The sequence below is a fragment of the Lampetra fluviatilis genome, chromosome 59 (genome assembly GCF_964198595.1).
Source record: "Lampetra fluviatilis chromosome 59, kcLamFluv1.1, whole genome shotgun sequence".
Taxonomy (NCBI): Eukaryota; Metazoa; Chordata; class Hyperoartia; order Petromyzontiformes; family Petromyzontidae; genus Lampetra; species Lampetra fluviatilis.
In genome coordinates, this window is record NC_136333.1 from 5,599,223 (window position 1) to 5,705,416 (window position 106,194).

The 106,194-nt window shown below is 51.8% G+C and overlaps 3 protein-coding genes across 3 annotated transcripts; 2 read left to right on the plus strand and 1 right to left on the minus strand.

Annotated features, from left to right (window-relative positions):
• The first annotated feature begins 21,000 nt into the window (after nucleotides 1–21,000).
• Nucleotides 21,001–23,146, plus strand: LOC144950703 (blood plasma apolipoprotein LAL2). Its single transcript, XM_078880779.1, has one exon. The coding sequence runs from the start codon at nucleotides 21,101–21,103 to the stop codon at nucleotides 21,674–21,676; it is 576 nt and encodes a 191-aa protein (XP_078736905.1). The 5' UTR covers nucleotides 21,001–21,100; the 3' UTR covers nucleotides 21,677–23,146.
• An 8,696-nt stretch (nucleotides 23,147–31,842) lies between these two features.
• On the minus strand, nucleotides 31,843–79,258 carry LOC144950840 (small conductance calcium-activated potassium channel protein 2-like). The gene is made up of 10 exons (XM_078880964.1): nucleotides 78,985–79,258; nucleotides 68,030–69,206; nucleotides 57,926–58,021; nucleotides 49,269–49,687; nucleotides 40,328–40,469; nucleotides 37,954–38,064; nucleotides 35,955–36,082; nucleotides 35,368–35,437; nucleotides 34,810–35,143; nucleotides 31,843–31,928 (listed from the first exon to the last, which is right to left on the minus strand). Exons 2-10 carry the CDS (start codon nucleotides 69,176–69,178, stop codon nucleotides 31,864–31,866), a joined length of 2,514 nt encoding a protein of 837 aa, XP_078737090.1. The 5' UTR covers nucleotides 69,179–69,206; nucleotides 78,985–79,258; the 3' UTR covers nucleotides 31,843–31,863.
• Nucleotides 79,259–90,645: 11,387 nt separating this feature from the next.
• MRPL9 (mitochondrial ribosomal protein L9) lies at nucleotides 90,646–101,073 on the plus strand. Its single transcript, XM_078880984.1, has 7 exons — nucleotides 90,646–90,768; nucleotides 94,439–94,595; nucleotides 96,028–96,149; nucleotides 96,721–96,774; nucleotides 97,463–97,564; nucleotides 98,835–98,918; nucleotides 99,849–101,073. Exons 1-7 carry the CDS (start codon nucleotides 90,682–90,684, stop codon nucleotides 99,927–99,929), a joined length of 687 nt encoding a protein of 228 aa, XP_078737110.1. The 5' UTR covers nucleotides 90,646–90,681; the 3' UTR covers nucleotides 99,930–101,073.
• Nucleotides 101,074–106,194: the final 5,121 nt, after the last annotated feature.

Sequence of the window (106,194 nt, forward strand, 5' to 3'; positions counted from 1 at the left end):
CCCAAAACACCTGGCTCTGTCTTGTAACCTGAGGGAAGGGTGGATGGACGGAGAGAGGTGACAATCTACGTCTGTATGTTGAACTTCAATCCATTGTACATAGCCAACTGTGGCAATCGGAGGAGGGGGTGAAGGACAACAAAATAAACACAAACAGAAATCGAAAGACATCTGAGGTGAAGAGTTGAGTGGAGAGGTGGATAGAGAAGCAGATGGTGAGGTCAATAATCAAGTGGTGAATGTGCCAGAGTTATTCTGTGCGAGTCTGGGGGATAGGGGCGATAATCCCTCAACCGATGAATGCCAATCGGACAATCGTTCTTTTTCAGATAGTGGCTTCTTTAATACCTTGTTACACCGTACGACCGTCTATACCCTCAAGTACAAGTTATACTGTTAAAGGTGTGAATAGATGACTGATACTCGTCGAGATGAGGAGCCAATTTTGGAGGCGATAGGGGTACCGAAGAACCAGGGATGATGAAGAGAAAATCGCACGCTTGATTATTAAATACAGAGACCAATTATGATTTAGTACATAAAATGAAAGTCTACGCTACTGACAGTGGATGAAGTTCATGGTCCGATAGATTCCCAGTCAACCCCACACCTGCGTCTACCCACTGCGGCCAAACTACACCCTACTTGTCCACTTTAATAGAGGGATTTTCAAAAATCACAAATGCAGAATGGAGCAGCACTGGAACACCAACAATATTCCAGATTTCCCTCCAGCCTCTTGGTGTGTGGGACATTGCAAGAACGTTCATTGAAGACCTGGCGGTGTTCAAGTGGAAATTCCACATTCCTATGGCAGGGGTCTGTCTTTCTACAGAAGAAACACTGTTGACTTCTCTCAAGGTGGCACAACCGTCAGGAGTGTTCTCTGACACGACCTTTGGCCGGAGGAATAATGCCGTAAGCATAAATGGAGAATAGAATGAACCAGCTTTGATTTGCTGACGATTTGTTAATTTATGCCTACCAATGAAAACTAACTTTGCGCAATGATTGAAGAACTTAACAAAGAGAGTTACCCAGTTGGCCTCCCCCCAACAACCACAGCGTGCGGCGGCCCCCAACAGACTGGTCAAGTAAATCCTTACGATCCACTCGCACAGTGTGCGGTGGGCCTTCATCCAGCAGTGGGTTTAAGAACCAAAAAAACGCGAGTACTAATGTACTGGACAGAGCACGGCTCTCCCTCAGGGCAGCAGTGGACAGAGCACGGCTCTACCTCAGGGCAGTAGCGGAGCGAGCACGGCTCTGCCTCAGGGCAGCAGTGGAGAGAGTCCCTCTGGATTTCTCACGGCAGCAGTGGAGACAGCGCGACTCTCCCTTGAGCCAGCAGTGGAGAGCACGGGGGTTCCTCAGGGCAGCAGTGGACGGAGCATGGCTCTGCCTCACTCTGACTCACCCGTCTCCTCTGAGCTGCATGCGATTGAGTGTGAGTGAGTGTGAGTGAGCTGTGTGTATGAGTGAGCCGTGTGTGAGTGGATCGAGCGTCAGCTTTCCGTGGCTGCGTCTCCGGCGCTTTGGCCATGATGTTGCCGCTTCTGGAAGTGGGCAGCTTGGGGTCACGTGATGCACTTCAACCAATCCGAGGGCGTACATGTTTGGGAGGGGCGCACCTCTGGTTGGCTGCTAGCTCGCGGTCACGTGACGCACTTCAACCAATCCGGGGGCGTTAATCACAGTCACAGAAGGACAGATCTGGGCTGTTATATATGTGTATATGTAGACCTATACCTATGTAGACCTATGGCTATGTAGAACTATACCTATGTAATAAATCACAGCGACGACGATCTCTGACTTGTGTCTTATTTATTTATTTCTTTAATGGCTGGATAGCTCCACGTTCCATTTCACAGTACGTTCTTCGTTGCGCAGCGTAAGTTGGTGTTGTCCGGTGCACGGCTCGCTCACGCTCCCCGCTCCTGCGCACTGCTGGCTGACGGCACGCAAGGAGACAACTACCGGACCGCCACGTGGCCGCTGGCGTTCCGGAGGCACGAGACGTGGTCCCGCTTCAAGACTTCCCAGACTGACATCAAGCCCCTTCCTGCTTCCCCTTGTAACCCCCTGACGCGGAGCCCAGCCCAGCCTCTAGCCAAGCCCCTTCTCGAACCTTCAAGATGGTTCCCCGCGAGCACCCCTCAGCTCCGCCCTTGAACTTTGGCCCAGATGATCCCACTCAATCCTGATTGGCTAATCACTGATGCGGCGGAGCCTATCCCGGGTACCTCACCAACCTAATTGCTGTACTGTCATCCTCTGGCTAAAAGAAAACTGTTTATGTTTGGGGTGATAAACTGGAAAACACAGCGGAATAGTTTACAGGGACATTCATAGCTGTGCACACTTAGTGGAATGATTGAAAATGGACCGGGACCAACATGATCAAACAAAGATTTGTATGACAGTAGGAAGAAGTGGTGTTTGGAAAACAGAATTTGATAAGAGCAACGTTTTGATGTGCTCCAAGAATAAATATTGAAATCGGTGCTCATTGCCCGCTCTGACATATGGATCGGAAAACATAGACACTAACAAACGAATTAGGATCTGAACTGGATAGTGTGTGAAGAAGCGTGGACAGGAGCGTATTTGAAACTAGACTGAACGACAAGAAGAGGAACACATGGCTGAGAGAATGTGGGCAAGTTAGAGACATCCTAATGTAAACTATTAATAAAAATAAGTATGGCTTAGGCAGCACACATCATGGCTAGATGGGATTATGGCCAATCGACGAGATGAACAGCCAAAGGAGATGGAGCGATGAAAATATGCTTGTGTGCAGTAGCCAGCTCATGTGTACCTTTGATCGGACTAATTACACTCCCTGCCGCGTGTGCAAGACTTGGGACTTCCACTCAGTGACACGACGCATCGGCGACCTTCGCTCCTCCACACACCACCTCTCACAATGGCGATAACGAAACTGCTAATTGCTCGAAACTGCCAAAGCGCGTATATAAACCACGGGAGCTCTGATAGACATCCAGCTACAGCGACCGGTCAAGCCTGCCAAGCGCTCCCAGCCTCACAGACGAAACGACGACAAGCGCGAAGAAAACCATGAAGTCCTCCGTCGCTCTGCTGCTGTGCAGCCTCGTGCTGGCCTCCACGGCCACCGCCAACATCCTCTTCAACGACCCACCGCCCAAGACCTACCTGGAGCAGATCCGCGAGCGATTTGTGGGCTCCGACGATGGCCTGGTGTCGCCGCTGGCTGAGGCCGCCCAAGAATACGCCCGCCTCTTCGTCGAAGAGTTCCAGACCAAGGCCGTGCCAGCCGGAGAGAGGGCCCGGGAGCTCGCCGCCCAGCTCAGCAAGGAGATGCAGGAGCAGGCGGTGCCGCTGCTCAAGAGCACGCAGGAGATCGTGGAGGAGTACGGCCGCTGGCTGACCAAGATGACGCACGAGCAGCTCGCCATCATCGCCCAGGAGGCCCGGCCGGCGCTCGAGCAGGCCCGGGACTTCGCCGACACCAAGGGCCAGGAGGCGGCGGCGTACGCGCAGTCCATCATGGAGAAGATGGCGCCCACGGTGGAGAAGGCCAAGGTGCTCGCCGAGGAGTACGCCCGCTCGCTGGCCCAGCACGCCCAGGAGCAGATCGCCGAGCTGATGGCCTTGGAGAATCCCGAGGAGGCGCTGCAGAGGGCTCGCGAGATGGCCGAGGCCAAGCTGAGCGAGGCGCGCGACTTCACGCAGCGTCTGGCCGAGAGGGCGGCACCCGAGATGGAGAGGGCTCGCGAGTTCGCCGTGGCCAAGGCCCAGGAGGCGAGGGCGTTCGCCAGCGAGCTCATGGAGCGCGCCATGGCGGCCGCGCAGGGGGAGGAGGCCAGCAGGGTGCGCGACGAGGTGATGAAGGTCGCGGCCGGGATCAGCCAGGAGACCTCGCGTCTGCTCAAGCAGCTGGGAGAGATGGAGCAGAGCCTGGTGGCATAAGTTCGACCCGGGATGAAGAAGGCAGTGGTGCTGCTGCTGGTTATTGACACTATGTAGCCTGCGTAAATTAAATTGTCTGTGCATAGATATAATGTATATTCGCCTGTAGCATCATTTGAACTCTCATTGGGGCTATTATTGCCCAATGACTAAGGTGCAGTTCCTCCGATCGATTTACTGTGTGGGAAGAACAAAACATATTAATAACATCGTCAACATCATCAACACCACTATCATTATCACCATTGTTTTCATTGCGATTGTGATCATTGCTGTCATCATCGTAATTGTTGAGAAAGGTTTTACATCATGAAAGTGTTAGCGATAATAATTAACTGTGATTATCAACGTGATATAACATCATCATCATAGCCATCGCCACAACTATCCATCACTCAGCGGACGCCAAGTTGACGTTAACTAGCATAATGTAACAAATCACCTATGTGGTCAGAGTACTGGTTGACGTTGTTGATGATATTTGCAATGTTCTTAATGTTGAAAGCCAATTAAAAGACCAACTGATGATATCAAAGAGTAACACTGTTTGATGTGAGTCAATGTGAAGTTAAGCGAACTTGACTCTGCATATATGCCCTTAATACACATGCATTTGACGATATCCCTCACCCTAAACTTTACACTTGAGGTTAGACTTAACCCTAGCCCGAACCCATACCTTATATTCAGCTTACCCTGACCTTAACGCACGAGACCTAATCCTGAATCTTACCCTGGTCCCAACCGTATCCCTAATCCTAGAGGTACAGCAATGGGTTTGCTTGTGCACCTCTCAGGTGTCAGTGCACCATCAATGCAACTCTCATCGCGAAATGTTATTTCTATTTTATTTTGTTGCAATGTCATTAAAAAAACAGAAATGAATATCTACCGTGTCTTCATTGTCATCACTGTCAACATTGTCGTTGATATTAATCCGGAATCGTTACCATCGTCATATCCCCATCTAGCACCCTGAGAACGATTGTTTAAGGGCGCTTTACAGATTTAAGTTATTGTTCTTATTATCGGCAAGCCGATTTTAGTTACAAGGATGGTTGAAAAGAAAATATCAATTTCATGAACCCCCCCTCCCCTTTTAAACTTTGATCTGTGATGAGCAAAGTTAATATCAGTCATGAAGATCAGAGATCAGAGTTTATTGACTACAGCAGGAAGCACCCAGTGCGCCGTTTGGCTCCATTTCTCATGGGCATCCTGCGACATTTCAGACGTCACAGATTTTAGTGACAATCGTGGTGTGTATATAGGTCACGAGAAGACCAGCGAGTGTCGGTATGTGCAAGCGGGAACATTGAAATCGGATTCCAGCAGACTCGGGCTCACGTTTCTCTTCCAATTATTTACTACAACTACGTCCAATAAGGGACTCGAGTTCCGGGATTAAACGGAGTTTCTCAAGGTGTGGTGATAATTGAATTCCCAAGTCCAACGCGAAAGCAATTCCCAAGTGAGGAAGCAGCTACATAAAGGCCTTGTTTTTCCTATAGAGCACCAGCTACACCACAAAACACGCAACTAATATATCCGTGAGTCTGCTGGCAATGTTACGAAGGGTGTCAATTCAGGGATGAAGCAGGAAGTGGAGGAAAAGGAATAACCAGGATAACCTGAAGTGCACGTAATGGCGACCAGGCGCCATTGCACAATGCTATCAGAGGTAAAAAATGTACATGTTAGCATTTATTGTTCTCTTATATATCTAATACCTATGCTGGGTATATCTATACTGTATATACATATTTAGTATACCCATGAAAAAAAAATGCCGAGCCACCGCATGCCCAAGCAGGTTACATTTGATAGATGGGGCAAAACGGGGCAGCATGAGCTGGAGAAGAGATGATGGACTGATGTGGTACAGGAGGATGTGGAGCTGAGTGGACTTGCCGATGAACGGTACCAGCGGTGTCAAGATCGGCCTCTGTGAAGGAGGAGTCTCGTGAAGGATGCTATTGGGCAATTGGAAGCAGTGACATTCCAACAACAGCTGAGGGTAGAGGAGCAACGTTCACAACGACTAGCAGAGCACTGGGTGGCTAAAACGCAGCAATTTTGCACAGCAAGGAGCACAGGTGGCGTATCTGCATGGTCATCTCGGTCAAATAACCCAAAACACCTGGCTCTGTCTTGTAACCTGAGGGAAGGGTGGATGGACGGAGAGAGGTGACAATCTACGTCTGTATGTTGAACTTCAATCCATTGTACATAGCCAACTGTGGCAATCGGAGGAGGGGGTGAAGGACAACAAAATAAACACAAACAGAAATCGAAAGACATCTGAGGTGAAGAGTTGAGTGGAGAGGTGGATAGAGAAGCAGATGGTGAGGTCAATAATCAAGTGGTGAATGTGCCAGAGTTATTCTGTGCGAGTCTGGGGGATAGGGGCGATAATCCCTCAACCGATGAATGCCAATCGGACAATCGTTCTTTTTCAGATAGTGGCTTCTTTAATACCTTGTTACACCGTACGACCGTCTATACCCTCAAGTACAAGTTATACTGTTAAAGGTGTGAATAGATGACTGATACTCGTCGAGATGAGGAGCCAATTTTGGAGGCGATAGGGGTACCGAAGAACCAGGGATGATGAAGAGAAAATCGCACGCTTGATTATTAAATACAGAGACCAATTATGATTTAGTACCTAAAATGGAAGTCTACGCTACTGACAGTGGATGAAGCTCATGGTCTGATAGATTCCCAGTCAACCCCACACTTGCGTCTACCCACTGCGGCCAAACTACACCCTACTTGTCCACCTTAATAGAGGGATTTGCAAAAATCACAAATGCAGAATGGAGCAGCACTGGAACACCAACAATATTCCAGATTTCCCTCCAGCCTCTTGGTGTGTGGGACATTGCAAGAACGTTTATTGAAGACCTGGGGGTGTTCAAGTGGAAATTCCACATTCCTATGGCAGGGGTCTGTCTTTCTACAGAAGAAACACTGTTGACTTCTCTCAGGGTGGCACAACCGTCAGGAGTGTTCTCTGACACGACCTTTGGCCGGAGGAATAATGCCGTAAGCATAAATGGAGAATAGAATGAACCAGCTCAGATTTGCTGACGATTTGTTAATTTATGCCTACCAATGAAAACTAACGTTGCGCAATGATTGAAGAACTTAACAAAGAGAGTTACCCAGTTGGCCTCGAGATACATTTCACTAAAAGACAAGTTACGTAAACAAGTTTGTTTAACATAATCATATGATTTGAGGGATGAAATGGGAAAACACAACAGAATATATATGACTATACTCACCAATGTACTCCGATCCTCTACCAATGTACACCTATCCCTATGTAGTCCTCTACCAGTTTCAGTTTCATTTATTTGGTATAGCCCTGTGAGCCATTCGGCTCTTGAATCGGGTGCAACCGCAACAAACAAAAAACATTAAAAAACAAAACATCTAAACCAAGCACAGAGCGGCAGCAGCCGGCACCTCGAGCCACCGCGCGTTCCTCGTGACTCCTGAGCAGAGAGCACGGCTGCGATTCCACGAGAAGAGCCCGGACCACGCTCACGAGGAATTGACGTGCAAAAACCCAGGACATGTGCTCCATTTAGAAAGTGTTTTTTCGTGAACGGTTTGGTAACACTGGCGCGCAAGCAGTTTAGAAGAGACCTAAACTAATGTACTCCTCTACCAATGTAGACCTATCCCTATGTATACCTATCCCTATGTAGACCTATATCTATGTGTAAAAGGGAAATTTGTGAATATGTGTGACTCTTCGAAATGTTTAGCATACTTCCCAACATGCAACAAAACTTGAAATTTGGCATGTGGGTAGCTTCCAGACTGTACACAATTTAAAAAAGTATAAAAAGAGACTTTTGTATTTTTGGGGGGGGGCGCACAGTAATGGATATATTTTTCACGGCAATTGAGCGATAACGTCACATCTCTGATGTCACCCGCATGCGGCAGCGTTACGCAGTGTACCTGCTGACGTCACGCATCCCCCCCCAACCCTCCGTGTTGCCCGTGTGTTAATCCAAGACAAGAATCCAAGTCCCGGGCGAAGCCGGGTAGTAAAGCGAGTATTACATACTAGGTTGTGTGCACAACCACAACCTGCAGCGCCCCCGAACAACCACAGCGTGCGGCGGCCAACAACAGACCGGTCAAGTAATTCCTAACGATCCACTCGCACAGCGTGCGGTGGGCCTTCATCCAGCAGTGGATTTGAGCACCAAACAAACTCGATTACTAATGTAAAGAACAGAGTACGGCTCTCCCTCAGGGCAGCATTGAACAGAGCACGGCTCTGCCTCTCTCTGACTCACCCGTCTCCTCTGAGCTGCATGCGATTGTGTGCGAGTGAATATGAGTGAGCTGTGTGTATGAGTGAGCCGTGTGTGAGTGGATCGACCGTCAGCTTTCCGTGGCTGCGTCTCCGGCGCTTTGGCCATGATGTTGCTGCTTCTGGAAGTGGGCAGCTTGCGGTCACGTGACGCACTTCAACCAATCCGAGGGCGTACATGTTTGGGAGGGGCGCACCTCTGGTTGGCTGCTAGCTCGCGGTCACGTGACGTACCTCAACCAATCCGGGGGCGTTAATCACAGTCACAGAAGGACAGATTTGGGCGGTTATATATGTGTATATGTAGACCTATACCTATGTAGACCTATGGCTATCTAGAACTATACCTATGTAATAAATCACAGCGACGACGATCTCTGACTTGTCTTCTTTATTTATTTGTTTAATGGCTGGATAGCTCCATGTTCCATTTCCCGAAATCACTGTACGTTCTTCGTTGCGCGGCGTAAGTTGGTGTTGTCCCGTGCACGGCTCGCCCACGCTCCCCGCTCCGGCGCACCACTGGCTGACGGCGCGCAAGGAGACAACTCCCGGACCGCCACGTGGCTGCTGGCATTCCGGAGGCGCGAGACGTGGTCCCGCTTCAAGACTTCCCAGACTGACCTCAAGCCCCTTCCTGCTTCCCCTTATAACCCCCTGACGCGGAGCCCAGTCCAGCCTCTAGCAACGCCCCTTCTCAAACCTTCCCGATGGTTCTCTGCGAGCACCCCTCAGCTCCGCCCTTGATCTTTGGCCCAGATGATCCCACTCAATCCTGATTGGCTAATGACTGATGCGGCGGAGCCTATTCCGGGTACCTCACCAACCTAATTGCTGTACTGTCATCCTCTGGCTAAAAGAAAACTGTTTATGTTTGGGGTGATAAACTGGAAAACACAGCGGAATAGTTTACAGGGACATTCATAGCTGTGCACACTTAGTGGAATGATTGAAAATGGACCGGGACCAACATGATCAAACAAAGATTTGTATGACAGTAGGAAGAAGTGGTGTTTGGAAAACAGAATTTGATAAGAGCAACGTATTGATATGCTCCAAGAATAAAGATTGAAATCGGTGCTCATTGCCCGCTCTGACATATGGATCGGAAAACATAGAGACTAACAAACTAATTAGGATCCGAACTGGATAGTGTGCGAAGAAGCATGGACAGGAGCGTATTTGGAACTAGACTGAGCGACAAGAAGAGGAATACATGGCGGAGAGAACGTGGGCAAGTTAGAGACATCCTAATGTAAACTATTAAGAAAAATAAGTATGGCCTGGGCAGTACAGATCATGGCTAGATGGGATTGTGTCCAATCGACGAGACTAACAGCTGAAGGAAGGAACTTGCGTAAAAGAACTGCAGAGATGGAGCGATGAAAATATGCTTGTGTGCAGTAGCCAGCTCACGTGTACCTTTGATCGGACTAATTACACTCCCTGCCGCGTGTGCAAGACTTGGGACTTCCACTCAGTGACACGACGCATCGGTGACCTTCGCTCCTGCACACACCACCTCTCACACCGGCGATAACGAATCTGCTAATTGCTCGAAACTGCCAAAGCGCGTATATAAACCACAGGAGCTCTGATAGACATCCAGCTACAGCGACCGGTCAAGCCTGCCAAGCGCTCCGAGCCTCACAGACAAAACGACGACAAGCGCGAAGAAAACCATGAAGTCCTCCGTCGCTCTGCTGCTGTGCGGCTTGGTGCTGGCCTCCACGGCCACCGCCAACATCCTCTTCAACGACCCACCGCCCAAGACCTACCTGGAGCAGATCCGCGAGCGATTTGTGGGCTCCGACGATGGCCTGGTGTCGCCGCTGGCTGAGGCCGCCCAAGAATACGCCCGCCTCTTCGTCGAAGAGTTCCAGACCAAGGCCGTGCCAGCCGGAGAGAGGGCCCGGGAGCTCGCCGCCCAGCTCAGCAAGGAGATGCAGGAGCAGGCGGTGCCGCTGCTCAAGAGCACGCAGGAGATCGTGGAGGAGTACGGCCGCTGGCTGACCAAGATGACGCACGAGCAGCTCGCCATCATCGCCCAGGAGGCCCAGCCGGCGCTCGAGCAGGCCCGGGACTTCGCCGACACCAAGGGCCAGGAGGCGGCGGCGTACGCGCAGTCCATCATGGAGAAGATGGCGCCCACGGTGGAGAAGGCCAAGGTGCTCGCCGAGGAGTACGCCCGCTCGCTGGCCCAGCGCGCCCAGGAGCAGATCGCCGAGCTGATGGCCTTGGAGAATCCCGAGGAGGCGCTGCAGAGGGCTCGCGAGATGGCCGAGGCCAAGCTGAGCGAGGCGCGCGACTTCACGCAGCGTCTGGCCGAGAAGGCGGCACCCGAGATGGAGAGGGCTCGCGAGTTCGCCGTGGCCAAGGCCCAGGAGGCGCGGGCGTTCGCCAGCGAGCTCATGGAGCGCGCCGTGGCGGCCGCGCAGGGGGAGGAGGCCAGCAGGGTGCGCGACGAGGTGATGAAGGTCGCGGCCGGGATCAGCCAGGAGACCTCGCGTCTGCTCAAGCAGCTGGGAGAGATGGAGCAGAGCCTGGTGGCATAAGTTCGACTCTGGCTGAAGAAGGCAACGGTGCTGCTGTTGCTTATGGTGGTGGTTGTTGACACTGTGTGAAACACATTTTCCATGCATTGAGAGAATTGTATTTACCTTGAAAATAACACCTCGTTTTAACACACACGTCGGATCTTTTACCACTCATTGGGGTCGGTGCCTCTCACGAAGTCGCGATAAATCGTGTGAGAAGAATAACAACAGTGTGTTTATAACATTGCTAACATCACCACCACCGCCATCATCCCCAGCATCGTCGTCGTTGTGACCATTGCTGTCGTCATCGCAATTGTTGATAATTATTTGAGAATCATGAAAACGGTGCAGATAAAAAATGAAACGCGTTGATCAACGTGATGTATCATCATAATCACCATTATCATCATCATCATCATCCATTACGAATAGAAAGGTGCTAAATTGAACAGAACTAGCATATTGTAGCACGTGCTCAAAGCATTTGTTGAGACTGTTAATGTTGATGTTTTTAATGATATTGTTGTTCATGATAAAAGCCAATTAAAAAACTTACTGATGAAATCAATGAGTGAACCTGCTTGATGTGTGAGTCACTGGGAAGTATAATTGATTCTGCATAGATGCCCTCAATACACTATTGATTTCGTTTTATTCCAGGCAATAATCCTAGCCATATCATTTAGACCAAACCCTGAGCTAACCCTATTACTAGCCCTGGTTCAAACCCATGAGATCTAATCCTGGCCCTTAATACAGAATACAATTCATTGTATCCCTAACCCTCAATTTGACACTTACGGTTAGACGTGATCATAGCCCGAACCCAGACCCTTACCCTATATTCAGCTTACCCTGACCTTCACGCATTATACCTAATCCTGACCCTTAACCTGGTCCCAAACGTAACCCTAATCCTAGGGGATAGAGCAACAGGTTTGCTTTTGAATCTCCAGAATGTTAGTTTACTGGCAATGCCAAGTCATCCGTTAAACTCAAGTCTCGTCGTGAAATGTTATTTCTATTTTATTTGGTTGAAATTTAATTTAAAGAAACGGCATGTTAAATGAAAAACTACCTCGCCTTCTTCTGAGTTTCATCGTCAGAGTGGTTGTTTGTGTTTGTGTCCGATCGTTACGATCGACCTCCCCGCGTCGTGAGATAGAAATTCATTACAGGAAAACATCAAACAAAATATCTATCCAAAGCTATGATCTCTGGAATAATTCTTCCACTGTAAATAAGCAAAGTTATATCAGCACTCGAAGTGAACCTTCTGCAATGCTCATGTCATCCTGATTTTACGTTTGTGTTACATTTTAGTTTTATGCACACGAAAGTATTTGGTAGGAAACAATCTTTGAAAACATAAAAAGGAACAATATAGAACAGACAGCGCATACAAAGGTTGAGACATCACTATGCACTAGTGTCCATATATGCATTCCTGTAAAATTATACTCATCCTGAGAAATTTCAACATTCGTGTTGATTATAATGAAATGCCTACTGCAGTCAACTTAACTTTGTTAAATGAGTCTGGGCTTTGCACAGATCGTCAACGTGCCCATTCAAAGCAGTCAGCACACCCGTGATCTTATTGCAACCCTTCGTCATCTACATAGAATGCATATCAAGTACAGAGTTCGCATTTTTAGACAAGTAAATAGTATCAGCCCAATTGACATTTCCTATAAGCACATCCCCAGTGAAGAGCAAAGTAATCTCATATCACTCTTTGGTTCTTTCGGTAAAGTCACGTAGAAAGAAAATAAATTACATAATAGAATACGACGTTTCGATTGCAGCACAAGCAACTGTCATCAGGTAGAACTAAATTTGAGACAGAGACAAAATACAGACACGGAGACACAGACAAACACACAAGCAGAGAGAGACAACACAGAGACACACAGAGAGACACACAACATAGACACACAGAGAGACAGAAGCAGAGAGAGACACAGAGACACACAGATAGAGACAACACAGAGACACAGAGAGAGACACACACATAGACACACAGACAGACACACAAGCAGAGAGAGACACACACAGAGACACAGAGAGAGACACACAGACACACAGAGAGAGACACACATAGACACACAGACAAACACACAAGCAGAGAGAGAGATACAACACAGAGACACACATAAACAGACACACAACATAGACACACATAGACCCAATGCCTCTGTGTGGAGGCCTTAAATAGAGAGAGAGGGGCAGAGAGAGAGAGGTGGGTCTGCTGGAGCAGCTGCTGGAGAAGAGAAATTAGCATGTCAATAAAAGACCCCACAAGACTGGTACATTTTAGACAGAGTTGTGTGGAAATCCGCCATTATTCAGCTGATCATTACTACACATCTCGCATCCACTATAGGAAAGGCATTATATCCACTATAGGAGGGGCAGTATATCCTGAGGATGTGGTTGGGGTGGTAGACCTCTAAAACTCCACTCTGGTTGGGATTTTGGATGAGGTTTCCCCCATCATCACACGCCCAGAACGCTAGCCTACGAAAATGCAGCTGGCACACTGCTGAAGTTAGTGTAATAAAGGTCGTGGAAGCGACTTCTGGAATCCGGTCTTTATTTGTCTTTCTTTTACAACCCTCCTTCATGCTGCTGACAGGCAGCGTGAGAGGGATAGAGAGAGAGAGAGACACGCGCAGCCACGTGGCAGCCTGGATCCTGCTCCCGCGTGGCCTCACCCTCCGTTCGTTCCAGATCTGACCACGTGTTGTTCGTCTCCACCCCTTTTAATACCCGGGTCACGTGGTACCTTTCCACCAATCCTGGTTAACCTCTATGGAATCTTCTAGACTCCTTCGTACACTCCCGGGACCACGCCCCTGACTCGTCCCCCCATTGGCTGTGGCTAAAGCCAGCAGAACCAATCCTCTACTTACAGATGTCACCTTCCCATTACGTCAGGGCCACGCCCCTAGACTTCCCCCATTGGCTATGGGCCAGGACCGGTAGAGCCAATCATCGTAACGAGTTGTGATCCGTCAGCGACCCGGATATATCCTCACATTACATTAGGATGGCCAAAACACATGGTGGTTAATTTGAAAGGGTGTGGAGACGCTCAGGAAGTGTTGGGGCTACATTAATTTGGCTGAAACATAAAAGGTGCCTTGGCTGTCAGATAACATTCTACAAGAATGGATCACTATTCTCACATGATCAATTCCCGTAGTAATAGGCTATAGTCCACAATGAAGATTTTTTTGGGGTTAGATCGCGTAAATATAAACGTGTCGATTAGTCATAAAGCCTACGTGATAACCCACGGATCGCAGCCTCACGAGAATCAGAATCAGAATGTTTATATATACTGGAGGAATCCGATGGGCTACAAATCTCTGTTTCACAGATGTCCAGTTGGGGCGGGTAAGAACGTTACAGAAATAAACAATACAAAAACACGATAGGAGTGCAAAGCACAAATAAGGTAAAGATATTACCCAAACCACATACAAATACAACTAAGCTATCCCCATCCTACCCGGCAAAGCCCACTGAGGCATTCACTTATTTTTCAGAAGCCAACAAAGTGGCTCATCATTTGGACATTTATAGCACCAAAATAAGCTAAATAGCCTTAATGCATGTGCGTAAATGTGAAGAGAAAAACCGGAGCACCCGGAAAAAAATGCCATGCAATCACGGGGAGAACGTGCAAACTCCAAATATACAGGCGTCAGGGTCGGGTTTGAATCCCCGACCTCCTGCATACCAGGCTGGGAAGATAACGTCTCACCATCGTGGTGCCCCTTTAATAATATTAGTTAAAATAGCATAATCAATTCCCAAGCTTCGGAAAGGCAATAAAACAACAGCAAAAACAGTCCCAATAAAAGTTGTACGTTAAAATTTCACTCTCTAAACATTGTTAAGGATTAAATGTCAGAGATGGTAACGGTGCGGTGAGACGTTTATACAGCAGTGGATTTTACAAAGAGCTGTACATTGTGCAGTCCCTCCAGTTTTTTGGTGATTGTTGCGGGCAAAAATCGTTGATTATGCGGCACGTTTTATTAAAAAATGCGATGGAATATGCGGGATATTTATGCAATTTTATGCGATTAAATTGCGGGAACTTGCAAAAATTGCGGGAACTTGCAAAAATTGCGGGAACTTGCAAAAACTGTGGTTTGATGAAAAAGAGAAAAAAAAGTGATTCCCCCAACACCCTATTCACTAGGCTACTACTTTAATGTAAAGAGTCATTTCTTATTACTTCCTATGATAAGCAAGCATACGACATCACAGAAAGTGCTGGGAATATTTAAGTTCTCATCTTGTTTTATTTCAGACCTTAACAAACAGATGTCTCAAACTTACAAAACATTGAGTCGAACAAGTTCTGTAGCTTTACAAAATGAATATGCTACAACTTCTGTAAAAATGAATAAATAAAATATTAAAAAATAAAATGTGTGCTTCCTGTTTTACAGAGGTAGCTATGCAAAATAATTTGCCCCCACTGTCATGTAACACACTGGGGAACTGCTTTGCGCGGTCTTTTGCGCTTATGTTTGTTGGCAAATGAGAAAGATTTGCGGGCTTCATCATGGTTTCATTGGCATCGCGGGGTTTGCAGCTTTTCAATGATGTCGTGTATTGAGTGACGTCACTTCATAACGTTCCCATGGCAACAGGGGAAATGGCTGCGCTTGTGTGAAGTAAACGCAACATTTTTCAACTTTCTGCTCAGATATATGTGACTTTTTGCAACGAAAATGCGGGTATTATGAAATCATGCAAGCCCGCATATTTTGCGCGCGGAAATCTGCAATTTATGCGGCGAAAGTGCGGCGTATTTGAAAAAACGCGCTCCCCGCATAAATATGCGGACTTTGGCTGATTTTGCGTGAAATCTTGCGATCGCATAATCGCGTTTTTCTGGAGGGACTGATTGTGACTAATTTAAGCTCACAACTTGACTATATTTTGTGCCAAATCTCTGCTTTCGAGCCCTTCCAAAAGATCATGCGAAATGACATCAGACACTCGGCGACGATAATGAATAACGTAGACGTATGTTGAAAACAGCCGGTGGCTCAGAGGGCAGGGCGCTGAGTTGACACGGCTGATGTCTGGGTTTGATTGCATGTCACAGCCACCTGTGCTTAAACTGGTTTCCAAGTTTAATGAGTTGATGGTCTCAGCCTAGCCACCAACGACTGCACGAAAGAAAAAAATCCATCATAAAAACATTTGGTTCCGCACTAAGTTTGCTGAAATTAAAGCTCTGAGAAAAAAAGTCTTCAGTTTGAATGTCACACAGCGAACATTACTCCCTGTGGCAGAGTGGGTGGGAAGATGCTGACCTCTAGTGTCGTAAAAAGGAGTTATTTCTCAGAAGCACTTCTGTTACATCTACTTCTGCGGATCGCTCTTTAATATGGAGTGATGCAATGTCCCACAATACTTCTACTTCGATTTTTCATCTCAGGACACGACGCCGATAGTACATTCAGATTAAAAGTGTGGAAAAAGACAAAAAATGAAATAAAGTAAAGAAAAAAAACCGATGTATGAACAGCGATGCGATTTTTTTTCTTGGCTAATCATTAAGTCACTTACATGTCAAAGTGTCTGTTTTATGAAGTGAAGAAAACGCTTTGCAAAGCTCATCTCTGTTGCCAACCCTGCGCTGGGTGGTGGAAATTCCCCATTCCTCTGGCAGGGTCTATTGTGGTATAGAACAAACACCATTGACTTCTCCCAAAGGTGGTATGATTCTCACTGAGTCTCAAGACTGTTGTTTCAGGCGGGTTTTTCAACATTGGGAAGTTGGGCCTTTGGCCACCGAAATTCTAGCATCTGCTGGGAGGGCTTCTCAGCGATTTACGCCTCGCCCGTCGCCCCCGCTGATGCCCTCTTCTTCCCCCCCCCACCCACCCCTATGTGTGCAGATACTGCTGACTCTACAGTAGATACTACTGACTCTATAGTAGATACTACTGACTCTACAGTAGATACTACCTCTACAGTAGATACTACTGACTATAGTAGATACTACTGACTCTATAGTAGATACTACTGTCTCTATAGTAGATACTGACTCTACAGTAGATACTACGGACTCAATAGCAGATACTACTGACACTATAGTAGATACTACGGACTCAATAGCAGATACTACTGACTCTACAGTAGATACTACGGACTCAATAGCAGATACTGACTATAGTCGATACTACTGACTCTACAGTAGATACTACAGACTCTATAGTAGATACTACTGACTCTATAGTAGATATTACTGACTCTATAGTAGATACTACTGACTCTATAGTAGATACTACTGACTCTATAGTAGATATTACTGACTCTATAGTAGATACTACAGACTCTATAGTAGATACTACTGACTCTATAGTAGATACTACTGACTCTATAGTAGATACCACTGACTCTATAGTAGGCACTGACTCTATAGTAGATACTACTGACTCTATAGTAGATACTACTGACTCTACAGTAGATACCACTGACTCTATAGTAGATACCACTGACTCTATAGTAGATACTACTGACTCTACAGTAGATACCACTGACTCTATAGTAGATACCACTGACTCTATAGTAGATACTACTGACTCTATAGTAGATACCACTGACTCTATAGTAGATACTACTGACTCTATAGTAGATACTACTGACTCTATAGTAGATACCACTGACTCTATAGTAGGCACTGACTCTATAGTAGATACTACTGACTCTATAGTAGATACCACTGACTCTATAGTAGATACTGACTCTATAGTAGATACTACCTCTACAGTAGATACTACTGACTCTATAGTAGATACCACTGACTCTATAGTAGATACTGACTCTATAGTAGATGCTACTGACTCTACAGTAGATACTACGGACTCAATAGCAGATACTACTGACTCTATTGTAGGTAGGTCGACAATTTTTGGAAATTTGTTGGATCAACTTTTTAACCCCGCATCTGTGGTGGGGAGGCTCCACTTTTTTAAATGTATAAATGTTTTATTCAGGCCTTCTGAAAGACTATCATCGTTTAGTTGACAGACAATCGGACAAACGGAACGTCGGGCTTTTATAATATCTATTAGAATCAGAATGTTCATTTAGACTGCAGCAGGAATCCGATGAGCTATGAAGCTGTTTTACACAGATGTCCTGTATGGGCAGGTCAGCAAGTTACAGCTGGGAGTTTGAAGGCTCCTGGAGAAAATCCAGTGAGCATACAAGGGGGGTGATGATGAAAAAGAAATTGTTACTGAGAGATGTCGACAACCTACTTGCTGTACTGTCTTCTTCTGGCCGTATAAGAAAATATTTTAAAATAATTGTTTGAGGCGTCACAACTGGAAAACACAGCAGAATAAGCATATTCATACTTATGCCCGTGTATATTTTTTGGGCTTGAAGTTTTCGTGACTGCAAGGATCCATACGCTTTGGTTCTTTCGGCAAAGTCACGTGGGTGAAAATAAAAATAATAAAAGAAAAGAAAAATGAAATTTAGTTGTTTTCATTTTTATTTTATTCTATTATATTATTATTTTCACCTACGTGACTTTGCCGAAAGAACCAAAGAGTATATGTTGGGCAATTATTGAAAAGAGCACGGGATCAAGATAGTTAAATTTACAAACGAAGGTAGGAGGGGAGGTCACAGCGCCGCTGTAAAAGTGCATTTCGTTATGAAAAACAACTTAGCAATGCGTGTGAATGTTTTCAATGAGTGGAAGAAAGTCTGGCAAGTGTGCAATGGCACATGGAGAGGTGCATGGCTTGGAAATTACATTGACAGAGAGAGAAAGTGGAACGCATGGATCAGAGAATCAATACAAATTAAAGGAAACATATTGACCATTGAGGAAATTAAGTGGGTTTGGGTAGGACATATAAAGGTAGGATTTATAAATAAAGTGCGCTTGGGTAGGACATATGAAGGCTAAAATGGATGATGGCCGATGGATGAGATTGGTGATAGAATGGCAGCCCAAAAATAAGAACGAGCCTTAGAGGATGTCCAGCATGATAATTGGTTTTTTACCCTTTTATCTGGCAACAAAACCGACACCTTTTTTTTACAAGGAGTCATGTTTGCATTAACCACAATACCTGCATTCGGAATGCAAACAAAAAACATAACTATGATAACGTATGCACTGTCCTTGAAATTGATTGGTCCACACCCGAGACAGCTTTCTTTAGAGCCTAGTCTCACATGGTGTTGAACCAGATGACGCCAAAAAGGCGCATTCCGACTGCAGGTATTGTGTTTAATTCTTACTGGCAAATGAGGTTCCAATGGTGATGTCCAGCATGTCTGCTGGAGTGAGATGGATTGTAGCATTGCAGCACGAGGACTGATTGCATGGCGATGGTGATGATGCGTGTATGTTGGTTTGACTGTGTTTGTGCATCTGTGTGTGTGTCCGCTCTATAGGTGCTCGCTAACATCACTTGCCCCAACAGTCTGTTAAGGCTATAGGGGGGATCTTTGTCTTTGTCCCTTACGTATTTACTTGGGGAGTGGTGGTAGTGGTTAGCGCGCTGCGTGTCGAATCCAACAACCTGAGAAAAATTCCCTCTCACGACCGATAACAGTGGCGAATTTTGAACCGATCTTGTGCCTCCCCTAGGTCAACTCAGCCTAAAAATATAGTACCTGGTGCAGTGTGTAAAGATCGGCAATGGGGAGTCAGTGCCTGTTAAAGGCTATACTTGCACACGCACAGACACACACACACGTGCGCGCATGCACGCGTGTGTGTCTGTGTTTGTCTATGTCAAAATGTTTGTCTGTTTGCTATTTTGTGTGTTTGTCTGGGACAAAATGAAAGGCAGCGAGATTATGCATCTGCCCGTGCCAAAGTCCTTTATTTAACCATGCTAGGGCCCAATGAGATTATCTCGTTTGCAATGGAGGGAACGGTGTGTCCTTGATTACATAAGAACTTGTCAACATTTTATCTCTAACGTTTTTTTACATGCCGTCTTTGGTCTATCCGCTTTTGGATGGAGGCCTCTCCCCCTTCACATGGCGCGTCAATCATCGTTGGGGAAGAGGGGGTTGTTTGATCAGACTTCACCACGCTGGTCGCTGCGGGTGAAGCTGCTGACAGATGAATGGTTCACCGTGGCCTGCAGTTCAGCATCGCCCATCGCACCGAATGTATGTGTTACCTATGAATCAATGAAACCTGCAGTGGCAGGAGTCGAACTGGTCGTTTCGTACACACCAGCCAGGTGGTGATTGCATGCACATACCTCCAGATACGCAAAATAAAATGCCTGCATCCCAAGTGTTTGTTCTGGTCCTTCCCTAGGTTGACTCAACCATAAATGAGAACCTGGGTGTGGTAATTTTAGATCACCTCTGGTGCTGGTCACCCGCCCGGCCCCTCGTGTGCTTTGCCCGGCTTTATCGGTGCTTGCTAACAGCACCTGCTCCAAAAGTCCATTAATGTTACACCGGGTTCTTTGTCTAACTCATTGGAGCTGTACGAACTCGGCGACCCGAGTTCGTTTCCCGCTTGCGGCCAACATCAGCGTGACGATTATCTGAACTGGTCCCGGGCATCACCTAGGTCGACTCAGCTTCAAATGAGTACCTGGTGCAGTGAGTAAACATCGCCACTCGGGAGACAAAGGCGGCCGGGCGTGGTGCTGGCCACCCACCCCCTCGTGCTCAGTGTAGGCCATCATAGGTGCTCACAAACAGCACTTTCCCCAAAAGGGCTGTCAAGGATATACGGGGGATCGATGTCTTGCGTGTGTGTATGCCTTTGTCTTTTGTTGCGCATGTATGCATGCATGTCTGATTATGTATGCACGAATGTCTGCACATGCATGTACGCATTCTGCACTCATCATCAAATGTACCTTGACCATGTCCTGTCAATGCAATCTCAGCTCCTCGTTTCTCCGTGTCCACAAATTTTCCTGGCTTGCTCCCGCTGGCCGGTATCCAAGCGGCAGGCAGCCAGACCTCCTCGTTCTTGTGGCGGGAGCCCTCTTGCTACCACCCCTTTGGCCCGGCCTTGTATGAGGACAAGGATGGGGGTGGGGGGGGGGATTGGTCAACACGTGGAGCTGGTGGACCAGCCGATCCCTATATAAGCACTCACCACCACCACCACTCTCCACTCTTGCTCTCCAGCAGCCAACGAGACCTCTCTCTGCACACGGACAGTTGCCACTGTCAAAGCAGAGACCGGACCACCACCAGCCCAAGAACTCCAAGCGCCACCATGCTGTCGATGAAGATGACCCACGCGGCAGGGCTCCTCCTGCTCGTCCTGGCGGCCTACGTCCAAGCCGACGAGACGCATCTGGTGCCGGCCACGGGCAAGACGTACCTGGAGACGGCGCTCGAGAGGCTGCACAGCTACGGCGAGGCGGTCAGTGGCGACAAGGCGGACGGCATCATGACCGAGGCCCGCGAGTTCGTGGAGCAATTCATGGAGGAGTTCCAGGCGAAGGCGCTCCCCGAGGGGGTCACGACGCACAAGCTCGCCGAGGAGATGGCCGAGGCGGCCAACGCCAAGCTGGTGCCCATCCTGCAGGCGGCCAAGGCCGGCATTGAGCGCGCCACGGCCCACCTGCACGAATCGGCGCCGCTCATCATCAAGGTGCGCGGCTTCATCGAGTCCAAGCGCGGCGTGATGTGGGCCTACCTGGCGGCGCTGGCTGAGCGGGCGAAGAAGGCCAAGCTGGACGACACCCTCAAGGGCGTACGAGACGGCATGACGGCCCTCACCATGTCCAGCCTTGGACTGATGAAGGAGGTGAAGGAGATCGCGAGCGCGCCGCCACCCGCTCAATAAGAAGTCCTGCCGAGGAGAGGGGGTCGTGGCAAAGCCGTGCGTTGCTGCCACCTCACAGGGTGGAGAAGGTTTAGTTGGTAGTGGAGCCCTTCCCCTCTTTCTGAAGTGCTGCTCTCTCTGAAAAAAAAAGATCATTTCCTGGGGGCATTTTTTGTTGTTGCCCTAAATGCTTCTTCGGGTTGTTTTGTGGGACAGCTTGAAGTGCAGGCGGGGATTGCCCTCCAGAGTTGTCATCGAGGTCACCTGAAAAAAAATGTTTGAGCGGACTGTCGGGAAAGTTTCGGGCGGAGGTCACTTTTTCGACTGCTTGAAATGTTCCTTAAAAGTCTGCATGAATCTTTTTTTTTATTGAGTTGTCCACAATTTTCACCTTCATCTGGTGTGTGGAGGGTTTTTTTTCTTTCGAGTTTGCATGTTCGATGATAAATTTAACAACAAAAAAACTTCATGATCCTTGTCATGAATTTCAGCTCGAGTTCATGCTTGGATTTTGAGATTTTTTTTCATCTTTTAAGTTTGCTTTGTTTTGGGTGTATCTGCGAATAAAATGTTTGTCACCCTTTGGTAGTAGTAACGAACGAATTGATAATATCTGGTCTGCGGCCTTTGGTGAATATTATGTCTGGCTCTTTTGAACCGGTGGAAAGAGATGTAACTCAAGTTAACGTTTCCAAAATTACACTCTCGTGTCTTTGAGACTTGCAAGAGGGTCGGCGTAGTTGACAAGCGCTTTGTGGGAAGTAGATTTTAGTTTGGTTTCACGAGAATGATTTATAAGAGATCCCTTGCGCTAAACCCGTATTTCTTCTTCCCTTAACGAACTTGTGAAACGTGCAACGGGACGCATTCGTGATCGGGTGGCGAGAAAGGGGACAGCTTTACGCCTTTTTTTTGGTGGCGAACGTAACACAAATCTACAATTAGATTTGTTTTTTTTTAAATATGACCGTTTCCCAGCAAAAAAAATATGCTGACCACCTTAACGCCACAAATAAGCATCTGTATGTAACATTGTCACCGCTGTATTTACATACAAGTTCGCGCGACTAATAACGAGTTAGTGGAAAATACAATGCATGTAAAAAAATAATACAACCAGATAATAATACGCGGACTTTGTTTTGACGGTATATGTATGAATGCCGTCATTCCAGCTCAAAATATCACCGTCGCGTTATTCCTGAAGTAACATCGAGTTTATTTTGTTTTACTTTCAAGACTTAACCCGTTATTAATCGTGCGAAATGACTTGACGGTGTTTGTTCCCCAAAATGAATTACGGTCTAAAAAGACATTGTTTAAAAAAAAGAAAAAGTTTTATTTACGCGAGCATGCATGCCGCCCATTTCCGTTGTTAGTCAACAAGTCCAATCTCGTGTTTTACTTTTGTCTTGCAGACACAAATAATTGTGGTGTTTAGAGCCATGACTTCGTGTTCAATCCAATAAAAATTGTGATCGGTGAACGTGTGAGATTTGTATCGATTTCATCATCGTGAGAAAAAAAAAACATTTTATACCCGCTTACATATTTGTTGTTTTATAAAAAAAAAACACAAACAACATACAAAGACAAAGTTCGACCCGTACAGCCTTAACAGATTGTTGTTGGCAAGTTGGTGTCAGCGGTCAAGCAACACGCCCGACCGCCTTTGTCTCCCCCACACGCTGTTGTTAATCTACGATCCAGAAACTAAACGTTTATATTTTAAGGCCGAGTCTACCTAGGAGAGACGCCGCCCTTAAGAATGCGATATCAATCGTCACTGATGTGTTTAGCCTTGGATTGTTAACGAAAGTGCCCTAAGCACTGCGCCACCGCTCACCACCATCCCATTCACACACAAAGGGAAATAATAAAATAATACAAAATTAAACATAATAAAATACAATTCTCACGACGTTTCGGCCACAACGCAAGCAGCCGTCCTCAGGTGAAGAACAGGGCTGTCGGAAAGACATTCAGACGCTGTCTTTCCGACAGACCTGTTCTTCACCTGAGGACGGCTGCTTGCGTTGTGGCCGAAACGTCGTGAGAATTGTATTTTATTATGTTTAATTCTTATTTTATTATTTTCTATCTACGTGACTTTACCGAAAGAACCAAAGAGTATGGATTGCTGCAGCTTCAAATCAAGATTTTCCCCTGTGCAGTCGCTCACAATAGTGCCGGATTAAGCTAGTGCGAGGCCTGTAGCATGATGCTATAAAGAAGCTCTAAATAAATAAATAAATACTCTAAAATATGAAAACACAATTTTTTTACTTGTACGGTCAAGTAATTGTATTTTTTCATTTGCTATACAGCCAGATAATACGACAAATCGCTCACCTTCAACACCCAGTCGTTCGTTAAAAGTTGAAGGCGGTATAGTACTATAGTAATAGAGCAAGTGCAGAATCCCTGAACCTGAATTGATAGTTTGAAAGCATTTAGCGCTGGAGGGCGACTGCCTCCAACTGCCCAGCAGCAGCAGCGTCCTTCACGATCCTCCTACGCAGAGGTCGATCTTGACACCGCTGCTACCGCTCATCGGCAAGTCCGCTCAGCTCCACGTCCTCCCGTAACCGCATCAGCTCCATCTCTTCTCTAGCCCGTGTCTTGCCAGTTTAGCCCCCCTCTATCCAACGAAAAAGAAGCGTTACACACACATTTTCCACACACACACTTTACACACACACACGTTACACACACACTTTACAAAAATACACACACGTTACAGACACACGTGGCACACACGTTACACACACACACACGTTACACACACTTTACACAGTACACACACACACATGTTACACAGATCCCCCTACAAACAAAGACAAAGATCCCCCGTGTAGCCTTAACAGACTGTAGGGGCAAGTGCTGCTAGCGAGCACCGATGAAGGCCGGCACGGCACACGAGGGGGTGGGTGGCCAGCACCACGCCCAGCCGCCTTTGTCTCCCCAGTGGCGATGTTTAAACATCGCACCAGGTACTCATTTGACGCTGAGTTGACCTAGGGGAGGCCCCAGGACCGGTTCAGATAATCGTCACTGGTGGTGGCCGTGAGCGGGAATCGAACTCGGGTCGCCGGGTGCGCAGCGCGTGTGGAGGGAAAATCACGGGGAGAGAGAGAGAGACACGCAAACTCCAAATACACAGCAGCAGGCGTCAGGGTCGGGATCGAACCCACAACCTCCTGCACACCAGGCGAGGTAGTTAACATCTCCTAGCCACCGTGATGATGATGAGAGAGACACGCAAACTCCAAATACACAGCAGCAGGCGTCAGGGTCGGGATCGAACCCACAACCTCCTGCACACCAGGCGAGGTAGTTAACATCTCATAGCCACCGTGATGATGATGAGAGAGAGAGACACGCAAACTCCAAATACACAGCAGCAGGCGTCAGGGTCGGGATCGAACCCACAACCTCCTGCACACCAGGCGAGGTAGTTAACATCTCCTAGCCACCGTGATGATGATGAGAGAGAGAGACACGCAAACTCCAAGTATACAGTAGCAGGCGTCAGGGTCGGGATCGAACCCACGACCTCCTGCACACCAGGCGAGGTAGTCAACATCTCACCACTCCCGGGAGGTCGACCACCGCGGAGATGGAGCGATGAGTTCAGCTCGTGCGCAGGCCGCCAGCTGGATCGTCGCTTCCCTACACGGGATCGTGAAGAGATGGCGACGGCCTGGAAGAGACTTTCATCCAGCAGTGGATGATGGATCCCTGATGAATTGAGGCAACGCACCGCGCTACACGCCCCGGCCACCTGAGTTCGATTGTGGCCTGCGGCATCCGAACGAGTCCGTTCACCAACCAACCCGTACTGACCGGCGTGGTGAAGTATGGTCAAACGCAAGCAAGCCCCATTCCCCCACACGCACGGTGTGGTATGCGGTGGGCGGGGGGGGCATTCACCCATCCAGCAGTGGAATGCCATCGATAGAAGCTGCGCAATGAATTGCAACGATCGATAAACCAGTAAATTATTGTAACGACTGGCTCGGTGCGCTATTGTCAATGCATTTAATTAGGGCGAGAGCGGTTTCAATTAAGCAACAGCTACATCAGAGCCCCCCCCCGCTAGCCCCCCCCACTCCCCCCCCGCTAGCCTTGCCCCCCCCCTCACTTACCCCGCCCCCTCCCCCCGATCAGGAACAAAATAAACTCACGAAGTCCACTGCCGGATAATAAGACGCACCCCAAACACTTGTGCCCTCTTGTCAATCGAGGTCTACGTAACCAAGACAAAGAAACTCCGTATAGCCTCTGAACAGACCGTTGGGGGCACGTGACCTATGAAAGCCGACAGGGCACACGATTGGGTTGTGTGGTCAACATCGCGCCGGGAGCTCATTGAGTCGACCTCGTGGCCATTCGGAACCTCTCTGAGAGAAGCACACACACTCACACACAAACCCTGGGTTTCAACTCAGAGCCTCAGTGGTCCAATGGCCCAGTGTCACTGGCAGGCCATTATGAACCTCTCAGAGTCCCAGGTCTCTAACCCATCACAGCCATGGCCACTGGTTAAGTGTCACCGACAAGGCCATTATGAACCTCTCTGAGTCCCAGGTCTCTAGCCCGTCACAGCAATGGCCACTGGTTCAGTGTCACCGACACGGCCATTATGAACTCCTCTGATCCCACTCGGTCACTTTCCTTGCCACGGCCAGACAATGGAGCCGCGGCCATTCAGTGATTAATGATGATTAAACGCCAATGAAATGAAAGGGACTGCGTTACTGCAACCCTGCCTGCTCACCCCATGCATCAATTGGAGCTCCAGTGGGCGGTGTGTGTCCCGAGTCGCGTGATGAATGCTGCGTCTAAAAAAAAGGTAAAAGCTGCCTCTTAAAATACACTCATCGATTAAAAACCACGTTTTGACGTGCGGGTGAGTGGATGGTCTCGGTCCGGTCGCCGGTGACTTTCATGGAGGCGCGTGTACGTTTACGTAGACCCGTAGACTCAGAGCAAAAATACAGCAGGGTATGTATGACTAATGCCTATGTACCCTCTACCAATGTAGACATGTGCCTATGTGTCCCTATATACAGTATATATGTAGACCTGTATCTATGTAGACCTATACTTAGCTAGGATTATGCATTCCCATAACTTTGCAGAGCTCTCCCCCTTTGTAGACCGATGCCTATTTATTTTACGTTAATGATTAAGTCACTTCAAGGGCATCAAAGTGGCTCTTGTTCAAACTAACGTCGGGGGCAGAGCCCATCTCCGTTGGCAACCCTGTGCGAGCGGTGGAAATCCCCGTTCCTATGACGGGGCCTTCATTGAATTTTCTACGAACGGTTTAACTCGTGTGCAGAAGCTGGATGGACTCATTGTGGAATCGCGAGACCTTTGAGAGACGGGCGAGGGCTTGGGAGAGGCCGTCATCCAGCGGCGCATCGATCACGGCCGATGACGAACGCCTCCATGCGATGGCGCCGTGGTTTACGCCTACTGCGCCATGAACCAGAGGTCGCAAACGGGTACCCGATACCCGTACCCTACCCGATACCCGGCTACCCGTACCCGGCTGGGTACGGATAGCCGTTTGCGACCCTGGTGCGGCCGGGCACGGGTAAGGAATCAAAACCCGTTTGCGACCTCTGCCATGAACCCGGCGAATTGAGGGGTTGACTTTCGGCCACGGCAGACATCATCAGTGGTAGGTGACATCTGAAGCGGTCCTCACGCCCACCATCACAGCCTCCCCCGCCCCCCGCCACCACCCACGCCTTCACCGCAATCGCACTCAAGTACGGTCGAACAACCACCCATGAACCGCAAGATGCGAGGAGGTTCTTCCTCCAGCAGTGGATTGATAAGGGGCAGTAGGTTATCACTTGTCAAAGACGGTCATAGCGTCGCGCGCTTTCAAACGGCCGTCTGGAACGCTCTTCATTCCAATAATTAGGAAGCCACAGAGCTATGCACTTTAAAATAATCTGATTTGAAAACTCATTTATTTTGTACTGCTTTTTGTGTTTAGTTTGTTATCCTTCCCCCGCACCTCCGATTTGCACGGTTGGCTACGTAGGGTGTGAAAGAAATGGCTCCCTGGGTAACTGAATGTTGTATGAGCACAGTATCGGGTTATTCGAAGGGTCAAAGTTTAAAGAATCTTTTACCGGCGAATTACTCAATTGGGGCACAACACGCAGGAACATCTGAAATTATTATTCAGGCTCAGCAAGGGTCTCCCTGGGTAACTAAATGGTTAAGGAACACAGAATCGGGTTATTCGAAGGGTCAAGGTTTAAATAATCTTACCGGCGAATTACTCAATTGGGGCACAACACGCAGGAACATCTGAAATGACTCTTCAGGCTCAGCGAGGGTTTCCCTGGGTAGCTGAATGGTGTAGGAGTACAGTACTGGCTTTGCGAATGGAATGACACAACGGACAAACACGAGTGGAATAACAATTTGAGCAGCAACCAAAAAAAAACAGCCGAGTGTTTTTTTTTTCTTCAGAAAAGTATTGATTTATTCATTATATAATTAATAACAATTGTAATAATTTATGACATTTCTTGTATGAAGTATCGTGGGTGTTTAGTGTACAATAAGGCTGCAGTATTTTTTTATTTATATATATATAAAACAACAGCTGCCACTCAAACCGGAGACGCCACGTCCCCGGACAAAAACAATCACCGCTGGGGTTGCAAGCCGCGCGCGCGTGCCAACCGCGTCGCGCGCGCACGTGACACCCACGGCGCTTGCGCGCGCATGCGCTGATGGGCGCCACGCGCGCTCGTGTTGTTCGGCGGATGTGCGTGGCGCCCCCCATTTGGGAGGTGCCGCTTGAGTGCTGCTTTTTTTGGGAAAAAAAAATAAAAAAATTATCGAACTTCGCACTTGGGAATGCACTCGGAACAAACGTCGGCTTGAGCGACGCGTGGCTCTGCGCCGAAGCTGGACGCGCCCGTTTGATACCGGGAGTCGAACTTTAACCCTGATCGCTTGCGGGACACACGAATACACGTTGATAAAGGCGTGACATCAGGAAAGAGGTTGATTTAATTTTGGCTCGGGCGAGTTCTGCACGATTCTTATTCTTTCAGTGCCGCTTTGCGGCAAGTCGGCAGCAGATAGGATTGGAGATGAACTGTCCCCCTGCCATGCGAATGTGGATCTTCCACCACTGGCTCTAGGGTCAGCATGGTATATTCGCACTGCACCCCCCCCCCTTGAGTTTTTGGCTTTTCTAATGAATCCTAAGTGTCTGTAAATCATCCAAGTTTGGCACTGCCCTGACCACCGACCTAGGCACCTGCTATAACCACCGATATGGCCAAGAATATCGCCATCAATAGGGCCACCGCCACCACCATGGCCACAAATACCGCCATTAACATGACCGCCACCAACTGGCACAACTATGGCCACCACCACCAAGATGACCACTAATATGGCCAACAACGTAGCAACAGGCACCAATATGGCCGCCGCCGCCACCACCGATGCGGCCACGAACACGGCTAGTATTGTGCTCAATACCACCAACATGGCCACCGACGCCAACATGGCTACCGCCACCAATATGGCCGCCGCCACCACCACCACGGGCAACGCTGCCATCGGTGCGGCTGTGAGACTGGACGGACATTTTGATTGCGCGCGCATAATTATATTTGGGTGCATTTTTTTTAGAAAAGTGATGGAATTGATTCAACGCGGCGTTACTTTCAATTCAAGTAACGAAAGGCCTTGGGTGTATCTCGTCATGGCCGTTACATTTACACTGGGATCACAAAACAGTACACTACTCAAAACGAAATCAATACAGCAAAGTACTGAACACGTGTTTCCTTGTGTGTCTATGTGTCGTGTTGTGTTTGTCTGTGTGTGCGTGCATGTGCATAAGCATATGAAGTCGTGCGTTTCCGTATTACGTAAGTGACATTAGTGTGTGTTGCTATATGTACGAGTTCACGTTAGGTAGGTGTACGTGTTCGTAGATATGTCTGTTGCCAGCACACAGTTGGCACAATCGGGGGCACTGGTGGTCTACCTGCCAATCATCTCAGTCAACCCGTAACACCTGGGTCTGTCTCATGTCCATCTGCTACAGGCAGATGTGTAGGGAAATTCAACAGGACCTACATCTCTGGTTTATTGACCTAGTCAAGGCCAATGATACCATCACGAGGCCAGGGCTCTGGATTATTTTTCGTACTTTCAGGCTCCATGACCCTCTGCTCACAATCATAAGTATCTTCATGTTGGTAAATCTGCTTGGCCAAGAATCAGGGCCATATCCTGTTCACCTTGGGGTACGACAGGGATGCCCTCTGTCCCCTACATTATTTAACGTATTTTTTACCACGTAGTTTTAGAACCATTCCATAGCTGTAACAGAGAAATTTCCATCTGGTACAAACACAATGGGAGACTGATCAATGCCCTGGAGCGGTCACGGGATGGCTCTCTAATGTTGATGATCTGGTAATTGAGAAGGCATTGGAGGCATTGGAGACTCTGCCGCTGAACCTGGAGCATGCTTTAAATGTGCCGACTGGCCTGCCTATGATCCATCCTGGGTTCAACCAGGCTGGATTGTGTGAGCTCACAGATCCTTGAAAGATCTGGGCATTCCATCAGTGAGCTCCTCTGGCAAGCAAGGCTGTCTTGGCTGGGTCATGCTGCCCACAGACAGCCAAAGCACCAAGCGCTGTGGCGACATCACCAACATTACGTGCCCATGCGTGCGTGTACCTATGTGTGTCTCCGTGTGTCTGTACTTGCACCGACAGCCTACACAGGCTGTATGTTCGTGTTTGTGCGTGTATCCGCTCGCGCGTGCGTCTGCGCACACGACAGATCATTTAAGGCTCTGCGAATGTTGCACAAATGGAGGAACTCAGCGGTGTGTTCTGGTCCACAAAAAACGAGACATTGTAGTCTTCATTTTGGCTCCATTACAGTCCTGCTCCTCTTTGCTGCTTGTTAACGACATTTAGTTTGACGCAATTTCCTCAACGTCTTTTCCATGTCGGGAAAAATATAGTTCTCAAATAACAATGATCAGAACAGTGGCAATAACAACGATGATGATGATGATGATGATACCGAGTTGAGCTTTAACGCCATTCCATCTCGTGCGATCCGTCAAGCCGACCACATAACGCAGTCGAACCCGTCGCCTCCTTGCTTGTGCGGTGGAGGGAGTCGCTCGCCTCTGCTCCACCTGGTCGCGCTGGGTCGTTGCGACTGTTGCCGGGAGATGATGATGATGATGCGGGAGACGATGCGGGAGACGATGCAGGAAATGTGGAGAGCGTCGCTGTTTCTCACGAGATGCCCTCGTACAGTGGGGGCAACATGGAGTGCGAGGGTGTCGCCAGGCCGCCGCCACCACCGCCAAGATGGCCGCCGCCACTGCCATCAAGATGGCCACCAGCGCCACCACTAAGATGGCCGCGGGTGCCAAGATGGCCACCGGGGCCACCACTGCCACCACTGCCACCAAGACGGCCGGCGGCGCCACCACTGCCACCAAGATGGCCACCGGCAACAAGATGGCCGCGGGCGCCGGCGCCTCCACCGACCTGGCCGCCGTCCCCCTGAGCGCCGCCAAAATGGCCGCCGGCACCAAGATGGCGGCCAGAGCTAAGATGGCCGCCAGCGCTGACATCAATGTGGCCGCCAGTGCTGACACCGCCAGCTCTGGTGACGCCACCGTGCGCGGAGTTGATTTCGTCACCTGCACACACGCAGGCCCACACAAGGGCTCCTCCGTCTGTCTGTCTGTCCATCTGTAAGTCCCTGTGCGTGTGTAAGTCAGTCCGTCTCTATATGGGTCTCTAAGTCCGTGTGTTTGTCTGTCTCCCTGTCCATCTGCAAGTTTGTGTGCGTGTGTCCAATTCAGTTCATCTGTGTGTCTGTCTGAGTTTCTGTACGTTCCTGTGCGTGTTTTATCGTCAACGCGTCAGTCTGGAAATCTGTCTTTAGGTCTGTGTATCTGTCTGTATGTCTGTCAGCACATCTGCCATCTGATTGTCTATATACAGTACATATTTTTCTCTGTCCGAAACTGTGTCTGTCTACCTATCTGTGTGCCTCTCCATAACTGTGCGTCTAAGTCTGCCAGTGTGTCAGTCAATTCAGTACGGCCGAGTGTTAATACGTCTCTCTGTTTCAGTAAGTCTGTGCGTGTCTGTCGACGTCTTGGTCAGTCAGTCACTCTGCCCGTCCGTTTGTAAGTCTGTCCCGGGGTATGTACGTCTGTACGTCTGTAAGTCTGTCTGGTCGTCAAAGCCGTGGGATCGTTAGAAATGAGGAACATCGTCAGCATCATCTTCACAACAATGAATGACAAATATGAATAAATCACTCAATTTGGATTACACAGAGGGCAGCAATCATCGCCCCCTGCTGGCAGACTAATACCCAGAATACAGGTTTTTTGGGTTAGATCGCGTAAATATATCAATGTGTCATTAAACCCGCCACCACCCGACACAGCCAACTAGTAAGGGTTGTCACGTAGACAGAACGTGCCAATTCGTCACTGGTACAGCACTAACAGGTGTGTTGGAGAGCCAAGCCACAACATTTACAATCTTGAGTGCGACATTTTGCCAGTCATTTTAAAATAATACAACCACGCTTATAACGTGACCATTTCTAATAGCCACTGTTTCCATAAAAATCCTGCAGTTATATCGTATTCATGAGAAGTTCCAGAAAGTAAGACGCATTCCAAAGCTGTGCTGGTGTGGCGGTAAAGCTACACCGCATATTCCTCAAAATGTGTCCCTTTACTCTCAAAAACTTTGCAGGATCCATCGTCGTCAAGCAAAGTCTCTTGAGACTCAGTGAGGCTTTTCTGGGTACATATGCGGAGCGTTAATTATGATAAACACGACGTTTCGTCAGTAATTACAACCAGCTTCATCAGGCGACAGCCAGATTTGTGGAGAAATCGTCCTGTTTCGTTCCTTAAATAGAGGGGTAGATACGATGACATCACTGGGGGGGGGGGGGGGGTGATTAATGAATGCCTATAAATGACTATGGGTATCCACTATGGGTATCCATTGCATAATCCACGTGCATTATGCAAGCCCATTGCTCTTGTACTTCTTGTCGATTGTGTGTACTAAAATAGCCGTACCAAGGGTAATCCTTATTGAAGTATTGCGACCTGTATAGGCATGCATCTAAACAAGGTATTATTTGATGATTCGCTTCCAAGCAGCACTAACTCTGTAGCTATCCGAACAGTTACAATTATTTTAATTTCTCTCAATTTCGATAGATTCTCTAATTAGTCTTGGCCAGTCGTAACTAGTTTTGCACAGAACTTTAACATTATCAATATTAATTGAGCGTCCTTGTGGGCAAGCGTGTTCTGCTACTGCTGACAGTTGTATTTGGGAGTATTTAATATTTATTTGGTGTTCTTTTAGTCTCTTGCTGATCATTCGTCCTGTTTGCCCAACATAGCATTTTCCACAAGTGCAATTAATCCTGTACACACCTTCTGTTGATAGCTTCGGTAATACATCTTTTGTACCAAATATTAATTTCTGTATTTTATGTACCGTGCCAAATCCAAACATCTGGCTAGTTTATCAGTTACTTCCGCAATGTACGGTGTTTCAATAGTTTAAATGACTTTTGTCAGTTTCAATGCTCGTGTTATTTGATTTGGTTTTGGCATTCAATGCCATGTTCATTTGTGCACCATTGTAACCGTTCAATTGCTGCGCTTCTTTAACATGTTTAATTTCACTTCTCAGACTATCACCATCTGATATTTTCTTAGCCCGATGTACGAGTGTCTTGATGAGAGCGGATTTCTGAGCGTGTTATTTTTCGATTTAAAGCTTTCGTGTCTGCAGGGATTCATCTTCTTGGTTCTTTCGGTAAAGTCACGTAGAAGGGAAATAATAAAATAATAAAAATAAAACACAATAAAATTAATTCTAGATTTGAAGCTTTCGTGACTGCAAGGAATCATCTTCTTAGGTTTTTTCGGTAAAGTCACGTAGAAAGTAAAATAAAATAAAAACAAAAATCACGACGTTTCGGAGGCAACACAAGTCTCCGTCATCAGGTGGGACCGTCACAGCCAGATTAGCTGTATCAAGTGAGGCAATGATTCAAGATGTAATCCCTTAAAAGCGAGTTGAGGGGGGAGGGAGAGGGAGGGGGGAGCTCATCAGACTATGGTAGCCAATGAAAGGAACGTATCGGGAGGGAGGGGGGCGATGCCAAAAGGGTGGGCGATGGACGTGGAAGCGCTTGTGCGGCCGCTTGCGGCACAAGCGCTTCCACGTCCATCGCCCACCCTTTTGGCATCGCCCCCCTCCCTCCCGATACGTTCCTTTCATTGGCTACCATAGTCTGATGAGCTCCCCCCTCCCTCTCCCTCCCCCCTCAACTCGCTTTTAAGGGATTACATCTTGAATCATTGCCTCACTTGATACAGCTAATCTGGCTGTGACGGTCCCACCTGATGACGGAGACTTGTGTTGCCTCCGAAACGTCGTGATTTTTGTTTTTATTTTATTTTACTTTCTACGTGACTTTACCGAAAAAACCTAAGAAGACAATAAAATTATTCTCACGACGTTTCGGCCACAACGCAAGCAGCCGTCCTCAGGTGAAGAACAGGTCTGTCGGGAAGACAGACGCTGTCTTCCCGACAGACCTGTTCTTCTCTGTCTTCCCGACAGACCTGTTCTTCACCTGAGGACGGCTGCTTGCGTTGTGGCCGAAACGTCGTGAGAATTATTTTATTATGTTTTATTTTTATTATTTTATTATGTCCCTTCTACGTGACTTTACCGAAAGAACCAAGAAGAAGAGCTTTGTGTTATTTTACCATTTCGACCGCGTCCGAGCAGAATATCCATTATTTTTTTGATGATTTACAAATTCGTTAAGTGTATCTTTGCCGTGTAGGCCCAAGCCACCAAGCGGAGGCTTTAAGTGTGCTCCCAGCTATTGCTTCTGTTTCAAAATCTTCCACGTACAAATTCTGCTGGCCCGCTACTTGCATGCTGACCAATACCAGCGTGCCGACCGCTACACGAGGAACTCTCTTGAACAGAGCGAAGTTTCGACAACCCCCATCGGGGCGTCTCCACTTCACGTTGCCCGGCGTCACTCACCGCTGCCGCTGCTGCTGCTGCTGCCGCTGCTGCCGCTCACGATCCGCGGCGGAGTCGGCTGCTGCTGCTGCTGCCGTTTGACGATCGGAGCGACGGGGGGCACGGCCGGGGAGGCCCCTCCGGCGGTGACCGCCGGGGCAGCGATGGGGGCGGTGGGGGCGGTGGGGACGTGGAGGGGGTATTGCGTGGCCAGGAGCCGGGCGAGCAGCGCGGGAAGCGCGTGGACGCTCTCGGCCAGCGCGTCCACCTTGCCCTCGAGAGCCGCCACGCGCTTCTCCGTGTCCTCGCTGCGTTCGTGCAGCTCCGACACCATGTCGTACATCACGTTCTGCGTCTACGCGGGGATAACGCGGAGACAGCGTGTCGTACATCACGTTGTGTGTCTACGCGGGGATAATGTGGAGACACCGTGACGTACATCACGTTGTGTGTCTACGCAGAGACAACACGTTGTGTGTCTACGCGGGGACAACGCTGGGTTCACGTGGAGACGGAGTTACAGAGACACACGGGGACACGGAGCCGCGGGAGAAGTGGCGCTGCAGTGTTCGGGCTCACCTTGGCCAGGTCGATGAGGGTATTGGCCTGGTCGTTCAGCTTCCTCTGCTCCATCTTGACACTGCGCAGCCTGAGACCCACACAGACACACACTCACCACTCACTCACACGCTCACCTCTCACTCACTCACTCACCACACACTCACCACTCACTCACCACTCACCAGACTACCCACTCACTCACTCACCACTCACTCACCAGACTCGCCAATCACTCACCACTCGCTCAATCACCACTCACACACTCACTGGCTCACCACTCACTCACTCACCACTCACTTATACACTCACTCACTCACCACTCACCAGACTCACCACTCACTCACCACTACCAGCAACACCCCACAGTGCCTCACACCGCCCTGGTGAGTTACTCAACACTGGGACTAGCCTAGCCCTAGCCTGAGCATTAGGCCTAGCCCCTAGCAGTAGCCCGAGCATTAGTCTTAGGATCAGTTCAAACCATAGCATCAGCCCGAGCACTCACAATCATCATCATCATCACTGCTGTCCTCACACCTACCCATGTACCTACCCCTCCACTCTCCCCCCGCCCCCCGCCCCCCGCCCCCCGCCCCCCCACGTACTGGTGGATCGCCTGCAGGAACTTGCGCTGGTGCTTGCGCACGCGCGAGTGGTCGATCTTCTTCGCGAGCTTCGTGTGCTTGTAGATGAGCCACGTCTCGCGCAGCACGTTCGCCGCCGCGTTCTTCACCTGCGTCACCGCGCGCACGGGGGTTCATCGGCACGGTGAGGCCGCGGTGCCGTGGTGAGGCCGCGGTGCCGTGGTGAGGCCGCGGTGCCGTGGTGAGGCCGCGGTGCCGTGGTGAGGCCGCGGTGCCGTGGTGAGGCCGCGGTGCCGTGGTGAGGCCGCGGTGCCGTGGTGAGGCCGCGGTGCTGTGGTGAGGCCGCGGTGCTGTGGTGAGGCCTCGGTGAGGCCGCGGTGAGGCCGCAGTGAGGCCGCCGTGAGATCGCGGCGAAACCCGCGATGCGCATGGCGAGGTTGTGGCAAGTGTCGTTGTGGTGGTCTCACCCGCCTGGTGAGTGCGGTGAGATTGTGGTGAGGCTGTGGTGATGAGTGAGGTGGTGGTGGTGCTGAGGTTGTGGTGAGTGTGGTGGTGAGCTCACCCGCTTGGTGAGCTGCGTGTCCTTCATGAAGTTGTGCACGTGCTTCTCCGCCTTGGCGAATGAGGTTGTGGTGAGCGTGGTGAGTGGTGGTGAGCGTGGTGAGTGGTGGTGAGCGTGGTGGTGGTGGTGAGCGTGGTGGTGGTGGTGGTGGTGAGCTCACCCGCTTGGTGAGCTGCGTGCCCATCATGAAGTTGTGCACGTGCTTCTCCGCCTTGGTGAATGAGGTTGTGGTGAGTGTGGCGGTGAGGTTGTGGTGAGCGTGTTGAGTGGTGGTGAGCATGGTGAGGTTGTGGTGAGCGTGTTGAGTGGTGGTGAGCATGGTGAGCGTGGTGGTGGTGAGCTCACCCGCTTGGTGAGCTGCGTATCCATCATGAAGTTGTGCACGTGCTTCTCCGCCTTGGCAAACGAGGTTGTGGTGAGCGTGGCGGTGAGGTTGTGGTGAGCGTGGTAAGTGGTGGTGAGCATGGTGAGTGGTGGTGAGCGTGGTAAGTGGTGGTGAGCATGGTGAGTGGTGGTGAGCGTGGTAAGTGGTGGTGAGCATGGTGAGTGGTGGTGAGCGTGGTGAGTGGTGGTGAGCATGGTGAGTGGTGGTGAGCGTGGGGAGTGGTGGTGGTGAGCGTGGTGAGTGGTGGTGGTGAGCATGGTGAGTGGTGGTGAGCGTGGTAAGTGGTGGTGAGCATGGTGAGTGGTGGTGAGCGTGGTGAGTGGTGGTGAGCATGGTGAGTGGTGGTGAGCGTGGTGAGTGGTGGTGGTGAGCGTGGTGAGTGGTGGTGGTGAGCATGGTGAGTGGTGGTGAGCGTGGTAAGTGGTAGTGAGCATGGTGAGTGGTGGTGAGCGTGGTGAGTGGTGGTGAGCGTGGTGAGTGGTGGTGAGCGTGGTGAGTGGTGGTGAGCATGGTGAGTGGTGGTGAGCGTGGTGAGTGGTGGTGAGCATGGTGAGTGGTGGTGAGCGTGGTGAGTGGTGGTGAGCATGGTGGTGGTGGTGGTGAGCTCACCCGCTTGGTGAGCTGCGTGTCCATCATGAAGTTGTGCACGTGCTTCTCCGCCTTGGCGAACGAGGTTGTGGTGAGCGTGGTGAGGTTGTGGTGAGCGTGGTAAGTGGTGGTGAGCATGGTGAGTGGTGGTGAGCATGGTAAGTGGTGGTGAGCATGGTGAGTGGTGGTGAGCGTGGTGAGTGGTGGTGAGCGTGGTGAGTGGTGGTGAGCATGGTGAGTGGTGGTGAGCGTGGTGAGTGGTGGTGAGCGTGGTGAGTGGTGGTGGTGAGCGTGGTGGTGGTGGTGGTGGTGAGCTCACCCGCTTGGTGAGCTGCGTGTCCATCATGAAGTTGTGCTCGTGCTTCTGCGCCTTGGCGAACGAGGTTTTGGTGAGCATGGCGGTGAGGTTGTGGTGAGCGTGGCGGTGAGGTTGTGGTGAGCGTGGTGAGTGGTGGTGAGCATGGTGGTGGTGGTGGTGAGCTCACCCGCTTGGTGAGCTGCGTGTCCATCATGAAGTTGTGCACGTGCTTCTCCGCCTTGGTGAGCTCCAGCTTGCGAGCGACTACGGCCACGACGAGCGCCGTGCAGCCAGCGCCCTGCTCCATCACCACCACCACCACGTCACCGTCATCACCGGCGTCGGCGTCATCACCGCCGTCATCATCATCGCCGCCGCCACCACCACCACCACCCACGTCACCGTCATAACCGCTGTCATCGTCATCGCCGCCACCACCACCACCATCCACGCCACCACCACCACCACCCACGTCACCGTCATCACCGCCGTCATCGTTATCGTCGCCACCGCCACGCATGTGACCATCATCACCGCCATCATCGTCATCGCCGCCACCACCACCCACGTCACCGTCATCACCGCCGTCATCGCCGCCACCACCACCACCACCCACGTCACCGCCATCATCGGCGTCGTCGGCACGACCATCATCACCACCACCACCACGTCACCGTCATCACCGCCGTCATCGTCATCGCCGCCACGACCATCACCACCGTCATCATCGGCGTCGTCGGCACCACCATCACCACCACCAACACCACCACGTGACCGTCATCACCGGCGTCATCGGCACCACCATCACCACCACCACCATGTCACCGTAATCACCACCGTCATCGTCATCACCATCGCCACCACCACCACCCACGTCACCGTCATCACCGCCGTTATCGTCATCGCCGCCACCACCACCACCCACGTCACCGTCATCACCGCCGTCATCGTCATCGCCGCCACGACCATCACCACCGTCATCATCGGCGTCGTCGGCACCACCATCACCACCACCAACACCACCACGTGACCGTCATCACCGGCGTCATCGGCACCACCATCACCACCACCACCATGTCACCGTCATCACCACCGTCATCGTCATCACCATCGCCACCACCACCACCATGTCACCGTCATCACCGCCGTTATCGTCATCGCCGCCACCACCACCACCCACGTCACCGTCATCATCGGCGTCATCGGCACCACCATCACCCAAGTCACCGTCATCACCGGCGTCATACCCATTGTCATTTGGATTGGTGAAATCATTATCATCATCATCAAAATCAACTTCATTATCAGCGTCATCATCATCACCCTCAGCCGGGCGGAAAAGGCCGCGCCCGTGGCTGCTGTAACCCAGCGCTGTGGAGGCAGCAAGCGAGGGTTGGTGGATCACCCCTGGATCGCCGGGATAAAGCAGTACAGCAACGTGCCGAGCAATAGCATCTGCCCATCGTGCAAGGGATCGAGCGTTGCCCCCTTGCACGCATAGGTGTTCTCCGGGTCTTCCCGTTTCCTCCGATGTGTATAAACGCTCATCAATCGACTGACAAAAATCGCAGTTCCCGTGTGTCGCGGATTGTGCAGCGGTGTGAGATGCAGTTTTATGACAGATGCTGCGATGCAAAAATATAACATCATCATCATCATCAACAGTTTCATATCAACAGTGGTCATCTCTGTCGTCGCCAATATCAGTTTCATCATCATTATCACCACCAACATCATCAGCATCATCATCTGCGTTATAATCAGTGTCATCATAACCATCATAACCACCATCATCATCACTACCAGCATCATCAACATCATCATCAGTGTCGAAATGGCGATTATCATGAGTTGAGTGTGTGGGTGGGTGAGTGAGGATAGTGAGTGAGTGAATAGGTGAGGTGAGGCGAGTGGGTGGGTGGGTGAGTGAGCAACTGAATACGCAAGTCAGTGAGTGAGTGAGCGAGCGAGCGAGGTAGTGGGAGGGTAAGTCGGTGAGTGAGCAAGTGTGGGGTGAGCGAGGGCGCAGGTGGGTGAGTGAGTGAGTTAGTGACTAGAAGAGCGAGTGGACGGGTGAATGGGCGGGTAAGCGGTTGAGTCGGTGAGTGTGCAAGTGATCATGCGAGTGAGCAAGTGGGTAGGCAAGTGAATGGTTGAGCGAGTGCATCGGTGGGTGGGTGAACGGATGGGCGGGCGGGTGGGTAGGTGGGTGAGCGGTTGGGCGGACGGGAGGGCGGGCAAGTGGGTGGGTGAGCGGTTGGGCGAATGGGAGGGCGGGCAGGTGGGTGAACGGGTGGGTGGGTGGCCGAGCGGGTGGGTGGGTGAGCGGGTGGGTAGGTGAACGAGTGGCTGGTTGAACGGGTGGGTGGGTGGCCAAGCGGGTGGGTGGGTGAGCGGGTGGGTGGGTGAGCGGGCGGGAGGGCGAGCAGGTGGGTGGGTGGGTAAGCGGGTGGGTGGGTGAGCGGGTGGGTGAGTGGATGGGTGGATGAACGGGCGGGTGGGTGGGTGAGCAGTTGGGCGGGCGGGCTTGTGGGTGAGCAAGCACGCGAGAGACTGCTCACCATGATGCCAGTAAGCAGACACACCCCGCGGCCACAGTAGGTGTGTGGCACCATGTCTCCGTAGCCGATGGAGAGGAAAGTGATGGAGATGAGCCACATGGCGCCCAGGAAGTTGCTCGTTACGTCCTGCGGGTCGTGGTACCTGGGGGCGACATCATCGACATCGTCATCGTCGTCATCACTAACATCGCCAGCATCAACATCAGCATCATTAATGTCATCGTCATCATCATCATCATCACTAACATCGCCAGCATCAACATCGGCATCATCAATGTCATCGTCGTCATCACTAACATCACCAGCATCAACATCAGCATCATCAATGGCATCGTCATCATCATCACTAACATCGCCAGCATCAACATCAGCATCATCAACGTTGTGGATTTTCTCTCCAGCACACCGGTTAGCAGAGGTGTGGACTCGAGTCATGTGACTTGGACTCGAGTCAGACTCGAGTCATGAATTTGATGACTTGCGACTCGACTTGGACTTGCATAACAATGACTTTGTCCCACCTATGAGATGTGGACTCGAGTCATGTGACTTGGACTCGAGTCAGACTCGAGTCATGAATTTGATGACTTGCGACTCGACTTGGACTTGCATAACAATGACTTTGTCCCACCTCTGCCGGTTAGTGCTGTACTCGTAACAAATTGGCACGTTTTGTTTACGTGAGTCTGTGGGTCTTTGTGCGAGTCTATGGGTCTCTGTGTGAGTCTATGGGTCTCTGTGCGAGTCTATGGGTCTCTGTGCGAGTCTATGAGTCTCTGTGTGAGTCTATGTGTCTCTGTGCGAGTCTATGTGTCTCTGTGCGAGTCTATGGGTCTCTGTGCGAGTCTATGGGTCTCTGTGCGAGTCTATGAGTCTCTGTGTGAGTCTATGTGTCTCTGTGCGAGTCTATGGGTCTCTGTGTGAGTCTATGGGTCTCTGTGCGAGTTTATGGGTCTCTGTGCGAGTCTATGGGTCTCTGTGCGAGTCTATGGGTCTCGGTGTGAGTCTATGGGTCTCTGTGTGAGTCTATGGGTCTCTGTGTGAGTCTATGGGTCTCTGTGCGAGTCTATGGGTCTCTGCGTGAGTCTATGGATATCTGTGTGAGTCTAAGGGTCTCTGTGTAAGTCTATGGGTCTCTGTGAGAGTCTATGGGTCTCTTTGTGAGTCTATGGGTCTCTCTGTGCGAGAGTCTACGGGTCTATCTGAGTCGATGTATGTTGAACTTCTTTCGCACCGTACACAGCGAACCGTGCCCATCGGAGGTGCGGGGGCACACAAAGAGTCACAGCTGATCTCGCGCTCCCCTCTACCCTTAAAGCAACCACAACGGCCAGCGTAGTGAAGTACGGTCACACGACCTCCCGTGATTGACACGGCGCTTCGAGGCCTTCATCCAGCAGTGGATAGAGAGAGTGCCTGGAATTAACGACATCTCCCTCTATTTTTAGGCGAACCCTGGCCACAGCCTCCACCGCGGTCAATTCCTTCGCGTGGCTCTCACTTAAATCCCCCCCCCCCCCGCCGCCTTCTCCTCCTCCAAACATCAAAGGTGATTTAATATCGGAATTTTGAGTGGGCTTCAAAATCAATTAAATCGTTAACCTGGCTCTCGCGCAGAGGGCTGCAAGCCATGTTCAAACATTGAGCGACGTCAGTGTGGTCTCGCCGGTACCATCATCATCAGCAGCCATCGTCACCATCATCAGCCGTCTTTACCGTAACCATCATTAGCCAAACTATACTCTTTGGGTCATTCGGTAAAGTCACGTAGTTAGAAAACAAATCATTAGCCATATTCACCATCAGCCATCATCACCATCATCAGCAATCTTCACCGTCACCATCATCAGCCATCTTCACCATCATCAGCCACCGTCACAATCAGCACCATTATAGCACGGTGCGAAAGAAATTCAACATCCATTCGTACAGCCGTACAATTCCCACCGCGGTATTAACCAGGGCGGCCGCCGGGCTCGAACCGCCACGCGCGTCACCGCTGGGCTGCGGTCAATCCACTGCTGGATGACGGGCCCCCCTTAAACGAGCTCGCGAGAGCCGATTCCATCGCCCAGTCTCCGGCAAAACGTCGCGGCGGGCGGACAGCCGGGCGGGACACCGATTCGGTTACAGGAAACAACGGGGAAGTGAAACTACGGGTTCAGTATAAGAATAGGTTTAACTCTTACTGGCCATAAGACGGTTGTGTGAAGTTCTAGATTTGAAGCTTTCGTGACTGCAAGGATTCATGCTCCTAGTTTTTTCGGTAAAGTCACGTAGGTAAAAAAATGAAATTTAAATTAATAAAAAATAAAATCACGACGTTTCGGAGGCAAGACAAGTCTCCGTCATCAGGTGGGACCGTCACAGCCAGATTTGCTACATCAAGTAAAGTCACGTAGGTAGATGCAGCAAATCTGGCTGTGACGGTCCCACCTGATGATGGAGACTTGTGTTGCCTCCTAAACGTCGTGATTTTATTTTTATAATTTTAATTTCAATTTTTTACCTACGTGACTTTACCGAAAGAACTAAGAGTAAGATGCAAGTTCTTAAATACAAGTTAAGGGGGAGGAGAATGTGGTAGCCAATGAATGGACCGTATTGGGAGGGGGGGGGGCTAAAAGAGAACACGAGGTGTACGTGGGCGTGTTTGTGCGCAAGCCCCTGTTGTGTGAAGGGGGCTGGGTGGGGAGGGGCTGGGTGGGGAGGGGCTGGTCACCCCGTGGTGCCCTTATAAAACTCAACGTTTAACCTACTCACGCCGGCTTGTGCCCGCCCTAACAGTCGGGCATATTTGCGGAATACACCACGCCGCCGTTGACCCTGGCCATTGACCGAGCAACCCAACGTTCCTACCAGCTCCCTCCGCAGAATGTGTTTTTCCCTTTGCTACTTCCAGATTCGTAACAACCGATACAAATGAAGCCCGCCGGACATTGTAGATTTTCGCGAACCAATATCATTTAGATCAACAAAAACCTCCACCCATCATCCATTTCCCTGCTGGGTGGCGTCGTCTTCGTCACGGGCGAGAAAGAGACGCGGGGATGACGTCCCCTATGAACAGCTGCAGGGATGAGGGGTTGTCCCAGGAACTCGAAGTTGGCATGACAGCTGCTTTGCGAGCGCCTATTAATAGCCGAGAGGAGCGCTTGGGGTCAGAGGTTTCCGCCCCCCCCCCCACCCCCCGTGACTTGTACACACACACACGCGTACACAACCAACACGTACACACACACGTACACAACCAACACGTACACACACACACGTACACAACCAACACACACACGCACACACACGCGTACACACACACGCGTACACACAAACACACACACGTACACACACAAACACGTACACACACGTACACACACAAACACGTACACACACGTACACACAAACACACACAGGTACACACACGTACACACAAACACGTACACACACAATCACACACGTACACACGTACACACAAACACGCACAGGTGCACACACGCAAACACGTACACACACGTACACACAAACACGTACACACACATACTCTTAGGTTTTTTCGGTAAAGTCACGTAGGTAAAAAATTAAAAATTACTAAAAGTAATAATAGAAATAAAATAAAAAATCACGACGTTTCGGAGGCAACACAAGTTCTCCGTCATCAGGTGGGACCGTCACAGCTAGATTTACTGTATCAAGTGTGGCGATGTGTTTATACACAGCGCACCATGTGCTCATTTAAGGCCGAGCCGACCTAGGGGAGGCCCAGGACCAGTGCTGATAATGGTTTGGAGCGTCGCGTGCTAACCGCTGCGCCACCGCTCCCCGCACGCGTACACAAAGACAAAGACCCCTCCCCCCCCGTGTCGCCTTACCAAACTGTTGGGGGCAAGTGATTGTTGGCGAGCACCTATGAAGGTTGGCACGGCACACGAGGGGGTGGGTGGCCAGCACCAAAGATAACGACAAAGACCCCCCGTGTAGCCTTAACAGAGTGGAGGGGCAAGTGCTGTTAGCGAGCACCTATGAAGGTCGGCACGGCACACGAGGGGGTGGGTGGCCAGCACCAAAGATCCCCCGTGTAGCCTTAACAGAATGTAGGGGCAAGTGCTGTTAGAAAGCACCTATGAAGGTTGACACAGGACACGAAGGGGATGGGTGACCAGCACCAAAGATAAAGATAAGGATCCCCCGTGTAGCCTTTACAGAGTGTAGGGGCAAGTGCAGTTAGCGAGCACCTATGAAGGTCGGCACGGTACACGAGAGGGTGGGTGGCCAGCACCAAAGATCCCCCGTGTAGCCTTAACAGAATGTAGGGGCAAGTGCTGTTAGCGAGCACTTATGAAGGTTGGCACAGGACACGAAGGGGTTGAGTGGCCAGCACCAAAGATAAAGACAAAGATCCCCCGTGTAGCCTTAACAGAATGTAGGGGCAAGTGCAGTTAGCGAGCACCTATGAAGGCCGGCACGGCGCACGAGGGGGTGGGTGGCCAGCCTACCACGCCCGACCGCCTTTGTCTCCCCAGTGGCCATGTTTACTACACACAGCGCCAGGTACTCATTTGAGTCCGAGTCGACCTAGGGGAGGCCCACGACCGGTGCAGATAATCGTCGCCGGTGTTGGCCGTGAGCGTGAATCGAACCCAGATCGCCGGGTTCGTAGCGCTAACCGCTGCACCACCGCTCCCCATGAGCACGCCCGTACACACACACACCCGACTTAGAACATATTGCGGGCAAACCCCAAATCACGCACAGGCAGAGAGAGAGAGAGGTGTGTGTTTGTTTGTGTTCACGCGCTTGAATCGTGCGCCAAATGCAGCTGTGTTTGTGTACACGAGTGGCAGGCAGAGCCGGGTTAAGCTACTGCGGGGTCCGTAGCATATGCTCGTTATAAAGGTGCCCTAAATATAAAAAACTAAACACGTGAAAACACACATTGTTTTAACTTGCACAGGAAAGTTAATGTGTTTTTTCATTTGCTATACGGCCAGATAATACGACGAATCGCTAACGTCGTACTCAGATTGTAAATGTTGCGGCTTGGCTCTCCAACACACACCGGTGTGCTGTACTAGTACACTACACTATACACCACTATACACTACACTATGCACTACACTATACACTACTATACACTACATTATACACTACTATACACTACTATACACTACACTATGCACTACACTATACACTACTATACACTACACTATACACTACTATGCACTACACTATACACCACTATACACTACTATACACTACACTGTACACTACTATACACTACACTATATATTACTATACACTACACTGTACACTACACTATACACTACACTATACACTACTATACACTACACTATACACTACACTATACACTACTATACACTACACTATACACTACTATACACTACACTATACACTACACTATACACTACTATACACTATACTATACACTACACTATACACTACACACTACTATACACTACACTATACACTACTATACACTACACTATATATTATACTATACACTATACACTATACTATACACTACACTATACACTACTATACACTACTATACACTACACTATACACTACTATACACTACACTATACACTACACTATACACTACACTATACACTACTATACACTACACTATACACTACACTATACACTACTATACGCTACACTATACACTACACTATACACTACTATTTACTACACTATACTATACACTATATATTACTATACACTACAATACACTGCACTATACACTGCACTATACACTGCACTATACACTACTATACACTACACTATACACTACTATACAATACACTATACACTACTATACACTGCACTATACACTACACTATAGACTACACTATACACCACTATACGCTACACTATACACTACTATACACTACACTATACACTACACTATACACCACTATACGCTACACTATACACTACTATACACTACTAAACACTACACTATACACTACACTACACACGAGTGCTGTACAAGCGACAAATTGGCCACGTTCTGTTTACGTGACAACCCTCACTAGTTGGCTGTGTCGGGTGGTGGGCGGGTTTAACGACGACACATTGATATCCTTACGCGGTCTGAACCCCCCAAAAAAGCCTGTATTATGGATAATATCCATCTGTTCCTTCTGTGTGGGTTAGAGTGTCTGTCCCTTGGCATGCGCGGGCTTAATCCGAGTGCTCCGTTTTTACCCCCCCCCCCCACGTCTGACCACTCATTAAGTAGCTGAAACATCTTCATATGTAGAGAACTTCGATTTAAAGCTTTCGTGACTGCAGGGATTCATCTTCTTGGTTCTTTCGGTAAAGTAACGTAGAAGGGAAGTAAGAAAATATTAAAAAATAAAACATAATAAAATAAAATAATTCTCACGACGTTTCCTGCGTAATGCATGGGCATAATATGACTTTGAAACCCCCCCGCCCACCTCCTACGCATTTCCCATGATTATGCTAAATTCCTCTTGATATGCACATTCTTTTTGTTAAGGCGCTCTTCTTCCACCTCCAACCCAGCTTATATATAAGCTCCTAGCTTGGCAGTGTCTCATTCTTCACCTGAAGACGGCTGCTTGCGTTGTAGCCGAAACGTCGTGAGAATTATTTTATTTTATTATGTTTTATTTTTATTATTTTATTACTTCCCTTCTACGTGACTTTACCGAAAGAACCAAGAAGATGTAGAGAACTGCAGAGCGATTGTCGGTAGCGCCGGTAGCCTTCCAGGCCTCGTGTCCGTGGCTCCTACTCAGCGGCTGCGAGACGCAATTTGCCCCGACGACGATCCCATTAATAAGGGGCCGTCCATAAATGACGTCACGCGATTTTGGACGATTTTTGACAACCCCCCCCCCCCCTCGTCACACGGCGTCACAAAAAGTCAGACCCCCCCCCTCCTCCTCCTCAAATATGACGTCACAAAGCTCTGTCCTCCCCCCCAAAAAATAAAAATGCTTCAAATCGCTTTAAACTCTTGTCATTGTGGTGCGTATTTAATGTGGCGCTGCACTCTGATGTTGTAGGAGACAACATTTATTACAAAGTCTATTTAATTAAGTAGAACGTGTTGTCTATATTTATTTAAAGTTGTGCATTTTTATGTGACATCACATTTCTCACCCCCCCCCCTCGTCACACATCGTCACAACTGTCTGACCCCCCCCCTCCCCCCAGGTGCGTGACGTCATTTATGGACGGCCCCTAAAACTAAACGTTAGAAATTGTTTCTATTACCGCATTGCCGCCATCACCATCATCACCACCACCACCACTAACCACCAACCACCACCACAATTATTATTTCTCATATCGTTACCACCATCATCACCATCACCGTTACCGCTGCCACCATCATCATCATCGCCGTCATCATTGTTGGAGGTCTGTAAATGAGCGCCCGCTATGAATAGCCCTGAACCTCACACGTCAGAGACCCCCCCCCTTCTCCTCCCCCCCACTTCTCCTCCCCCCCCTTCTCCCCCCCCCCCCCCCCTTATCCCCCCCCCCTTATCCCCCCTCTTCTCCCCCCTCTTCTCCCCCCCTTCTCCTCCCCCCCCCTTCTCCCCCCCCCCTTATCCCCCCCCCCTTCTCCCCCCTCTTCTCCCCCTTCTCCCCCCCTTCTCCCTCCCCCCTTCTCCCCCCTTCTCCTCCCCCCCTTCTCCCCCCCCCTTCGCCTCCCCCCTTCCCCCCCCCACTTCTCCTCCCCCCCTTCTCCCCCCCTTCTCCCCCTCTTCTCCCCCCCTTCTCCTCCCCCCTTCTCCCCCCCCTCCTTCTCCCCCCCTTCTCCTCCCCCCTCCTTCTCCCCCCCTTCTCCCCCCTTCTCCCCCCCCCCTTCTCCCCCCTTCTCCCTCCCCCCTTCTCCCCCCTTCTCCTCCCCCCCTTCTCCCCCCCCCCTTCGCCTCCCCCCTTCCCCCCCCACTTCTCCTCCCCCCCTTCTCCCCCCCCTTCTCCCCCCCTTCTCCTCCCCCCCTTCTCCCCCCCCCTTCGCCTCCCCCCTTCCCCCCCCCACTTCTCCTCCCCCCCTTCTCCCCCCCCTTCTCCCCCTCTTCTCCCCCCCTTCTCCTCCCCCCTTCTCCCCCCCCTCCTTCTCCCCCCCTTCTCCTCCCCCCTCCTTCTCCCCCCCTTCTCCCCCCTTCTCCCCCCCCCCCTTCTCCCCCCTTCTCCCTCCCCCCCTCTCCCCCCTTCTCCTCCCCCCCTTCTCCCCCCCCCCTTCGCCTCCCCCCTTCCCCCCCCACTTCTCCTCCCCCCCTTCTCCCCCCCCCTTCTCCCCCCCTTCTCCTCCCCGCAGACTCAGAATGAGAATGAGCGGCAGAGACGGTGAGATTGAGTTTCAGTGGAACGTGAACGGGACACGCGGACGCCCGATCGTTCTCAAAGTGTACCCCAACCCCCCCCCACCCATCGCTCAGGGAGACCCCCCCCCTCCTCCTGCTGCTGGCACGTTCGCAACGCGTACCCCCCCCCCCCTAAAAAAAAACAACACAACGCGATACGCAGGGGACGCCTCGTTGGAACATTTTCGAGAGTGAACTCCAAAGACAAATGCCTTCATTTGGGACAGGACGAGAACGAGTATTCACAACGCCCCCAAAAAACCAACCTCAATTATCTTCTTGGTTCTTTCGGTAAAGTCACGTAGAAGGGAAGTAATAAAATAGTAAAAATAAAACATACCTGAGGGCGGCTGCTTACGTTGTGGCCGAAACGTCGTGAGAATTATTTTATAATGTTTTATTTTTATTATTTTATTACTTCCCTTCTACGTGACTTTACCGAAAGAACCAAGAAGATGAATCCCTGCAGTCACGAAAGCTTTAAATCGAAATTTAAGTCTCACTCCTCACTCACCCTGGACTACGGCCTCACCCCTCACTCACCACCCCCCCCCCCGCCGGGACCACGGCCTCACCTCTCGCACGCGCGCACCGTCCACGCGGCGATGATCCACAGCGAGATGCTGAAGACGAGCAGCACGGTGCCGGGGCAGATGGTCATGAGCGTCTTCATGACGAAGCGCGTGTTGAAGTTGATCTTGTTGAGGGCGCCGATGCTTCGCGACGACGCGTCCGTGAACAGCTTGCTGTGCAGCAGCATGACGCGCGCGATCAGGTAGAGGCGCAGGAACATGGGGATGGAGAGGACGATGTCGACGTCAGCCGTGGTGACCGACTGCGCGTAGGAGAAGGCGAGTCGCGCCGTCCACACGAACGTGTAGCGCCCCGGCACCGGGTGGATGGCCGACACGCAGAGCTCGAGGGCGATGAAGAAGATGCGCTCGGAGCTCATAGCGATGCGCCAGTCGTCCGCACCGTTGTCCACCATGAACAGCTGAGCCGAGGGGGGGTGGGGTGGGGGGGTGGACGAGTTAGCGGGCGGTTGAGCAGAACGAAAACGAAATACAAATCCCCCCACCGCACTGTGTGGCCTGTGACAGACAGTTGGGGATGGCAAGAGCTAAAACTTTCGTTTTACGTCACAAGCCTTGCTAAGTGGCCGTGTCGGGTGGTGGCGGGTTTGACGACACATTTATATTTGCCCGCTCTAACCCAAAATAATGATTTTAAAAAACTTTATTAGGAACGCGCTACCGCTAGGCCGCATCATAGCCCCCGATGATGATTTTTTATTTTTTTTCCTGTTCCGAACCCAGGAAAGCCACACCGAGTCTGAGCACTCTCTTTCATGGGGGATCCTGCGACATTAAGATGTTTGGCCAACAGCAGTGAGTGTAGCGATTAGCGCTACGCTGCGCTACGAACCCGGCGACCCGAGTTCAATTTCCGCTCTTGGCCACCAGCGACGATTATCTGAACCGGTCCTGGGCTTCCCCTATGTCGACTCAGCCTCAAATGAGTACCCGGTGCGGTGTGAAAACATCGCCACTGGGGAGACAAAGGCAGTCGGGCGTGGTGCTAGCCACCCACCCCCTCGTGTGCTGTGCCCGCCTTCATAGGTGCCACTCGCTAACAGCACTTGCCCCTACAGTCTGTTAAGGCTACACGGGGGATCTTTGTCTTTGTTTTTTTAAACCTCTGGTTGGAAACGGGAGAACTCAGAGGGAACCCAGGGATGGAGAACGCACCAAACTCCACACAGGAAAAAAAAACTAAAACTAAACTATTTTAATTTTACCAGGTAAGGCCCACTGAGCTACGTAGATATTTCTTGGCTGTCACAAATGATAGCTCAATGAAGTGGCTCTTCACCATCGCGTGGAAATTTACGCCAACACTCTGAACGCGTGTTGCCGATTCTAAACGTGGAGGGCATATCCAGGAGCACCCGGAGAAAAATCCACGCGACCACGGGGAGAGAGAGAGACACTGCAAACTCCTGTTAGCGAGTAGCACCTACGAAGGCCGGCACGGCGCACGAGGGGGTGGGTGGCCAGCACCACGCCCGGCCGCCTTTGTCTCCCCAATGGCGATGTTCACACACCGCAGCAGGTACCCATTTGTGGCTGAGTCGACCTCGGGGAGGTCCCAGGGCCGGTTCAAATAATCGCCACCGGGCGCTTGTGGCCGTGAGCGGGAATCGAACTCGGGTCGGAAGCCACCGCAGTTCAGCAAGTTGGTGGACACGCACGCACACACGCGTCCACCCCACACCGGGTGAAGTCCACCAACTGCAAGAGTCGACCATGGGGAGGCTCCACCATAGGCAGTGTCCACCAGGGGCAGAGCGCTCGGTGTTTATACTCGGGAGGAATTTCCCGCTTTAAAAATATTTTTTTTCAAGACCGTCGGAAATTTCCCGCACGTACGGTGTCAACGAAGTTCAACATACATACTGCACATAAACTAACAGTAGCCATAGACTCAACACTACCCATATACTCAACACTACCCATAGACTCAACACTGCCCATAGACTCAACACTACCCATAGACTCAACACTGCCCATAGACTCAACACTGCCACATAGACTCAACACTGCCCATAGACTCAACACTGCCCATAGACTCAACACTGCCCATAGATCCAACACCGCCCATAGACTTAACACTGCCCATAGACTCAACACTGCCCATAGGACTTCAACACAGCCCATAGACTCAACTCTACCCATAGACTCAACACTGCCCATAGACTCAACACTACCCATAGACTCAACACTGCCCATAGACTCAACACTACCCATAGACTCAACACTGCCCATAGACTCAACACTACCCATAGACTCAACACTGCCCATAGACTCAACACTGCCCATAGACTCAACACCGCCCATAGACTCAACACCGCCCATAGACTCAACACTGCCCATAGACTCAACACAGCACATAGACTCAACACCGCCCATAGACTCAACACCGCCCATAGTCTCAACACCGCCCATAGACTCAACACCGCCCATAGACTCAACACTGCCCATAGACTCAACACTGCCCATAGACTCAACACCGCCCATAGACTCAACACTACCCACAGACTCAACACTGCCCACAGACTCAACACAGCACCTCCGATTAGCCTGGTTGGCTCCGGTCGGTGCGTACTTTGCGTACAGTGGTGGAGAGGGTGGGGGTAAAGGGGGTGAGATGTTGGGTAGATGGGTAGGTAGGTGGATGGGTAGGTGGGTGGATGGGTAGGTGGGTGGATGGGTAGGTGGGTGGATGGATGTGTGGGGGTGGGTGGGGGAGTGAGTTGGTGGATGGGTTGTGGATTTGGGTGGTAATTGTGTGAAAGAGTGCTCAGGTAGATGTGTGTGGATGAGTGAGTGGGTTGGAGAGCGAGTGTGTGGATGAGCGAGTGGGTGGGTTGTGAGAGCGAGTGTGTGGATGAGTGAGTGAGTGGGTTGGAGAGCGAGTGTGGGGATGAGTGAGTGGGTTGGAGAGCGAGTGTGTGGATGAGTGAGTGGGTTGGAGAGCGAGTGTGTGGATGAGCGAGTGGGTGGGTTGTGAGAGCGAGTGTGTGGATGAGTGAGTGAGTGGGTTGGAGAGCGAGTGTGGGGATGAGTGAGTGGGTTGGAGAGCGAGTGTGGGGATGAGTGAGTGGGTTGGAGAGCGAGTGTGTGGGTGAGTGAGTGGGTGGGTTGGAGAGTGAGTGTGTGGGTGAGTGAGTGGGTTGGAGAGCGAGTGTGTGGATGAGTGAGTGAGTGGGTTGGAGAGCGAGTGTGTGGATGAGTGAGTGGGTTGGAGAGTGAGTGTGTGGATGAGCGAGTGGGTTGGAGAGTGAGTGTGTGGATGAGTGAGTGAGTGGGTTGGAGAGCGAGTGTGTGGATGAGTGAGTGGGTTGGAGAGCGAGTGTGTGGATGAGCGAGTGGGTTGGAGAGTGAGTGTGTGGATGAGCGAGTGGGTGGGTTGGAGAGTGAGTGTGTGGATGAGTGAGTGGGTGGGTTGTGAGAGCGAGTGTGTGGATGAGCGAGTGGGTGGGTTGTGAGAGCGAGTGTGTGGATGAGTGAGTGAGTGGGTTGGAGAGCGAGTGTGTGGATGAGTGAGTGGGTTGGAGAGCGAGTGTGTGGATGAGCGAGTGGGTTGGAGAGAGAGTGTGTGGATGAGCGAGTGGGTGGGTTGGAGAGCGAGTGTGTGGATGAGTGAGTGTGTGGGTGAGCGAGTGGGTGGGTTGGAGAGCGAGTGTGTGGATGAGTGAGTGTGTGGGTTGGAGAGCGAGTGTGTGGATGAGTGAGTGTGTGGGTTGGAGAGCGAGTGTGTGGATGAGTGAGTGTGTGGGTGAGCGAGTGGGTGGGTTGGAGAGCGAGTGTGTGGATGAGTGAGTGGGTTGTGAGAGCGAGTGTGTGGATGAGTGAGTGTGTGGGTTGGAGAGTGAGTGTGTGGATGAGTGAGTGGGTTGGAGAGCGAGTGTGTGGATGAGTGAGTGGGTTGTGAGAGCGAGTGTGTGGATGAGTGAGTGGGTTGTGAGAGCGAGTGTGTGGATGAGTGAGTGTGTGGGTTGGAGAGCGAGTGTGTGGATGAGTGAGTGGGTTGTGAGAGCGAGTGTGTGGATGAGTGAGTGGGTTGGAGAGCGAGTGTGTGGATGAGTGAGTGTGTGGGTTGGAGAGTGAGTGTGTGGATGAGTGAGTGGGTTGGAGAGCGAGTGTGTGGATGAGCGAGTGGGTGGGTTGGAGAGCGAGTGTGTGGATGAGCGAGTGGGTGGGTTGGAGAGCGAGTGTGGGGATGAGTGTGTGGGTTGGAGAGCGAGTGTGTGGATGAGTGGGTGGGTTGGGAGAGCGAGTGTGTGGATGAGTGGGTGGGTTGGGAGAGCGAGTGTGGGGATGAGTGTGTGGGTTGGAGAGCGAGTGTGTGGATGAGTGAGTGGGTTGGAGAGCGAGTGTGTGGATAAGTGAGTGTGTGGGTTGGAGAGCGAGTGTGTGGATGAGTGAGTGGGTTGGAGAGCGAGTGTGTGGATGAGTGAGTGTGTGGGTTGGAGAGCGAGTGTGTGGATGAGTGAGTGGGTTGGAGAGCGAGTGTGTGGATGAGTGAGTGTGTGGGTTGGAGAGCGAGTGTGTGGATGAGTGAGTGGGTTGGAGAGCGAGTGTGTGGATAAGTGAGTGTGTGGGTTGGAGAGCGAGTGTGTGGATGAGTGAGTGTGTGGATGAGTGAGTGGGTGGGTTGGAGAGCGAGTGTGTGGATGAGTGTGTGGGTTGGAGAGCGAGTGTGTGGATGAGTGAGTGGGTTGGAGAGCGAGTGTGTGGATGAGTGAGTGGGTTGGAGAGCGAGTGTGTGGATGAGTGAGTGTGTGGGTTGGAGAGCGAGTGTGTGGATGAGTGAGTGGGTTGGAGAGCGAGTGTGTGGATGAGCGAGTGGGTGGGTTGGAGAGCGAGTGTGTGGATGAGCGAGTGGGTGGGTTGGAGAGCGAGTGTGGGGATGAGTGTGTGGGTTGGAGAGCGAGTGTGTGGATGAGTGGGTGGGTTGGGAGAGCGAGTGTGTGGATGAGTGGGTGGGTTGGGAGAGCGAGTGTGGGGATGAGTGTGTGGGTTGGAGAGCGAGTGTGGGGATGAGTGTGTGGGTTGGAGAGCGAGTGTGTGGATGAGCGAGCGAGCGAGCAAGTGCTCGGTTGAATTTAAGCGTAGGTGGATGGGCGGGTAGGCAAGCAAGCGGGTGGCAGGACGAGTGAACGAGCGAGTCGGCGGCCGAGCGGTTGTGCGGGTTTGAGTGGGCAGTTGAGCAAGTTGGTGGACGCGCGCGCGTCCACCCCGGACCTCATCAAAGGCCCCACGTGGCCGTTACGCCGGTGAAAAGGCACTCGCGGACAATAATGAGACGAAACGGCAACGCGCCGATTCATCACGGTAATGCGATCGGCCATCGAGAGGGAGCTTTTTCCGCACCCAGGGACGCGTAATTGCGCGCGCGTAGCCGTGGCGCAATTAATTTCCACCGCGAGCGGAGATTAATTGCGCCACGCGCAGGTTTCTGAGAAAATAACTCCGATTTGTTTAGCCTCCGTTTCGGAAATCCGAGGCATCGACGACGACGCGACACGAAGGGAGAGCGGCTCTCCTCCATCCACGTGACGCCACGCAGAAGGGCCCATTGACCGAAACGTCGCACCGGTTTCATGCAAAGGCCCATTGACTGAAACGTCGCACCGGTTACATGCAAAGGCCCATTGACCGAAACGTCGCCCCGGTTACATGCAAAGGTCCATTGCCTGAACACATCCCCCCCAATATTCAAATATGCTCAAAATGTCCCCCCAAATATATTGCTATAAAATAGATTTCTGTTTATATGATTGTGGTTATGGCTGTGACTTATTCATCCCTAATCTCTGCCATTACATACAATGAAACAAAAAAAGGTAAAAAATACAGAGCAATGTAATACAATACACTATTAGACATTATTGTAAAAAAAAAAAAAAAGTCCATCCCATGTGTTAGTGATTTTTTCTTTTATTTTAGGCAGGAAATGGCAGGAAAATCGTTTCAAATTTACATTTTTTTTCTGGGGGGGGGGGGTGGGGGGAGACCCCCAGACCCCCTGTAAGATTTGTTCCCCCCCAATGTTGACTCCATGGCTACGGCCTTAAATCGGATACTCGGTGGTGGTGACGACAATGATGATGATGATGATGATAACGATGCACACACACAATGGGTGACTCTGGTCACCACCCCAGAGCCGAACCACGGAGCCGAGTCACGTGGGCTCGGTTCCAAGACTCGCAACACACGGAGCAGGGCGAGGAGTTGGGGGGCGGGGTGCGGGGGGGGGCATCGTCACAGCAGCCGCGATTCACCACTCGGCTGCTCCTGGTGGCACAATCGCCTGGCTCATCATCTCGACGTGAGGTCGCAGCCGCTGCTCTACATCAGCATCAACACGAAGAGGAAGACAGATGCCTACAGACTCACACTGGGACCCATAGACTCACACAGAGACCCATAGAGTCACACATAGAACCATAGACTCACAGAGAGACCCAGAGACTCACACAGAGACCCATAGACTCACACAGAGACCCATAGACTCACACTGGGACCCATAGACTCACTCAGAGACCCATAGACTCACACAGAGACCCATAGACTCACACAGAGACCCATAGACTCACACAGAGACCCATAGACTCACACAGAGACCCATAGACTCACACAGAGACACATAGACTCACACAGAGACCCAGAGACTCACACAGAGACCCATAGTCTCACACAGAGACCCATAGACTCACACAGAGACCCATAGACTCACACAGAGACCCATAGACTCACACAGAGACCCATAGACTCACACTGGGACCCATAGACTCACACAGAGACCCATAGACTCACACAGAGACACATAGACTGACACAGAGACCCATAGACTCACCCAGAGACCCATAGACTCACACAGAGACCCATAGACTCACACAGAGACCCATATACTCACACAGAGACCATAGACTCACACAGAGACTCATAGACTCACCCAGACCCATAGACTCATACAGTGACCCATAGACTCACACAGAGACCCATAGACTCACCCAGACCCATAGACTCACACAGATACCTACAGACTCACACTGAGACCCAGAGACTCACACAGAGACCCAGAGACTCACACAGAGACCCATAGACTGGGGGTGATGGGTGGGAACCCTCGGAGGAGGAGGAGGACGGGGATTGGCTGCGGGGAAAAAAAACTGTGATGGAAGATTCGAGAAAGAGGGCTCAAGAAGGATACGAGGAGGGGAGTGGGTGAGTTGGTGGGGGGACGTTCAATGGAAGAGACGAGCTTCAGAACTGAGAGCGAAGCCCGGGGCTAGCATCGTCGCCGTGTCTGTGATAAAGAGGCTCCGAGTATACAGCCGTCGGAGTGACTTCACGTGCACGGGACCCTCCTTGACGGCCACCCGCGGGAAAGATTTTCGGGCGAGGTCTGCGAGCGATCCGCCAACCCTCGCTGCTGCTGCTGAGTTGCTGCTGCTGCTGAGTTGCTGCTGCTGCTGAGTTGCTGCTTCTGCTGAGTTGCTGCTGCTGCTGCGTTGCTGCTGCTGCTGAGTTGCTGCTGCTGCTGCTGGCGCTGCTGCTGCTACGTTGCTGCTGCTGCTGCTGCGTTGCTGCTGCTGCTGCTGCTGCGGCTGCTGCTGCGTTGCTGCTGCTGCTGCTGGCGCTGCTGCTGCTGCGTTGCTGCTGCTGCTGCGTTGCTGCTGCTGCTGCGGCTGCTGCTGCGTTGCTGCTGCTGCGTTGCTGCTGCTGCTGCTGGACTAGAGGCAGCAGCTTGCAGCAGCGTGAGCTTTCACCGTGAGCTTCCACCGTGAGCTTTCACCGTGAGCTTTCACCGTGAGCTTCCACCGTGAGCTTTCACCGTGAGCTTCCACCGTGAGCTTTCACCGTGAGCTTTCACCGTGAGCTTCCACCGTGAGCTTTCACCGTGAGCTTCCACCGTGAGCTTCCACTGTGAGCTTTCACCGTGAACTTTCACCGTGAGCTTTCACCGTGAGCTTTCACCGTGCGCCGTCACCGTGCCTGCGTGTGGCTCTACGCGTCCCGTGGGGAGGGGGGAAGAGTTGTCATCTGGGGGGGCGGGGGGTGGTGGTGGGGGGGTGTTGCGGGTGGGGTGGCGGGTCTCGGCTAGAGGGGGCAAGTGTCCTTGAAGGGAGAGCGACGCGGAGCGACGGGGTCTGGGGACCGGTGACAGATATAGCAAAGGCGGCGGTCACATGCACACATCACTCAAGGGCACAGCGCGCACACGCGTGAACACTCGCACACGTTGAACACACGTGTCGGCTTTCGCGACCGATATTATCCATAATGAAGGTTTTTGGGTTCGATCGCGTTGTTCATAAAGGTGTCGTGACCCTCCACCACCCGACACGGCCAATCAGCAATGAAAAAAAGTGTCACGTTGACAAAAGACAAATAGTTCACTGCTTTAGCCCACCGGCGTGTTGAAGAGTGAATCCACGACATTTACATGCCGGATGTAATTACCAGCGCAACGTCGTACTACTCAAACATCAAAACCCGTTTGCAGAGGTCGCAAACGGGTTTTGATTCCTTACCCGTACCCGTACCCGGCCGCACCAGAGTCGCAAACGGCTACCCGTACCCGGCCGGGTACGGGTAGCCGGGTATCGGGTAGGGTACGGGTTGCGACCTCTGCTGAGCGGTGGTCTTTCGCGAGGTACCTGGACTTCCCGCGCGTGGTACAGGATGATGAGGCCCAGCAGGATGATGGTGGAGAGGCTGATGAGGCACTTGAGAGCCAGCGAATACAGGGACGCCTGCAAAGCACGCAGAGAGCAGGAAAAACACCACACGCAATGATCTCCCCGCCCCCTGGATATCCCGGTCACAAACGACGGCACCGGTGCAAACAACCCCCATCGCGCGAGCGTCCGTTCTGCAGCAAACCCTGGCACACGGGGTAAGGGGCCGTCCATAAATGACGTCACGCGATTTTGGACGATTTTTTACCCCCCCCCCCTCGTCACACGGCGTCACAAAAAGTCAGACCCCCCCCTGAAATATGACGTCACAAAGCTCTCCTCCCCCCCCCCCCCCCAAAAAGTATAAAATATGCTTCAAATCGCTTTAAACTATTGTCATTGTAGTGCGTATTTAATGTGGCGCTGCACTCTGATGTTGTAGGAGAAAACATTAAAAAGTCTAATTTTAATTAAGTAGAACGTGTTGTCTACATTTATTTAAAGTTGCGCATTTTGATGCGACGTCACATTTCTAAACCCCCACCCCCCTCGTCACACATCGTCACCAATGTCTGACCCCCCCCCCTAGGTGCGTGACGTCATTTATGGACGGCCCCTAAGGGTGGACGGCACGACCACCCCGAACCGGGGGGGGGGGGGGGGGGGTCGAACTCGCAAACCCTTCCGAGCGTGAGCCACTCGCTCTCCCGCTCGCTCTCCCGTCGGCCCGGTCAGCGGAGATGCTCATTATGGGATCGTGGTCCGCCGTGACATCGCTGCTGCACATTTGCGAATGAAACGTGGCGTTTTAGAGCGTTTGGCTGCTACCAGTGTGCACACGATGACGATGATGGGCCCACTTCGCTGAGCCGTCGTTTGTGATGACCAGGTCGCTTCTGCAAAACAATGAGCTGTATAGCTCAGCCTTACCCGGTAAAATAAAAAAAAGTTTAGTTTTCATCTTCTTGGTTCTTTCGGTAAAGTCACGTAGAAGGGAAATAATAAAATAATAGAATAATAAAAATAAACCATAAAAATAAAATAATTTTTTTTATTATTATTATGATTTATTTATTTTATTTTAATAAATACATATTTCTACTATTTTTTTTATTATGTTTAATTTATTTTATTTTATTATTTCCCTTCTACGTGACTTTACCAAAAGAACCAAGAAGATGAATCCCTGCTGCAGTCACGAAAGCTTTAAATCGAAATTGTTTCGTTTTGTTTCATACTCGAGTCGATGGGTTCGTAGCACAGCACGCTAACCACTGCGCCACCGCCCCCCCATAAAGACAAAGATCCCCCGTATAGCCTTAACAGACTGTAGGGGCAAGTGCTGTTAGCGTGCACCTATAAAGGCCGGCACAGCCAACACCACGCCCGGGCGCCTTTGTCTCCCCAGTGGCGATGTTTACTACACACCGCAGCAGGTACTCATTTGAGGCTGAGTCGACCTCGGGGAGGCCCAGAACCGGTTCAGATAATCGTCACTGGGTGTTGGCCGTGAGCGGGAATTGAACGGGGGTCGCCGGGTTCGTAGCTCAGCGTAGCGCTAACCGCTGCACCACCGCTCCCCACTCACACCGACACACACACACACCGACACACACTCACACCGACACACACTCACACCGCTCCCCACTCACACCGACACACACACACACCGACACACACACACACCGCTCCCCACTCACACCGACACACACACACACCGACACACACACACACCGACACACACTCACACCGCTCCCCACTCACACCGACACACACACACACCGACACACACTCACACCGCTCCCCACACACACCGACACACACACACACCGACACACACTCACACCGCTCCCCACTCACACCGACACACACACACACCGACACACACACACACCGCTCCCCACTCACACCGACACACACACACACCGACACACACACACACCGACACACACTCACACCGCTCCCCACTCACACCGACACACACACACACCGACACACACTCACACCGCTCCCCACACACACCGACACACACACACACCGACACACACTCACACCGCTCCCCACTCACACCGACACACACACACACCGACACACACACACACCGACACACACTCACACCGCTCCCCACTCACACCGACACACACACACACCGACACACACCGCTCCCCACTCACACCGACACACACACACACACACCGACACACACTCACACCACTCCCCACACACACCGACACACACACACACCGACACACACTCACACCGCTCCCCACTCACACCGACACACACACACACTCACACCGACACACACACACACACCGACACACACACACACCGACACACACTCACACCGCTCCCCACTCACACCGACACACACACACACTCACACCGACACACACACTCACACCGACACACACACACACCGACACACACACACACCGACACACACACACACCGACACACACACACACCGACACACACACACACACGTGTCCTCTTGACACACGTGTGAACGCTTTCTAGGGGACCCCCATGAAGATTGACACTCTGTGTTCCACCCCATCGCGACTCAAGGCTAGCGGCCGTCTGGAACTCGCTCAGCGGACCTTACGTGGTAAAAAATTAACCCGTAAAAACAAAGTTTTTCACTATAAATCCTTTATATGCGTGGCGGCTAGAGTCCTCTCGTCCTCTGGCTTGAGATGGCTGCCACCTATGGGTCAGATGATTGCCTGCCACCATTAAGCAATTGGTAATTAAATATAAAAAAAAATTCCTAAAAAGTGTAACATTTTGGGAAAAAAAATTTTCACGAACATTAATTGTCTGGCACAACGAGTCTGTGTGCAAAATGTCAGCTCGATTGGATCACGGGAAGTGGGTTAAAAAAACGACCGAAAGATTTGCACGGTCGTAAGCGCGCAAGCAAGCAAGCAAGTGAACTTAATATAAAGGATTAAAATTTTAAAATAATGAGCTCAACCCAATTACTCTCGCCCCCCACCCCCCACTGATCGCACGTAGGCAAAGTCGCTTGGACTTCGGGGAAGAACGCTAATTGAATTAAAGGGGGTGGACGTGGGGGGGGGGGTTAGCGTCGTGAGCGATGACCGGGCCAGTGCTCTCTGTGTCGCCGTGGGGCCCCAAGCAATAGTGGAGCCAGGATTGTCAGGTAGGGGGGGGGGCAACCCCTCCAGCAATGAAAGATGATAGGGGAGTTGTTAGTAAACAAGGACTTGTCCCTGGCCTTTTATTCGACGCGTGTGCGGCGATGGCGCGGCCATCGATCGAGGGTCGAATTCGAACCGCGTTGTGTGATCGGCATCGCGCTCGCTGAAGGTGAATGCCTTCAGGGAAGTCGTGTGTCCTGTATACGCAATTGCGCACAATTCTGTGAGTCACTTATAGCCGCTTTGTCGCTACTTATTGCCAATTATGGATTCAGACTATTGTCCTATCATCTCATAGAGTCCCTGGCACGTAATAATATGCTACACAGTGGCAGTGGGGGAGGCAAAATGCCGATTTATTACGAATAAACCCCAATGATCCGATCGAAATTAGGGATTTCGATCGGATCATTGGGGGGGGGGGGGGGGGGGCACGTGCCACCCCCCCACTGGCCCCAAGGTTGTCCGTGGTGGTGGAGGGAGGGGGGTGGTGGTGCAGGGCCCGGGGCAAATCTCCTACCACGTGGGCCCCCCCCCCCCCACCGCCCCCCCCGCCCCCCTTAGAATCTCTGTGGGCATCTCAGCGCTTTTGTCACACTTGTCCACCAGAACACGAGAGACGGAGAGAGAGACAGAGAACGGTCGTCTCAATGGACGACTGTCCCTCTCCTTAATGCTCTTAGTGTCCTCTGGGCAGAGGTCGCAAACGGGTTTTGATTCCTTACCCGTACCCGTACCCGGCCACACCAGGGTCGCAAACGGCTACCCGTACCCAGCCGGGTACGGGTAGCCGGGTATCGGGTAGGGTACGGGTATCGGGTAGGGTACGGGTATCGGGTAGGGTACGGGTATCGGGCAGGGTACGGGTATCGGGTAGGGTACGGGTATCGGGCAGGGTACGGGTATCGGGTAGGGTACGGGTATCGGGCAGGGTACGGGTATCGGGCAGGGTACGGGTATCGGGTAGGGTACGGGTATCGGGCAGGGTACGGGTATCGGGTAGGGTACGGGTATCGGGTAGGGTACGGGTATCGGGCAGGGTACGGGTATCGGGTAGGGTACGGGTATCGGGTAGGGTACGAGTATCGGGTAGGGTACGGGTATCGGGTAGGGTACGGGTATCGGGTAGGGTACGGGTATCGGGTAGGGTACGGGTATCGGGTAGGGTACGGGTATCGGGTACGGGTAGCCGGGTATCGGGTAGGGTACGGGTATTGGGTAGGGTACGGGTATCGGGTAGGGTACGAGTATCGGGTAGGGTAGCCGGGTATCGGGTAGGGTACGGGTATCGGGTAGGGTACGGGTATCGGGTAGGGTACGGGTATCGGGTAGGGTAGCCGGGTATCGGGTAGGGTACGGGTATCGGGTAGGGTACGGGTATCGGGTAGGGTAGCCGGGTATCGGGTTGGGTACGGGTATCGGGTAGGGTACGGGTATCGGGTAGGGTACGGGTATCGGGTACCCGATTGCCACCTCTGCCTCTGGGGTTCCCCAGTGCTCGACTATGAGGCCGACTGTTGCTCAGCCGGTGCGTACGCTATGCCCCCTTGGGCACACTTGCGTTGTCGTCATGGCTTGGGACTTTCGCTTTAATGCCCGATGGCTCGCACGATTCATCTCCAGGGTCAGAGTCTTTACTTGGACGGGAGGTGTCCGATGAGCAATGATTCCAGTGTGGTGGTGTCCGTGCTATCGCGTTGCCTCGCCGAGGTCAATTTGTGGATGCACTCGTGAATTTCAACAACAAAAACATTACGTTCTCGGGTTCCCCACGTCAAGTGCGTAAGTTTGGATGGGTTTTAGTATGGCCATAGACGGGACTTTAAATCCATCTTCCTCGAAGGTCAGAAACATGAGTGTTGTCCCAGACCCCTGGTTTGACATTTGAGGCCCACGTACATTATATGACCAAAATAGTTCATCCATTTACTCGACTAAGACCTAAGCTGTCACTTCCTGATGCCCTGAGGCTGGCGGACGCCTTTATTTCATCCAGACCGGATTACTGCAATGCCTTGCTTGCTGGCGTTTTAAATAGACTCCAATATGTGTAAGACTCAGAAGCACAAGTTTTAACCAGATCGAAATCGTGTGACCTGATCACATCCTCTCCTTTCATCCCCTTGCAGCTACTCGCGGTGCCACTACGACTGCTGGGTGATGATGATGGTGATGGTGAAGATGGTGATGATAATAATGGTGATGATGGTGGTGAAGATGATGGTGATGATGGTGATGATGATGATAATAATGGTGGTGGCGGTGATGATGGTGAAGATGGTGGTGATGATGAGGATGATAATAATGGTGATGATGGTGGTGATGATGATGATAATAATGGTGATGATGATAATAATGGTGATGATGGTGGTGGTGAAGATGATGGTAATCATAGCGATGAAAATAATGATGGTGATGATGCTTACGACAACGGCCCTGGCATACCAGTGACCTCCTGATAGTCATCAATCCTCATTCCTGTTCCTCCGACTCATCTCACTCACTCACTCCTCACTCACTCATCTCACTCCTCACTCACTCCTGACTCACTCCTCACTCACTCACTCACTCCTCACTCACTCCTGACTCACTCACTCACTCACTCCTCACTCACCTCACTCACTCCTGACTCACTCCTGACTCACTCCTCACTCACTCCTCACTCACTCCTGACTCACTCACTCACTCACTCCTCACTCACCTCACTCACTCCTGACTCACTCCTGACTCACTCCTCACTCACTCACTCACTCCCTCCTACTCACCTCACTCACTCCTGACTCACTCCTCACTCACTCCTCACTCACTCACTCACTCACTCACTCCTCACTCACTCCTCACTCACTCCTCACTCACTCACTCACTCCCTCCTACTCACCTCACTCACTCCTCACTCACTCCTCACTCACTCACTCACTCACTCCTCACTCACTCACTCCTCACTCACTCACTCCCTCCTACTCACCTCACTCACTCCTCACTCACTCCTCACTCACTCCTCACTCACTCACTCCTCACTCACTCACTCCTCACTCACTCACTCCCTCCTACTCACCTCACTCACTCCTGACTCACTCACTCACTCACTCCTCACTCACTCACTCACTCCTCACTCCTCACTCACTCACTCCTCACTCACTCACTCACTCACTCACTCCTCACTCACTCCTCACTCACTCACTCACTCACTCCTCACTCACTCACTCACTCCTCACTCACTCCTCACTCACTCACTCACTCACTCACTCACTCCTCACTCACTCACTCACTCACTCACTCCTCACTCACTCCTCACTCACTCACTCCTCACTCCTCACTCACTCACTCCTCACTCACTCACTCACTCACTCCTCACTCACTCACTCCTCACTCACTCACTCCTCACTCACTCACTCACTCCTCACTCACTCACTCACTCCTCACTCACTCACTCACTCACTCACTCACTCACTCACTCCTCACTCACTCACTCACTCCTCACTCACTCACTCACTCACTCCTCACTCACTCACTCACTCACTCCTCACTCACTCACTCACTCCTCACTCACTCACTCACTCACTCACTCCTCACTCACTCACTCACTCCTCACTCACTCACTCCTCACTCACTCACTCCTCACTCACTCCTCACTCACTCCTCACTCACTCCTCACTCACTCACTCCCTCCTACTCACCTCACTCACTCCTGACTCACTCACTCACTCACTCCTCACTCACTCACTCACTCCTCACTCACTCACTCACTCCTCACTCACTCCTCACTCACTCACTCACTCCTCACTCACCTCACTCACTCCTGACTCACTCCTGACTCACTCCTCACTCACTCACTCCCTCCTACTCACCTCACTCACTCCTGACTCACTCCTCACTCACTCCTCACTCACTCACTCCTCACTCACTCCTCACTCACTCACTCACTCCCTCCTACTCACCTCACTCACTCCTGACTCACTCACTCACTCACTCCTCACTCACTCACTCACTCACTCCTCACTCACTCCTCACTCACTCCTCACTCACTCACTCCTCACTCACTCACTCCTCACTCACTCACTCCCTCCTACTCACCTCACTCACTCCTGACTCACTCACTCACTCACTCCTCACTCACTCACTCACTCACTCCTCACTCACTCACTCCTCACTCACTCACTCACTCCTCACTCACTCCTCACTCACTCACTCACTCACTCCTCACTCACTCACTCACTCACTCCTCACTCACTCACTCACTCACTCCTCACTCACTCACTCACTCACTCCTCACTCACTCACTCACTCCTCACTCACTCACTCACTCCTCACTCACTCACTCACTCACTCACTCCTCACTCACTCACTCCTCACTCCTCACTCACTCCTCACTCACTCACTCACTCACTCACTCCTCACTCACTCACTCCTCACTCACTCACTCCTCACTCACTCACTCACTCACTCACTCACTCCTCACTCACTCACTCACTCCTCACTCACTCACTCACTCACTCCTCACTCACTCACTCCTCACTCACTCCTCACTCACTCCTCACTCACTCCTCACTCACTCACTCACTCCTCACTCACTCCTCACTCACTCACTCCTCACTCACTCCTCACTCACTCCTCACTCACTCACTCACTCACTCACTCCTCACTCACTCCTCACTCACTCACTCACTCACTCACTCACTCACTCACTCACTCCTCACTCACTCCTCACTCACTCACTCCTCACTCACTCACTCCTCACTCACTCCTCACTCACTCCTCACTCACTCACTCCTCACTCACTCCTCACTCACTCCTCACTCACTCCTCACTCACTCACTCCTCACTCACTCACTCACTCACTCCTCACTCACTCCTCACTCACTCCTCACTCACTCACTCACTCCTCACTCACTCACTCCTCACTCACTCCTCACTCACTCCTCACTCACTCCTCACTCACTCACTCCTCACTCACTCCTCACTCACTCACTCACTCCTCACTCACTCACTCACTCACTCACTCCTGACTCACTCCTCACTCACTCACTCCTCACTCACTCCTCACTCACTCACTCCTCACTCACTCCTCACTCACTCCTCACTCACTCACTCACTCACTCACTCCTCACTCACTCACTCACTCACTCACTCCTCACTCACTCACTCCTCACTCACTCCCTCACTCCTCACTCACTCACTCACTCACTCCTCACTCACTCACTCACTCACTCACTCACTCACTCACTCACTCACTCACTCACTCACTCACTCCTCACTCACTCACTCACTCACTTACTCACTCACTCACTCCTCACTCCTCACTCACTCACTCACTCCTCACTCACTCCTCACTCACTCCTCACTCACTCACTCACTCACTTACTCACTCACTCACTCCTCACTCACTCACTCACTCACTCCTCACTCACTCACTCCTCACTCACTCCTCACTCACTCACTCACTCACTCACTCACTCCTCACTCACTCACTCACTCACTCCTCACTCACTCACTCACTCACTCCTCACTCACTCACTCACTCACTCACTCCTCACTCACTCACTCACTCACTCCTCACTCACTCACTCACTCACTTACTCACTCACTCACTCCTCACTCCTCACTCACTCACTCACTCCTCACTCACTCCTCACTCACTCACTCACTCACTCACTCACTCCTCACTCACTCACTCACTCACTCACTCCTCACTCACTCCTCACTCACTCACTCCTCACTCACTCCTCACTCACTCACTCCTCACTCACTCCTCACTCACTCACTCCTCACTCACTCCTCACTCACTCCTCACTCACTCCTCACTCACTCACTCCTCACTCACTCCTCACTCACTCCTCACTCACTCCTCACTCACTCACTCACTCACTCACTCCTCACTCACTCACTCCTCACTCACTCACTCACCTCACTCACTCCTCACTCACTCACTCCTCACTCACTCACTCACCTCACTCACTCCTCACTCACTCCTCACTCACTCACTCCTCACTCACTCACTCACTCACTCCTCACTCACTCCTGACTCACTCCTCACTCACTCCTCACTCACTCACTCACTCCTACTCACTCCCTCACTCCTCACTCACTCCTCACTCACTCACTCACTCACTCACTCCTCACTCACTCACTCCTCACTCACTCACTCACTCCTCACTCACTCCTCACTCACTCCTCACTCACTCCTCACTCACTCACTCACTCACTCCTCACTCACTCACTCCTCACTCACTCCTCACTCACTCCTCACTCACTCCTCACTCAATCCTCACTCACTCACTCACTCCTCACTCCTCACTCACTCACTCATTTACTCACTCACTCACTCCTCACTCACTCACTCACTCCTCACTCACTCACTCACTCACTCACTCCTCACTCACTCACTCACTCCTCACTCCTCACTCACTCACTCACTCCTCACTCACTCACTCACTCACTCCTCACTCACTCACTCACTCCTCACTCACTCACTCACTCCTCACTCACTCACTCACTCCTCACTCACTCACTCACTCACTCCTCACTCACTCACTCACTCCTCACTCACTCACTCACTCACTCCTCACTCACTCACTCACTCACTCCTCACTCACTCACTCACTCACTCCTCACTCACTCACTCACTCACTCCTCACTCACTCACTCACTCCTCACTCACTCACTCACTCCTCACTCACTCACTCACTCCTCACTCACTCACTCACTCCTCACTCACTCACTCACTCACTCCTCACTCACTCACTCACTCACTCCTCACTCACTCCTCACTCACTCACTCACTCCTCACTCACTCACTCACTCCTCACTCCTCACTCACTCACTCACTCACTCCTCACTCACTCACTCACTCCTCACTCACTCACTCACTCCTCACTCACTCACTCACTCCTCACCCCCCCCCCGCCCTCCCCCCCACCTTGTCGTAGACGGACCACGACAGCTCGGTCTCGATGACCATGACGACGATGCCGAACATGCCGAAGATGAGCGCGTAGTCGCTCAGCCTCTTCCGCTTCTCGAACAGCGCCCGCCGGTGTCCCAGCTTGTAGCCGATGTTCTGCGTCTTCTTCTTGTTGTTGTTGTTGTTGCCGCCGCCGCTGCCGCCACACGCCTTCGCCGTCGAGCCCGCGGAGCACCGCGCCGGTGGCAGCGGCGGCGGCGGCGACGGCGCGGGAGGCAGAAGAGGCGGCGGGGGAGGAGGTGGGGTATTGGGTGGCGGTGGATGCTGCTGCTGCTGTTGTTGTTGTTGATGATGCTGCTGCTGCTGCTGGTGGTGGTGGTGTTGATGATGTGGCAGCGGCGGTGGAGGAGGAGGCGGAGGCGGTGGAGGAGGAGGAGGAGGAGGTAGTGACAGCGGAGACTGGCGGTGGAGCGACTGCGCGCCGCCCTGCAGGGAAGGACTTCTCAGCACCCCCGACGCAGACAGCGACAGTTCACACACGGGCCTCGACACCACGATCTCGGGCGTCTGCTGCAGCTGCTGCAGCTGCTGCTGCTGGTGGTGGTGGTGGCAGTGCCCCTGCAGGATCTGCGGACTCCTCGCTTCGCCCCCGTGGTCTCCCTCCTGCCCTCCCTGCAGGCTTCTCCGTGACGCGCTCAGGTGGCTCAGAGGTTTCACCATCCCGCCGTTGTACTTGCAGCTGCTCATCGCGATCTCGGTGAACGCGTTGCTCTCCCGCCGCCCGCTGCCCGTCGGGCTCGACGCCCTGCTCAGCTGGTGATGCTGCTGCTGCTGCTGCGGCTGCTTGGCGGTGCAGGCGTTGCACGACAGCTTCTGCAGCAGCGGGGACAGCGACGCGTCCGTCTCAGGGCAGGAGCAGCCGCTGAGGTTGACGCTCAGCTGACTGCCGTGCGGAGAGCAACATTGGCCCTGCATCAGGCAATGCTGCTGCTGCTGGTGGTGGTGGTGGAGGTGATGGTGTCCTGGGAAGGTCCCGTGTCTGGGGAGACCCCCTGCGGAGAAGGGGGCCTTGCCGTGGAGGCAGGGGTCCAAGGCCAGCCGAAACCTCGCGTCCTGAAAGTCGTTGCAGGAAGGGCTCGAGGAACGTGGCTTCGTAAACTCCATGTTCCTCGCGAGGGGCCAGGACGGTCAGCTGTGGGCGGGGCCGAGGGAGGGGGGGGGGTTGGGCAGAGAGGAGATGGTTGGTGGAAGTCAAAAAAACATCCAACGCAACCACGACAACCAGTTTTTTTTTCAGTTTCATGTATTTGGTGTAGCCCTGTGAGCCATTCGGCTCTTGAATCGGGAGCGACCGCAACAAACAAAAACATGAACAAGAAAACATCTTAAAGTGGCTACGCACAAACAGAAAAATCCAGGAAAAAACAGCAAAGTCTTCCAGAAAAAGAACCGTATATCAACGCTGTGTGCAAAACTCCCAGTGGGATGCAAGTCAAACAATAACAACCATAAAACAATGTAGATTAAAGTTATCAGTGTAACTCAAATATGGCAAAACCAAAACGTTTTGGAAATCACCAAAATAAAGCTATAAAAGCAATGTAACAGTGATCATAGGAGCTGCGATTGAAATTTTACAATAAACGATATACATAACATGTACTACCAAACTTTGCAGCTCGTGCCCAGCACAACGTACGGCCACAACCAACACCACCGCCACCTCCACCGCTCAGGGGGGGGGGGGGGTGGCTGCGTGAACGTGATGGCTTCCAGGGGCTGCAGCCCGGGCCCCTGAGGGTGGCGAGGGCCACCCCTATCACCCCTACAGGGCGCAGGACACGTGACGCGCAGGCTTGCACGACGGCTCAAACGTAATGGCCGGAGCACGATGGTGAACCACCCACAGGTGGTCTGGCGATCGGCCGGGTGGCTCGCCTGGCCGGTGAAAGGTCGAGAGTTCAAATTCTCGTCGGTAACGGGGGGGTGGGGCGGGGGGGTTGACTCAGCCCATCATCCCTCCCTGGGTGGGTCATCAAAATAAGTACCAGTTTGTGGGGAGGTCAACAGCAGTTGTCCTCACCTCGCACGCCCCGCCAACCCCATGCCATAGGAATGTGGAATTTCCAGCACGGGCACTGCAGGAGCTGTGTAGATGAGAGATGACCACCGACAGCCTCTCAATGCTCAAGTGAGCGGTGGGACGGGGGGGGGTCTCCCACCGACTTCGGTCATTGTCAAGAGCCGCGGCGCTACCGGCGACGAGCGGCGCTACCGGTGACGCTGCCGGTGAAGCTACCGGTGACACTGCCGGTGACACTGCCGGTGACACTGCCGGTGAAGCTACCGATGACTCTACCGGTGACTCTACCGGTGACTCTACCGGTGACGCTGCCGGTGAAGCTACTGGTGATGCTACCGATGACTCTACCAGTGACGCTGCCGGTGAAGCTACCGGTGATGCTAACGGTGATGCTGCCGATGACTCTACCGGTGACTCTGCCGGTGACTCTACCGATGACTCTGCCGGTGACGCTACCGGTGACGCTGCCGGTGATGCTACCGGTGACTCTACCGATGACTCTACCGGTGACACTACCGGTGACGCTACTGATGACTCTACCGATGACTCTACTGGTGACGCTACCGGTGACGCTACCGATGACTCTACCGATGACTCTACTGGTGACGCTACCGGTGACGCTACCGATGACTCTACCGATGACACTGCCGGTGATGCTACTGGTGACGCTGCCGGTGACGCGAGAGTTTCTAATCAGCTTTTTTCAACTTTGATTTCGCCTTCGCGGTCCCGTACTTGGCGTTTGAACGAACAGCAGCAGTGGCAGCGCCCCGGGGGTGGATATCCGCCTCCTGTCCGACATGGCGGCACAGTGCGTGGTGCAAAAGAAACAGCCAATGGGAGCAAGGGTTGAAAGTGCACAGAGGGCCCCCCAATCCCCCCAAAGCTGTACCAACCTCGGCCCCCCACTTCAACGTAACCCCGGGCCCTGTTAACGTCGCCACCGGCAACACAGGCCGGGGGCCAAACGCCACGAATGCCACCACCTCGAACATAATCTATACAATCGCTTGCAACAACGCCACCGATACTTGCAACCGCTGACACCACCAGCAGCAGCAACAACAACAGCAGCAGCCGCCGTTCACCATGAAGTGGCGGTGACGTCCTCACGGCGCTTGCGCCATGCTAGGTGCACTTTGGGTTGAGAGGTCACAGACGCCCATGGGTTGACTGATCGAGGTGACTGGCAGATGCACCAACTGTGTTGCCCACGGTGCCGATTTGCTGCGCTTTAGCCCCGCGGAGCTCCGCTCGTTGTTGTGAGCGTCGCTCCTCCGCCCCCCGTTGTTGCTGGGAGGCGACTGCCTCCAAAGGCAACGATCCCCCGGAAAGCCTTAACAGACTGTAGGGGCAAGTGCTGTTAGCGAGCACCTATGAAGGCCGGAACGGTACACGAGGGGGTGGGTGGCTAGCACCACGCCCGGCCGCCTTTGTCTCCCTAGTGGCGATGTTTACACTGCACCAGGTACTCATTTGAGGCTGAGTCGACCTAGGGGAGGCCCACGACCGGTTCAGATAATCGTCACATTGACCCACTCATTCACACACATAGAGACCCACACATACACAGACCCCTACTCACCCACACACACACAGACACTTACCCACACACACAGAGACCCACTCACCCACTCACCCACACAGCCACTTAACCACACAGACCCACACATACACATAGACCCACTAACACACACAGAGACCCACACATACAGAGACCCACTCACCTAATCACTCACAGAGACAGACCCACACATACACATAGACCCACTCACCCACACACACACACAAAGACACTCACACACACACAGACACTCACCCACACACAGAGACCCACACACACACAGACACTCACCCACACACAGAAAGACCCACACACACAGAGACCCTCACATACACAGACCCCCACTCACCCCCACACACACACAGACCCTCACTCACCCACACACACCACCCACACACACACACAAAGACACTCACCCACAGAGAGACCCACACACACACACACAGACACTCACCCACATACAGAGAGACCCACACACACAGAGACCCACTCACCCACACACACAGAGACCCACACATATACGGACCCTAACTCACCCACACACACACACAAAGACACTCACACACACACTCACACACACACACAGACCCACACACACAGAAACCCACACATACACGGACTCACACTCACCCACCCACACACACAAAGACACTCACACACACTCTTCCACACACAGAGAGACCCACACAGAGACCTACACATTCACAGACCCCCACACACACAGAGACACTCACACACACACACAAAGACACTCACACACAGACACTCATCCCCACACAGAGACCCCCACACACCCCGTCTCTGGAGAGCAACAGCAGCTGTTGGTGGCAGTCTCGTCTGATGAATGGGAATGAGTGCTGCAAATGAATTACAAAGAAGACTCCAGTCACGACAGATGAACCCCGCACCCTCTCTGCCCCCCCCCCGCTCGCCCTCCACCACATCCACAACCTTCGCGATGGAGGAGAACCAGACGGCGGAGTAGGAGTGCTCTCGATATCGCCGGCGGTCGAGATTAATAACGTTGAACCAACGTTGGCCCAGCGGCTCCAAGCACATGCCAACGTTGAGCCAACGTTAGTCCAGCGGCTCCAAGCACATGGCAACGTTGAGCCAACGTTGGCCCAACGTTGGTGCAACGGCTCCAAGCAAATGCCAACGTTGAACCAACGTTGGCTCAACGTTGGTGCAACGGCTCCAAGCACATGCCAACGTTGAGCCAACGTTGGCCCAACGTTGGTGCAACGGCTCCAAGCACATGCCAACGTTGAACCAACGTTGGTCCAGCGGCTCCAAGCACATGCCAACGTTGAACCAACGTTGAACCAACGTTGGCCCAGCGGCTCCAACCACATGCCAACGTTGAACCAACGTTGAACCAACGTTAGTCCAGCGGCTCCAAGCACATGCCAACGTTGAACCAACGCACGGCACTCACCGCACACACGACGGCTACTACTACCGAGCGGGGAACCTGTTCATGCGCAAGGCGGCGGTGCCCCCATCGTCAGGTTCGACGCCCCGCTCAGCTTCCGAGGGAGGGCGAGAGCCGACGATTCGTGCGACATGCCAAACGCAGAAACTCGAAAGGCGTCGAGATTTGCCCCGATAGTGCGGACGGTGAGTAAAACGTGAACAATCTCCCCCTCGTCACCGTGAACAATCTCCCCCTCGTCACCGTGAACAATCTCCCCTCGTCACCGTGAACAATCTCCCCTCGTCATCGTGAACAATCTCCCCTCGTCACCGTGAACAATCTCCCCCTCGTCATCGTGAACAATCTCCCCCTCGTCACCGTGAACAATCTCCCCTCGTCACCGTGAACAATCTCCCCTCGTCATCGTGAACAATCTCCCCTCGTCATCGTGAACAATCTCCCCTCGTCATCGTGAACAATCTCCCCTCGTCATCGTGAACAATCTCCCCTCGTCATCGTGAACAATCTCCCCTCGTCCTCGTGAACAATCTCCCCTCGTCATCGTGAACAATCTCCCCTCGTCAACGTGAACAATCTCCCCTCGTCATCGTGAACAATCTCCCCTCGTCATCGTGAACAATCTCCCCTCGTCATCGTGAACAATCTCCCCTCGTCATCGTGAACAATCTCCCCTCGTCATCGTGAACAATCTCCCCTCGTCATCGTGAACAATCTCCCCTCGTCCTCGTGAACAATCTCCCCTCGTCATCGTGAACAATCTCCCCTCGTCAACGTGAACAATCTCCCCTCGTCACCGTGAACAATCTCCCCTCGTCATGAACAATCTCCCCTCGTCATCGTGAACAATCTCCCCTCGTCAACGTGAACAATCTCCCCTCGTCACCGTGAACAATCTCCCCTCGTCATGAACAATCTCCCCTCGTCAACGTGAACAATCTCCCCTCGTCACCGTGAACAATCTCCCCTCGTCATGAACAATCTCCCCTCGTCATCGTGAACAATCTCCCCCTCGTCCTCGTGAACAATCTCCCCTCGTCATGAACAATCTCCCCTCGTCAACGTGAACAATCTCCCCTCGTCACCGTGAACAATCTCCCCTCGTCATGAACAATCTCCCCTCGTCATCGTGAACAATCTCCCCCTCGTCACCGTGAACAATCTCCCCTCGTCATGAACAATCTCCCCTCGTCGTCATGAACAATCTCCCCCTCGTCCTCGTGAACAATCTCCCCCTCGTCGTCATGAACAATCTCCCCCTCGTCCTCGTGAACAATCTCCCCCTCGTCATCGTGAACAATCTCCCCCTCGTCCTCGTGAACAATCTCCCCCTCGTCATGAACAATCTCCCCTCGTCACCGTGAACAATCTCCCCCTCGTCATCGTGAACAATCTCCCCCTCGTCATCGTGAACAATCTCCCCCTCGTCATGAACAATCTCCCCCTCGTCATGAACAATCTCCCCCTCGTCATCGTGAACAATCTCCCCTCGTCACCGTGAACAATCTCCCCTCGTCATCATGAACAATCTCCCCCTCGTCATCATGAACAATCTCCCCCTCGTCACCGTGAACAATCTCCCCTCGTCATCATGAACAATCTCCCCCTCGTCATCATGAACAATCTCCCCCTCGTCATCGTGAACAATCTCCCCCTCGTCACCGTGAACAATCTCCCCCTCGTCATGAACAATCTCCCCCTCGTCATGAACAATCTCCCCCTCGTCATCGTGAACAATCTCCCCTCGTCACCGTGAACAATCTCCCCTCGTCATCATGAACAATCTCCCCCTCGTCATCATGAACAATCTCCCCCTCGTCACCGTGAACAATCTCCCCTCGTCATGAACAATCTCCCCCTCGTCATCATGAACAATCTCCCCCTCGTCATCGTGAACAATCTCCCCCTCGTCACCGTGAACAATCTCCCCTCGTCATGAACAATCTCCCCCTCGTCATCATGAACAATCTCCCCCTCGTCATCGTGAACAATCTCCCCCTCGTCACCGTGAACAATCTCCCCCTCGTCACCGTGAACAATCTCCCCTCGTCATCGTGAACAATCTCCCCCTCGTCACCGTGAACAATCTCCCCCTCGTCACCGTGAACAATCTCCCCTCGTCATCATGAACAATCTCCCCCTCGTCACCGTGAACAATCTCCCCTCGTCACCGTGAACAATCTCCCCTCGTCATCGTGAACAATCTCCCCCTCGTCATCGTGAACAATCTCCCCTCGTCACCGTGAACAATCTCCCCTCGTCATCATGAACAATCTCCCCCTCGTCACCGTGAACAATCTCCCCTCGTCATCGTGAACAATCTCCCCTCGTCATCGTGAACAATCTCCCCCTCGTCACCGTGAACAATCTCCCCTCGTCATGAACAATCTCCCCCTCGTCATCATGAACAATCTCCCCCTCGTCATCGTGAACAATCTCCCCCTCGTCATCGTGAACAATCTCCCCCTCGTCATCGTGAACAATCTCCCCTCGTCACCGTGAACAATCTCCCCTCGTCATCATGAACAATCTCCCCCTCGTCACCGTGAACAATCTCCCCTCGTCACCGTGAACAATCTCCCCTCGTCATCGTGAACAATCTCCCCCTCGTCATCGTGAACAATCTCCCCTCGTCATCGTGAACAATCTCCCCCTCGTCACCGTGAACAATCTCCCCTCGTCATCATGAACAATCTCCCCCTCGTCACCGTGAACAATCTCCCCTCGTCATCGTGAACAATCTCCCCTCGTCATCATGAACAATCTCCCCCTCGTCACCGTGAACAATCTCCCCTCGTCACCGTGAACAATCTCCCCTCGTCATCGTGAACAATCTCCCCCTCGTCACCGTGAACAATCTCCCCTCGTCACCGTGAACAATCTCCCCCTCGTCATCGTGAACAATCTCCCCTCGTCACCGTGAACAATCTCCCCTCGTCATCGTGAACAATCTCCCCTCGTCATCGTGAACAATCTCCCCCTCGTCACCGTGAACAATCTCCCCTCGTCATCGTGAACAATCTCCCCCTCGTCATCGTGAACAATCTCCCCTCGTCATCGTGAACAATCTCCCCTCGTCATCATGAACAATCTCCCCCTCGTCACCGTGAACAATCTCCCCTCGTCATCGTGAACAATCTCCCCCTCGTCACCGTGAACAATCTCCCCTCGTCATCGTGAACAATCTCCCCTCGTCATCATGAACAATCTCCCCCTCGTCACCGTGAACAATCTCCCCTCGTCACCGTGAACAATCTCCCCTCGTCATCGTGAACAATCTCCCCCTCGTCACCGTGAACAATCTCCCCTCGTCATCGTGAACAATCTCCCCCTCGTCACCGTGAACAATCTCCCCTCGTCACCGTGAACAATCTCCCCTCGTCATCGTGAACAATCTCCCCTCGTCATCGTGAACAATCTCCCCTCGTCATCGTGAACAATCTCCCCCTCGTCACCGTGAACAATCTCCCCCTCGTCGTCATCGTGAACAATCTCCCCCTCGTCATCATGAACAATCTCCCCCTCGTCGTCATCGTGAACAATCTCCCCCTCGTCGTCATCGTGAACAATCTCCCCCTCGTCATCATGAACAATCTCCCCCTCGTCGTCATCATGAACAATCTCCCCCTCGTCATCGTGAACAATCTCCCCCTCGTCGTCATCGTGAACAATCTCCCCCTCGTCATCGTGAACAATCTCCCCCTCGTCGTCATCATGAACAATCTCCCCCTCGTCACCGTGAACAATCTCCCCTCGTCATCGTGAACAATCTCCCCTCGTCCTCGTGAACAATCTCCCCTCGTCACCGTGAACAATCTCACAGTCGCTACAACGTGCGCGATGGCTCCCGCCGATGACATCTGTGAGAGAAATGAAGAGATGCACTTCTGTGTCCTCGGAACGAAGATGCTCTTCGTCGCCCGAGGTCGGAGTGGGCAAACAAAAAATACGATGACGATGATGACGATGATGACGATGTGTCTTTGCCGCTGGATGCGATCCGGAGCGGGGGGTGGATTTGAAGATATTCTTCGCATGCGAACCCACTCACGCCCAGTTGAATCGCAAGCTTCATCCCTTCACCACCATCATCATAATCATCACCATCGCCATCATCATCATCATCACAACCACCATCACCACCATCGCCTCCGCCGCCACCGGCTTCAAGTGTCTAATCTGAAAGCGGTTTAAAACAAATACGATGATGATGTTGGTGACGGTGATGATGTTGGTGATGTTGTTGGTGATGATGTTGGTGATGATGATGTTGGTGATGATGTTGGTGATGGTGGCGATGATGTTGGTGTGTGCGTGTGTTCTTCATGCGCGCTTCTGATGATGATGGTCGGGATGATGATGATGGTCGGGATGATGATGATGATGTTCGTGATGATGATGTTCGTGATGATGATGTTGGTGATGATGATGTTGGTGATGATGATGTTGGTGATGGTGTTGGTGATGATGATGATGTTGGTGATGATGATGTTGATGATGATGATGATGTTGGTGATGATGATGTTGGTGATGATGATGTTGATGATGATGTTGGTGATGATGATGATGTTGGTGATGATGATGTTGGTGATGATGATGTTGGTGATGATGATGTTGATGATGATGTTGGTGATGATGATGTTGGTGATGATGTTGGTGATGATGATGATGTCGGTGATGATGATGATGATGATGGTGATGATGTTGGTGATGATGTTGGTGATGATGATGTTGGTGATGATGATGTTGGTGATGATGATGATGGTGATGATGATGTTGGTGATGATGATGATGGTGTGTGTGTGCGTGTACTTGCGCCGCGCGCCTGTCTGTTGCTTCCGATGATGTCGATGATGATGACGTTGGCGATGATGATGTTTGGTGGTCGTGGCAGTGATGGCGATGATGTATTGTTGCGCACTTCGTCAGTTGATGATGTAGTGTTACAATAACGGGTGATGGTCGTGCTGATAATGATGATGATGTTGGTGATGTTGGTGATGACGTTGGTGATGATGTTGGTGATGATGATGATGGTGGTGGTGATGATATTAGTGATGATGTTGGTGATGATGTTGGTGATGATGATGTGGGTGATGATGATGATGATGGTGGTGATGATATTGGTGATGATGTTGGTGATGATGTTGGTGATGATGATGTTGGTGATGATGATGGTGGTGATGATGTTGGTGATAATGTTGGTGATAATGATATTGGTGATGATGTTGGTGATGATGATGATGTGTATTCTTACGCACCCGCTGTGTGCTGTGCCTACCTATGAAAATGGTGATGGTGTAGCCTTGACAATTATGGTGATGGGGGTCGTGATGGTGCCTGCTTGTGTTCATGCAAGCGGGTTGTATGTCTCCTGAATGTGACGACGACGACGACGATGTTGTTGTTGATGGTAATTACTGCGTTACCACGGTGGCGGTGATGTTGATGGTGGCGATGTTGGTGGTGGTGATGGATGAGTGTGGTGCAGGCGATGTCGATGATGTTGGCCCGAGCCAGCGGCGTGTGAATGTGATTCTGCAATTTTCTCAGCGCAAGTGTGTCGTGTGTGTATGTGTGTGTATGTCTGTATGTATGTATATGTGTGTATGTATGTATATGTGTGTGTGTAGTCGTGTGTGTATGTATGTCTGTATGTTTATGTGTGTGTGTGTAGTCGTGTGTGTATGTGTGTGTATGTGTGTGTATGTATATTTGTGTATACGTGTGTGTGTATACGTGTGTGTGTATACGTGTGTATGTAGTCGTGTGTGTATACGTGTGTGTATACGTGTGTATGTGCATTTATATGTGTGTATGTATATGTGTGTGTGTATGTATATGTGTGTGTGTTGGTGGCGCAGTGGTCAGCGCGCTGCGCTACGAACCCGGCCGCGCCGAGTTCTAATCCCGCTGACGTCCAGTCGATCCTGCCGCCTCCCCCAAGGTCGACTCAGCCTCAAATCAGCACCCGGTGCTGCGGGTGAACATCGTCAAATGTGTCGTGGACGGACACCCGCTCCACGCCGCCCTTCATCACCGCCACTTGCACGGAGCAGTCTCTGCTCGAGGCTGGGGGTGGGTGGGATCTTTGTCTCGCGTGTCAGGGCGCGTGTGCGCGCGTGTGTGGAAAAGGTGTGTGCGTGTGTGCGCGCGTGTGTGGAAAAGGATCCCCATTGGCTGGGAGAAACCAATGCACGGGATGGACCAAGTGCACCCGTGGGCTTTGTGGGTTTAGACAAAGATAAAGATCCCCCGTGTAGCCTCAACAGATTGTAGGGGCAAGTGCTGTTAGCGAGCACCTATGAAGGCCGGAACGGTACACGAGAAAGTGGGTGGCCAGCACCACGCCCGACCGCCTTTGTCTCCCCAGTGGCAATGTTTACACACCACACCAGGTACTCATTTAAGGCTGAGTCGACCCAGGACCAGCTCAGATAATCGTCACTGGTGTTGGCCATGAGTGGGAATTGAACTCGGGTCGCCCGGTTCGTAGAGCGGTGCGCTAACCACTACACCACCGCTCTCCAGACACACACATGGCGTGTGTGTGTGTGTGTGTCTCTGTGTGTGGGTGGGGAGCGGTGGTGTAGCGGTAAGCGCTACGCTGCGCTATGAACCTGACGACCCGTGTTCGATTGCGGCTCACGGCCAACACCGGTGACGATTATCTGAACCGGTTCTGGACCTCCTCTAGGTTGACTCAGCCTCAAATGAGTACCTGGTCCGGTGTGTAAACATCGCCACTGGGGAGACAAACGCGGTCGGGCGTGGTGCTGGCCACCCACCCCTTCGTGTGCCGTGCCGGCCTTTATAGGTGCTACTCGCTAACAGCACTTGCCCCTACAGTCTGTTAAGGCTACACGGGGGATCTTTGTGTATGTCAAGGCGCTCGCTAACAGCGCTTGCCCCGACAGTCCGTTGTTTAAAGCTATAACGTGAAGGGGGGGGTGATATTTGCCTATGTGTGGTAAATTACAATGTTCTGTTTGTTGAATAAAAAAATAAAATTTGTTTTTTCATTGCTGGTAACCGAATTGGGGAAAAGAACCGCTAAAAACCGGTTACCGGTTCGCTTGCCCTCCCAACCACCCTCGTCCATCGCACTTGCCCGCGGATCAAGGAGAAGGGCCCGCCGAGGCTACACGGGGCTCCTTTGCCCCCCCCCCCTCCTGTGACGTCTCGCGCCACCCACGTGGCCTCGCGCCTCCCACGTGGTCTCGCGACTCCCTCCATGGCCGCCGCCACCTGCCTCGTGACGACGGAAGAGGACCACGTGTTCAGCTGCCTTGTCGCGTCCAATTATAAATAAAACAACCTCCATCCCTTCCTTCCTCCTCTCTCTCTCTCTCTCCTCCTCCTTCTCATTCTCCTCCTACCTCCCTCCCTTCCCGGAAATTCCACGTTCCCATGACGGTGACCAAGTACCCATCGTCTTATATTCTTGGTTCTTTCGGTAACGTCACGTAGAAGGGAAACAATAAAATTGTAAAAATATGAAACAATACAAGTCTCACGACGTTTCGACTGCAACACAAGCAATCGTCGTCGGGTGTGAAATCCACAGCAAGAAAATTGTAACGTCGTGAGAATTTAATGTTTTATATTTTTATTATTAAAAAATTTTCCTTCTAAGTGACTTTACCGAAAGAACCAAGAATATGAATCCCTGCAGCCACGAAAGCTTTAAATCAAAATGTATATTTTTGTAACGCGGAGATACAAATATGTGGGGAAGGAGTGACCTATTCTTTGGGTCTTTCGGTAAAGTCACGTAGATAGGTTACATTTTTTTGTTATTTTCTTTGAACCTATCTACGTGATTTTACCGAAACACCCAGAGAATATGAATCCCTGCAGTCACGAAAGCTTTCAATCAAAATTTACCCATCGTCTGTTTCTTTTTATTTGTTTGTTTAAACTTATTTGTCCAGGAGAGCCGAACGCCTAGTGGGTGTGGCTCTTTTTTCCAAGAGCCTCTTCATGGCTGTTGGGTTTCTTCTTTCATTTGTAAAATGTTTTCTGGCCCCACATTATTCCTGACGACTTTTGTGTTTTATATTCACTATATAAAACACAAAAGTGATACAGCTATCGTGCTATGACGGTTCCACCTGAAGACGGAAGCTTGTGTTGCCTCCGAAACGTCGTGATTTTTATTGTATTTTTATTTTACTTTTATTAATGTAAATTTTTTACCTACGTGACTTCACCGAAACAACCTTAGAATATTATATTCACTATACCAGCTGGGATGAAACCTGGAGAAACCCCCCCCCACCCCACCAACGCCACGTGCGAGGGGGGAACACTCTATCCCCGCACAGATGGAAACAGACAGCCAGCCCCATTTACTGCGCTGCCCTTCTGGCGAGAGAATTAATGGGCAACCTATTAGATGGCCACGGCAAGGGGATTTCGCAACCCGTCTGTTGCGGTGATCCACCAACCATAGCTGCTGCCTTCACGGTAACTGGGCTAGAGGCGTGTGGGTCTCCACTGTTGACATTGCTGCCACTGCGCTGACGATGATGATCAGACGATGCAGATGATGGCATGGTGATGATTGACAGTGATGCGCATGATGTATATGGTGATGCTACTGATGATGATCGTTGTGGTGGGACAGATGATGAGCATGATGACACTAGATTTGAAGCTTTCGTGACTGCAAGGATTCATATTCTTAGGTTTTTTCGGTAAAGTCACGTAGGTAAAACATTAAAATTAATAAAAGTACAATAAAATAAAATCACGACGTTTCGGAGGCAACACAAGCTTCCGTCTTCAGGTGGAACCGTCACAGCCATTTACTTGATACAGCTGGAATTTCTCTCACTTGATACAGCTATCGTGCTGTGACGGTTCCACCTGAAGACGGAAGCTTGTGTTGCCTCCGAAACGTCGTGATTTTTATTTTATTTTTTATTTTACTTTTATTAATTTTTATTTTTTACCTACGTGACTCACTTGATACAGCTATCGTGCTGTGACGGTTCCACCTGAAGACGGAAGCTTGTGTTGCCTCCGAAACGTCGTGATTTTTATTTTATTTTTTATTTTACTTTTATTAATTTAAATTTTTTACCTACGTGACTCACTTGATACAGCTATCGTGCTGTGACGGTTCCACCTGAAGACGGAAGCTTGTGTTGCCTCCGAAACGTCGTGATTTTGATTTAATTTTTCATTTTACTTTTATTAATTTTAATTTTTTTACCTACGTGACTTTACCGAAACAAACCTAAGAATATGGTGAGGTCGCTTCTGAAGATGAACGCCGTAGCTCAGCGGGCCTTAGGGGTCATCCATTCAGTCCGTACGCATGGAGGGAGGACGGGGTGTTAACCCAAATGGGTTCGCTTGCGTATGGGGGGGAGTCTACTGACAATGTACGTACGCATAGGAAACGGGGAGGGGGGTGTGAAGCCTCGATAATAATTTGTCGACATTGGCCTCCCAATGAGTTAGATAGTCCGGCGGTGGACTATCTGTTTGCTTAAACACGTTAATATTATTAATCCTTGATTAAATTTTTTCGATTTAAAGCTTCTTTCGTGACTGCAGGGATTCATCTTCTTGGTTCTTTCGGTAAAGTCACGTTGAATGGAAATAATAAAATAATAAAAATGAAACATAATAATATAATTCTCACGACGTTTCGGCCACAACGCAAGCAGCCGTCCTCAGGTGGAGAACAGGTTTGTCGAGAAGGTGGAGAACAGGTCTGTCGAGAAGACGCTGTCTTTCCGACAGACCTGTTCTTCACCTGAGGACGGCTGCTTGCGTTGTGGCCGAAACGTCGTGAGAATTATTTTATTATGTTTTATTTTTATTATTTTATTATTTTTATTCTACGTGACTTTACCGAAAGAACCAAGAACACGTGAATATTTTTCATCCTTGATCGTGTCTGCGTGGATTAAATATCGGCCGTTCTATACGATTCGGGGGGGGGTGTAAAAAGTCCGCGTGCGTACAGCGAGAGGGGGGAGGGGTCAAGTTTTGACAGATTTTTGCGTCCCTACTAAATTAGATGGCCCCTTACCTGGCACCGTAAGATAAATGTAACTTAGTGTTTTGATTAAAATCGTCACCACTGTTAGCCGTGAGCGGTAAGCGAACTCGGGTCGCACGATTTAGTGGCACAGCGCGCTAACCACCACTGCCCCACCGCTCACCTCATCACACCTCATCACCACACCGTGCACCACCATCTGTCTTCATGGCCTCCACACTCTCTGCATTGCCCCAGCTCCTACAGCTGGGAGGCCCCGAGGACAACGTGAGCTGCATCTTCGCGTGATCCGCTAACCCTCTGGAAATGTCAAGTGCCCGTGTCGGGCTGATGCTAAGACGCTGGGTGCAATGGCCTTGCGTGTTCTCATTCGCTCTGACATTTGATCTATAATTGATGTGATGCCCTGCAGGGGGGGTTTATTTTAGAATGTTCTGTTTTATTTATTCCACTTTAAAAGTGCGCCTTTTAGAAGGGCGCGCGCGCGTGTGTGTGTGTCTTTTAATGGGGGAGTGGTGGCGCAGTGGTTAGCGCGCTGCGCTACGGACACGGTGGTTGGGATTCCCGCTCACAGCCCAGCATCGGTGAGTATCTGGTGCTGTTTATGTAAACATCAGCATTGGGGAGACAAAGGCGGCCGGGCGTGGTAGCTGTCCCAAACCACCCCCTCGCGTGCCATACAGCCCCTGAATAGGTGCTACTCGCCAACAGCACTTGTCCCAACAGTCTGGTAAAGATTCTAGATTTGAAGCTTTCGTGACTGCAAGGAATCATATTCTTAGGTTTTTTCGGTAAAGTCACGTAGGTGAAACATCAAAATTAATGAAAATAAAATAAAACAAAAATCACGACGTTTCGGAGGCAACACAAGTCTCCGTCATCAGGTGGGACCGTCACAGCCGAATTAGCTGCATCAAGTGAGGCAATGATTCAAGATGTAATCCCTTATAAGCAAGTTGAAGGGGGGAGGAGGGGGGGCTCATCAGAATGTGGTAGCCAATGAATGGAACGTATCGGGAGGGAGGGGGGCGGGGCTCAAAGACAGCACGGAGTGCTAAGTACAACGCATCGGGAGGGGGGGGGGGCCAAAAAAATGGACGACGGCTTGGACGAGGTTGCTGCTGCACACGCCAACACATTGGACAGAGAGGGGGAGGGGAGGTCTGATATACATGATAGACAAAAGAACGAAAATGCCCATGTTTATACCAATGCTGGCTGAACAATGAAGAGAGTACTGTTAAAAAATAACTGGGGATGTTAACACTCGGTAAAGTAAAGTAAAATAGTGCCTGTCAGATAAGATGGTCCAAAAAAGTGTAATTAAGTCTTTTTTGCGTGGTTGATAACATCTTTCCAATGATTACTAAGTTTGTACCCATCATCACGGTTGAAATTATGTCTGTGTTTGTATATTTGTATGGCTTCGTGTACAAACCTTTGATGGTAGCCGGGAGGTTTGCAGAGAACCTTGGTCTCGGAAAAGACAATTTCATGAGAGCCCACCGAGTTGTAGCAATGATCGGCAACGGCAGAAGAATCAGTTCTGCCGTGTTTCAGATCTGACTTGTGCTCGCGGACACGATCAGAAACATGACGTTTCGTTTCTCCAATGTAGCAATCACCACAAATGCAACTCAATTTGTAGACTCCAGGATACTGTAAGTCAGGAACGACATCCTTCACAGATGGAATCAGATCACGGATTTTATGCACTGTACTGAATCGGACTTGGATCTTATGTTTGTTTAGAATTTTGGAGATCTTTTTGGTCACGCCTGCTATGTATTTGTAACGTGATGGTTTTGGTCGGAGTTTCATGTGGCTGTTTCTGTGTGGTGGGAGAGACAGCTTGGCGGATAGTACGGTCAGAGTATCCGTTCATCCTGAGGGCCCGATGTACATGTCTTAATTCACCGGTCAGGTGGTGTTTGTCAGAAATGCCATGGGCTCTGTGGTATAGCGTTTTGATGAGATAATTCTTTTGAGATGGGTGGTGGTGGGAATCCGGTTTCAAGTAGGAATCTGTGTGGGTGGCTTTCCTGTAGACAGAATGTCCCAAGGATCCGTCAGGCCTCCTCTCAAACAGAATATCCAAGAATGGTAGTTTACCGTCTTTCTCCACTTCCATGGTGAATCTGATGGATGGGTGTCTAGAATTGATGTGGTCCAAGAAGTGGTTCAATGCTGGGAGGCCATGTGGCCAGATGACGATGTTTTGCCTACGTGACTTTACCGACAAAACCTAAGAATATGAATATAGTCTGGTAAAGGCTTTACGGGGGAGCTTTTGTTTTATCTCTTTCCGCTGACGGAATGCCCCACAAGGACCATGTTTCTACACTAACACAATGATAGAAACAAGCCCTTATCAGTGCCCCCTACCTTATTACAGACCAATTCAGAGCGTATTGGTCACCCCGTGCCCTTTATAAATCTCAACGTTCACCCCACAAAGTCACCATCGCGAGGGGGAAACACAAACGAATAAGCAATTTTTGTTTGCCCGGATTGAAACGGCTGTAGGCCGTATGGACCTGAAAACTCAATTTACCTGTACAAGAATACGGAGTAAACCGTGATGGGTTGACAGCTATGGATTTAGTAACGCGTCCCATACACACACACACGCGTTGGTTCGTGGAAATTATTTAACACGAAGTGAAACGCGTTCTTATATTGATCAAATAGCCCCCTTTATGCTCTGATGTTGATGAATAACCTTTGGAAAAATTTGGCCCATATTATCTCTGGCTAAGTCGCTCCTAACGGGCGATGAGAAGGCTCGCGGATCATGTTGGATCAACTTTGTGAGAGTTAAATTTCGATTTAAAGCTTTCGTGACTGCAGGGATTCATCTTCTTGGTTCTTTCGGTAAAGTCACGTAGAAGGGAAGTAATAAAATAGTAATAAAAAAATGAGAATTATTTTATATTATTATATTATTTTATTATGTTTTATTTGTATTATTTCATTATTTCCCTTCTACGTGACTTTACCGAAAGAACCAAGAAGATTTAGTAGGATGTTGCTGCCACCTGGTGGCCCACGCGTGTCACCACACGCGCTCGTTCTGTATTCCGCTTTCGTCTGTGGGCTCGCTGATTTCGCGTTCAAGGAGATTTAGCCGTCATCCATTGGGGTTGTCATCCTCGCAGCAACAACAGCAGCGGCTTTTGGCTGAAGCCATCGAACAAAAACGGCGGTCGCACCGCGTCGCTTTCAGATGCGCTTCTGCTGGCCGTCTGGAACGCTCTCCCTTCCGATATTAGGAAGCCACTGGCAGCTGTACCAGTGCCGGATGATCGTAGTAGCAAAAGTAGCTACGTATGCTACGGGCCCCGTACTTTCAAGGGCCCCGCGCTAAATGCTTTCAAGCTATCAATCCCGGTTCAGTGATTCTGCACTTGCTCTATTACTATAGTACTATACCGCCTTAAAATTTTATGAACGACTTGCCTTTAAGGTTAGCGATTTGCCGTATTATGTGGCTGTATAGCAAATGAAAAAATAGAATAACTTTACTATGCAAGTAAAACATGTGTTTTAATATTTACGTGTTTTTATTTTTTTTATTTAGGGCCCCTTTATAACATATGCTACAGGCCCCGTACTAGCTTAATCCGACACTGATCTGTGCAACTTTTAAATCAGCATCTGGATTGATAAACTCATTTCTTAGAACTGCCTTTCAAATCCTTTATATTAAGTTCACTTGCTTGCTTGCGCGCTTACGACCGTGCAAATCTTTCGGTCGTTTTTTAACCCACTTCCCGTGATCCAATCGAGCTGACATTTTGCACACAGACTCGTTGTGCGTGACAATTTATTTTCGTGAAAATTTTTTTTTCATATTTAATTTAAAATACCAATGTGATAAAAATGAAACTCTTACTCAAGAAAAACAGAAATGAATAATAAAATAAAACCGATGTCACGCATATAAAGGATTTATAGTGAAAAACTTTGTTTTTACGGGTTAATTTTTTGTGTTTAGTTTGTTGGCCTCCCCCCGCACCCTCCGATTAGCACGGTTTGCCACGTACGGTGCGAAAGAGAGTTCGACACACACACATTCAGATGCCAATGTCGAGGTCTGCTGGCCAAGACGAGAGGGCTTTGGCACAGAGAGAGAGAGAGAGTTCGTGTCGTGTCGTTGTTCCTCCTCCGTTGAAGGAGCGCAGGCCGCAGTGAGATCCATAGTTTGTGTGGCACGACCACAATCGCACTACGGAACGAGGCTTGTCTTTAATGGATCTGTATGTCTCTATGTGTCTCTGTGGGTTTACTATACGTCTATAGTTTGGGTTGCTTTGCCACAATAGCACTATGAATGTGGCTTGTCTTTAATGTGTATCTATGGGTCGCTGTGTGTCTCTATGGGTTTACTATAGGTCTGTAGTTTGGGTTACCTGGCCACATTCGCACTATGAATGTGGCTCGTCTGTAATGGATCTCTGTGGGTCTCTGTGTGTCTCTGTGGGGTTACTATATGGTCTATAGTTTGGGTTGCCTGGCCACGATCACACTATGAATTTGGCTCGTCTTTAATGTGTCTCTCGGGGTCTCTGTCTCTATATGGGTCTCTTTGTGTCTGTTTTGGTCTGTAGGGTTTACAATATGGGCGCCTTCCATAAATGACGTCACGCGATTTTGGACGATTTTTGACACCCCCCCCTTGTCACACAGCGTCACAAAAAGTCAGACCCCCCTCAAATATGACGTCACAAAGCTCTGCCCCCCCCCCCCCCCAAAACAAAACATGCTTCAAATCGCTTTAAACTATTCATTTTAATGTGACGTCACATTTCTCAACCCCCCCCCCCCTTGTCACACATCGTCACAAATGTCTGACCCCTCCCCCGACCCAGGTGCGTGACGTCATTTATGAACGACCCCATGGTCTATAGTTTGGCTTGCATGGCCACAATCGCACCACCGTGGCTTGTCTTTAATGGATCTATATGGGTCTCTGTGTGTCTCTCTGGGTCTCTGTGGGTTTACTACATGGTCCATAGTTTGTGTTGCATGGCCACGATCTCAACCCCGTGGCTTGTGACTTTATTTTCACATTCGTGAAGGAGATGCACGCATCGGCCCGCTGCTGATGTTCTGATGATGCGGGTGATGGTTACACCACCGGCGTCTTCGGGGATGACGAATGTCAAAGCCAGGAGGAGGTGCAATGATGATGATGTTTGGATCTCGAACGAGGTGTTTATTATTCTGGAAGTCTGCGATGTTTCACCAACATATGAACTATATAGACAATTCATAGCTGTCAACCCTGAGCAGTGCCCTACCTTATTACAGGCCAATTCAGACCTTATTGGTCACCCTTGTGCCCTTATAAATCTCAACGTTCATCCTACAAAGCCCGTATTGAAACGGCTGTACTCCGTATGGACTTGAAAATTCAATTTGCCTGTACAAGAATACGGGTACACCGTATGGGTGTTGACAGTTATGAAAATTATTCTATGAAAGATCATCGCTTCAAAACGGCGCCTATTGTACAAAGGTGTGTATTTTATACTCTTTGTTTTTTTCGGTAAAGTCACGTAGGTAAAAATTTTAAATAAATTAAATCACGACGTATCGGGCGCAACACAAGCGTCCTTCTTCAGGGCAAAGAGTGGCCAGAGGATATTTGGCCGAATTCGTAAAGTTTAATGTTTTGTAGAACTTAATTCATAGGAGAGATCTTCTTGGTTCTTTCGGTAAAGTCACGTAGAAGGGAAATAATAAAATAATAAAAATACAACATAATAAAATACAATTCTCACGACGTTTCGGCCACAACGCAAGCAGCCGAAAGAACCAAGAAGATGAATCCCTGCAGTCACGAAAGCTTTACATTGAAATTCATAGGAGAGAGTTTAATTCATAGCAGACCATTTCATTCATATTCGAGAGTTATCGCCATAAGTAATGAGTAAAGAGTTGAATTCGTAGTGAGTCGACATTTAGTGTCATAAGTAATGGGCAGAGAGTTAGTGTCATAAGTAATGCGTAGCAAATTAAGATTAGGTAGAGAGTTAGTGCCATAAGTAATGACTAGAGAGGTGAATCCGTGGAGAGCAGCAGAGGTGGGACAAAGTCATTGTTATGCAAGTCCAAGTCGAGTCGCAAGTCATCAAATTCATGACTCGAGTCTGACTCGAGTCCAAGTCACATGACTCGAGTCCACACCTCTGGAGAGCAGAGAGTTAGTGTCATATGTAATGACTAGAGAGTTGAATCCGTAGTGACTTAGTGTCATAAGTAACGAGCCAGGGGCAGACAGGAGATGCCTTGCCCCCATGAGATTTGTTTTAAACAAGTGTGTCAAAGAACAAAATACTTATTTAAAACAAGGTAAAATTATCTTTATTTTTTTTAATGAAAATCCATTAATTTACGTTCCATGTTTTATTTTAAACACAATTAGGCTAATCGTACCATACCGCCCAAGTGCGACCGTGTGGCTTAGCTTGGCCTGACCTGGCCTAGCCAGGCCTGGCTTAGCCTAGGCAGACCTGGTCTAGCCATTATAACATTAACTCCCTACCTAGGCAGGCCTGGCCATTATAACACTAACTCTCTACCTAGGCAGGCCTGGCCATTATAACACTAACTCTCTACCTAGGCAGGCCTGGCCTAGGTAGGCCTGGCCTATTATATTATAACACTCTCTACCTAGGCAGGCCTGGCCTAGCCATTATAACACTAACTCACTACCTAGGCAGGCCTGGTCTAGTCATTATAACACTAACTCACTACCTAGGCAGATCTGGTCTAGTCATTATAACACTAACTCTCTACCTAGGCAGATCTGGTCTAGTCATTATAACACTAACTCTCTACCTAGGCAGGCCTGGCCTAACCATTATAACACTAACTCTCTACCTAGGCAGGTCTGGCCTAGCCATTATAACACTAACTCTCTGCCTAGGCAGGCCTGGCCTAGCCATTATAACACTAACTCTCTGCCTAGGCAGGCCTGGCCTAACCATTATAACACTAACTCTCTACCTAGGCAGGTCTGGCCTAGCCATTATAACACTAACTCTCTGCCTAGGCAGGCCTGGCCTAGCCATTATAACACTAACTCTCTGCCTAGGCAGGCCTGGCCTAGCCATTATAACACTAACTCTCTGCCTAGGCAGGCCTGGCCTAGTCATTATAACACTAACTCACTACCTAGGCAGGTCTGGCCATTATAACACTAACTCTCTACCTAGGCAGGCCTGGCCTAGTCATTATAACACTAACTCACTACCTAGGCAGGTCTGGCCATTATAACACTAACTCTCTACCTAAGCAGGCCTGGCCTAGGCAAGCCTGGCCTATTATATTATAACACTAACTCACTACCTAGGCAGGTCTGGTCTAGTCATTATAACACTAACTCCCAAACTCCCTACCTAGGCAGGCCTGGCCTAACCTAGACAGGCCTAGCCTAGGCAAGCCAGGCCTGGTCTAGCCTAGCCAGGCCCGGCCTAGCCAAGCCAGGCCTAACCAAGCCTGGCCTTGCCTAGCCACCCGGGCCCGACCTCGGAGCCCCCATCCCCGCAGAGCCCCGGCCATGTCGCCCCTGTTCGCCTGCCGGCTCCTCGCCCCGCTGCTCACGCGCGCGGCGCAGCGCGGCCAGTTCGCTCTGCCGTGCCACAGGGTGAGGAGAGCGCCGAGATCGCGAATCAAATCGATTGCAAAAAGGGGGAAATACTTTAATTGTAAAGATTTAATTCATGTTAACAAACAAACTCGGGTCGGCTCCCGGCCGCCGAGGCCTACCAGCTAGTCGAGGCGAGCGTGAGCGTTTACATTTATAAACAAGTTTTTTTTTGTTAAATAAAATCTGTGAGTTTTGATGTTACGTTCGTTTCACTCGTAGCCGTGTGATGTTCGCGAAAGTGTTTCTTGTTGTGCGGTGGGGAGAGAGAGAGGACGCGAGAGGGAATGGCAGCCACGGCTACAGGCGGGGATCGAACCGGTGACCTCTGCGGGTTCGGCGCACGTGGCCGTCGTGTTGATACTGCCGGTGTGGTGATGGTGATGGTGTGGTGATGTTGCCGATGTGGTGATGGTGTGGTGATGTTGCCGGTGTGGTGATGGTGCCGGTGTGGTGATGGTGTGGTGTCTGTGTGGTGATGGTGATGGGGTGGTGATGGTGTGGTGATGTTGCCGGTGTGGTGATGGTGTGGTGATGTTGCCGATGTGGTGATGGTGTGGTGATGTTGCCGGTGTGGTGATGGTGTGGTGTCTGTGTGGTGATGGGGTGGTGATGGTGTGGTGATGTTGCCGGTGTGGTGATGGTGCCGGTGTGGTGTCTGTGTGGTGATGGTGATGGGGTGGTGATGGTGTGGTGATGTTGCCGGTGTGGTGATGGTGCCGGTGTGGTGATGGTGTGGTGTCTGTGTGGTGATGGTGATGGGGTGGTGATGGTGTGGTGATGTTGCCGGTGTGGTGATGGTGCCGGTGTGGTGATGGTGTGGTGTCTGTGTGGTGATGGTGATGGGGTGGTGATGGTGTGGTGATGTTGCCGGTGTGGTGATGGTGTGGTGATGTTGCCGATGTGGTGATGGTGCCGGTGTGGTGATGGTGTGGTGTCTGTGTGGTGATGGTGATGGGGTGGTGATGGTGTTGATACTGCCGGTGTGGTGATGGTGTGGTGCTGGTGCCGGTGTGGTGATGGTGTTGATACTGCTGGTGTGGTGATGGTGCCGGTGTGGGGATGGTGTGGTGATGGTGCCGGTGTGGTGATGGTGTTGATACAACCGGTGTGGTGATGTTGTGGTGATGGTGCCGGTGTGGTGATGGTGTGGTGATGGTGCCGGTGTGGTGATGGTGTGGTGATGGTGCCGGTGTGGTGATGGTGTTGATACTGCTGGTGTGGTGATGATGTGGTGATGGTGTTGATACTGCTGGTGTAGTGATGGTGTTGATACAAATGGCGTGGTGATGGTGTGGTGTCTGTGTGGTGTTACCAGTGTGGTGAATGGTGTGGTGACTGTGTGGCGTGATGGTATACGTATGGTGAATGGTGTGGTGTCGAGCATAGTTTGGTGTCAGTCTGGCGTCTTACTGGCTTCCTGTGGTATCAGACCGATCAGGTCGTGTGGTATGATGATGTCTGATTTTATTGGTGTGGTACGTGGCATTATGCTTTATTACTCTTTTTTTTATCCGTGTGGTATGGAATGGAGTAAATGATGAGTGGTGTGGTTCCGATGGCATTTGAAGTGTTACTGCTCTGGGTGGTGTGGTAATTGTAGTGTTACTGCCCTGGTGTGGTGTGGTATTTGAAGTGTTACTACTCTGGGATTGTGTGGTAATTGTAGTGTTACTGCTCTGGTGTGGTGTGGTAATTGTAGTGTTACTGCTCTGGTGTGGTGTGGTAATTGTAGTGTTACTGCTCTGGGTGGTGTGGTAATTGTAGTGTTACTGCCCTGTTGTGGTGTGGTAATTGTAGTGTTACTGCTCTGGTGTGGTGTGGTATTTGTAGTGTTACAGCTCTGGTGTGGTGTGGTATTTTAAGTGTTACTGCCCTGTTGTGGTGTGGTAATTGTAGTATTACTGCTCTGGTGTGGTGTGGTATTTGAAGTGTTACTACCCTGGTGTGGTGTGGTATTTTAAGTGTTACTGCCCTGGTGTGGTGTGGTATTTGAAGTGTTACTACTCTGGGATTGTGTGGTAATTGTAGTGTTACTGCTCTGGTGTGGTGTGGTATTTGTAGTGTTACAGCTCTGGTGTGGTGTGGTATTTTAAGTGTTACTGCCCTGTTGTGGTGTAGTATTTGTAGTGTTACTGCTCTGGTGTGGTGTGGTATTTGAAGTGTTACAGCTCTGGTGTGGTGTGGTATTTGTAGTGTTACTGCCCTGTTGTGGTGTGGTAATTGTAGTGTTACTGCTCTGGTGTGGTGTGGTATTTGTAGTGTTACAGCTCTGGTGTGGTGTGGTATTTTAAGTGTTACTGCCCTGTTGTGGTGTAGTATTTGTAGTGTGACTGCTCTGGTGTGGTGTGGTATTTGTAGTGTTACTGCCCTGTTGTGGTGTGGTAATTGTAGTATTACTGCCCTGGTGTGGTGTGGTATTTGAAGTGTTACTGCCCTGGTGTGGTATTTGTAGTATTACTGCTTTGGTGTGGTGTGGTATTTGAAGTGTGACTGCTCTGGTGTGTGGTAATTGTAGTGTTACTGCTCTGGTGTGGTGTGGTAATTGAAGTGTTACTGCCCTAATGTAGTGTAGTATTTGTAGTGTTACTGCTGTAGAATGGTGTGGTATTTGAAGTGTTACTGCCCTGGTGTGGTGTGGTATTTGAAGTGTTACTGCCCTAATGTAGTGTAGTATTTGTAGTGTTACTGCTGTAGAATGGTGTGGTATTTGAAGTGTTACTGCCCTGGTGTGGTATTTGCTTGTGTCTTGGCATAGCGTGGCATCAGTTTGTTATTACGGTTGCCGAGCAGAGGCCAAGAGGCACCTAATTCCAAGCAGCCAGCAACAAACAGCACCGTCAGAGTTGCAATAGATAATCGTGAACAAGTGTCTTGAATTGCGCAAGGTTAAAATAGATTTCGTATATATAATGTAAATATGAAAGAGCTTGCAGAGAGCGATGATAGGAGACAATTCCGGAGCGGAGTCGTGCGAGCGAAGAAGCAGAAAGAGAAACGTTTGTGACCTGCCCGGTTTGGTGGTTCATCACAGCCTGTGCCGCCTTAACCCGGTGTGCGTGTGCGGCGGTGGTATGGCACATGACCCTTGAACTGGTGTGTGTGGCGGTGTGCCATCCGCCCAGTGCGTGCTCTAACTGGCGTGGCAAAGCATGCACGTTGAACTTCTTTCGCACCGCACGCCGACCGACCGCGCGGAATCGGGGATGCGGGGAGAAGTGTCGCGGTCGTGCGGCTTAAACTGGTTCCCCGTGCCGTGGCCACCGCCGCCGCCGCTCTGCCACGGCCCGACCCCCAGAGGTCGCAACCGGGTACCCGATACCCGTACCCTACCCGATACCCGGCTACCCATACCCGGCCGGGTACGGGTACCCGTTTGCGACCCTGGTGCGGCCGGGTACGGGTAGGCCGTGAGTCACTGGTGAGTCACCGTTTGTCACTCATTTCCCAACGTCTTGTCTCTTCTCACAATTCAAGTTCCTAGAATCAACCCACCCGCGCCTGCAACATGGCTTCATCCCAGAGGTCGCAATCAGGTACCCGATACCCGTACCCTACCCGTACCCGGCCGGGTACGGGTACCCGTTTGCGACCCTGGTGCGGCCGGGTACGGGTACGGGTAAGGAATCAAAAGCCGATTGTGACCTCTGCCAACCACCCCCCCCGGCAGACGCTGGTGATTGTGGAGCGCTGGTGGCAGGTGCCGTTGGCGAAGCTGGGCAAGCCCCCGCGGCTCACGTCGCGCCACCGCATCTACCGCTTCGTGGAGGACACCAAGACGCGGCCCAAGGACCTCCTGGAGCTCATCCTGACGCGCCGGGTCCCCGGTGAGACCCCGAGTCCCAAGACTAGCACTCAGGAAAAGGGGGGGGGGGGGGGTGGGTCCGTGGACCGGAGCAGAAATCGGTACCCGCCGGATCAGAAATCGGTACCCGCCGGAGCAGAAATCGGTACCCGCCGGAGCAGAAATCGGTACCCGCTGGAGCAGAAATCGGTACCCGCCGTACCATCAGGAGCAGCCGATGCAATTCATACGGCCAGTCGGAGTGAATCATTTGATAAGTGGGGGGGGGGGGGGTATCGTATAGTTGGCTGTTATGTGGCTGCATGATGGAAATTGGAACCGCTAGAGATGTGTACGTGCGTTGAACTTCTTTCGCGCACCGAACTCACAAGTGAAATATCTGGTGGGGTGCTCTCGGACTAGGGAGTGTTCAGCCACGCTGGAATATTTGGCCGTGAATTCCATTAATTACTGAATGGTAGCTACGGGTGCGAGGAAACCGGCAAGCCTGTAGAGCACCCACCACAGGTTTATACGAGAGGGTGACATTCAAAGCTCCGCACAGATACATGTGGCAGTCCATTGCTGTACTGCCATCTTTATGGTGATGAGGTGTGATGGTCATCATGGTAAAGTGGTGGAGAGGGGGGGGTCAATCCTGCGGTGAGACTGCGCCAGGCATCGTCATCGTCATCACCGCCACCGTCATTATTGGCAACATTGTCATCTTCTTCTTGGCTCTTTTGGTAAAGTCACGTAGAAGGGAAATAATAAAGTAATAAAAAGAAAACATAATAAAATAATTCTCACGACGTTTCGGCCACAACGCAAGCAGCCGTCCTCAGACAGACCTGGTCTTCACCTGATGACGGCTGCTTGCGTTGTGGCCGAAACGTCGTGAGAATTATTTTATTATGTTTTATTATTTTATTATTTCCCTTCTACGTGACTTTACCGAAAGAACCAAGAAGATGAATCCCTGCAGTCACGAAAGTTTTAAATCGAAATTGTCATCTTCATCAATGTATTCATTGCCATCTTCGTCATCGTCGTCGTCATCACCATCTTAGCAGCAACATCATCGTCAGCGTCGTCATCACCATCATAGCAGCAACATCATCGTCAGCGTCGATATCATCATCTCGGCGGCAGCAGCAGCAGCCCGATTGCCAGAACGCACAGCACCGCCGTCATTATTGGCAACATTGTCATCTTCATCAATATCGTCGTCATCGTCGTCATCACCATAGCAGCAACATCATCGTCGTCATCGTCGTCATCACCATAGCAGCAACATCATCGTCATCGTCGTCATCACCATCATAGCAGCAGCAGCAGCAGCAGCAGCGTCCCGATCGCCAGAACGCACAGCACCGCCGCATGCGAGGCGAGCAATGGTCGCTTGCACCCACGATGCACTTGGTCTCCGTCACGTGAACGTGGAATGTGGCCGTCGCGGTTGGTCGCCGCTGCAGGCTACGGGCACCGCGGGGAAGTGGTGCGCGTGTCGAAGCCGTTTGGACGGAACAAGCTGCTCGCCACGGGCCAAGCGGTGTACGCCTCGCCCGAGAACCTGCGCCTATTCCAGGAGGAGAAGGTGAGCGAGTGTGGGTGAGCGGGTGTGGGCGAGCGGGTGTGCGGGTGTGGGTGAGTGGGTGAGCGGCGGAGCGGGTGTGGGCAAGCAGGCGAGCGGGTGTGAGCGGGTGAGCGGATGTGGGCGAGCGGGTGTGGGCGAGCGGGCGAGCGGATGTGGGTGAGTGGGTGAGCGGGTGTGGGCGAGCGGGCGAGGGTGAGCGGGTGAGCGGGTGTGGGCGAGCTGGGGAGCGGGTGTGGGCGAGTGTGTGAGTGGCTGAGTGTAAGGGTGAGTAAGGGTGAGTAAGGGTGAGTACGGGCGAGTGCGTTCGTGGAAGGGTGAGTATGAGTGAGTGGGTTAGTGTAAGGGTGAGTGTGTGAGTGGGTGAGTGTAAGGGTGAGTAGAATGAGTGAGTGGTTTAGTGTAAGGGTGAGTGGGTGAGTGTAAGGGTGAGTGAGTGGGTGAGTGTAAGGGTGAGTATGGGTGAGTGTGTGAGTCGCTGTACTGATCTGTGCTTTTACTTTTGGGACCCCTCCCCACTCCCCCCTCCTTCCCCCCTCACTCCCCCCCACTCCCTCACTCCCCCCCCCCTCAGCTTAACCCGGCTACAGCCAAAGAGGACACGACGCAGACCTGGACTGCACTGCAGGTGCGCGAGACGTCGGCTTGGGGAACCATGGGGGGTGGGGGCGCTGGGGGCGCTGAGAGGTGGAGCCAAACGTATGTCTGTCAGGGTCACGTGGAGACCTCGGGGGTCAGAAAGAGGGTTCTGAATACCGGACCCCATCCGATTATATGGACAGCTCAGCCACGCACTTGGCGCACTGCCATCTCCTGGCAAACTCTTCACCCCCTGGCGGCGTGTTGGGAGTCTCATCTTCGTGGATGACGGTGATGATGATGATGATCGCTGCACGATACACCAACTCATTCCTCCAAGGGGCTGCCTAATAGACCCCATCCTCTACTCCCTCCCTCCGCTCCCTCCCTCCACTCCCTCCTTCTGCTCCCTCTCTCCGCTCCCTCCGCCCTCCCTCCTTCTGCTCTCCCTCCCTCTGTCCTCCCTCCCTCTGCCCTCCCTCCCTCTACCCTCCCTCCCTCTGCCCTCCCTCTGCCCTCCCTCTGCCCTCCCTCCCTCTGCCCTCCCTCCGCTCCCTCCCTCCCTCTGCCCTTCCTCTGCTCCCTCCGCTCCCTCCCTCTGCCCCCTCTTCCCTCCCTCCCTCTGCCCTCCACTCCCTCCGCCCTCCCTCCGCCCTCCCTCCCTCTGCCCTTCCTCCGCTTCCTCCGCTCCCTCTGCCCCCTCCGCCCTCCCTCCCTCCGCTCCTTCCCCCCCTCAGACCATGGAGCATCTGAAGAGCTCTCGCTTTGAGGTGCAGATCAAAGCGGACGCCGAGTGGCAGCTGACGGAGGAGATCGTGCGACGACGGTTCGAAAGAAACGTGGGTGCCTCACGCTCCCCTGCACTGCCCCGATAAGCCCCAGTCCGTTAGCCGGACGGATGGCCAGCGGTTATTGCGGTTCGGCTCGCGACCAGAAGGTCGCGAGGTCAAATGCCGGTCGGAGGTCGAAACGACCGATCATTCTTTCAGGACCAATACAATGAGTACCGAAGATGCACAATCCCTGCCACGTGAATGTGGAATTTCCACCACTGGGCTCCGAGCTGTCAACAGGAAGCCGATCGCCACCCCACATTCCCACCGTGACTTGCTTAGGGCGGCAGTGCCGCGCTGCGCTGATGATTGCTAAGAATATAGAACACATTCCTGCGGAGGGAGCTGGTAGGAACGTTGGGTTGCTCGGTCAATGGCCAGGGTCAACGGCGGCGTGGTGTATTCCGCAAATATGCCCGACTGTGAGGGCGGGCACAAGCCGGCGTGAGTAGGTTAAACGTTGAGTTTTATAAGGGCACCACGGGGTGACCAGCCCCTCCCCACCCAGCCCCACCCCTCCCACCCCCCACCCAGCCACACACCCCACCCTCCCCACCCAGCCCCTCCCCACCCAGCCCCTCCCCACCCTCCCCACCCAGCCCCTCCCCACCCTCCCCACCCAGCCCCTCCCCACCCTCCCCACCCTCCCCGCCCAGCCCCTCCCCACCCTCCCCACCCTCCCCACCCAGCCCCTCCCCACCCTCCCCGCCCAGCCCCTCCCCACCCTCCCCGCCCAGCCCCTCCCCACCCTCCCCACCCAGCCCCTCCCCACCCTCCCCACCCAGCCCCTCCCCACCCTCCCCACCCAGCCCCTCTCCACCCTCCCCACCCAGCCCCTCCCCACCCTCCCCACCCAGCCCCTCCCCACCCGCCCAGCCCCTCCCCACCCTCCCTCCCAGCCCCTCCCCACCCTCCTCACCCTCCCCACCCAGCCCCTCCCCACCATCCCCACCCAGCCCCTCCCCACCCTCCCCACCCAGCCCCTCCCCACCCTCCCCACCCAGCCCCTCCCCACCCTCCCCACCCAGCCCCTCCCCACCATCCCCACCCAGCCCCTCCCCACCATCCCCACCCAGCCCCTCCCCACCCTCCCCTCCACACCCTCCCTCCCAGCCCCTCCCCACCCTCCCCTCCCTGCACGACGGACACAATAATCCCCTGTGGGCTGGTGTAACCAGGAGCTTCCTACCAGTAAAACCCACCGTCTAAACCGCACTTTGCCATATGACCTACGAATCGATGATGTTGACCCGTTTCTCCCGTCGGATGATTCCAGCTGGGAGTCTTCGTGGCGTCCCACGCCCTCAAGCTGCCGGACGAGCCAATCACGCGCTTCGGAGAGTACTGGTGTGAGGTCACGGTAAGGTCACGCTCGCTGCCCACGCAATTAGCTGACCGGTCCGTTCGGCCCCAGTGGGGCGCCGTGGAATCGGGGCGTTTCTGACTTTTGCCCCTTTGTGTTGCAAACGAGTTTCCTTAACCCGGTGGAATCGCAGAGTTTGAACTCAGAATCTCACCAATGCTTGCTCCATTGGATCTGACACGGCCGTTGTGAACACTCCTGAGAGAGGCACACAGCCAGCCCCAGGATCTCATGACAGACGCCGGCTCGGTCACTCGAACTCGGCCATTGTGAACCCACCGATACCCTGACCCATTGTTGGGTGTGAACCAAATATTTATCATCGCCGGCGCAAGCGTCCCCCTGACACAGCCGTTATGGACCCCATAAAAATTAACCCGTAAAAACAAAGTTTTTCACTCTAAATCCTTTATATGCGTGGCGGCTAGAGTCCTCTCGTCCTCTGGCTTGAGATGGCTGCCACCTATGGGTCAGATGATTGTCTGCCAGCATTAAGCAATTGGTAATTAAATATTTTAAAAACATTCCCTAAACAGTGTAAAATTTTGGAAATTTTTCTTTTTCACGAAAATTAATTGTCACGCACAACGAGTCTGTGTGCAAAATGTCAGCTCGCTTGGATCACGGGAAGTGGGTTAAAAAACGACGGAAAGATTTGCACGGTCGTAAGCAAGCAAGCACGCAAGCAAGCAAGCGAACTTAATATAAAGGATTTTAAAAGATTTGGAACTCGATTTGGAACTTGGGATCGCCGCAGTGCCGGCTCTGTCTGTTAGACACGGCAATTTCGAATCCACCGAGACCCCTCGGGGGTAGAACCCATCATCTGAGCGGTGCCGGCTCAACGTACTCAACATTGTGAACCAGCCGCCGTGCAGCCCACACGCCCCGCCCCGCATTTTACTGGCTCGCGTGTTTGTCGCGCAGTTCAACGGCCTCGACACGGTGCGCGTCCCCATGCACGTGGTGCCGTTCGTGCCGCCATCGGAGCAAGGCCAGCGGGATTAGCGTCCAGAGCAGCAGCAGCAGCAGCACCACCAAGAGCAGCAGCAGCATCGTCGGCATCAACGCCAACAGCAGCATCAGGAGCATTGTTGTCAACAGTAGCAGAAGCCGCATCAACAGCGGTAACATCAGCAGCAGCAGCATCATGATAAACAGCAGCAGCAGCAGCATCATCAACAGCATCAGTCACCAACAGCAGCAGCAGCAGAAGCAAAAGTGGAAACACAAGCACCAGAAGCAGCAGCACGTACAGCAGCGACAGCAGCATCAGCATCATCAGCAGCAGCATCAGCAGCAGCATCAGCAGCAGCATCAGGAGTCGGAGGAGATGCCTTCCCCCAGGATATCTCTCTGCAACTCGTCCGTCCAACTTTGACCGCTGCCTCCCAGAGAGTCGAGCAGACTTCCCGAGAATCCCGATTCAATCCCCGAACCTGGTGCATGCGCGCGTGTGTACGTGCGTGTGCGTGCGTACGTGCGTGCGTACGTGTGCGTACGTACGTGCGTGCGAGAGACGCTCACGTGCCACGCGTGGTCGATCGGCGGGCGTCGGGCATCTCTTTCCCAGTGCTCGTGTAAGAGTGACGACGAGATTTGTAGATAATAATAATAAGAATAATAAAACAAATACCACACATCGCAAACAAATGTGACGAGTGGCTCCGTTGAACGCTGCTTTCACGCCGACGGCGTCACGTAACGTGGATTATCGCATCGCAAGATTGCGAGAGGCGGCGGTTTGGGAGTAGGCCTTCATCCAGCAGTGGATCGATCACAGTTGATGATGACGATGACGGTAATCGCAGTGGCCATTAAGGATCCCGTGATGTCATTAGAAAGAAATTCGGACACTGTGGAAAAGCGGCGCCCAGCGTGGTGGCACTGCCGATGACGTCACCAAGCCCCAACCATCACCTCCCGTCCAGCGGCACACGTGGGGGGAAAGAGGCGAGGCTTTGTGTCTCTCTTTCCCCCCCCAAACTCTTTTCGTGCCGTCCGATCGGTCGACCAAGGGAACCGATAATCGGGAGAGTAATCCGATTCCTCGAGTAATCGGGTTTTGATTCCTGACCAGTACCCGTACCCGGCCGTACCCGGGTAGGGTACGGGTATCGGGTACCTGATTGCGACCTCTGGGATGAAGCCATGTTGCAGGCGCGGGTGGGTTGATTCTAGGAACTTGAATTGTGAGAAGAGACAAGACGTTATTCTTAGGTTTTTTCGGTAAAGTCACGTAGGTAAAACATTAAAATTAATAAAAGTAAAATAAACTAGAAAACAAAAATCACAAGTAGTGAACTATTTGTCTTTTGTCACTACTTGTGATTTTGGTTTTTTTATTTTATTTTACTTTTATTAATTTTAATGTTTTACCTACGTGACTTTACCGAAAAAACCTAAGAATATGAATCCTTGCAGTCACGAAAGCTTCAAATCTAGAGACAAGACGTTGGGAAATGAGTGAAAAACGGTGACTCACCAGTGACTCACGGTCTACCCGTACCCGGCCGCACCAGGGTCGCAAACGGGTACCCGTACCCGGGCGAGTACAGGTAGCCGGGTAGGGTACGGGTATCGGGTACCCGGTTGCGACCTCTGGCAGCACGGCTCTTTCATGAGGGGTTAAGCAGTTCGCCTCTAGAGGCGGTGCCAGCCTCACGACCAGCCCCGCCGCTCACGATATCCTGAGCCTTGACCCTTCTAAAAAACTTAAACTATTTGTTATTTTTACGAGCTCAGGGCTACTGAGCCACATAGCTCTTTTTCAGAAGCGACCTGGCCACAACTGATAGCTCTACGAAATGGCTTAACCACCACGTGGAAATTTATAGCAGCCCCAAAACTCTAAAGGCATGTTTCTAAATGTGGAGGGGAAAACTGGAGGACTCGGAGAAAAATCCACGCGACCACGGAGAGAGAGAGACACCCAAGGGTCCGGGATCGAACCCACCACCTCCTACATACCAGGCGAGGTAGTTAACATCTCCTAGCCACCGTGATGATGATGAGAGAGAGAGAGACACGCAAACTCCAAATATACAGCAGAAGTCAGGGTTGGGATTGAACCCACCACCTCCTACATACCAGGCGAGGTAGTCAACATCTAGCCACCGTGATGATGATGGTGAGAGAGAGAGGGAGACACGCAAACTTCAAATATACAGCAGGAGTCAGGATCGGGATTGAACACACAACTTCCTGTATACCAGGCGAGGTAGTTAACATCTCACAGCCACCCTGGGTGCCCTTCTCTAGCACCACCACCACCACCGCACAATCATTCAACATCGTCATCAAAAGTCGTTTGCTCCGCTCATCTTTTCATAATAATAATTTTATTAACGCCTTATAATTAATTCTCATTTACAGCTGAAAATGTTTGAAATTTTTTTTGCAACCCGTTTTTTTACATTTTTCTTTTTGTTAGCAATGGAATGTATATAAATATTGTACAAAATAAGGCATAGGTGCACATCACGCCGCTGGGATTGTAACGGTCCGTCGATTAAAATTCAGCCAGGCGACGCATTTAAATCTAAACGTCGAACTTTTGTCCACATTTTTTTGTCTTGCGTGTTAATTATATATATATATATTTTACAAAAATTATCTTTTTCCTTCCTCTATATATTACATATAGTTTATGTAGCTATTTTATCATCATCATCATCATCGTTGTTGTATTTCGTCGTCGGCCTTTTTCGTTTCGTATCGACTAAATCATTGACAGTGACGTCACCACAGATGGGAAGAGGGGTGGAGGGGGGGGTGAAGCGGTGTGAGGGGGGGTGTGAGGTGGGGGTGAGGGGGTGAAGGGGAGTGTGAGGGGGGGGTGAAGGGGGGTGTGAGGTGGGGGTGAGGGGGGGGTGTGAGGTGGGGGTGAGGTGGGGGTGAAGGGGGGGGTGAGGTGGGGGTGAAGGGGGGGTGTGAGGTGGGGGTGAAGGGGGGGTGAGGTGGGGGTGTGAGGTGGGGGTGAGGGGGGGGGTGAAGGGGGTGTGAGGTGGGGGTGAGGGGGGTGTGAGGTGGGGGTGAGGGGGGTGTGAGGTGGGGGTGAGGGGGGGTGAAGGGGGGGGTGAAGGGGGGGGTGAAGGGGGGTGTGAGGTGGGGGTGAAGGGGGGGTGAGGTGGGGGTGTGAGGTGGGGGTGAGGGGGGGGGTGAGGTGGGGGTGAAGGGGGGGTGAGGTGGGGGTGAGGGGGGGGTGAGGTGGGGGTGAGGGGGGGGTGAAGGGGGTGTGAGGTGGGGGTGAAGGGGGTGTGAGGTGGGGGTGAAGGGGGGTGTGAGGTGGGGGTGAGGGGGGGGTGAAGGGGGTGTGAGGTGGGGGTGAAGGGGGTGTGAGGGGGGGTGAAGGGGTGTGAGGGGGGGTGAAGGGGTGTGAGAAGGGGTGACAAACTGACGGGGGAGGGGGGGGCGGCAGGGGGGGTGACCGCCTGACGGAGGTGGGGGGGGGGTGACGGGGGGAGGGGGGACGGCGCGACAGACACGTACACACGGAACGGACGCATTCCGAATCCGGGAAAAGAAATGCGGCAGAAAGTGAATTCCACTTTTCTGTGTCCCACCGCGACGGAAATCGCTCGCCGATTCTGACGGCGAGCGGACGGACCGACAGCACCGACGCACACCCTGCACACACGCCCCGCACACACGCCCCGCACACACGCCCCGCACACACGCTCGTTCTCTCGATCGCTCTCTCTCGCGCACCATTGCCAACGCATTCACAGTTTCTTTAAAATAAAAATAATGAATCGGCCAAGCGACGATGTTCATTGCCCGGGTTCTCCTGCCAGTGCATTTCAGACGGACGGACGGACGGACAGAAAGACTCGTGGACGTGCGGTCCCAAGTGCTGACTGACGGACGGACAGACGTGTTGAAAACCGAGACTGGGACACAATCCCGTGCAGGTAGACGGGAGCGTCAAACAAATGCCTGGCCGGCGAAGACAAGCCGGGAGACGGACGGAGGGACGGTGTGCGTACGTCCGTGTGCCTATTTTCACGCCCGTCCTTCCCCGTGGCCGTCATTGTTTCTGTCCATGTGGCCGTCCGTCTATTGTTCCGCGTGTCCATCCAGTTGTCAGCCTGTCGATGTGCAGCAGCAGCAACAACAACAACAACGACGGAGGGGGGAGGAGCAACACGCACACAACGGCCGGATAACACATGCCAAGTGGTGCAGTGGGAAGGCAAGTGGTGCAGTGGGCAGGCAGTGCCATCTGCCAGGCCTCTCAGTCAACCCATAGCACCTGGGTCTGTCCCCCAGCAGCAGCAGCAGCGAGCGCCTTGCACACTTCCACCAAGTAACAGCCTCAGAGTGCACCCAGCCTGGCACGCACGCGCCGTGGTGACGTTGCCGCCACCCGGTGGCGAACGGCGACTGTTGTTGTTGTTGCAATCCAGGTGCGAGTGTGTCTGCGTGTCCGTCCCCATCTGCGTGTTTCGTTCCCCGTCTGCGTGTCCGTTCCCCGTCTGCGTGTCCGTCCCCCGTCTGCGTGTCCGTTCACCGTCTGCGTGTCCGTTCCCCGTCTGCGTGTCCGTTCCCCGTCTGCGTGTTTCGTTCCCCGTCTGCGTGTCCGTCCCCGTCTGCGTGTTTCGTTCCCCGTCTGCGTGTTTCGTTCCCCGTCTGCGTGTCCGTTCCCCGTCTGCGTGTCCGTTCCCCGTCTGCGTGTCCGTTCCCCGTCTGCGTGTCCGTCCCCGTCTGCGTGTTTCGTTCCCCGTCTGCGTGTCCGTCCCCGTCTGCGTGTTTCGTTCCCCGTCTGCGTGTTTCGTTCCCCGTCTGCGTGTCCGTTCACCGTCTGCGTGTCCGTTCCCCGTCTGCGTGTCCGTTCCCCGTCTGCGTGTTTCGTTCCCCGTCTGCGTGTTTCGTTCCCCGTCTGCGTGTCCGTTCCCCGTCTGCGTGTTTCGTTCCCCGTCTGCGTGTTTCGTTCCCCGTCTGCGTGTCCGTTCCCCGTCTGCGTGTCCGTTCCCCGTCTGCGTGTCCGTTCCCCGTCTGCGTGTTTCGTTCCCCGTCTGCGTGTTTCGTTCCCCGTCTGCGTGTCCGTTCCCCATCTGCGTGTTTCGTTCCCCGTCTGCGTGTTTCGTTCCCCGTCTGCGTGTCCGTTCCCCGTCTGCGTGTCCGTCCCCCGTCTGCGTGTCCGTTCCCCGTCTGCGTGTCCGTTCCCCGTCTGCGTGTCCGTTCCCCGTCTGCGTGTCCGTCCCCCGTCTGCGTGTCCGTTCCCCGTCTGCGTGTCCGTTCCCCGTCTGCGTGTCCGTTCCCCGTCTGCGTGTTTCGTTCCCCGTCTGCGTGTCCGTTCCCCGTCTGCGTGTCCGTTCCCCGTCTGCGTGTCCGTTCCCCGTCTGCGTGTCCGTTCCCCGTCTGCGTGTCCGTTCCCCGTCTGCGTGTCCGTTCCCCATCTGCGTGTTTCGTTCCCCGTCTGCGTGTCCGTTCCCCGTCTGCGTGTCCGTTCCCCATCTGCGTGTTTCGTTCCCCGTCTGCGTGTCCGTTCCCCGTCTGCGTGTCCGTTCCCCGTCTGCGTGTCCGTTCACCGTCTGCGTGTCCGTTCCCCGTCTGCGTGTCCGTTCCCCGTCTGCGTGTTTCGTTCCCCGTCTGCGTGTTTCGTTCCCCGTCTGCGTGTCCGTTCCCCGTCTGCGTGTTTCGTTCCCCGTCTGCGTGTTTCGTTCCCCGTCTGCGTGTCCGTTCCCCGTCTGCGTGTTTCCTTCCCCGTCTGAGTGTTTCGTTCCCCGTCTGCGTGTTTCGTTCCCCGTCTGCGTGTCCGTTCCCCGTCTGCGTGTCCGTTCCCCGTCTGCGTGTCCGTCCCCCGTCTGCGTGTTTCGTTCCCCGTCTGCGTGTTTCGTTCCCCGTCTGCGTGTCCGTTCCCCGTCTGCGTGTCCGTTCCCCGTCTGCGTGTCCGTTCCCCGTCTGCGTGTTTCCTTCCCCGTCTGCGTGTTCGTTCCCCGTCTGCGTGTTTCGTTCCCCGTCTGCGTGTCCGTTCCCCGTCTGCGTGTCCGTTCCCCGTCTGTGTGTCCGTTCACCGTCTGCGTGTCTGTTCCCCGTCTGCGTGTTTCGTTCCCCGTCTGCGTGTCCGTTCCCCGTCTGCGTGTTTCCTTCCCCGTCTGCGTGTTTCGTTCCCCGTCTGTGTGTCCGTTCACCGTCTGTGTGTCCGTTCCCCGTCTGCGTGTTTCGTTCCCCGTCTGCGTGTCCGTTCCCCGTCTGCGTGTCCGTCCCCCGTCTGCGTGTTCGTTCCCCGTCTGCGTGTCCGTTCCCCGTCTGCGTGTCCGTCCCCCGT

Bases quoted from the DNA above. Each gene is read 5' to 3' on its own strand.
- LOC144950703 (XM_078880779.1), top strand. From the start codon at position 21,101: ATGCTGTCGATGAAGATGACCCACGCGGCAGGGCTCCTCCTGCTCGTC.
- LOC144950840 (XM_078880964.1), bottom strand. From the start codon at position 69,178: ATGGAGTTTACGAAGCCACGTTCCTCGAGCCCTTCCTGCAACGACTTT. The intron at 38,065-40,327 runs GTGAGCAGTCTC...GTGATGGAGCAG, and splicing joins GTCTGCTTACTGGCATCATG to GGCGCTGGCTGCACGGCGCT. The intron at 31,929-34,809 runs GTGAGTGACGCC...ACGACCAGACAG, and splicing joins CAGCAGCAGCAGCGGCAGCG to ACTTACAGACGTACAGACGT.
- MRPL9 (XM_078880984.1), top strand. From the start codon at position 90,682: ATGTCGCCCCTGTTCGCCTGCCGGCTCCTCGCCCCGCTGCTCACGCGC. The intron at 90,769-94,438 runs GTGAGGAGAGCG...CCCCCCCGGCAG, and splicing joins TCGCTCTGCCGTGCCACAGG to ACGCTGGTGATTGTGGAGCG. The intron at 97,565-98,834 runs GTGGGTGCCTCA...GGATGATTCCAG, and splicing joins GACGACGGTTCGAAAGAAAC to CTGGGAGTCTTCGTGGCGTC.